The sequence below is a fragment of the Oncorhynchus mykiss genome, chromosome 6 (assembly GCF_057628025.1).
Source record: "Oncorhynchus mykiss isolate SJ-2025 chromosome 6, ASM5762802v1, whole genome shotgun sequence".
Lineage (NCBI taxonomy): Eukaryota > Metazoa > Chordata > Actinopteri > Salmoniformes > Salmonidae > Oncorhynchus > Oncorhynchus mykiss.
The window spans coordinates 39,314,096-39,458,274 of record NC_143027.1 but is presented as its reverse complement, the minus strand read 5'-3'; the positions used below and the strand labels follow the sequence as shown (position 1 = coordinate 39,458,274).

The following is a 144,179-nucleotide window of genomic DNA, read 5'->3' as shown; positions in this document are numbered from 1 at the left end:
CAAATCGGTTAGGACATGTACTTTGTGCATGACACAAGTCATTTTTCCAACAATCGTTTACAGACAGCTTATTTCACTGTATCACAATTCCAGTGGGTCAGAAGTTTACATACACTAAGTTGACTGTGCCTTTAAGCAGCTTTGAAAACTCCAGAAAATTATGTCATGGCTTTAGAAGCTTCTGATAGGCTAATTGACATAATTTGAGTCAATTGGAGGTGTACCTGTGGATGTATTTCAAGGCCTACCTTCAAACTCAGTGCCTCTTTGCTTGACATCATGGGAAAATCAAAAGAAATCAGCCAAGACCTCCACAAGTCATCCTTGGGAGCAATTTCCAAAAGCCTGAAGGTACTACGTTCATCTGTACAAACAATAGTACACAAGTATAAACACCATGGGACCACGCAGCCGTCATACAGCTCAGGAAGGAGATGCGTTCTGTCTCCTAGAGATGAACCAACTTTGGTGCGAAAAGCACAAATTAATCCCAGAACAACAGCAAAGGACCTTGTGGAGATGCTGGAGGAAACAGGTACAAAAGTATCTATATCCACAGTAAAACAAATCCTATATAGATATAACCTGAAATGCCGCTCAGCAAGGAAGAAGCCACTGCTCCAAAATTGACATAAAAAGCCAGACTACGGTTTGCAGCTGCACATGGGGACAAAGATTGTACTTTTTGTCCTCTGGTCTGATGAAACAAAAATAGAACTGTTTGGCCATAATGACCATCGTTATGTTTGGAGGAAAAAATGGGAGGCTTGCAAGCTGAAGAACACCATCCCCACCGTAAAGCACGGGGGTGGCAGCATCATGTCGTGGGGGTGCTTTGCTGCAGGAGGGACTGCTTTGATTCAGGAGGGACGGGTGCACTTCACAAAATAGATGGCTTCATGAGGAATGAAAATGATGTGGATATATTGAAGCAACATCTCAAGACAGTCTGGAAGTTAAAGCTTGGTGGCAAATGGGTCTTCCAAATGGACAATGACACAAAGCATACTTCCAAAGTGTTGGCCAAATAGCTTAAGGACAACAAAGTCAAGGTATTGGAGTGGCCCTGACCTCAATCCTATAGAAAATGTGTGAGCAGAACTGAAAAAGCGTGTGCGAGCAAGGAGGCCTACAAACCTGACTCAGTTACACCAGCTCTGTCAGGAGGAATGGGTCAAAATTCACCCAACTTATTGTGGGAAGCTTGTGTAAGGCTACCCAAAATGTTTGACCCAAGTTAAGCAATTTAAAGGCAATATTACCAAATACTAATTGAGTGTATGTAAACTTCTGACCCACTGGGAATGTGATGAAATAAATAAATGCTGAAAGAAATCATTCTCTCTACTATTAATGTAACATTTCACATTCTTAAAATAAAGTGGTGATCCTAACTGACCTAAGACAGGGAATTTTTACTTGGATGTCAGGAATTGTGAAAAACGGAGTTTAAATGCATTTGGCTAAGGTGTATGTAAAACTTCTGACTTCAACTGTAGATTTGAGGAGGAAAAACAACTTGAAAACGAGGAGTCTGTACAGTGCTGTATTTGAAAAACAAGACAAACATAATTAGCATCTAGAGAACCACGTCTGGGTGTGCTCTGCCTCATATTTTAGACTCTCTCCATCTCTGATTGGGAACCCAGCAGGCTATTGTTTGTAGACAATTGTCTTGTAGAATGGAGAGGAGAAAGTCCGAGTTGATTGTATGTAAAACATTGGTATTGTCCAAAACAGGTCTACAGTGCACTGGAGAACATATCATATAGCTTACACACAAGCAGTTGGAATAATGTAGGAACCAAAAAGTATAATATATTATATTCAAATATATTCAAAGTAGCCACCCTTTGCCTTGATGTTTTTTCCTAGCCACCGTGCCTCTACATCTGCACTGCTTGCTGTTTGAGGTTTTATGCTGGGTTTCTGTATCGGCAGATGTAAAAAGTGCTTTATAAATACATTTGATTGATTGATGAAAGCTTTGCACACTCTTTCACGCACTATGATGAAACTGGCTCTCATGAGGACCGCCACAAGAAAGGAAGACCAGGAGTTGCGTCTGCTGCAGAGGATACGTTCATTAGAGATACCAGCCTCAGGAATTGCAGCCCAAATAAATGCTTCACAGAGTTCAAGTAACAGATACATCTCAACATCAACCGTTCAGAGGAGACTGCGTGAATCAGACCTTCATTGTTGAATTGCTGCAAAGAAACCACTACTAAAGGACACCATGTAACGGCTTTCTTTAGGTGAAGGAGAGGCGGACCAAAATGCAGCGTGGTTTCTATTCATGGTTCTTTAATTTATAAAGACACTATACATGAATAAACTAACAAAACAATAAACGTAACGAGAAAACCTAAACAGCCAATCTGGTGACAACAAACACTGAGACAGGAACAATCACCCACCAACACACAGTGAAACCCAGGCTACCTAAATATGGTTTCCAATCAGAGACAATGACTAACACCTGCCTCTGATTGAGAACCATATCAGGCCAGACATAGAAATAGACAAACAAGACATCCAACATAGAATGCCCACTCAGATCACACCCTGACCAACCAAAACATAGAAACATACAAAGCAAACTATGGTCAGGGTGTGACACACCAATAATAATAAGAGACTTGCTTGGGCCAAGAAACATGAGCAATGGACATTAGACCGGTGGAAATCTGTCCTTTGGTCTGATGAGTCCAAATTTACGATTTTTTTGTTCCAAATGCAGCATCTTTGTGAGACGCAGAGTATGTGAATGGATGATCTCCACATGTGTGGTTCCCACCGTGAAGCATGGAGGAAGTGGTGTTGGTGTGTGGGGTGCTTTGCTGGTGACACTGTTTGTGATTTATTTAGAATTCAAGACACACTTAACCAACATGGCTACCACAGAATTCTGCAGCGACACGCCGTCCCATCTGGTTTGCACTTAATTAGACTATCATTTGTTTTTCAACAGGACAATGACCCAACACACCTGTATAAGGGCTATTTAACCAAGAAGGAAAGTGATGGAGTGATGCATCAGATGACCTCCACAATCACCTGACCTCAACACAATTGAGATGGTTTGGGATGAGTTGGACAGCAGAGTGAAGGAAAAGCAGCCAACAAGTGCTCAGCATATGTGGGAACGCCTTCAAGACTGTTGGAAAAGCATTCCAGGTGAAGCTGGTTGAGAGAATGCTAAGATTGTTCAAAACTGTCATCATGCAAAGTGTGGCTACTTTGAAGATTCTAAAATAGAAAATATATTTGAATTTGTTTCAACACTTTTTGGGTTCCTACATGATTCCCATATGTGTAATTTCAGAATTTTGATGTCTTCACTATCATTCTACAATGTAGAAAATATTAAAAATAAATGAAAACCCTTGAATGAGTAGGTGTGTCCAAACTTTTGACTGGCACTGTATTTTATGCCATTTGTGATAAACCGTGCTGCTGCACTGTGGCTTTTACAGTAAGAGATGATGAAAGGAAAGATTGTCAGAAGGGTTTAAGGCCTGTGGTTTGGAGACAGTAAAATGTCACACATATACAGGGCATAGTTAAATGCCGCAGAGACATGCACTAACCGTCCGACGGGGAGCCCAAAAGCCAAAAAATTCCTTCAGGGAAATGCTCCTTCTCTGTGTTTTATGGGAAATGCCTTAATTCATGGAGACAATCCAAACCATCATTATATTTAAAAGATTATCATAAACATTCTTGGACTGTGGATAGTTCCGGTAAGGCTCCCTACTTATAGACTGGTGTGTAAACGTGGGATCTGACCGCACACATGCTACTGCCTCCTACCTACCTACCTACCTGTATGTCTCCTCTCTGGCAGAGCTGAGTTGGGCTGGGCTGGGCTGAGCTGGGCTGGGCTGGGCTGAGCGTCTAGATGGGAATGCACCTTGGGTGAAAACCTCACCACTCTATATAAACTCTCTTTAAGATATGTGGTCCATGTAACAGGAATATGAGCCCAGATGCCTGAAATTCAGCTCAGACTCACCATGCAAATGCAATTCCTTTCATCTGAATCTGACTGGAAGATGTGTAAATAGTCAGTTGTGAGCTAAAAACAAATACTGTTTCTGATAGCAAATAGTTTAAGTTAGGGTTGCAAAATTTCAGTATCTTTCCCAAAATGCCCTTGTTTTCCGGCAATCCCGCTTGGATAATTTCTGGAATCAGGATGGAATCAGCAGGAAATCTGGGAATCCTCCAACTGGGAAATTCTGGAAAACCTGTGAATTTTGCCAAAAGGTTATCTACAGCTGAACGGATCTGAACAGCACCTACTAATAGTGCCTAGAACAATGTCGTCCACTCAGCTCCTGACCAGTTACTGTGTGTACTCAACACCTTTCATCTGGTGACAGATCAGATGGGGCCCTGGAGCTATTCAGCAGCCCAGTCCAGTCTGGACACAGAGACACAGCCCCCAACACGGATGACCCCCTTTAAACTCCCATGTCACATGTCACCTCTGCACCCCCCCCCCCCCCCCCCCCCCCCCTCCATGCCCACTCTCTGTACTACCCCTGTCACCTCTGGACCTCCTCTCCTCATGACATGACCGACCAGCGCATTCCACACCCGACCCACCATTTATTAAACACGGGATTGGATTATGATTGAGAAATAAACAGCAGCAACACCTGCAGAGCTACAGTATAGAACGCCTCCTTTGTCTGTCTGAAGGGCAGAGTGGAGTGGATAAGGCAAGATGAATGGTGACTGTGTGTATGTGTGTGTGTGTGTGTGTGTGTGTGTGTGTGTGTGTGTGTGTGTGTGTGTGTGTGTGTGTGTCCGCATGCACATGTGTGTTTGTGTGCCCATGTGTGCCTGTGCGTGTGTGTGTATGCATGCATGTGTGTGTGTGTGTGTGTGTGTGTGTGTGTGTGTGTGTGAGAGTAATGAAACTAATTATTTCTATCTGTCAGACAGGACATCCTGCTAAGAGCTTGGGTCTTATGGGGCGGAAGGCGGTGACGGACAGAACACATGCTGTGTTTCCGAGGAATAAATCTTAGCTAAGTAAACACTTTGTGCCTTCATGCATTCACTCAGCAGATGCCATCATCCCGACCTCATTTCAAATCATATGATTGGAAGTTTGGATTTAGATTTAAGATGTGTGGATGTAGCCACGTTTTTTTAGGTGTAGAGGTGTAGCCTCGTAATCACCAGACTGATTACCGCTGCTGAATCCATTTAGCGAAACAGAATATAGGCTTGCAAGACTTCCGGATGGTTGTACGAGGTTAGCAGTAGAGGTAGGACAGACTTTGAGTTGTTCGAAGGTGCCAGGCCTTGACATGTCCCATAATGGGTTAGGACATGGAAACTGCACCACAATACTGTGTGGACCTGTACAGCACATGTAGAGTATACCACTTGTGACTCACAGGCAAATAGATTTGAAACAGCAAAAATGCACTTGTTCGGTGATGCTTTGACTAATCTCAATCAAACAGTAGCCTAAGTTAACATACTAAAAGTAGTCAAATAGCAGTTTGTTGGTCTTAGTTTGCCTGGTGTGGTCTGATTCTCTGGTCTAGAGTGGGAAAGACTCCAATCCTGCTCTCAGACAGATGACTGATTAACCCCAATCACGTTTTTTAACCCTAATCACTATTTTTTTTAACAAGAAGGCAGGTTCACTGTGTGTAGGGTATACCACTGTGAATTCATGTATAACCTCTGTTCAGAACGGACCAGACTCAGTCCCTTGGCCTTTTGGTCACAGAGAGTGAGACCCAGCCAACATCTACACACTGATACACACAATGATACACACACACACACACTCTCATTCAATGGCCAAAAAATGTCTCTGAGCCCCCAGCGAGTGTTAATTTTAAATGAGCATGAGTCATTTTCAGGGGTCTGCTGAAGGTTTTGCGTGTTTGATGTGTGTGTGTGTGTGTGTGTGTGTGTGTGTGTGTGTGTGTGTGCATGCGTGCACGTGAGAACATGTGTCTGTGTGTTACAACAGTGAAGAAAAATAGCTGTGCTGGAGAAGAGTCACTAACGGGGAGCTTGTGCAAACACAGGCCCAGGCACAGTTTCCTCCACAGTCCACACACAGAGGCCATTCTGTCTAACGGCTGTCTCTGTTGAGTGCATTATGACAGTAATCTGCAACATACTACAACCATATCCACTCTATACACTATACACAGATCTGCAAACTACATTGCCACCAAATATTCAGTGACAGTCTAATCTGCATTCTTATTAAGATGTGACTGTCTGGAACATTTGGTGCAAAACCTGAACATCTGCTAAAGGATTTGGTGTACTGTGGTATCTGGTATACTGTGGTATTATGGTAGACTGTGGTATCTGGTATACTGTGGTACTATGGTAGACTGTGGTACTATGGTAGACTGTGGTATCTGGTATACTGTGCTACTATGGTAGACTGTGGTATCTGGTATACTGTGGTACTATGGTAGACTGTGGTACTATGGTAGACTGTGGTATCTGGTATACTGTGCTACTATGGTAGACTGTGGTATCTGGTATACTGTGGTACTATGGTAGACTGTGGTATCTGGTATACTGTGGTACTATGGTGTACTGTGGTACTATGGTCGACTGTGGTATCTGGTATACTGTGGTACTATGGTATACTGTGGTACTATGGTATACTGTGGTACTATGGTATACTGTGGTACTATGGTATACTGTGGTTTCTGGTATACTGTGGTACTATGGTATACTGTGGTACTATGGTCGACTGTGGTATCTGGTAGACTGTGGTACTATGGTCAACTGTGGTACTATGGTATACTGTGGTTTCTGGTATACTGTGGTACTATGGTCGACTGTGGTATCTGGTATACTGTGGTACTATGGTATACTGTGGTATCTGGTATACTGTGGTACTATGGTAGACTGTGGTATCTGGTATACTGTGGTACTATGGTAGACTGTGGTATCTGGTATACTGTGGTACTATGGTATACTGTGGTACTATGGTATACTGTGGTATCTGGTATACTGTGGTACTATGGTATACTGTGGTACTATGGTATACTATGGCATCCGGTATACTGTGGTACTATGGTATACAACGGTACTCTGGTATATTGTGGAATACTGACTCTGGGACTGAACACCTCCCTCTGCAACTGGATCCTGGACTTTCTGACGGGCCGACCCCAGGGGGTGAGAGTAGGCAACATCACCTCCACCACGTTGACATTGGTAGGGCGGTAGTGGAGCATGTAGACCGCTTGAAGTTCCTCGGTGTCCAAATCAGGAGGTTGAAAAAGTTTGGCATGAGCCCTCAAATCCTAAAAAGGTTCGACAGCTGTACCATTGAGAGTATATTGACCGGCTGCATCACTGCTTGGTATGGCAATACCGCCCCCCTCGATCTCATGGCGCTACAGAGGGTTGTGCGGACGGCCCAATACATTACCGGGGCCGAGCTCCCTGCCATCCAGGACCTCTATATCAGGAAGTGTGAAAAGAAGGCCAGGGAAATCGTCAAATAATCAGACTATTTTCTCTCTTGCCACATGGCAAGAGGTACCAGGTGCAAGTCTGTCATCAACAGGCTCTTGAACAGCTTCTATCCCCAAGCAATACGACTGGTAAATAGCTAACAAAATAGCTACACATCCGAGTTGACCTTGTATCTTTATTGACCTCTCTGTGCACACTCACAGGGCCCTACACACACTGTCACTCCAAGACACAAACACTCACTCTGTCATCTGATAACTCACACATAACATGCACATACGTTTCTACGGACTCCACACTCCCGCACACCCATTCACATGCAAGCTTCTGCTACTCTGTTGATCTTAAATCCTGTTGCCTAGTCCCCTTAACCACTATACATGTATACATACCTAACTCTATCACTCTAGTATCCCTGCACATGTAAATATGGTATTGTAACTGACTTTTCAAGTATTCCCTCTATCTAGTATAGTTACTTTATTGTGTATTTCATATTTCTCATTCTTATTTCTTGTGTTTTTTTCTAGTTTTTTTTTCTAGTAATACATTGTTATTGATTATTGCGTTGTTGGGTTATAAATTAGCAAGAAAGGCATTTCACTGTACTTGTGCATGTGACGTTAAAACTGGAAACACATGAGAAGTTGGTATGTGACTTAGACAAAAACTTGATGGTAACTTTGCAATCACTTAACTCTACTTGAGTTGGTCATGGAAGGGCGGCCTGCCATACTGTTTATGAAACATATATTGTCTACAAAACTGCAGGCTTTAGAGACTAAAACGAAGACTGATCAAACGTTGATTGCTGTTACTGGTATGCTACACACACAGGCACGGAAACATGTTTACCGTTCTCTCCCTCTTTCTCCTCTCTCTCTCTCACACACACACACACACACACACACACACACACACACACACACACACACACACACACACACACACACACACACACACTTTTTAGAAGTGTCTCGTGTGTATGTGCGTGCGTGTGATGAAGAAAAGGCTCCATTCTCTCAGGTTGACGGGCCAGTGAAAAGCATTACGTTGCTTGGTGGGAAGCTGATATATTTGCAAAATACACTGTAATCTCTTAACGGCAGGGCAAAACATGCCAGTGTTTGCTTGCTTATTCCACATAAAAGACCAACTCGCTGACCCGCATTCATACTCAAGCAAAGGCAAACATTCCCTTATTGTGCAGGCTCCTCTCTTTCTCCCTCCCACTTCTCCCTCCCCCCCCTCCCTCTCTGGGCCCAGGAAGGGCACACACACACTCACCCCAAAAAAGCCTGGAGGTATTCAGACCACACACAGAGCAGAACTGTCTCTCTCTCTCTCTTTTATTTCTCTTTCTTTTTTCACTTTCTCTCTCTCTCTCTCTCTCTCTCTCTCTCTCTCTCTCTATCTCTCTCTCTTTTCTCTTTCACTCTCTCTCTATATCTCTCTTTCTCTCTCTCCCTACTCTTTTTCTCTCTCTCTATTTCTCTCTTTTTTTCTCTATTTCTCTCTTTTCTCTTTCTCTCTTTTTTCTCTTTCTCTCTCTCTTTTTCCTCTCACTCTATTTCTCGCCCTCTCTCTCAATTTGTTTCTCTCTATATATATATTTCTCTCTCTCTCTCTCCATTTTCTTTCTCTCTTTTTTCTCTCTCCCTCTCCCTCTTTTTTTCCTCTCTCTATTTCTCTCTCTGTTCAGTCTCCCTCTCTCTCCCTCTTTTTTCATCTCGCTCTATTTCTCTATCTTTTTCTTTCTCTTTTTTCCATCTCTCTCTCCCTCTCTATTTCTCTCTTTTTCTCCCCCTATTTCTCTCTCTTTTTATTTCTCTCTTTTTCTCCCCCTATTTCTCTATTTCCCTCTCTCTTTTCTCTCACTCTCAATTTCTATCTTTTTCTCCCCCTATTTCTCTCTCTCTCTATTTCTCTCTCCCTCTATCTCTTTCCCTTTTCTCTCTCGCTCTCTATTTCTCCCTTTTCTCCCTCCCTCTCTCTCTGTTTTTCTCCCTCTCACTATTTCTCTCTCTCTCTCTCTCCCACCCCTCTCTCTCTCAATTTTCTCGCCAAGTCCAGCTCTCAAGTCCTGAACGGAGCCGAGGAGAGGCGAGGCGCTGTTTTGCGCTCTCAATCTCTGCCTAACAGTGTGTCTCCTCTCTCTTTCTCTCTGTTTGTTTGAACATGCCGAAGTGAAATCTTCAGGGCCCGTCACTAACTATAATATTTGTGCCCATGTGACCACCCACCCAGGACCATGTTGTTCTTTTTTTTTAATCCACGCCTCCAATGTTCTCATGCCCTGAGAGAAGCCATAGTACAAGATCGTCCTGCTGCAACGGTCGTATACGTTGTACATTCGACATGCAATGTTTATGCCAAACAACAGCACATAGAGAGAAGAAGATGTTTTTGCATTGGTGGGCCAGGCAGTACATGACTGAGCAAACAGGATGAAAGAGAAGAGTCAGGGAGGAAGGCAATGGCTTGTTAAGGTGATTCCCTCTAGTGGCTATATGGGATAAGTCAAGATAATTGAGAGCACTCTATAAGGATTCCAGTTATCCGAGTACGCTGGGAAAGACAACCAGAGAACTACAGTTCACTGGTTCACTAACTATTCCAATCTGAAGAATTGAAGGTTGATATATTCTACAATGACATTGACAAAGTGGGTTATCACCCTATAGTCAAATTGATGATGTATTTTACCAAAAAATGGTCACAGGTTGTGTATATCATTAGGACACTGTTGGATAACAGCATAAGGACACTGTTGGATAATCCCATGTTGATTGATACATTTTGTCAAATCGTCTGAAAGGAGTGTGATTGAAAGACACTGGTTTGGCTGACATGACAGGAGACAGCTGATGTAATGGATAAGGGGTGTCGTGTTGGGCTGACATGACAGGAGACAGCTGATGTAATGGATAAGGGGTGTCGTGTTGGGCTGACATGACAGGAGACAGCTGATGTAATGGATAAGGGGTGTCGTGTTGGGCTGACATGACAGGAGACAGCTGATGTAATGGATAAGGGGTGTCGTGTTGGGCTGACATGACAGGAGACAGCTGATGTAATGGATAAGGGGTGTCGTGTTGGGCTGACATGACAGGAGACAGCTGATGTAATGGATAAGGGGTGTCGTGTTGGGCTGACATGACAGGAGACAGCTGATGTAATGGATAAGGGGTGTCGTGTTGGGCTGACATGACAGGAGACAGCTGATGTAATGGATAAGGGGTGTCGTGTTGGGCTGACATGACAGGAGACAGCTGATGTAATGGATAAGGGGTGTCATGTTGGGCTGACATGACAGGAGACAGCTGATGTAATGGATAAGGGGTGTCGTGTTGGGCTGACATGACAGGAGACAGCTGATGTAATGGATAAGTGGTGTCGTGTTGGGTTGACATGACAGGAGACAGCTGATGTAATGGATAAGGGGTGTCGTGTTGGGCTGACATGACAGGAGACAGCTGATGTAATGGATAAGTGGTGTCGTGTTGGGCTGACATGACAGGAGACAGCTGATGTAATGGATAAGGGGTGTCGTGTTGGGCTGACATGACAGGAGACAGCTGATGTAATGGATAAGTGGTGTCGTGTTGGGTTGACATGACAGGAGACAGCTGATGTAATGGATAAGTGGTGTCGTGTTGGGTTGACATGACAGGAGACAGCTGATGTAATGGATAAGGGGTGTCGTGTTGGGCTGACATGACAGGAGACAGCTGATGTAATGGATAAGTGGTGTCGTGTTGGGTTGACATGACAGGAGACAGCTGATGTAATGGATAAGGGGTGTCGTGTTGGGCTGACATGACACGAGACAGCTGATGTAATGGATAAGGGGTGTCGTGTTGGGTTGACATGACAGGAGACAGCTGATGTAATGGATAAGGGGTGTCGTGTTGGGCTGACATGACAGGAGACAGCTGATGTAATGGATAAGGGGTGTCGTGTTGGGCTGACATGACAGGAGACAGCTGATGTAATGGATAAGGGGTGTCATGTTGGGTTGATCTACCTGTAAGAAGGTGATTTGCAGTCTATAGACCACATGTAGACAGACAGAGAGAGAGAAAGAGGGGAGCAGAGAGGGAGACAGAAGAAGAGAGGGACAGAGAGAAGGAGAGAACCACATCAGGGGCCATTTCATGTGCACCTGCTCAGATTGGGGAAGTTCCCTGTTATGGCAGCAGAGAGAACGAGAATGAGAGACAGAGAGAGAGAGAGAAAGAAGGAGAGAGAGAGAGAGAAAGAGGGAGGGAGAAAGAGAGAGAGAGAGCGAAAGAGAGGGAGGAACTCTGCTTCTCTTGAAAAGTTTTGCGGGTCATTGGGTGATCTGGGGAGTGTGACTTGAGGACATTGAGTGTGTGTTACTTTGAAGTAGTGAGTTCAGATGTGAAGCCATCCCGTCCACACTACATTTAATGAATAGGTACAGTACCATCTATTTGGAAGTCCCGGCGGCGTAAATCATATTTCAGGAAGTGGGAGATTTTTGTCCTGATTATAACTGTAAGAATACTGCTTGCAAATGGAGGATTAAATGCTGAAAAGAAACAAATATTAGGTTTCACCACCCTAAATATTCATTCCAACAGGTCTATAGACTACTACAAGTCATGCTCCTGGAATAGTTTACATTCAAAGTGTTCAAAGGGTGCTATTATGCTTCTCTGTGTGTAACTAACACTAATAAACATATCTCCCCATCCATAATTCCTCTTTCTTTGGCTAGACACAGGTTTTCGTAAACGGGGCTACAGTATATCTGTCAACACTGGGCCCCAAGACCACAGTCCATCTTTGCACAACGTTTATTTGCTCTGAGCTCGGAGATCCTTGCCCCAGAAAGAGTCCCTGTACCTCTCTATTTCTTCCCTTCTCTCTCTCTCTCTCTCTCTCTCTCTCTCTCTCTCTCTCTCACTCTCTTCTCATCCCTTTCTTGCTTCCTCTGCTCTTCCTTTTCTCATTTTTTCTCCAACACTAAGTCTCAGGCTGAACTAACTAATTACTTCCTGACCCAGTACACAGTCCCTGGGGTAACCTTTTACCACTGGCCGGACACAGTCATAGGATTAGTGGAACACGTTCCCACCCAAAGCAATGTTCGATTGTGGAGTGGCACCCATATTGGGTGCTCCATTTTGAATGCTCCTTGAATGCAATTGGGTCTCCTGCGCTATTCTCTTTTATTTTTATTTTATGGTTATAAACGACCAGATGACCAGAGTCGCTAACATCACATTGCGTTCACAAACAGCATTCAAACACGTTCCCGCATCACCACATTTCACTCATGAGAGCTCTTACCCCCAAACACAGACACTCCTCTGTGAGTCACAGTAAAGGTTTCCAGCTCGGAGTGTTGCAGTGGCGGTGCAGTAGGCTACAGCTATGAAGAAGTAAAGCAACATGTGCTGAATGGTCCATTGCCCGGGCTTGGATTGGACCAGCTAGCCCCTCTGGACCACGTATGGAGAATATGTGTGTGCTTGCATGCATGGACGCATGGCCTAGCCCACAGCATGACTACTCCCTACCAGAGAACCATCTCATAAAACACACACACACACACACTCACATAAGCTTACATGCACACGCACACCACCAATACACCCATATACACCCCCCCCCCCCCCCCTAGACAAACAGGATTTATGCTGTTGATTGAGAAACATAAATGACAAATATTCTTCTCCAAAACGTCCTCTGTAAGAAGTGAATGATCCCAGGCAGTCGGCATGTTGTTTTCCCTTTTCCCCTGATTGTGCAGCAGAGAGGCAGAGGGGAACATAATTGCATGCTTAAACGCCTGAGAAACGGACGTCCAGTTTTGCTGAGCTGGTGCTTTTGGGTGGCCTCATTGTTGGGACGTGCAGTCATGCAGCTCTTTGCTCCCCTATTGCTGCTCATATTGGGCTTTGGGAGGGATTGGGGGGGGGGGGGGGGGACTGCCTAGCAGCCAGATATTTAATTCCAACACCAAGCACTGTGCCTATCCATGCCTGATGGGTTGAGAGGATGGGGGGGGGGGGGGGGGGGGGGGATTGTCCAGGATAGCAATGAGAAGAGAAGAGAGAGGGAGAGAGGGACATTCTTCTGCATTTGTTTACTGCGGTCTTATGCTTTTGTTGTTGGCTATTGAATCAGCTTTCATGAGATCCATGGAGCCTATGATAGAGAGAGACTTGATTAGGGGGGAATACTCACATGCACACACACCCACTTACCAGTGGAGGCTCCTCAGAGGCGAAAAGGGTAGGACCATCTTCCTCAGTGAGTTTCAGAAGAACATATAAAAAGTTATCCTTCTGAGATAAAACTATGCTAAATGTAATCACGTCACCAAACAATTGATTTTAAAACACGCTATTTTGCAGAGAGTGTCTACAGTAGCCGAAACAGCACCTTGCAGGGTAGCACGACGGTGTAGCCAGAGGACGGCTAGCTTCCGTCCTCCTCTTCGTACATTGACTTCAAAAGAAATCTAGGAGGCTCATGGTTCTGACATCTATCCATAGACTTATACAGTAATTATGACAACTTCCGGAGGACATCCTCCAGTCTTTCAGAGCTCTTGCAGCATGAACTGACATGTTGTCCACCCTATCAAAGGATCAGAGAATGAAACTAGTACTGAAAGCATAAGCTACAGCTAGCTAGCACTGCAGTGCATAAAATGTGGTAAGTAGTTGACTCAAAGAGAGAGAAAAACAACAGTTGAACAGTGTTGAACAAATTAATTTCTTCCAAAATGAAGGAGAAGCAAGAGAGAAATAGAGAGAGTGATATTTTTTTTCACTTTCAGTTTCACTTACTTAGCTAGCGAATGCAGCTAGCTAGTTTAGCCTACTGAAAACACCCTGCTCAAACAGGTCATCACTGCCCTTGATTGTAAGCAATGTTGTGCTGCTATATTTATTGACTTGGCCAAAGCTTTGATACGGTAGACCATTCCATTCTTGTGGGCCAGCTAAGGAGTATTGGTGTCTCTGAGGGGTCTTGGCCTGGTATGCTAACTACCTATCTCAAAGAGGGCTGTTTAAAGTCAGAACATCTGCTGTCTCAGCCACTGCCTGTCACCAAGGGAGCACCCCAGGGCTCAATCCTAGGCCCCACGCTCTTCTCAATTTACATCAAGAACATAGCTCAGGCAGTAGGAAGCTCTCTCATCCATTCAGATACAGTATTCTACACAGCTGGCCCCTCCCTGGATTTTGTGCTAAACGCTCTACAACAAAGCTTTCTTAGTGTCCAGCAAGCTTTCTCTGCCCTTAACCTTGTTCTGAACACCTCCAAAACAATGGTCATGTGGTTTGGTAAGAAGAATGCCCCTTTCCCCACAGGTGTGATTACTTCCTCTGATGGTTTAGAGCTTGAGGTAGTCACCTCATACAAGTACTTGGGAGTATGGCTAGATGATACACTGTCCTTCTCTCCGCACATATCAAAGCTGCAGGCAAAGGATAAAAGTAGACTTGGTTTCCTCTATTGTAATCACTCCTCTTTCACCCCAGCTGACAAACTAACCCTGATTCAGAAGACCATCCTACCCATGCTAGATTACGGAGATGTAATTTGTAGATCGACAGGTAAGGGTGCTCTCGAGCGGCTAGATGTTCTTTACCACTCGGCCATCAGATTTGCCACCAATGATCCTTATAGGACACATCACTGCACTCTATACTCCTCTGTAAACTGGTCATCTCTGTATAAACGTCGCAAGACCCACTTGTTGATGCTTATTTATAAAACCCTCTTAGGCCTCACTAACCCCTATCTGATATACCTACTGCAGCCCTCCATATACAACACCCATTCTACCACAGTCAGATTCGGTTAAAGGTCCCCAATGCACGCATATCCCTGTGTCGCTCCTCTTTTCAGTTCACTGCAGCTAGCGACTGGAACAAGCTGCAACAAACACTCAAACTGGACAGTTTTTTCTCCATCTCTTCATTCAAAGACTCAATCATGGACACGCTTACTGACAGTTGTGGCTGCTTCGCGTGATGTATTGTTGTCTCTACCTTCTTGCCCTTTGTGCTGTTGTCTGTGCCCAATAATGTTTGTACCATGTTTTGTGCTGCTACCATGTTGTGTTGCTGCCATGCTGTGTTGTCATGTGTTGCTGCCATGCTATGTTGTTGTCTTAGGTCTCTCTTTATGTAGTGTTGTGGTGTCTCTCTTGTCGTGATGTGTGTTTTGTCCTATATTTTTTACTTTAACTTTCTTTTTTATCCAAGCCCCCGTACCCGCAGGAGGCCTTTTGTCTTCTGGTAGGCCATCACTGTAAATAAGAATTTGTTCTTAACTGACTTGCCTAGTTAAATAAAGGCTACATTTAAAAAACAGAGGGATACTGTGTTAGCTAGCTGGTTATGACTATCCAACATAACACTGGAACTCTTCCAAGTCATGGTAAGCTTTTGGTAATACTCATTTATTGCCACATGGGCCCGCCGGTGTAACTGCTTACTGACTGTACACTAACATTACTGCATGATTGTAGCAGGTTTACTAATGCGTTAGCTATGCTGACTATGATGTTACTTTAGCTAATGTGGTAATAACGATGTAGGCTGTGTGCAGCGGTTTGGCTTGGAAAGGTTTTTTCGCATGGTCACATACAGCTGATGTGTTGTGCATTGTCCACAAGTGAAAGGACAAGGTGAGAGGATGAGAGCGCATTGAAGGAATACAACGTGGCTGCTATGAAAGTGAATTGTGTTTACGTGCAATCAGGGCTGTATTAATTCTGCTGATTCTGTTGAAAAACGTTTCTTAAATGGAAGAAAACGGAACAAAACAGAGATAATCATACTTGTATTTGTCCAATAGAAACTCTTGTTTGCAACTGTTGGACTAATGATTACACTCTATATCAGCAGGCAAGAGTGTGCAAGGCGGTATTGAATCTCACTGTCTGTCCATGTGTTACTGTCTGTCGCCTCAAAATTCCAGATCACTGGCAATCTACCAAGGACAAGTCGTCCCACCAAGAGCTGACCGAAAGATGCTCATAGAAATCTCTAAGAACTCCAGGGTAACATCAAGGGATCTACATGCCTCTCTTGCCTCAATACATTTCGAAGTGCATGAGTCAACTGTCAGAAAGAGAGTGCACAGACTTGACCTACATGGGAGGTCAGGAAGGAAGAAGCTTCTGCTCTAAAAAATGATATATCAAGACACAACTGACGTTTGCCAGACAAAACCTAGGTAAAGACCAAAACTACTGGAACAATGTCCCCTGGACAGATGCGTCAAAGGTGGAGTTGTTTGGCCGTAATGCTAGATGCCATTTTTGGTAAAAACGAAACACTGCTTTGGGCGGCGGGTAGCCTAGTGGTTAGAACGTTGGGCCAGTAACCAAAAGATTTCTAGATCGAATCCCCGAGCTGACAAGGTGAAAATCTGTCATTCTGCCCCTGAACAAGGCAGTTAACCCACTGTTCATAGGCCATCATTGTAAATAAGAATATGTTCTTAACTGACTGGCCTAGTTGAAAAACATTTTAAAATACCAACTGTGAAGCATGGAGGTGGTGGCAATATGGTTTGGGGCTGATTTGTGGCCTCAGGGCCTGGCCAACTTGCCATCATTGAGTCAACCATTCATTCCATATTCCCCCCCAAAAAGACTACTTTCCATAGGGTATACTTACCTTTTCACATGACTGGATACAACAGTCAGAGCTCTAAGACTTTTGGAGAGTGTTTACTAGAAGATGTTCAGAGAGTTCCTTTCAAGTGTGCACTCCTGGTTGGTTGACTGCCGAGGAAAGAGAGAGTAAGGGAGACGGCGAGGGTGAGCGAGTGAGAGAGCGAGGGAGAGAGGGTGAGATAGTGAGAGAGGGGGGGTGAGAGAGAGAGAGGGTGAGAGAGAAGGGTGAGAGAGGGAGAGAGAGAGCGAGTGAGTGAGAGAGAGAGACGCCGAGAGAGAGAGAAAGACTGGATTGGGTTCAAGCATCTTGGAAGAGATTCAAGTATTGTACAACTTAATTTAGAAGCATGGCAGCACCCTTTTTGTCTCCAGCTTCACTGAATGAAAGCTATTTACAGTAGCAATCATTTACACCCAGCATCATTGAATGATACTGAATATAAAGATATTCAAGACAAGATTATAGCTGCCCTCCTGAGTGCCACTAGAGATTCTGGGTTCAAGTCCAGGCTCTGTTGCAGCCGGCCGCAACCGGGAGACCCATGGGTCGGCCCACAATTGGCCCTTCGTTGTCCGGGTTAGGGGAGGGTTTGGCCGGCAGGAATGTCCTTGTCCCATCACGCCTTAGTGACTCCTGTGGCAGGCCGGGCGCAATGCACGCTGACATGGTCGCCAGGTGGCCGGCAGGGATGTCCTTATCCCATCCCCCAAATAGTGACTCCTGTGTCGTGCCGTGCGCAATGCACGCTGACATGGTCGCCAGGTGCACGGTGTTTCCTCCGACACATTGGTGCGGCTGGCTTCCGGGTTGAGTGGGCACTGTGTCAAGAAGCAGTGCGGCTTGGTTGTGTTGTGTTTCGGAGGACGCACGGCTCTGGACCTTCGCCTCTACTGAGTCCGTACAGGAGCTGCAGCGATGAGACAAGACTGTAACTACCAATTGGATACCATGGAATTAGGGAGTTTATCATCAATTACAATATCATAACAGAAAGTTGTCACACAAGTTGTTTCACACAAAGCTACACCAGCTCTTTACTAGATATGCCAACCCAGATCTATGAAATCCTTTTTACACATTATTATGGTTCAGTTGTTAAAAATCTATGGTTGCCTAACTAAATTAGAAGATGAAGTCAGAGAGCGAGAGAGAGAGAGAGAGAGAGAGAAAGAGAGAGAGAGAGAGAAGACTGCTATGGTTCAAGCGTCTTGATTCAAATGCATGTGTGACTTGTTTATATTAGACATGATTGCAAGGTGGAAAGAAGAGCAGCAGGGGGATGGAGGATGGAGAACAGATAGATACACACGCTGTCCATGAGGTTATGTGAATTCAATGTGTGTAAACCAACATTCAACAAGCAGACACATCCTCACACCATGAATTACTTACACATCTAATGAAGGGGGAAATAGTAGAGAGGAGAGGTGGGAAAAAATGAAATATCATCCTCATTTTCCATTTCTGCAATCAATGGTTATGAAGCTGAAAGTGTCATTTTTGGCAGGGCTGTAATTGGTTTTGGCCTGCATTGGGCCCCAGTGGCTCATGGGAGGAAAACATATGGAGCGTTTGCTAAACCCCTGAGAAGAGGAGGACAAATCCCCCATTCAGGTCTTAGATTCTCCAGCGTCTAATTATGACCTATAACAGACGTCCAGACAACGTCCGCTCCCGCCTCCAACATGATGTCGAATCCAGTCCCGTTGCTGATGTTATCACAACCCTTGGACTTCGAAGAATGTTATTTAGGAACCCTTTCATTTTGAATTTTACTTTCATTTAGTTTGTGACACTGACATAAAGTTGCTTGAATGCTTGGGTTGATGTCACAAATGAGGTGCCATCGATTTGCGTTGTAGTCATTGCAACACCAGTGCTGTTGAACATCAGTGACCACAAAGATTTAGGCAGTTGGAAGGAGCTAGACAACTGGAGCATGGTGACTTGTGGGCCTAAGTGTAAACATCTTTCTTCACCTGAAACATGGTCTGGAATTATGTTCGTAAGAGTTTTCCCTCTTCCCACTTAATAAAAACACATAACAGTTCAAAAGTCATCTCCCGGGTTTGAAAATTGCATTTGAAAATCTCCTTAGAAAGATGAGCAGTCAGATATGTCAAGAAAAATAAGTCATGAGAAAGAGACAAAGTTACTTCATAAACACACCAGAGGCCAGAGAGCGGGTGGGTGAGAGAATATACAAGTAATAACAAGAAATGTCTCTCATTGGGGTCTGATCTGATAACCCAGAATGAATTAACTGTTGTCTATCTGTTTCTAGGCAGAGCAGTCCAGTAAATATTGCAGATTTGTGGAACACTGTCGGTTGGATTGCAACTCTAAGGCATAGCAGGACTTTATGTGTTTGTAATGTCTGTTATTGTAAGCCTGTGATGTTACAATTTCCCTCTGGGAATCAATGGCAATTTGTTTAAAATGGATTGCTATTACATTCCACTCAATTTAGTTCAATTCAATGCATTGAAGTCCAGTCTATATCTTGTTATACAGAGCAACACTGTGTAATAGTGTCTAGTATCCTCTATCCACGACTTCACTTTCTCTAAACGAAGCAGCGCAGTGCAGCGTCCCCCGGATGAGGCCAGGCCCGTCCGCCATGGTACACTGCCATACAAAAATGGAACTTTTTGTTCCTGTTTTCTCAACACAGGGAATTTATAGGGCAGCTGCCGCAGATGTTCCCATAAAGAGGAAAGCCCAAACACTGATGTCAAATGGTTTACATACTGCGCTAGATCTCACACACTTGTTCTCTTGCTGAACCTCGCAAGGCCGTTCCATGGCCTCTTTTACAATAATAGATGACGGCTGTCCGGGACACATGGCTGGAATAGATAGATCTGTTGTTTGAGATACTGTAGGTCTTGATGACAGCCTGTTTGACAGATCACTGTGGTGGGGTTATTGAGTGACTGCTGGGAGAGAATATGCTATATTTTTGGATACCAAGGCAATGTTTTCATGTTTGTCCATTTGTAGTACTGATACTTATTTCCTTTTACTGCAAAACTGCAGTAAACAGTCTATCTGTCTCCCTCTCCATTCCTGCTCAACTCTGGCTGTGCTGCCTGGACACTAGAGAGCCAAGGAGTGCACACACACACACACACACACACACACACGCAAGCACGCATCACGCATCACGCACACCCACACACACTCCACCGAAGAGACCCTAAAAACAAACATTACCCAATAGATAGAAAGCCTGCACACTCAACCCAACTACCCAAAACATTCATCTCTTTCTCTTTCTCTTTCTCATTTAATTTCAATTCAACTCAATTCAACTCAATTCAACTCAATTCAATTCAACTCAATTCAACTCAATTCAATTCAACTCAATTCAATTTTCTTTATTGGCATGACGTAGCAATGTCCATATTGCCTTGAATAAGGGTTTCACATTTGGGGAAATGACACTCTCTAATTGTTTTATATTTTTTACATTTTGTCAGGAAATGCAGCTCCGTCTCAGGTTCTGCTGTGGTGCAGTGGCTGCACAGCCTTTCCTCTACAGGGAGCCAGGGTTTCCTGTGTCTACCCTTCTCAATGGCAAGGCTGTGCTCACTGAACCTGTATTTTGTCAAGGTTTATCTAAGGTTTTCATCAGTAGCCATGATCAAATAGTTAGACACAGTGTACTGTCGATTTAGGACCAGATAGCACAAAGAAATGTTGCTTTGTCCTTGTTGTGTTTCCCAATAAGCAATGTAGTTTTGTTTTGACTGTGTTGTAATTTGTTTTATTCTGATTGATTGAATGTTCTGCTCCTGAGGCTTCAGTGTGTTAGTAGAACAGTTTTGTGAACTCAGCCCCAGGACCAGCTGGATGAGGGGACTCTTGTCTTTGCTCAGCTCTTCGCATTGCAGGGCTTGGTAATGACACGAGACAGGGTCACTGTATTTTAGATGTTTACAAAACTTAATTGCTATTTTTTTTGTTTTTACTATTAGTGGATATTGGTCTAATTCTGCCCTGCATGCATTGTTTGTAGTTTTCCTCTGGACATGTAGGAAACTCTTACAGAACTCTGCATGCAGGGTTTCAATTGGGTGTTTGTCCCATTTGATGAAAACTTGTTTTGCAGGTGAACCCCACACCTCGCTACCATAAAGTGCAATTGGTTCAATGACACATTCAATTAGTTTTAGCTAAATTTTAATAGGTATTCAATTTGAATTTGTTTTTTAATGGCATAGAATGCCCTGCGTGCTTTCTCTCCCAGTTCATTCACTGCGTCATTAAGGTGTCCAGTTGAGATTATTTATTAAACCTACTTAATTGTAGTGTGTGCAGTATTCTATATACTGTATGTTGTACCAATTGAAAACTTTGGTCTAAATCCCTGAGATCTGGACCTTCTCTGGAAAATCATTATTTTAGTATTCTGGGGATTTTTGGGGACTGCTCTAGCTGTAGGCTCTGCTGTAGGCCATGTGCGGTGGGTGACAGTAGGAATAGGTCATGTGCTGTGGGTGACAGTAGGAATAGGTCATGTGCTGTGGGTGACAGTAGGAATAGGTCATGTGCTGTGGGTGACAGTAGGAATAGGTCATGTGCTGTGGGTGACAGTAGGAATAGGTCATGTGCTGTGGGTGACAGTAGGAATAGGTCATGTGCTGTGGGTGACAGTAGGAATAGGCCATGTGCTGTGGGTGACAGTAGGAATAGGTCATGTGCTGTGGGTGACAGTAGGAATAGGTCATGTGCTGTGGGTGACAGTAGGAATAGGTCATGTGCTGTGGGTGACAGTAGGAATAGGTCATGTGCTGTGGGTGACAGTAGGAATAGGTCATGTGCTGTGGGTGACAGTAGGAATAGGTCATGTGCTGTGGGTGACAGTAGGAATAGGTCATGTGCTGTGGGTGACAGTAGGAATAGGTCATGTGCTGTGGGTGACAGTAGGAATAGGTCATGTGCTGTGGGTGACAGTAGGAATAGGTCATGTGCTGTGGGTGACAGTAGGAATAGGTCATGTGCTGTGGGTGACAGTAGGAATAGGCCATGTGCTGTGGGTGACAGTAGGAATAGGTCATGTGCGAAAAGTAGGCATTTAACCTCTGAATAGTGGAGACTAACGCCAGGGGCAGAGGATTTTTCTAGAATAGTGGCCAATTCGTTGGTGTAAAAATTGAGCAGTACAGAGCTCAGATTGCAACCCTGGCGAAGGCCCCGCCCCTGGTTAAATAATGATGTTATTTTCTTGCCAATTTTGATGCTGCACGTATTGCCAGTATACATTGATTTAATTATGTCATATGTTTTACCCCCTACACCACGTTCAATAACTTTGTAGAACAGTCCTGTATGCCAAATAGAATGACATGCTTTTTGGAAGTCGAGGGTGTAAATATGATTGGTCGTGTGATGTTTTGGTATAAATCCAATTTGGCTTTTACTCAAGACATTGCGCTTATTAAGGAAGTTTAGAACTCTTACATTTGTATAATTCTACAGAAATCCTTCCCCAGGTTACTGTTCACACAAATGCCTCTGTAATTGTTAGGGTCAAATTTGAAGATTGGGGTTATGAGTCCAGATGTCAGGGAAATAACCTACACTCAGGATCTACACTTTGGCATTTAGGATGCCATCAGGTCTGCATGCTTTTTTAAATTTGAGGGCCTGAGGTTTCTTATAGAGCTCCTGGTCAGTAATTGGGGAGTCCAATGGATTTTGATTATCCTTTATAGCTTTTTCTAACCCATTCAACTTCTCATGAATTTGGCATTGTTCTGCGTTTGTGTCTATTTGAACGGTGTTGTAGAGTGTTTTAAAATGGGTTGTCCATATGTCACCATTTTGTATTGCTAATTCCTCTTGTTTAGATGTTTTTGTTTATTTCAAATTTTGACAGAAGTTGTTTGTGTTTTTGGACTCCTCAATTAGTGTCATCTGCTTGCTGTTGTACTGTGCTTGTATTATTAGGTCTCTGTTCTTTTGGTTGGATAGTGTTCTAAGTTTTTTCCTTATAGTTTTACCAGCTGCATCAAACCAGTTGTCATCTGTGATCTTTTTTGTTTAGTGTTTTAAAATAAATTTCAATTGTGATTCTTTTGCCATTTGCCTGAATATATAGTTGATGTTTTTTACTGATAGATTGATGCCTTCTTTACTGTGAGTGAATGTGGTATCCAGAAAGTTATCTAAGAGTGTTTTGGTTACTGGTCTCTCTCTCTCTCTCTCTCTCTCTCTCTCTCTCTCTCTCTCTCTCTCTCTCTCTCTCTCTCTCTCTCTCTCTCTCTCTCTCTCTCTCTCTCTCTCTCTCTCTCTCTCTCTCTCTCTCTCTCTCTCTCTCTCTCTCTCTCTCTCTCTCTCTCTCTCTCTCTCTCTCTCTCTCTCTCTCTCTCTCTCTCTCTCTCTCTCTCTCTCTCTCTCTCTCTCTCTCTCTCTCTCTCTCTCTCTCTCTCTCTCTCTCTCTCTCTCTCTCTCTCTCTCTCTCTCTCTCTCTCTCTCTCTCTCTCTCTCTCTCTCTCTCTCTCTCTCTCTCTCTCTCTCTCTCTCTCTCTCTCTCTCTCTCTCTCTCTCTCTCTCTCTCTCTCTCTTGATGCAGCTCTTCCTACCCTTGTCTGTATGTCCTGGCGAGGCCATGGCATCCGCCAGTCAGGACCTGAGCCACGTCAAAGGGCTGCAACACAACAACATACTCAATGGGTCTGTGTCTGCATGGGTGTGTGCAGATGTCACCGTTTGATGTATTAGGCAAGATTATACTTAACTTGTACCTTACCTTAAATTTAAAAAGCATGCATCCATGGTGCAGCATGTAGCCTAGAACTCCATACTGTATGTCAAGATCATCACCCCCTTTCAATCAATGGATGGTCTCAATGGACTCAAAGATGGTGGACTGTTTATTCTCCTCCTTTTACTATCGGTAGTTTACCAAAGTTACAGGATTATTAACAGAAACTCTATGGAAACCTATTGTAACTTTGGTAATTCATACTTTAAAAAATAATAATCATATATAATATACATTTTTAGGTTTAAGAGAAAATAGCCTAATTAATGAAAAAGTCAACAAAGAGTGAAAAAGATTAGTGTGTCACCAAATGCACAATATGATGCATTTTGCATCAACGTGATGATGTGAACTGTGATAAACCAAGAGCTGAGACGCTTTGTCTTTACTTTTAACATAAATTAAACTCTTACCAACTTCTACTGCCCTCCAAGAGTTACTGCCCTCCAGAGACGGAGGCGGATAGGCTAAAGTCGCGTTCACGTGCTAGTCAGAACTGGGAAACTCTGAAATGTATGTTGAAAGTATCTCAGCCCTTGGTTCACATTGAAAAGGGTTTTGCAGATAAAGGAAAGAATGAGGCTTTTACTCAGCTAACAACAAAACGTTCCCACATCTTTAGAGAACGTTCCCTTAATAGTCTCATTAGGTCATTAACTAAAGTTTTCATAGGAATGTTCTCATGCAAGGAATTTTTCCAAGAGACCCTTCCCTTACTGTCAAGTAGAACTTACAACGTGGTTACCATCTCAGAACTTTTTAAAATGTTTATTTCACCTTTATTTAACCAGGTAGGCATGTTGAGAACAAGTTCTCATTTACAATTGCGACCTGGCCAAGATAAAGCAAAGCAGTTCGACACATACAACAACACAGAGTTACACATGGAGTAAAACAAACATGCAGTCAATAATACAGTAGAAAAACAAGTCTATATATGATGTGAGCAAATGAGGTGAGATAAGGGAGGTAAAGGCAAAAAAAAGGCCATGGTGGCGAAGTAAATACAATATAGCAAGTAAAACACTGGAATGGTAGATTTGCAGTGGAAGAATGTGCAAAGTAGAAATAAAAATAATGGGGTGCAAAGGAGCAAAATAAATAAATACAGTAGGGGAAGAGGTAGTTGTTTGGGCTAAATTATAGATGGGCTATGTACAGGTGCAGTAATCTGTGAGCTGCTCTGACAGCTGGTGCTTAAAGCTAGTGAGGGAGATAAGCGTTTCCAGTTTCAGAGATTTTTGTAGTACGTTCCAGTCATTGGCAACAGAGAACTGGAAGGAGAGGCGGCCAAAGGAAGAATTGGTTTTGGGGGTGACCAGAGAGATATACCTGCTGGAGCGCGTGCTACAGGTGGGTGATGCTATGGTGACCAGCGAGCTGAGATAAGGGGGGACTTTACCTAGCAGGGTCTTGTAGATGACCTGGAGCCAGTGGGTTTGGCGACGAGTATGAAGCGAGGGCCAGCCAAAGAGAGCGTATAGGTCGCAGTGGTGGGTAGTATATGGGGCTTTGGTGACAAAACGGATAGCACTGTGATAGACTGCATCCAATTTATTGAATAGGGTATTGGAGGCTATTTTGTAAATGACATCGCCGAAGTCGAGGATCGGTAGGATGGTCAGTTTTACTTACGAGGGTGTTTGGCAGCATGAGTGAAGGATGCTTTGTTGCGAAATAGGAAGCCAATTCTAGATTTAACTTTGGATTGGAGATGTTTGATGTGGGTCTGGAAGGAGAGTTTACAGTCTAACCAGACACCTAGGTATTTGTAGTTGTCCACATATTCTAAGTCAAAACCGTCCAGAGTAGTGATGCTGGATGGGCGGGCAGGTGCAGGCAGCGATCAGCTGAAGAGCATGCATTTAGTTTTACTTGTATTTAAGAGCAGTTGGAGGCCACACAAGGAGAGTTGTATGGCATTGAAGCGCATCTGGAGGGTTGTTAACACAGTGTCCAAAGAAGGGCCAGAAGTATACAGAATGGTGTCGTCTGCGTAGAGGTGGATCAGAGACTCACCAGCAGCAAAAGCGACATCATTGATGTATACAGAGAAGAGAGTCGGCCCAAGAATTGAACCCTGTGGCACCCCTATAGAGAGTGCCAGAGGTCCGGACAACAGGCCCTCCAATTTGACACACTGAACTCTATCAGAGAAGTAGTTGGTGAACCAGGCGAGGCAATCATTTGAGAAACCAAGGCTGTCGAGTCTGCCGATGAGGATGCGATGATTGACAGAGTCGAAAGCCTTGGCCAGGTCAATGAATACGGCTGCACAGTATTGTTTCTCATCGATGACGGTTAAGATAACGTTTAGGACTTACAGTAAGATATGAATTTTCTGGACACATTTCAAGGGAATGTTGCAAGGACATTCATGTGTCCAAAGAAAAAGTCATTACACGTCCCTATCAAGGCCCTGATTGGTGAACCACTTCATAGCTCTTTGTCTGTTGGCAAGGTAAAGAACATTCACACACAGTGCTTTTAACATACATGATAGCATTTTTTATTCAAATGGAATTTGAACTCATGGTATTAGTATTATGATCTTCCTGCCTTCCTTCCACCATGTCCATGTCAGGTATTGGTTAATCTGACTCTTCTCATCATTGATTTGATTCACTTATTTCAGCAATTGAAGGGCTTTCTGTATAGTTGGCTAATGTTGGTGGGTCATGTTAACCGTCTTTTTTTTTATGATACTGCTGAATCACTCAGATCAACAAAATTGTTTTGCTTGAGATGTACTTTTAACAGAGCTGTGATTTTCCTCAAAGTGCATTCCCCCTATTGCTTACACCTATCAAGTTATTTCACCTACATACAGTAAGTGCCTAAGGAGGAGAGGTTAGGGTTTCTTCTTAAAATGAGTTTCTCAATGACACGTTTGTTTAAATGGTATATGTGGTGTAGATTTAAAAAAACACGATAGAGATGCTCAGCTATACAGAACTAATAAAAACTGATAATTGATGAGGTAGTGGAAATGTGGTCAAAATTCGTGCTTGAGGGGAAATCCTACCGATTCCCATCTTTCATCAAACTAATTTTAATTAAATCAGATAGGTATGTTGTAACTGTTGCCAAATAATGGCATTAACATATTTTGCTTAGTATTTGAGAGTAGGGTGATTGCCTTAGTGGGTCCCGAACCCAGGTCACCAGCACCAATTAAAAAATGTCCTAACCACTGTCCTGTCCAGAAGAAACCCTACCCCCTCTTCTGTAAGCACTAGTGTAGATCTGAAACAACTTGATAGGTGTAAGGCTGTGAGCAATAGGGTAAAAGCACTTTGAGGTAAATCTCAGCTCTGTTAAAAGTACATCTCAAGAAAAACTTTTATTGATCATAGTGATTCAGGAGTATCGTTAAAACAGGTTAACATGCCCAACCAACTTCAGACAACTATACTGAAAGCTCTTAAATTGATGAAATAACGAGGCCTCATTCAAATCAATGATGAGAATAGTCAGATTAACTGATACATGACAGGGACATGGTGGCATAGCAGGAATATCAGAATGCTGTGAAATGAGGTTGTGAGGTCAAATCCCAGGTGAGGATATGTTGAATTATAATTACTGTGTAAATGAACAGACACAATGTAATCAAATATGTAAGTTGAAAACACTTTAAGTATCCCTAACCTTGCCAACAAACAAAGAGCTTCTTTCTTTGGGACCATCAGGTGATGTCCTGACAACTGATACACAGAAATGTTCTTGAAGTGTGTCTAGAACATTAATATCTTATGTTCAAGTAACGGAAAACTGGACACTCAAACATTAGGGGAACATTAACTTTTTCTCTCCCTTGTTAGATGGGTACACACGCATTACACACACACACATAACACACACCCACACACATACATACACACATTTTTATTTATTTAGTCAAGTCAGTTAAGAACAAATTCTTATTTACAATGACGGCCTACCAGAAGGCAAAAGGCCTCCTTGCGGGAGATGGGATTAAAAATGTAAAATAAAATAAAAATATAGGACAAAACACACATCACGACAAGAGAGATACCATAACACTACATAAAGAGAGCTCTAAGACAACAACATAGCATGGCAACAACACAGGAAAACACAGCATGGTAGCAACACAACATGACAACAACATGGTAGCAACACAACATGGCAGCAGCACAACATGGTAGAAGCACAAAACATGGTACAAACAATTATTGGGCACAGACAACAGCACAAAGGGCAAAAAGGTAGAGACAACAATACATCACAGCCACAACTGTCAGTAAGAGTGTCCGTGATTGAGTCTTTGAATGAAGAGATGTAGATCAACCTCATGATGGGTATAAAACGGTTCAGTTTGAGTGTTTTTTTCAGCTCTTTTCAGTCGCTAGCTGCACCAAACTGAACAGAGGAGGGATGTGTGTGCTTTGGGGACCTTGAACAGAACGTGACTGGCAGAACAGTTGTTGTATGTGGAGGATGAAGGCTGCAGTAGGCATCTCAGATAGAGGGGAGTGAGGCCTAAAAGTGCATTATAAATAAGCATCAACCAGCGGGTCTTGCGATGTGTATACAGAGATGACTCATCATATACGCTGCTGCTACTTTAAATTATATACAGTATCTTGATATCTACCTCAACTACCTCATATCCCTCCACATAAATATGATACTGGTACTCCCTGTATGTTAATTACTGTGTATATTATTCCTCTTGTGTTTTTATTTTCTTATTTTTAACTCTACATCATTGTGAAAGAGGTCGTAAATTTGTGATTTGTCATGTGCCGAATACAACAATTTAAAAAAAATATTTTTTATTAACAACAAATCAATACAGAAAGTACATTTGGGAACACAATAATATATTAATAATATACAAAGGACAATTGGGCTAGGGGGTACAATATCACATTACACAAGGACATACATACACTTATTTATTCTAACAGATTTTGTTAGTAGCGTATTTAATTGTCTTCAAAGACAGTTCAATTTCTTTTTGTAAGGTAAGAAAATGTATTTTTTTTGTTTGTAAATTTACATTTCTGAATATGAAATTTGGCCAAAAGAATAATGAAATTAATTACATAAAACATTTTCTGCTTATTTCTATCATAGGTAAAGAATCCAAGCTGTATATCTCTCCACAATAGTGTAAGATCTTCGTAAATGTGTTCAATTATAAATCTACTGATGTCTTGCCACAGTTTCCTTACATGAATACAATGCCAAAAAAGATGCAACACTGTTTCTGGGTGGTCATTACAAAAGGAGCAATTTGAGTTGATGTTTTCCTTAAACGTCTTCATATAGTGGTTGGCAGGATAATATTTATGAATAATTTTAAAGGAAGCTTCCTTAATTTTGTTAACAAGTAGGTATGTGTGTGGCAACATCCAAACTTTTTTCCAACAGATATTATCAATAAATCCGTTCCAATAAGGCTTGACATAAGGTCATGCAACATCCTGATTTAACAAGGTTTGTATCGCTCGGTTGTTGAATGGACCAAAAGAGAAACAAATCTTTCCTACTGATGAGTCAACAGGGTTAATGGAAGGTTGGCTCTGAGGGTCAGGTCTTGACACGTTCCTGAATAATAAAGCAACAACTGAAGGAATGGCATCTAAAACAATTGCAAAATCTTTAGGTGTTACTGGGACCTTGTAAAGTGATAAGAATTCCTTAGAACTGAGTGAAATACCCTCTGCATTAACCAGTTGGCTCACCAATAGGATATTATTTCGGAACCAATATTTCCAAAACAAAGAAGTATTTTTAAACAATATATCCCAATTTTTCCATATATAATATCTGTGTGGAGATAAATTATGCTTAGAAATTAAGGACAACCTGCCGATGAAAAGCAGAAACTGTCACTGGAACTTTGTCCATTTATATTTGCAAATCAACATGAAGTTAAGGACACCAAAAGTAGAGAAGACATGATGAGGAATAAAATTCCACATAGAAGTGGGTCTTCTTAGGAGTTGTTTTATCCAATTGATCTTAAAAGTGTTGTTTAAGGTAGTAAAGTCCAGAAAATTCAGCCCACCATTCTCATAAGTGTTCATTACAACAGTTTTCCTAATGTAATGGGTACAGTTTCTCCACAGAAAGTTGAAAAGCATCTGGTCTATCTCCTTGCATATTTTACTGTCAAGATATAAAGATAGAGCACCATATGTTAGTCTAGAGATACCTTCAGCCTTGGTTATCAGGACTCTTCCTTTTAAAGACAAGTCCCTCTGTAGCCATTGATTTAGCTTCTTCTGTTGTTTTTTTTAAATAAAAGGGTTACAATTTAGTAAGCCTCTAGACTTCTGATCCGTTGTAATGGTTATGCCTAAATATGTAATATCTTCTTTTACTGGAATACCATAATATGCAGGTGTCACCCAATCTTTGACAGCCATGAGTTCACATTTATTATTGTTAAGATATAGACCAGACACTTTGGAAAAGGTTTGTATCACATTGATCGATATAGGAATGTGGTTACCATCTTTCAGAAAAAGTGTAGTATCATCAGCCAGCTGGCTTATAATAATTTCTTTACCAGCTATGGAAATACCCTGTACAGGACTATTACAGTGCCTTGCGAAAGTATTCGGCCCCCTTGAACTTTGCGACCTTTTGCCACATTTCAGGCTTCAAACATAAAGATATAAAACTGTATTTTTTTTGTGAAGAATCAACAACAAGTGGGACACAATCATGAAGTGGAACGACATTTATTGGATATTTCAAACTTTTTTAACAAATCAAAAACTGAAAAATTGGGCGTGCAAAATTATTCAGCCCCTTTACTTTCAGTGCAGCAAACTCTCTCCAGAAGTTCAGTGAGGATCTCTGAATGATCCAATGTTGACCTAAATGACTAATGATGATAAATACAATCCACCTGTGTGTAATCAAGTCTCCGTATAAATGCACCTGCACTGTGATAGTCTCAGAGGTCCGTTAAAAGCGCAGAGAGCATCATGAAGAACAAGGAACACACCAGGCAGGTCCGAGATACTGTTGTGAAGAAGTTTAAAGCCGGATTTGGATACAAAAAGATTTCCCAAGCTTTAAACATCCCAAGGAGCACTGTGCCAGTGATAATATTGAAATGGAAGGAGTATCAGACCACTGCAAATCTACCAAGAACTGGCCATCCCTCTAAACTTTCAGCTCATACAAGGAGAAGACTGATCAGAGATGCAGCCAAGAGGCCCATGATCACTCTGGATGAACTGCAGAGATCTACAGCTGAGGTGGGAGACTCTGTCCATAGGACAACAATCAGTCGTATATTGCACAAATCTGGCCTTTATGGAAGAGTGGCAAGAAGAAAGCCATTTCTTAAAGATATCCATAAAAAGTGTCGTTTAAAGTTTGCCACAAGCCACCTGGGAGACACACCAAACATGTGGAAGAAGGTGCTCTGGTCAGATGAAACCAAAATTGAACTTTTTGGCAACAATGCAAAACGTTATGTTTGGCGTAAAAGCAACACAGCTGAACACACCATCCCCACTGTCAAACATGGTGGTGGCAGCATCATGGTTTGGGCCTGCTTTTCTTCAGCAGGGACAGGGAAGATGGTTAAAATTGATGGGAAGATGGATGGAGCCAAATACAGGACCATTCTGGAAGAAAACCTGATGGAGTCTGCAAAAGACCTGAGACTGGGACGGAGATTTGTCTTCCAACAAGACAATGATCCAAAACATAAAGCAAAATCTACAATGGAATGGTTCAAAAATAAACATATCCAGGTGTTAGAATGGCCAAGTCAAATTCCAGACCTGAATCCAATCGAGAATCTGTGGAAAGAACTGAAAACTGCTGTTCACAAATGCTCTCCATCCAACCTCACTGAGCTCGAGCTGTTTTGCAAGGAGGAATGGGAAAAGATTTCAGTCTCTCGATGTGCAAAACTGATAGAGACTTACCCCAAGCGACTTACAGCTGTAATTGCAGCAAAAGGTGGCGCTACAAAGTATTAACTTAAGGGGGCTGAATAATTTTGCACGCCCAATTTTTCAGTTTTAGATTTGTTAAAAAAGTTTGAAATATCCAATAAATGTCGTTCCACTTCACGATTGTGTCCCACTTGTTGTTGATTCTTCACAAAAAAATACAGTTTTATATCTTTATGTTTGAAGCCTGAAATGTGGCAAAAGGTCGCAAAGTTCAAGGGGGCCGAATACTTTCGCAAGGCACTGTATTTAAAGAATTAGTAAGAAGTTGGGTGATTAATAAAAACAGGTACGGAGAGATAGGACAACCTTGCCTAATTCCTCTCTTTAGCGCTACATATTCGTCGCCAGACCCACTGGCTCCAGGTCATCTATAAGTCTATGCTAGGTAAAGCTCTGCGTTATCTCAGTTCACTGGTCATGATAACAACACCCACCCGTAGCACACGTTCCAGCAGGTATATCTCACTGATCATCCCCAAAGCCAACACCTAATTTGGCCGCCTTTCCGTACAGTTCTCTGCTGCCAGTGACTGGAACGAATTGCAAAAATCGCTGAAGTTGGAGACTTATTTCCCTCACCAACTTTAAACATCAACTATCTGAGCAGCTAACCGGTCACTGCAGCTGTACATAGTCCATCTGTAAATAGCCCACCCAATCTACCTACCTCATCCCCATACTGTTTTTATTTGATTTACTTTTCTGCTCTTTTGCACACCAGTATCTCTACTTGCACATCATCATCTGCACACTTATCACTCCAGTGCTAAATTGTAATTATTCGCTCCTATGGCCTATTTATTGCCTAGCTCCTCATGCCTTTTGCACACACCGTATATAGACTTTCTTTTTTCTACTGTGTCATTGACTTGTTTGTGTTATTGGCTTGTTTATTGTTTACTCCATGTGTAACTCTGTGTTGTTGTCTGTGTCACACTTCTTTGCTTGATCTTGGCCAGGTCGCAGTTGCAAATGCGAACTTGTTCTCAACTAGCCTACCTGGTTAAATAAAGGTTAAATAAAAAAATACAAAATAACTCAAATCTAGGTGAGGTGCCATATTTCAATTTGACGGAGCTGTTACCATTTGTTTGATTTGATTTGTATAGTCTTAATAGTCTTACAGAAAAAAATCCCCAAAGCCAAGTGAGGTCTGAGTAGTCAAGTATGTCTAATACTAGTTTGATATTGTTAGAAATATGTCTGTTCCTCATGAAGCCAGACTGTGTTTCATCAATGATTGCATCCAGGACTTCTTTAATTATTTTTTCTAGTAGTAAGGCTAATACCTTATAGTCATAATTAAGAAGACAAATTGGACGCCAGTTATCGATGAGCAGCACTTCTTTTTTAGGCTTAGGTATCAGTGTTATTAACCCCTGACTCATTGTAGGAGGGAGAACATTGTTTTTAATACTCTCTAAAAAGACTTCAAATAGGAAGGGAGCTACTTGTTCAGAAAATAATTAGTAAACTTCTGATGTAATTCCATCAACACCTGGTGATTTATTGTTCTTTAGATGTTTGATAGACTCTATAATCTCTTCAACTTTGATGGGTTCATCACACTGTTTAGATTATATATCACTGAAAGAGTGAACATTATTCAGTGAGCCAAAAAACATATCTGTGGATTCCTGACAGTACGTAGAGCTATACAATACAATTTCCTGTAAAAATTGTTACAGTATTTAGCGATTACTTTTTTGGTCATCTGTAATAACACCATCAATGTTTAACTTATGGATAGTGTTATTTGTACAGTGATATTTCACAAGTCTAAAGAAATAGGAGGAATTCTGTTCTCCCTCCTCAATCCATTTTTTCCTAGATCTAATAAAGGCTCCTTCTGCTTTTAATCTATATATATTATCCAGTTTATTTTGTAACTCAATTAGTTCCATCTTCTCCTCCCCCGAGAGGCTGGCTGGGGACCTCTGAGAAAGGGAAGTTATCTTAATGATCACCTTTTCCTCCTCAGCTCTTCTGGTCTTAGCAAGATTACTACCATGTTTTCTAAGGTATTTGGACAGCTCAAATTTAAAGAGCTCCCAGTTCTTGCAATAAGATTTTTCTTCACAAGCCCTTTCCCAAAAGTGTGAAAGCAGATCTTTAACCTCAAACTTAACTATATCATTATTTAATAATGAGCTTTTTAGCTTCCAGTAGGATGCTCTACCGATGTTAGCATCAGGGGTAAATATTTTGATATCAATGTAAAATGGCCCTACGGTCTGTGAGGGGAATAGTATAAATATTTGTAGTAACACACTCACTATCAATACACTTGGATATAAGCAAAAAATCTCCGAATACGACGTTTGATTTGGTTGCGTCAGCGTTCCCTTCCGCTGGGCCTAAATTGTACAACAGGTAGCACTTTCTATTAATATTAACATATTGAAGCAATTATAAATGTTCACTTTTAGATATTTCGGGGAAAATAAAGAACACGTTTAATTATATTTTGGTTTTATTATTAGTTTCGTTTGAATTGACAATTTGTGTTTTGGCAGCCAGGGTGATTGTTGAAAGTGCGACGCCGAATGCTTAAACTAGATAAACAGCAGAACGCTTGCTAGCTAGCGACGCTGACAAGTACGGGCAAGATATGTCTCAAAGATCTAGCTAGCTAGCTATACATATTACTGCCCCGTCAAAATACTAAATAAATTAGTTATCGAGTGTAAATTTAGCTAACTAACTAAACGCTATTTTACTGTCTGAGCAATGTCTTTGCCAGACAGTGAAGAGACTTGTCTTACTAGTTAACGTGAGCTTGTCTGCTTATGCTTTAGCTAGTTACAGCTTGCCACAATGCTTTTGGATGATGGCTTCAACTTCCACAGCTGACATAAAAGGTTTGTTACGCAGACGCTTAATGGGAGATAATTAGCTCGTTGAGCTTTAAAAGTTTGTTTCTCAAAACAGTCACATAGCTAGCTAGTAGCATAAGTTAACTGTTAAGCTCACATTGTCTTGAGTTGGATGTTAACAGAATGTGTAATTTACGGTGGTGATTTTAGCATGGAACGTTAAGTTAAATCTTGGTGAGGCAAATTCCCCTAAATGTTTTTAGATGGATTCCAGCAAAGCCACTACACAGCAGATACATGGTGACAACTTTCAGAAACTTTTAGGTCTACATAAAGCTGTCCCAACAGCAGAGTTTTCTTTTCAGCACCACGGAGTGAATCCCTTAGCGATGCTACATTTCTCTTCATATGACAAGGATTGAAAAGGATTTGCCAGTAGATTGTCAACGTGATTCATGATGACTGCTTGTCTTGCTTGCTAGCTAAGATTTTGAAGGTATGATGTTGACATGTGCAGTCCAATCAAATAGCATGATTTGACATAATTTTATCTGTGGCCAATGATCTTGAGCCTTCTTGGATGGGCACTTCTAATGTAACTCTATGGCAGCACCCAAGGATGTCCAACTCTCCCCGTAGAGTTTGCGGCGACGTAGTGTCCCCATGAGTGACAGAACATTGAGCCATTCATGGTGTAACTAGAGAACATTACCAACCTCTACGCTCTGTATTTTCTGCTGCCTGCCCCACCACCACAGAAAGCGCTGAGCTAGGCTGAAACACCTCTATTTTGGAGCTGCCTTACTCAACTGTATGCGGCTCAATATTATATCTATTTTTTTTTAACATTGTTTGCAAACTGATATGTGACATGTATTAATGCCAGAATCACATGCAAAACAGGCAACACAAAATATATTTTTTTAGCTTAACGGGTGGGGCTCAAAACCTGCCCTGAATGATGGGTCACCACTGGTAATTTAGCCTATTAAAAACAAAAACTGTTTCAAGTGAGCATTCAGCAGGTCTGATGCCGAAAATAAAGTACATTCTTGCCGACTTCACCCATTCTTTTCATTTATAGTAGTTAAATTACATGTAGTTCACTACTCCCCAACACTGCTTGCTGTCTAGGTATTTATATAGCTAACCTGACATAACTAACCAAGCCATGATTTTCCCTCCCTCCCATAAACAGTGTGGCATGAGGGCGACAGATGCCTCGCTCCCAGCCTCAGAGATGGCACCCTACTACGAGAGGGGACAATCCAGAAACTCCCTTCCACTTCTCATGGTGAGGACATGGCATTGGTGAAGTTCACAGAGCAACATGATGAAGATGAAGAAGAGGAGACAGTCTTTCCAGTCTGTAAACTCCAGAGACCAGACGCAAACCAGTCGTCCACCAGTGTAGTGTCTGCCCAGGAGAAGCCTCTATTCCTCTGCAGCCAGACACCCCCCGGGCCATCAGAGCCCTTGGTGTTGTCACAGAGTGGTGTGGCAGTCCCATACACCATCAACAGGTACGTGAGCTGTTAACTAGGAAGCTGGTATTTTGCTGGGCTTCCCAGGTTGTTTTTGCTGTACGAATGGGGCCTTAATCAGATGCCGTCAACAGGTACCTGAGGTACTACCAGAAGGAAGGGATCCAGTTCATCTATGACAACTATGCCCAGTCGAGAGGATGTATCCTGGGAGATGACATGGGTCTGGGCAAGACCATTCAGGTAAAAACTAGACTGTCTCTGCAGAAACCTGATTGTTGACGGTATGTAGCTAGAGTATTAGCACTATTGGAGTTATCATGTGAAGAAAGACCTGCTGTTCATGACTGACGTGTGTGTCTGTCAACAGGTCATTGGTTTCCTGGCTGCTGTGCTGGGTAAAACAGGGACATGGGAAGACATTGAGAACAACAGGCCTCAGTTTCTTCTTACTCAGATCCCCACACAGCGAAGCAAACCCCGAAAGGTAGATATTGAGCTATAGATTTCCCACAAGGGTAGCACTCTTTGTGGCTGAAAACTGACTGATAGTTACAAAAATGTTAAAAACCCACATGTGCATGCCCATGCTCTCTGTTAGGGTCCTGTGTAGGTGTTGTTATATTATCCATGGTTGTGCCCAGGTGTTCTTGATTGTGGCCCCTCTGTCGGTGCTGTACAACTGGAAAGAGGAGCTGGAGACGTGGGGTCACTTCCTGACCGTTGTAGTCCACGGTCTGAGGAAAGAGGAGGAGCTGGCTCGCATCCGGAGGGGACGCTCTGAGATCGCCCTCACCACCTACGAGACCCTACGCCTCTATCTGGAGCAGTTTAACAGGTAACGTTAGCTAAGATAATTAGGTGTGTTGGCGTGTGTAGCCTGAAACCATAGTAGACCCGTTTCCTAATCCTACTGTGAAACTCCACCTATAAGCCTGCCACGCATTTTGACTGTGTGGCCGGTCTTCAATTCCAGCATTGACTGGTCTGCTGTGATAGTGGACGAGGCCCACAAGATCAAGAACCCCAACTCCCAGATCACTGGGGCAATGAAGGATCTGAGGTGTCCGGTCAGAGTTGGCCTCACTGGCACAATCCTGCAGAACAACCTGGACGAGCTCTGGTGTGTCATGGACTGGTGGGTCTACACTGGCAATATAACTACTACTGTTTCTATCACTGCTGCTACAGTACGACTGATTACCCTTTATTAGACATGTATTAGTGCAATGGTGTAGAGTCACGAGGTTACCCCAAAAAACCTCCCAATACCCAGTGCCACCATTTCCTTCTAAACCACTCTTTCTCTTGGGATTGACCTTCTTCCTTTGTGTACTTCAGGGCCATCCCTCGTTGCCTTGGCAGCCTGGGTAACTTCAAGAATATGTTTTCGGACCCCATCGAACTGGGGCAGAAGCACAGCGTAACTAAGCGGGCCCTAGCGACGGGCAGGAGGGCGGTCCGGGCCCTGGCTGCGAAGCTCTCCCATTGGTTTCTCCGGAGGACCAAGGCTCTTATTAGAGAGCAGCTGCCCAAAAAAGACGACAGGGTGAGTGGAGACTTCCACACAGGGTTCATGTTCATGAATTAGGGTTGTGCAATTCTGGTAACTTTTCCAGAAATCCTAGTTGGGAGTATTCCTGCTTATTCTCTCCTGATTTCAGGAATTTTCCAACAAGGATTCATGGAAAAGCTGGGAATTTTGGGAAAGTTACCGGAATTTTACAACCCTAATTGAATGAATTCTCTGGCCTTTAATGTGAATATCCCTGGTCTAGCAGGTGGTTTCAAACATCTCACTAAGTGAATGGCTCCTCCATCTATGGCCAGGTGGTGTACTGTTCGCTGACGTCGTTCCAGCAGACTGTGTACCAGGCGGTACTGGACACGGAGGACGTCACCCTGCTCTTGCGCTCCTCAGAGAAGTGTGACTGTCACAGTGGACACTCCCGCAGGAAGTGCTGCTACAAGGTCAGCTTATGACAGGAACAGTTGTGTTATAACCTCTATTTGACCCGCTATGAAGAAATCTGTTATTAACCGTTTTGCACTCTTTAGTTCAGTGAAGGTTTGAATCATTGTTTGGTCTTTATAGGTCACCTAGACTAAGCAATGGTCACAATGTTGTCAGTAATGTTGACTTTATTGTGATAGGCCTTCCCTGGGAGGTGATGTAAATGTTTGTTTTCTTGTAAACTACAGGTGAATGCTCGGGGTGTGCGTGTGACAGACCTGTACTTCAGTTACTTGGCCATTCTCAGGAAGGTGGCCAACCACGTGGCTTTGCTGCAATCCAAGTGGAACACCAGCAAAAAGCAGGTACGCTCTCACAAGTGAAGTCCTGGTTATTATTTTACTGAACGTGACAAGTTCTGTTTGGTTTAACATCTGGACATACTGTGCTCTCTCAGGAGCAGTATGTGAATGAGATCTGTGAGAAGGTGTTCCAGAAGTTTCCTGACTTCACAGAGAAATGCAAGCAGGCAGCATTTGAGGCCATGTCAGACCCCATGTACAGCGGAAAGATGAAGGTAGGTTGGTCACGAGGACAAAAGTCATGTCACGTGAATGGCAAAGGTAGTTAGGTAGGCTCATATGTTTACATATAGTATCAGGTTTTTAAGAGAAGTATGTCTCATCTGGATCCTTGGTTGATATCCCTCCTCCTCTACACCCTGTCATAGGTTCTCCAGAGGTTGTTGAAACATTACACGCAGAGAAAAGACAAAGTGCTATTATTCTCCCTCTCCACTAAGGTAAAACGTTTTAATTGTGTTTGGTAGCCACAGGGATTCTGTCATTTGTGTCGAACTGTTTGTATGTGTGTGTCTCTCTGTGTTTGTGTGTATGTACTGTAGATGTCATGTGTGAGAGTCGGGGGATCTGTAAGTGTGTTGTGTAGGAGAATGGCTGTGGTAGATAATGGTGAGATCATGTACTTTGTCTTTAGATGGTGTCAGAGCTCTAGTTCAGACACAACCAAAGCATTGATTGCTGTCTTCCTTACTTTGTCCATAGACTGCTTACACGATGAGGAAACTATCCCTTTAAGCGTACAGTGCAATCAAAGTATTCAGACCCAATGACTTTTTCCACATTTTATTACGTTTTAGCCTTATTCTAAAATTAAGTAGTTTTTTCCTTCATAAATATACACGCATTAACCAATAACGACAAAGCAAAAACAGGTTTAGATATTTTTTTGCAAATGTATTAAAAATAAGAAACTGATATATATTTTCAATGATGTAGAAAATAGTAAAAATAAATGAACTTTTGAATTGCCTTTTACTTTGTTGAAGCACCTTTGGCAGCGATTATAGCCTCGATTCTTCTTGGGTATGGCGCTATAAGCTTAGCACACCTGTATTTGGGGAGTTTCTCCCATTTCGTCTCTGCAGATCCTCTCAAGCTCTGTCAGGTTGGATGGGAAGCGTCGCTGCATAGCTATTTTCAGGTCTGTCCCGAGATGTTTGATCGGGTTCAAGTCCTGGCTCTGTCTGGACCACTCAAGGACATTCAGAAACGTGTCCCAAAGCCGCTCCCGCGTTGTTTTGGCTGTGCTTAGGGTTTTTGTCCTGTTGGAAGGTGAACCTTCGCCCCAGTCTGAGGTCATGAGCGCTCTGGAGCAGGTTTTCATCAAGGATCTCTGTACTTCGATTCGTTCATCTTTGCCTTGATCCTTTCTAGTCTCCCAGTCCCTGCCACTGGAAAACATTTCCACAGCATGATACCACACCACTATGCTTCTCTGTAGGGATGGTGCCAGGTTTCATCCAGATGTGATGCTTGGTATTCAGGCCAAAAAGCTTAATCTTGGTTTCATCAGACCAGAGAATCTTGTTTCTTATGGTCGGAGAGTCCTTTAGGTGCCTTTTGGCAAACTCCAATCAGGCTGTCATGAGCCACTCTACCATAAAGTCCTGATTGGTGGAGTGCTGCAGAGATTGTTTTCGTTCTGGAAGGTTCTCCCATCTCCACAGAAGAACTCTGGAGCACTATCAGTGACCATCGGGTTCTTGGTCACCTCCTCCCCCCGATTGCTCAGTTTGGCTGTTCGGCCAGCTTTAGGAAGAGTCTTGGTGGTTCTAAACTTATTAAATTTAACAATGATGGAGGCCACTGTGTTCTTGGGGGCCTTCAATGCAGCAGAAATGTTTTGGTACCCTTCCCCAGATCTGACAATTCTTTCGACCTCATGGCTTGGTTTTTGCTCTGACATGCACTGTCAATTGTGGTACCTTTATATAGACAGGTGTTTGTGCCTTTCCAAATCATGTCCAATCAATGAATTTACCACAGGTGGACTATAATCAAGTTGTAGAAACATCTCAAGGATGATCAATGGAAAAAGGATGCACCTGAGCTCAATTTCGAGTGTCATAGCAAAGGGTCTGAATACTTATGTAAATATGGTATTTCTGTTTTTTATTTTGAATACATAATACATTTTGCAAACATTTCTAAAAGCCGTTTTCGGTTTGTCATTATGGGATATTGTGTGTAGATTGATGAGGAACATGTTTATTTAATCTATCCTAGAATAAGGCTGTAATGTAACAAACTTTGGAAAAGGGAAGGGGTCTGAATACTTTCCCAATGCCCTTTATACTTGTGGTCATTTATGAACATCTTGGCCATGTTCTATTATAATCTCCACCCGGCATAGCCTGGTTCCTCTCTAGGTTTCTTCCTAGGTTTTGGCCTTTCTAGGGAGTTTTTCCTAGTCACCGTGCTTCTACACCTGCATTGCTTGCTGTTTGGGGTTTTAGGCTGGGTTTCTGTACAGCACTTTGAGATATCAGCTGATGTACGAAGGGCTATAAATAAATACATTTGATTTGGTAACACGCCACCAAAAGGAAGTGTTCTCAATATACTGTGTTAACCCTTCAGTTGCTGGACGTGCTGGAGAGCTACTGCATGGCAGATGGGCTGGAGTATAGCAGATTGGATGGCAACACCAAGCCCAGAGAGAGGCTGAAGATCGTCAAAGAGTTCAACAGCTGCCCTGACATTAACCTCTGCCTTGTCTCCACCATGTCAGTGCCACTCCCACCACCCCTCATAGCTCTGCTTTAACAGAGCACAGCAATATGATTGTGTTGGATGTGTCCCCCCCAAATGGCACCCTATTCCCTACATAGTGCACGGCCCTGCTCAAAAGTAGTGCACTATATAGGGAATAGCGTGCCAGTTGAGACACAACAATGTTTGAAATGAATGGACCACTGACTGTAGGTTCGCTTGTCTGTTTTTTCCCCCCCAGGGCAGGGGGTCTGGGCCTGAACTTTGTGGGGGCCAACATTGTGGTCCTGTTTGATCCCACCTGGAACCCTGCCAATGACCTGCAGGCAATTGACAGGTATGCTGCAATATCCATACATGCCATGTACTTACATAGAAGTACATAGTCATAGAACCTTACAGGGTTCTTTCCAATTTGTTGTATCAAATCAAACTTTGTCACATGCGCCGAATACAAATGTAGACCTTACCATGAAATGCTTACTTACAAGCGCTTAATCAACATCGCAGTTCAAGAAGAGTTAAGAAAATATTTACCAAATAAACTAAAGTAAAAAAGTGTAATTAACAATAACGAGGCTATATACAAGGGGTACAGGTTAGTTGCGGTAATTTGTACATGTAGGTAGGGGTGAAGGGATAAAACATCAAGTAGCAGCAGTGTACAAAATAAATGGAGGGGGTCCTAGACTTGGCCATCCGGTACAGCTTGCGGTGTTGTAGCAGAGAAAAGAGTCTATTACTTGGGTGACTAGAGTCTCTGACAATTTTATGGGCTTTCCTCTGACACCGCCTATTACTGGATGGCAGGAAGCTTGGACCCAGTGATGTACTGGGCCGTACGCACTACCCTCTGGTGCGCCTTACGGTCAGATGCCGAGCAGTTACCATACCTGGTGATGATGCAACCAGATGCTCTCGATGGTACAGCTGTAGAACGTTTTGAGGATCTGGGGACCCATGCCAAATCTTTTCAGTCTCATATTCTATGTCTGTATACACAATGCCACTGTTAACAACAGTGATCTCTGTGCTGGTATGGGGGTGTGGGACCCATAGGTCACCCTTTATGGCTTATTGACCTGAATGGGGACCCCTCTTCTATTCCTTTTTATTTCCATGATGTGACCTCTCCTCAGGGCGTATCGTATAGGCCAGTGCAGGGACGTGACAGTATGTTACCTCTCCTCAGGGCGTATCGTATAGGCCAGTGTAAGGACTTGACAGTGTGTGACCTCTCCTCAGGGCGTATCGTATAGGCCAGTGCAGGGACGTGAAAGTGTTCAGACTCATCTCTCTGGGAACAGTGGAGGAGGTCATCTACCTGCGCCAGGTCTACAAACAGGTACAGTCATCCTAAGACTTTCATCACAGTATGCTGTCTGCACATATAATTATTGTGTTTTGAGGATTTCTAAATTGCTTTCATGGAGGATTGGCTTGAATTGTGAGGATAACCACACAATGTATTTTCATCATGAGCAAAAACTATTCATTTTCTACCCAAAGTTGCAAAGAAAATGTTGCGATCCATTTATTAAACACGAGACCAGAAAAATGGATAAACGGGTGTGGCGGTAGCAGGAATAGCGATATCTTGTGGGCAAAGCTGGTACTTTCACACTAATTTATGGGGGAAAATGCAAGCTACTTCAATGGCTAATTTCTCTGAACAAGGGGAAAACACATCACCAAATTCACTGAGAATATATTACATAGTATGAATAAACAATACTCCAATACGCAACTTCATACTACTTGTCAAACTGATATTATATACTGGATGTTGGTGTGAGCTTTGGGAGTTCTGTAGGTGACTTTTGACCATTTTATTTGGATTCCTCCCGTAGTCGGTTTTAAGAGGTTTGGTCCAAATCGGATGTTGGATACTATATTTATTGAATATTAGATTAATCCTATACATTGAAATGGCCAGTTAGGGTGCAATCAATTAGCTTAGTTTCTCAGATCAAATTATATTTCAACAAAAATACTGTTGCAGGAATGCTTATCCGATATGTTCTTAACTACAGAAACCAATTCAAAACAATGGCTTGCTGAAATGGAACGACCCATTTGATATTGGTATTTAGATGGGGAAACCAACCATCTAATGTTCTCCCTCCATCCCTGTCTGTGACTCTGCAGCAGTTGCAGTCTTCTGTGATGGGTAAGGAGAGTGCCCGGCGGTACTTTGATGCAGTGCAGGGGTCCGACGACCAGAAGGGGGAGCTGTTTGGGATACAGAACCTCTTCAGGCTGCAGACCCAGGGGACCTGCCTCACCAGGAGAATACTGGAGGTCAGAAGTCAAACAGCCTGTGTGGACAACCCTGGTACTGTGTGTTACATGTTTGTGTGTATTTCTATTTCTGTTTATGTACATGTATGCTCAAGTGTGTGTGTGCGTGTGTTCCTCTCAGCGGGAGGGACGAGTGGAGGTAGGAGTAATGACGTCCAGCACCCACACAGGGGAAGAGGAGGAGAGGAAGAGCGAGAGCGTGAGTAACTGCCTTTCTCAGGGACCCGTGACGGGCGCGTCTTTCCCATCTCTCACTCCCTCTCCTTTCCCAGGCGGCCCTCTCATCCCTCCATTCCCTCTCATCCCTTCATTCCCACGTGAAAGAGACAATTCCTCACACGTGCGTCTTCCTGTCTCTCCTTCACCGGCCCCTTCTTACTCTTCTCTCTCTCCCCCTTTTCCCCCATTCCCCCCCCCATCTCGCTTTCGCATTCTCTCTGTGATAGTGTCCCAACAGATGGACATAATTATCCCTCTGTAATGCCAGGACCAGACCACACTGAAGGCTGTCTGTTCTGTTGTGTGGTATTTATTTACCCAATAGTTTGGCTTCTATCTACTGTGACAGTTCCCAGCTAAGACCCAACACAACTGTCCCTTTTTAGTAGGCTGGGTATGTACCGGGGGATGTTCAGACTTTAATAGCCATAGACAATACACCAGGGTGTATTCACACACACACACACACACACACACACACACACACACACACACACAACGGAGGAGTCATCTGGTTGGCAAAAACCATAAGATTAGTATCGCTGTAGGTGGTCCCACTCATAAAGGCCCTCGCATAACTCCCATGCACGCTATAAAAGCTACAATGTATCCTATTGTTTCATATTCATGACATGTCACATTTATGTATGGCTGATTTATTGTTACAAGCATCTTTGCATTACCTAGCACTGCTAAATTCTTTATGAATGACCAATCCTGTTCTGTAGCCTGGTGATGCCATCAGCCCCAGGTCACAACCAAATACAACATACAGAAGACTCCATAGCTTTGTCGATCTCATTAGTGCTGCTTTCCTACCAGACCTAACGCAGTGGTAAATCTTAGCACTGACGGTAGAGCTATACGTCTTTTTGTTTGTCCTACATTTTTTTGCTATTTTCACAGCGGGAATTGTGAGCGTAATAGCTGGCTCACTGGCCAGTCGCCGTGTTTCATGGCTCAATATATCACGATCTTTGCGCGGTCATCAACTCCAATTCGTGCTGGGGCCACGGAACATTCTCGTTCTAGTCAATTGTGGATTAATACTACAGTTTATGAAAGAGCATAGACTACAGTAGCCTAACGAGTCATAACAACGAAAAAAACAGCCATGTTTTCTCTATGTTTGGAGTGTTGACAGTCAACATTGTTGTGATTGGCTAATACGAGTATAGGCCTACATGTCTTTAAGCATCGCACTTCTCAAAAAATACTAGGCTCCTGTAAATTGTATTGAATGCATGAGGCACGTTCTCAATAAACAAGATCTAACCTATGCCTACCGTTGATATGGCGTTATAGAACTGAAGAATTTGAATATGTTATGAGGAAGCACGTCTTTGGTGACCGGACAAGAGGCGCTCTTTGGAAACGGAGATGAATACAAGCCGAAATGGGGCTAAAAGCCTCACTAGTAGACCATTTTTAAGTACCTTTTTATGAATAAGCTAATGCGTGGCCAGGATAAGAAAGACACCAGACGCATTGCTGTCGAACCAGCTTTCGTTATAGTAGGGTAATGGTAGCCTGCTGAGTTAAAAAAAATGTTTTTAAAAATTCAACGGAAAACAAGCCATTGTTACAGGAAATGAACTTGTTTCTAAATACGAGGGTCACCGGCAACATCTCATCTCCCGTTCCACGATGGGCATATGAACATGTAGCCTACGTGAAGGGGGTTTTACGCACATAACAAATGATAACAGGAGCTAGCTAAAATAATGTACAACACATAGATAAAAAATGGGCTGTCCACTCACCGTTTTGCTGCTCCTAAACTTGATCTTTAAATAAAGGTTTGGTGATGAAGATTTATTTTGGAGCGGTCTCCCGAGCCAAACCCTTTATCAATGGTCTTGACTACTTAGCGAATGCTTTGGTCAGGACAACAACAAAAAAGCAGCCTTCATTGAGATGAGGCGAGGCTATGCTTGATTTTATTTTATCAAATTCAACAAAAAAACATGACTTTTTTTATATTTCTAAATACGAAGTGTATGGACAAAAAATTGCCTCTCTCTTGTTCCATGTGCATATGGGAACTGTGCATCACTGCTGGGTAGGTTGCTCTTCCGCTGTTCAAATCCATGCCTTAACCAACCGCGTTACCTCTAAGACCAGCCTTCAGTTGGTTTAAATATCCCCACCAGCGCTGCCTGAAATTGGCACGTTGGCCAATGTTTTTAATGACAAACCTCCGATATTGCCATCCCTCCCACCTTAGCAAAAGCGAGCTCATAATAAGACCTGTAAATTACCAATCTTGGGCCAAGGGTTTAAAAATAGTTTAAATATATATTTTTTTAAATATGAAGACTCTGACCTTGTGTTGCAGGAGGCTGGGGAGGTTTCCGCAAGGGACCGCTGTGAACTGGGCAATGGAGGGGCGATTGGCAGTGTAGGGCCCTCGAGGATCCCCAGGGCAACAACCAGGGGGGTGCTGGACTTCAGCAGTGGCAGTGAGGAGGAGGGGGAACAGGGGGGCAGGAGTAAGGTGGAGAAGGCGAACACTACCCTTCCTGGCCGACTCAGTCTCCTTCAGCATGGCTTCTCCAGGTTGCTCCAGAGGTCAGGGGTCAGGGCTGGATCAGGGTCAGAATCAGGGGAGCATAGCCAGAGTGAGGGGGGAAGGAGTGATTCTGAGGAGGACAGTGATGAAGACACTTCTGCCATGGCACCAAAGGGCCTCAGCACCGCAGGGAGTGGAGGCCCCCAGACCCCTACATTGGCCCCCAAGGGTGGGAACCACTTGGATGCAGCTCCTCTGAAGAACGACTGGGACGTCTCCAGTGGCTCTGAGAGAGAGGAAGAAAGGAATGGAGGGAGATGGGATGGACAGAGGGGGCGAGACCATGATCCTGTTACACTGTCAGGAGAGAGTGATGACATGGGGAGAAAAATACCAAATCTGAAACAAGGAATAAGGAGGAAGAGGAGGGTGGAGGAGGACAGTGATGATGATTCACCCCCCTCCAGTGGAAGCAAACGATCTAACACTAAAACTCCAGTTTCCAGAATGCACCAGGTGGTGTTTGACTCTGAGTCTGAGGACATAGACATTGAGGAGCTAATCAGACCTTGTGCACAAACTCATGTGCTTAAGAGACCCCCAGCACACCTGAGAAGGAGGGAGATGGGGAGAGATGGTGGTAGTAAGAGCGAGACCAGCAACAGACCAGTAGACCAGAGAAGAAGAACCAGACAAGCAGAGGACATTGAGACTTTTACCTCCTCAGACGAAAACCACACTCCAGTCGAAAGAGTCCGATCTGTTACAGCCCCACAGAACCACAATCATGGCCCAGGCCCACAGACAGACCAACACGGAGCGAGGGCGTTTACAGGTCTGAAAAACCCAAAAGTGAACCAGACTGTCCCTTCTGCCAAAGGACCGCCCTGTGGAACGATTGACAATGTGTTAGGTAAGGTCAAAATGGGATAAAAAAAAAACTAAAAAACTACTGTCGTATCATGTGTGTCAGCAAACATCAGGGGCTTGTATTCACAAAGCATCTCAGAGGAGAGCAGGACTGCTACTCTGAGATGCTTCTGGAATACAGGCCCAATTCTATACCAAGAGTTAGAGTAGAATTTGCCTGTAAGTACAGACTTATATCTCCTATTTGTGTGTGTGTTGTAGGTGGTGTACGGGAGGTGGTTTACACCCACTCTAACCAACATGTGGTGGGCGGGAGCAAGGCCGAGGAGCGAATCAGCAGAGCCGCTCTCAGAGACGTGTTTGAGCGCAGGAGGTTCTCCCAGCTTCCAGCCAATGAACTCCGGGACACACAGAAGGTACACACTCACTACCTGGTGAAGCCCAAACCACCCAACGAGTCGATAGTCTAGTGTCCTATTCCAAATCAACTCCCTAACCCCTTTTCCTTGTCCCTTCCTAGTCAGTGTGATTAGAAGAAATTGATCAAATCTGTGCGTGTGTGTATTTTACAGACCCAGCCTGAACACACTCCACCATTCCATACTTCCCATAATGATGTTGGTTGGGTGGGAGCAGTGCACAGACCCAGTGTGGACCACCCAGTCACACACACCATCAGGAGCGTCCACCACCCCACCCAACACACCACCGTCATTATCGGAGAGACCCCCGGAACCATCCGAAGGTGAGTTATTCCTGGTAGGGCAGGGCAGAGAGCCAAATCTAACCACCGTTATGGTGTGCAGCGCCCTTAACTGGTAGAAAGGGGTTCTCCTTCGTGTGTGTGTGTGTGTGTGTGTGAGACCACCTCTGAGCTAACCCTCTCAACCATTTCCCAGAACCTTGCCAAAGATTAGCCAGTTGTGTTCAGGCTCTACAGTACTGCCTTTCCCCTCCAATACCACAGTTATCCTGAGACTCCCAGAATATGGTTAGTTCCTGTTTTAATAGCTGTGACAGAATATGGTTAGTTCCTGTTTTAATGGCTGTGACAGAATATGGTTAGTTCCTGTTTTAATTGCTGTGACAGAATATGGTTAGTTCCTGTTTTAATGGCTGTGACAGAATATGGTTTGTCCATGTTGTTTTTGGGGACAGTTGCGCCTGTCTTAGAAAAAGGACCCTATATCATTCCATGACGATCAGAAATGTATCCTAAATATACACAACATAACCAAAAATATGTGGACCTGCTCGTTGAACATCTCATTCCAAAATCATGGGCATTAATATGGAGTTGGTCCCCCTTTGCTGCTATAACAGCCTCCACTCTTCTGGGAAGGCTTTCCACTAGATTTTGGAACATTGCTGCAGGGACTTGCTTCCATTCAGCCACAAGAGCATTAGTGAGGTCGGGAACTGATGTTGGGCCTCGCTGTTTGCGCTCCAATTCATCCCAAATGTGTTCGATGGGGTTGAGGTCAGGGCTCTGTGCAGGCCAATTAAGTTCTTCCACACTGACCTCGACAAACCATTTCTGTATGGATCTCGCTTTGTGCACTGGGGCATTCTCATGCTGAAACAGGAAAGGGCCTTCCACAAAGTTGGAAGCACAGAATATAATGTCATTGTATGCTGTAGCGTTAAGATTTCCCTTCACTGGAACTAAGGAGCCTAGCCTGAACCATGAAAAACAGCCCCAGACCATTAATCCTCCTCCGCCAAACTTTACAGATGACAGTATGCATTACAGCAGATAGCTTTCTCCTGGCATCCGCCAAACCCAGATTAGTCCGTCGGACTGCCAGATGGTGAAGCATGATGCATCACTCCAGAGAACGTGTTTCCACTGCTCCAGAGTCCAATGGCGGCGAGCTTTACACCACTCCAGCCGACACATGGCATTGCGCCTGGTGATCTTAGGCTTGTGTGTGGCTGCTCAGCCATGGAAACCCATTACATGAAGCTCCCGATGAACAGTTTTCTATGAGCTTGTGTGGCCTACCACTTCGCGGCTGAGCCGTTGTTGTTCCTAGACGTTTCCACTTCACAATAGCAGCTCTAGCAGAGCAGAAATTTGATGAACTGACTTGTTGGAAAGGTGGCATCCTATGACAGTGCTACGTTGAACGTCACTGAGCTCATCAGTAAGGCCATTCTACTGCCAATGTTTGTCTATGGAGATTGCATGGCTGTGTGCTCGATTTTACACACCTGTCAGCAACGGGTGTGGCTGAAATAGCGAAATCCATTCATTTGAAAGAGTGTCCACATACCTTTGTATATATATCCACGAAGCATCAAGCTCACTTACTTTCAAGCCAACATTTTCCTATTTTCTAATATGTTATCACGCAACTTTTCTACGCTCTCTGAGCCGAATCCTGTGTGTGTGTTCCCCATGTAGGCAGCAGCTGGAGGAGATGGCGTGTGTACTTGGACCTGTTTCATTGAGACAGTTTGCTGAGGAGGTTCTGAGGAGTACCTCTGCCCAGAGACTGGCTCAGCTACGACAGTACTACACTGACCAGGGCCCTGAGGTGGCTTCCACCATCAGGGAGAACTTCGCTGAACCACACACAGCAAAGCCCAAAGTTGACAGGACAACCCCTTCCTCCTCCTCTACAACCAAACACAGAGTTGCTCTAGAACCCCAAGCAGAACCTAGAACTCGACATAGGTCCGTTCCAGAACCCCAGAGGGATGTTCCCTCTTCTGAGGAGCAGAGGGTCCGGAACGCCAGAGGAGGGAAGAAGAAGAGTGGTAATAGTGGAATGTCCAGAGCTGCTCAGTGCTCCAGCTCAGACCTGGACAATAGTAGGAGTAGTCCTCTGGGACCAGGGGCCTCTAGAGCTCAACCCGTTTCCTCCTCCTCCTCTTCTTCAGCTCTCAGCCATCCCCAGGCTAAGCCCACAGCCAGCCCTCCGAGAGGGAGGAGCAGCCTGCTGTCCTCCCCCAGGAAGAGTGAGGTTGTGGGGAGGCAGCGGTACAGAGCTCAGCCTTCCTCTCCCCCCAGCCAGCAGGTCCTCCTCACAGAGCTGCTAGGAGACACCTCCATCCTGGACGACCTGCTGCGACCCAGAAGCAAGGCCTCCTCAGAGCCTCAGATGGGCTTCCCAAAAACCCCTACTTCACAGGCTGTCTTTACACCCACTTCTCACTCTGCCACACCTGCCTCCTGTCACCCTACAACGCCTCCCAAACCGCCCAGCACACCCCACCCTCGGCCCCTGACAAAATCCGTCCCAGGCCCTTCTTCTAGTACTACTCGTCCCTCTCGATCCATCACCACACCCCTCACACACCCCATTACACCACTTTTCTCTCCAGCCCCTGAGAGGTCAAAGAACAGCCACAGAGACTTCTGGGACATTTTGGAGGAGGGTAACGAGGAGAGGATCAACAAACTGACGGACCTGTCGGAGGTAGAGAGGGTGTGTGAGAGTGCTAGCGTCAGGGCCAGAGGAGGAACAGGGGGAGGAGAGGAGAAAGGGAACACGTCACTTTGGAAGAGGAACGACAAGTTCCTGTGGAAGAAGTGATTCTGGGGGAGACATGACGACATGTATTTTGCGTTCGACTTTTATTATTCTTATGCTTTTTTTTAAACTAAAAATGTAATCGTTTTGGTTACTGTAACCTATCCTGAAATTATAGATCGATAAATACGTGTGTGTGTGTGTGTGTGTGTGTGTGTGTGTGTGTCAACCGTGTAGACAAACCATGTGTGTGCGTGCTCATGTATGAAAATGTACATTGTAATTCAGAACATTAATGCCATGTGCCATTGACTTGGGCCAGACATGGTCTGACTGTGTCAGTGGTGGTAACCCATGTTTCCTGCTCAACTAATTAGTGACCACCAGCCTGAGAATCTCATGTCTGACCACCTACATGGCAGGACCCTTGGTGGTCCTAATACAAATCTCCCTAACCCCCCCCCCCCCCCCCCCCTCACTCACACTTTGTCTCTTTGTCTGTGTTTCTGTCTTCCGCAAGGCTTTGACTAGTTTTCTTATATACTCTTTCTCAATAGACGGTGTGTATGGGAAGTGGGCCAGGGGCTGTCTGGGGGCAGGGCCTGTGGTGGGTGCATGTCGGGGCGCTCCTTCCCGCATCAGTAGTCTGCAAAATGACAGGCTGTGGTTGGGCTCAGCTCTGCTTCTAATGGCCTCAGAGTGGAGGCCGCTGCTGCACCATTAGAGCAAAAAAATAAATCTGTGGGTCGTGGCCCACCATCTGTGGGTCCTGGCCCACCATTTTGGGGACCACTGCTGTATACCATCTCTGATAGTTACTGTATAGAGGTGTGTGTGTGTGAGAGAGAGAGAGAAAGCCACGCAGCTGTTTGACCTCTCAGCTGAGGTAAGCAGAGCCCCTAAGGGTGCAGCTCTGTTAATGTGTTTTGTTTAGCTGAAATGAGAAAGTGCTGATAGCTATCAATAAACAACAAGACTAATACGTGCCTCAACAGAACACTCAGCTCCGCTGCCAAAGCCGTGTGTGTAGTAGCCCTTCTGGGTGGTAGAAGGTGCACACAGACAGGCCACACATCTGCCACGCCTGTTCAAATCCGAGACTGAGGAGAATAAAAAAGCCCTTTCTATATCTCTTTCCTCCTCAAACTCACGCCACGAACAGATTCCCATCTACCTCCCCCTCCGCTCTTTGCTCAGTCTGGTTCAAGTGCAATGACAGTCAGGCTTAAAAGGTTTTAGAAATGCACTAAATGATTGTAAAGAATTGGACACCTCTACAGTACATCATGCCCCAATGATTCCCAATGTTGTCCTGTCTAAAAGCTATCTAAAAGGATTCCAGCTCTTCAGTGACGTGAGAAACGCAAACCGAGTGCTGTTCTGTCAATAAATATAAACAGGTGGAACATGTTTAGCAAGAGGCACTGAGGACTAAAAGACACAAGTACAAGAGTCAAAGAGTTTGTGTTCACTGGATTATGGGTCCACTTGTGTCTACCATCTTTTCACTCTGTTTTGCTGTATTTTGTTCCCTATTTTGGGCATCACTTTTGACCAAAAAATGGACTGCTGGCTTTTTCTAACTTCCCTATTAGGTTCTTTTCTCTGTGTGTCAGGACGGTGAGAGGACTTTCTCGATTCCCTGTCACAATTACCTAAGTGTCTGTCCATCCATCTGGCTGGCTGGGTTTACTTGCAGACGTCAGGGAGAGACAGAGTGTGGTGTGATTGGTGGAAGAAAGGCCAATGGAGGCCTTTCCTCTCAGGTTTCTACAGAGATGGAAACACTTGAGTAAATGGGGGATGCAAAGTATATTGAAAGCAGGTGCTTCCACACAGGTTTAGTTCCTGAGTTAATTAAGCAATTAATATCCCATCATGCTTAGGGTCATGTATAGATACAGTGCCTTGCGAAAGTATTCGGCCCCCTTGAACTTTGCGACCGTTTGCCACATTTCAGGCTTCAAACTTAAAGATATAAAACTGTATTTTTTTGTGAAGAATCAACAACAAGTGGGACACAATCATGAAGTGGAACGACATTTATTGGATATTTCAAACTTTTTTAACAAATCAAAAACTGACAAATTGGGCGTGCAAAATTATTCAGCCCCTTTACTTTCAGTGCAGCAAACTCTCTCCAGAAGTTCAGTGAGGATCTCTGAATGATCCAATGTTGACCTAAAATGACTAATGATGATAAATACAATCCACCTGTGTGTAATCAAGTCTCCGTATAAATGCACCTGCACTGTGATAGTCTCAGAGGTCCGTTAAAAGCGCAGAGAGCATCATGAAGAACAAGGAACACACCAGGCAGGTCCGAGATACTGTTGTGAAGAAGTTTAAAGCCGGATTTGGATACAAAAAGATTTCCCAAGCTTTAAACATCCCAAGGAGCACTGTGCAAGCGATAATATTGAAATGGAAGGAGTATCAGACCACTGCAAACCTACCAAGACCTGGCCGTCCCTCTAAACTTTCAGCTCATACAAGGAGAAGACTGATCAGAGATGCAGCCAAGAGGCCCATGATCACTCTGGATGAACTGCAGAGATCTACAGCTGAGGTGGGAGACTCTGTCCATAGGACAACAATCAGTCGTATATTGCACAAATCTGGCCTTTATGGAAGAGTGGCAAGAAGAAAGCCATTTCTTAAAGATATCCATAAAAAGTGTCGTTTAAAGTTTGCCACAAGCCACCTGGGAGACACACCAAACATGTGGAAGAAGGTGCTCTGGTCCGATGAAACCAAAATTGAACTTTTTGGCAACAATGCAAAATGTTATGTTTGGCGTAAAAGCAACACAGCTGAACACACCATCCCCACTGTCAAACATGGTGGTGGCAGCATCATGGTTTGGGCCTGCTTTTCTTCAGCAGGGACAGGGAAGATGGTTAAAATTGATGGGAAGATGGATGGAGCCAAATACAGGACCATTCTGGAAGAAAACCTGATGGAGTCTGCAAAAGACCTGAGACTGGGACGGAGATTTGTCTTCCAACAAGACAATGATCCAAAACATAAAGCAAAATCTACAATGGAATGGTTCAAAAATAAACATATCCAGGTGTTAGAATGGCCAAGTCAAAGTCCAGACCTGAATCCAATCGAGAATCTGTGGAAAGAACTGAAAACTGCTGTTCACAAATGCTCTCCATCCAACCTCACTGAGCTCGAGCTGTTTTGCAAGGAGGAATGGGAAAAATTGTCAGTCTCTCGATGTGCAAAACTGATAGAGACATACCCCAAGCGACTTACAGCTGTAATCGCAGCAAAAGGTGGCGCTACAAAGTATTAACTTAAGGGGGCTGAATAATTTTGCACGGCCAATTTTTCAGTTCTTGATTTGTTAAAAAAGTTTGAAATATCCAATAAATGTCGTTCCACTTCATGATTGTGTCCCACTTGTTGTTGATTCTTCACAAAAAAATACAGTTTTATATCTTTGTTTGAAGCCTGAAATGTGGCAAAAGGTCGCAAAGTTCAAGGGGGCCGAATACTTTCGCAAGGCACTGTATGCCCAGTTGCCCATTATTTTGGCTAACATGGCTAGAAGAAGAGATCTGTGACTTTGAACATGGGGTCTCAAAGGAGAATAGGGGGTTTAACGGGTGTGTGTGTCAGTCACCAGATCTCAACCCAAATTCTGGAGGGGTGCCGGAGACAGCGTTTTCCAACACCATCAACAAAACACCAAATGATGGAATTTCTTGTGAAAGAATGGTGTCGCATTCTCCAATAGAGTTCCAGACGCTTGTAGAATCTATGCCAAGGTGCATTGAAGCAGTTCTGGCACCTCGTGGTGGCCCAACGCCCTATTAAGACACTAGGTTGGTGTTTGTTTTATTTTGGCAGTTACCTGTCCGTCTGCAGTATTGGAGCTCGCAGCTCTTCATGAGGAACTAAGAATTTGAGAAAAGACGACGATGGTAATCTTGGCAGAATGTGGTATTTCTGTCCCTCTGTAGCATTGCTTTCATTGAATGGATTTTGCATGTGGATGTATAAGTCATTTAAATAATGCATCAGCTGCCATTAGCCCCCCCCCCCCCCCCCCCCCAAAAAAAACAATATATATTCCTAAAACCATCTATTCATTGTCTGTCCATCCAACCATTACTCCCTTCTCATTATTGTCGTGTTCATTCGACGATTTCAGTTATTTTCCCTTATCCCCTCACACACTTACATTTCCCTCCTTATGCCTCCCTTTCTCAGTCCTCTATATCTTTTTGCTTGCCGTAGTGTTTACCATCTTATCCTTTCCCTTTTTGGTTGAAAATGTTACTTAAAATCATGTGTGTCTGTGTGTGTAAGTGGCTATTCTATATTATAGTGTTACTGTGTATGTACTACGTTTAGTACTACAAAACTCAGGGGAAAAAAGAAATGTCCCTTTTTCAGGACCCTGTCTTCCGAAGATAATTCATAAAAATCCAAAAAACTTCACAGATCTTCATTGTAAATTGTTTAAACATGCTTGTTCAATGAACCATAAACAATTAATGAACATGCATCTGTGGAACGATCATTAAGACACTAACAGCTTATAGACGGAAGGAAATTAAGGTCACAGTTATGAAAACTTAAGCCACTAAAGAGGCCTTTCTACTGACTCTGAAAAACACCTAAAGAAAGATGACCAGGGTCCCTGCTCATCTGTGTGAATGTGTCTTAGGCATGCTGCAAGGAGGCATGAGGACTGCAGATGTGGCCAGGGCAATAAATTGCAATGTCCGTACTGTGAGATTCCTAAGACAGCGCTACAGGGAGACAGGACGGACAGCTGATCGTCCTCGCAGTGGCAGACCACGTAAAAACACCTGCACAGGATCGGTACATCCGAACATCACACCTGCGGGACAGGTACAGGATGGCAACAACAACTGCCGAGTTACACCAGGAACACCCAATCCAACCATCAGTGCTCAGACTGTCCGCAATAGGCTGAGAGAGGCTGGACTGAGGGCTTGTAGGCCTGTTGTAAGGCAGGTCCTCACCAGACATCACCGGCAACAACGTCGCCTATGGGCACAAACCCACCGTCACTGGACCAGACAGGACTGGCAAAAGGTGCTCTTCACTGACGAGTCGCTGTTTTGTCTCACCCGGGGTGTTGGTCGGATTCGTGTTTATCGTTGAAGGAATGAGTGTTACACCGAGGCCTGTACTCTGGAGCGGGATCGATTTGGAGGTAGTGGGTCCGTCATGGTCTGGGGCGGTGTGTCACAGCATCATCGGACTGAGCTTATTGTCATTGCCTGCAATCTCAACGCTGTGCGTTACAGGGAAGACATCCTCCTCCCTCATGTGGTACCCTTCCTGCAGGTTCATCCTGACATGACCCTCCAGCATGACAATGCCACCAGCTATACTGCTCGTTCTGTGTGTGATTTCCTGCAAGACAGGAATGTCAGTGTTCTGCCATGGCCAGCGAGGAGCACGGATCTGCAGTACTTAATGCAGCTGGTGTCCACACCAGATACTGACTGTTACTTTTGATTTTGACCCCCCCTTTTGTTAAGGGACACATTATTCCATAGTCACATGCCTGTGGAACTTGTTCAGTTTGTCTGTTGTTAAATCTTATGTTCATACAAATATTTACACATGTTAAGTTTGCTGAAAATAAATGCAGTTGACAGTGAGAGGACGTTTCATTTTTTGCTGAGTTTATGTTCAGTACACAGGTATTCATCGGCATACAGTAAATAAGAGGCCATGTAGTGAGTGTATATACGTCTCATTAAGGCCTATGGGGCAATTTAAAAAAATGTTTCCTTCATTTAACTAGGCAAGTCAGTTAAGAGCATATTCTTATTTAAAATGATGGCCTAGAAACAGTGGGTTAACTGTTAAGGGGCAGAACAACAGATTTTTACCTTGTCAGCTTGGGGATTCGATCTAGCAACCTTTCAGCTACTTGCCCAACGCTCCAACCACTAGGCTACCTGCTGCCCCAAGATAGGTGACTCAGCAAGCAAACAACTCCATCACGTTGGGGGAATATCCCACAGTTGTTACGGTAACGCTCCGAGGAGGTCTCTGAATGAAAAATGAAAAAAACAAACATTCCCCTCATTTCATTAGGAAATTACACACAATTGGTCAACCATTCCTGTCTTGGTTTCCTAGGAGACCTGTTAGCTGTAACTGAGTCTAATTTACTAGCTCCTGGGCCCTTCCTCTCCTTATTGTTCTACATCATAAAAGAGGTAGACTGGATACACACACACAGGAATAATCCTCCTGTTTAGTCTCTGGTTCCTAAAAAAGAGTAAGTCCCCTGCCCGAATATTAAGGATCCACTGGTGAGACAACTAAAATGAACTCCGATCTCCTTAACCTCATTCTCCACACCTAGATGGAATGACTGAAATAGTAAATGTGTGGTTCTATGATAGATTTGTAAAATAAGGTCAGAGTCATCATGTTTCTCTGGACAAGAGATGCATCTACACACTGAACCCCCTCATGTCAAACTGTAAAAGGTGAGACCGATAGCGAGGGAGGTCTCCTTTCAAACAGAACAAATGCAATGGAAAATTGTGCGTTTCCGTAGAGTAAATATTTGGAGTAGGGAGATCTAATCGTAGAGAAGAAAGGCATTTCTGGGCCGTGTCTAGCACTGCCAAAGGGGCCTGCTTCATCTGATCCATTGTTTAGTGAACAGGGGCCTCGGTAAGCAAGCGGCTCGCTGGCCCCTCTCCTCTCCCCCCAGCTGTAGCCTCTCCTGTGTTTATTTTTGCAGGGCTACAAAAGCAAAGCCCTGCCATATGTGAGTGGAGTAAAGTGCGCTCTGTTCTCTCTTGTGTGCGCACTCACATTCTCTCCCTTTTTGTCTTTCCATCTCTCTTCCTGTAATTTGGGGTCCTCTCTCTCTCTCTGCCTCTGTCTTTCCCTCTCCCCGCCCGCTTGCTGACAGTTCACCTTCTCCTTGACAGCATCCTGTTTAGGAGGAGATGAAGGGTAGGAATTATACTCTGAGTTTCAAAGATCTGCGTCGAGGAGAGAAGTGATATTACTTCGGGGAGAAATAATTAGGCCTTGAAACGCGGTGAAAATCGTTGATGTTCACAAGAACTAAAGTTGAGGGACAAGGTGGTAATTATGTCACAGAAATACATGTCAGAGAATGTATATATTAGAATGTTTATTCTGGTGTGTCAAACGGACAAGCTCGACACATTCCTCTGATTGAGAAACCAGCCATATGAAAGCTACAGTAAAAAAATATATATATTTGTCATGGGCCTGCCTGTGTGTTGAGGTGAGTGGTGCGGCCTGGTTCCAAACCATGCGTGTTGGGTGGGCCATGGTGGCTGTCGGGCTTGTTTTGGATGCTCCTCTGACCCTTTCCTCTGTTTACTGAAACAACAAGCACTCAGTATTCAGAGTGGAGGGCCGTCACGAAGGACACATCTTCAAAGACTGCTAGGCTTTTAGTTCTGTCCTCTTGCCCACCCACACAGGACCACTATATTACATTTTTGTTCCTCCACTCCTTGTGTAAATCACTGAATGGACAATGTTAGGTGAGAGCTAGTTTCCATGGGGCTTTCTCCAAGCCACCCAGATCAATGATGTGCGAGGACTGTAGGGAAGGAAGGAGGGAGAGAGAGATTGATATAATTTGCTGTCGACTTTTACAGGACGATTAAAGGCCCAGTGCATTAGTTTGGTGGAAAAATATATTTTAAATATTATTTTAAACGTTCAAATATATACTGTATATATTGTTTTGATCTATTGGGGGGAGGGGGCTGCAGCACCCTCAGCACCCCTACTTCCCCTTGGCTATGTCTATCTCTCTGTCTGTCTCTCATTCTCTCTCATGTCACTCACCTGTTTTTGAGCTTCCTATCAAACATTCTGTTTTAGAAGCTGAACTCTTCCAATGTGACAAGGGTTCAATTGACTCATCACCATATCATTTGATCCATGAAAGGGCTTTGAAATAGAACATTGAAAGGGGTTATTTAACATGTTCAAGGTCCCCCCACATAATTACCTAGTAAATCAGGTGTGGAAAGTCCCATCTGTGAAGACAAATGTTTTTTATTTCAGCTGAAAGTGATATTCATCGTTCAAACTGTCGGTTGGAAGCAGAACGCACAACAGCCTGAGTAACTACTAGCCTATATCAAAGAGATTTATCAGTGGAAAGTCCCTGAGATTTTTTAATTTGCTATAGCCAAGGAGTCATGCTGAGACCACGATCTATTTTGCTGGGAAGCCCTGCATGAAAACATCAATAAACAACAATTACTCTATATATACACTACCGTTCAAAAGTTGAGTCACTTAGAAATGTCCTTGTTTTTTAACGAAAAGCACATTTTTTTTGTCCATTAAAATAACATCAAATTGATCAGAAATACAGTGTAGACATTGTTAATGTTGTAAATGATTATTGTAGCAGGAAACGGCATATTTTTTAAATGAAATATCTACAAAGGCGTACAGAGGCCCATTATCAGCAACCATCAGTCCTGTGTTCCAATGGCACATTGTGTTAGCTAATCTAAGTTTATAATTTTAAAAGGTTAATTGATCATTAGAAAACCCTTTTGCAATTATGTTAGCATAGCTGAAAACTGTTGTGCTGATTAAAGAAGCAATAAAACGGGCCTTCTTTAGACTAGTTGAGCATCTGGAGCATCAGCATTTGTGGGTTTGATTACAGGCTCAAAATGTCCAGAAACAAAGCACTTTCTTCTGAAACTCGTCAGTCTATTCTTGTTCTGAGAAATTAAGGCTATTCCATGTGAGAAATTGCCAAGAAACTGAAGATCTCGTACAACGCTGTGTACTACTCCCGTCACAGAACAGTGCAAACTGGCTCTAACCAGAATAGAAAGAGGAGTGGGAGGCCCCGGTACACAACTGAGCAAGCAGACAAGTACATTAGAGTGTCCAGTGTGATAAACAGACGCCACGCAAGTCCTCAACTGGCAGCTTCATTAAATAGAACCAGCAAAACACCTGTCACAACGTCAACAGTGAAGAGGCGACTCCGGGATGCTGGCCTTCTATGCTTTCATCACATTCCCAGTGGGACAGAAGTATACATACACTCAATTTGTATTTGGTAGCATTACCTTTACATTGTTTAACTTGGGTCAAACATTTCGGGTAGCCTTCCACAAGCTTCCCACAATACGTTGGGTGAATTTTGGCCCATTCCTCCTGACAGAGCTGGTGTAACGGAGTCAGGTTTGGAAGCCTCCTTGCACGCACATGTTTTTTCAGTTCTACCCACATTAGGATTCTACCCATTCTGTAGGATTGAGGTCAGGGCTTTGTGATGGCCACTCCAATACCTGACTTCCTGACTGATGGCTTGAGATGTTGCTTCAATATAACCACACAATTTCCCACCTCATGATGCCATGTATTTTGTGAAGTGCACCAGAGGACATTTCTCCAAAAAGTACGACCTTTGCCCCATGTGCAGTTGCAAACTGTAGTCTGTTTTTTTTATGGCGGTTTTGGAGCAGTGGCTTCTTCCTTGCTGAGCGGCCTTTCAGGTTATGTCGATATAGGACCCGTTTTACTGTGGATATAGATACTTTTGTACCTGTTTCTTCCAGCATCTTCACAAGGTTGTTCTGGGATTGATTTGTACTTTTCGCACCAAAGTACGTTCATCACAGAACGTGTCTCCTTTCTGAGCGATATGACGGCTACGTGGTCCCATGGTGTTTATACTTGCATACTACTGTTTGTACAGATGAACGTGGTACCTTCAGGCATTTGGAAATTGCTCCCAGGATGAAACAGACTTGTGGAGGTCTACAATTTATTTTCTGTGGTCTTGGCTGATTTCTTTTGATTTTCCCATGATGTCAAGCAAAGAGGCATTGAGTTTGAAGGTAGGCCTTGAAATACATCCACAGGTACACCTCCAATTGACTCAAATGATGTCAATTAGCATATCAGAAGCTTTCAAAGCCATGACATAATTTTCTGGAATTTTCCAAGCTGTTTAAAGGCACAGTCAACTTAGTGTATGTGTTTACATGACCCACTGAAAATTTGATACAGTGAATAATAAGTGAAATAATCTGTCTGTAAACACTTGTTGGATAAATTACTTGTTTCATGCACAAAGTAGATGTCCTATCCGACTTGCCAAATCTATAGTTTGTTAACAAGGAATTTGTGGAGTAGTTGGAAAACAAGTTTTAATGACTCCAACCGAAGTGTATGTAAACTTCCGACTTCAACTGTATGTAGATATTCCATAAAACAAATCCTCCAGCTACAATAGTCTTTTACAACATTAACATTGTCTACACTGTATTTCTGATCAATTTGATGTTATTTTAATGGACAAAAAATTAGCTTTTCTTTCAAAAACAAGGACATTTCTAAGTGACTTCAAACTTTTGAACGATAGTGTATCTATACTGAAAAAATATATAAACGCAACATGTAAAGTGTTGGTCCCATGTTTCATGAGCTGAAATAGAAGATCCCAGAAATGTTCCACATCCACAAAAAGCTTATTTCTCAAAAGAAATTGTGCACAAATTTGTTTACATCCCTGTTAGTGAGCATTTCTCCTTTGCTAAGATAATGCATCCACCTGACAGGTGTGGCATATCAAGAAGCTGATTAAACAGCATGATAATTACACAGGTGCACCTTGTGCTTGGGGACAATAATAATGTACATTTCTCTACCATAAGTAGCCTCCAATGTCATTTTAGAGAATTTGGCAGTACATCCTCACAAACCGCATGCCACATGTAACCACGCCAGCCCAGAACAGCCACATCCGGCTAATTCACCTGCGGGATCGTCTGAGGAGGACGGGGGTGCTGAGGAGCATTTCTGTCTGTAATAAAGATATTTTCTGGGGGAAAACATATTCTGATTGGGTGGACCGGGCTCCCAAGTGATGGCTGTGCCCCTGCCCCGTCATGTGAAATCCATAGATTAGGGCCTAATGAATTTATTTCAACTGACTGATTTCCTTCTATGAACTGTACCCTGTAAACTTTTTGACATTGTTGCATGTTGAATTATTTTTTTTGTTCAGTATATACACTACCAGTCAAAAGGTTTAGAACACATTACTCATTCAACGGTTTTTCTTTATTTGTACTATTTTCTACACTGTAGAATAATAGTGAAGACATCACAACTATGAAATAACACATGGAATCATGTGTTAAACAAATCAAACTATATTTTATATTTGAGATTCTTAAAATAGCCAAACTTTGCCTTGATGACAACTTTGCACACTCTTGGCATTCTCTTAACCAGCTTCACCTGGAATGGTGGGCTTTTGCATAGATGGTGCTCCATCTATGGCGGGACAGAGGGCAGGCCTCTGGAGTTATGAATGTGTCTCCCTCTGCCAGATGGATGAATTGTACGATACACCGAGAGCAACTGGTGGCAAAAGAGCTGAGCACAGAACATGAAAATATACTGCAGCAGGTAACTTCGATTGTAAACTACATCCACTGCACGCACGCCTGTTAGCAAAACTATGTGGAGATATGGGATCAGAGCATGACAATGTTCTATTTCATACCAAGGCTTGTTGGTTATCGAGGGGCAGTGTTGTAAAAAATTGCAGGGGAAATACAAAAGCACTCTACAGATGAGTAGAATGCTTTCCCTCAGCTGTGCATGTTTCTAATAGCAAACAGCATCAGTCGGTAAGTTTCCCACATGAGTGATGGCTGCTCACCTCCAATGCTTGGAAGAGCACTTTGGGGCCTACTTCCCAATCTGTTTGAATGTGGTCCTGGCTCAGTTGACATGCCGGTAAGTGAAATTGAATAGCTGATCGAGCTGTCATCTGACCGAATGCATTCACAGGTCACTACGGATTCATTTTGTCTCCTGACTCAATGGGAATAACCTACACTGCCTGAGCATTAATGCCACGTTCAAAACAACTGTGGACTCGGAAATCTCCGGCGTTCGACTTCAGTGCGTTCAAGACAACTGGCAACTCAGAAAAAAATGAGGTTGGTAATCCAACTCGGGAACTCTGGGCCTCTTTCTAGAGCTCAGAATTTCCGACATGAAGATCACTGACCTTTCCGACATGAAGATCACCTGATTTGACCTCACCTTTTTCAGAGTTTCCAGTTGTTTTGAAAGCACGATTAAAGCTGGATTCAGCGCTTTTACCTGCAATAAAACCAAATATCAATCCAGTTTGGATGTTACAGCAGAGATGAGGTGTGCACTGTTGACAACGCCCCTGAGTAACGTGGTGAGATAAGATACATTATGTCAGACTAATTTGCAATTGATTGTCATAGCCCCACATTCAAAGTATGTGATGGTAAGTTGAGAAGAAAATCAGTAATACTGTTTTTCAATTGACTGCCATAGCCCCAAATGTTTCACATGGTTGGGGTCGTGAGAATTTTCTGATTTCAAAATGGGGTTGTGGGCCAAAAAAGTTTGGGAACACCTTCCGCAGAGGCACCAACTCCCCCAAGTTTAAGGAGTTTTGGAGATTATTTCACATGAGAGGTGACAAAAAACTAAAAGTAGTTTAACCTAACTTGGTGGAGATTGAAGGGATCTCCAGGGTTAGCCATCCCTTAGTCCAGGTCTGGAAATGTATTCGTCTGAAGGTTAACAATGAGGTAAGTTATGGTGGAAGTTTATACACGAGGGCTTTATAAACAAAAAGAGTGCAATGCGTCGATATACGAGACTTCAAAGAGGGCCAGCCTACTTTCTGATACAAAATGCAATGATGTCTACTGAACCTTTCGCTCGTAATAAAGCGCAATGCGCTATGATAAACTGCGCACAATGGCTTCAAACAGTGACAGCTGCATTCATATAGACGATATCGCCATAGTAAATAACCGGAATGAATGTTGACTGAATTACTTGTTTTCTGCTATTTAACTAAAGACATAACCTGTTCCTATAGAAGAAGGCTATTTTAATTCTTAATTTCTTAACTTACTCATCAACATGCTTTTTGAAAGCTAGCTTTTGTCAATCCAGAGGACCAGATATTTATAAGCAGGGACATGGCCAATGAGGGCATCATCCAAAGCACATACTGTATATGCATAAATTATCACATTTTGAGGAGTGATTTGGAAAATAACATATACTTGGTTTTACCTGCATTAAGTACCAATTTCAGTTCAACAAAGGCTTTCTGCAGAGCAATAAAGGCAGATTGAATCTCTGACAGAGCCTGGACACCTGTGGGGGCAATAGCATACACCACATTGTCATCTGCATACAGGTGAAAGTAATATTTTACAGATAAACCAATATTGTTCATGTAAATAGTGAAAAGAACCGGACCAAGTATCAATCCCTGTGGGACACCTTTTGTTATGTCCAGAAAACCCAATTTAACACCAGTAAACACACACTGTGTGTTGTCCTTTAAATACTTTTCGAACAGACTACATGCAGCCGACCACTGATAATCTCCCTCGATCTGGGGCTCCACGAAAGATCTCACCCCGTGGGGTCAAAATGATCACAAGAACGGTGAGCAAAAATCCCAGAACCACACGGGGGGACCTAGTGGATGACCTGCAGAGAGGTGAGACCAAAGTAACAAAGCCTACCATCAGTAACACACTACGCCGCCAGGGACTCAAATTCTGCAGTGCCAGACGTGTCCCCCTGCTTAAGCCAGTACATGTCCAGGCCCGTCTGAAGTTTGCTAGAGATCATTTGGATGATCCAGAAGAAGATTGTGAGAATGTCATATGGTCAGATGAAACCAAAATATAACTTTTTGGTAAAAACTCAACTCGTCGTGTTTGGAGGACAAAGAATGCAAAGTGTTGCATCCAAAGAACACCATACCTACTGTGAAGCATGGAGGTGGAAACATCATGCTTTGGGGCAGTTTTTCTGCAAAGGGACCAGGACGACTGATCCGTGTAAAGCAAAGAATGAATGGGGCCATGTATCGTGAGATTTTGAGTGAAAACCTCCTTCCATCAGCAAGGGCATTGAAGATGAAACGTGGCTGGGTCTTTCAGCATGACAATGATCCCAAACACACCGCCCGGGCAACGAAGGAGTGGCTTCGTAAAAAGCATTTCAAGGTCCTGGAGTGGCCTAGCCAGTCTCCAGATCTCAACCCCATAGAAAATATTTGGAGGGAGTTGAAAGTCTGTGTTGCCCAGCAACAGCCCCAAAACATCACTGCTCTAGAGGAGATCTGCATGGAGGAATGGGCCAAAATACCAGCAACAGTGTGTGAAAACCTTGTGAAGACTTACAGAAAACATTTGACCTCTGTCATTGCCAACAAAGGGTATATAACAAAGTATTGAGATAAACTTTTGTTATTGACCAAATACTTATTTTCCACCATAATTTGCTAATAAATTCATAAAAAATCATACAATGTGATTTTCTGGATTTTTTTTTACATCATTGCCCAAGGCGTTTAGCACATCACAAGCTGAAGGTTGTTGAAATGAAAATAAAGATTCACTATAAGTTGATGGAACTTCCATCGAGACAACTAGAGGCTGGGAGAGGGGCAGGCAGTCGACTGGCTGACCAGGATCAATTAAACCACAATTTATTAAAAAGCCCACAGAGATAAATTGCTGATTAAAAGCATCCCTTACAGGTATCTATTTTTTCCTCAGTACATCAGAATGAATCAGCGTAATTGTGCCATTGGAACTGCAACGAAAGGTGTATATTTAGTGCCCTCTCCTGGCTATTTTGGCCATAGCAGTCTGTCATGAAACTCATAGAAGAAACAGAACCCCAAATGCTGGGTCGTATTCACTTGGAATGAAACAGAAGCCAATGGGGAGGGACTACCTGAACTTTTCCAGTAAGAAATACTTGTTTTTCTTTTCCATTGTGAAAGGTTTTGCTACAGTGTGCACTGATGAATAGGACCCTGTGTCATTATGAATGATAGGAAGTCAGTTACAAATCTGTGCTTCATCAGTAGATTCTATTCAGTCATTGCATTGTAACCATGGTTCTGGGATAACTCAAAATTCTTATTAATGCTCAAGACAATTAAATCCACAAAATCCATAGATTACTTATCAACAGGTTGGGGTAAGATTGAACCTTGGTGTGAACATAAAGCTACCCAGCTAACAATTTCTAGGGTGAGAAAACGTTTTTGTAATGTTAACCGTAATGTTCCCCCAATGTTTGAGTGTCCAGTTTTCCGTTAGTTACGGGAACATTCTATCCTTGTTAGCAAAAGTATTTTGAGAAACTTTTATCATGTGTTTCTGTTAAAGTCGGGTATGTTAATGACAAGCATAACTTATCTAGAACATGGTTACAATGTTCTCAGAATATACAACCTTAATGTTTTACAAGAACATTTCTGTGTCCAGTTTGAGGGTTATGAGAATATTATATCAACATCCCACCAAGCATACACAGAACATGGTTGCCATCTTCTCCGAATGTAAGATATTAATGTTATAGACAAGTTTCATGGGAACGTTGCAGGAACATTTCTGTCAATCAGTTGTCAGGACGTCACCTGAAGCCGCAAAGAAACGCTCAAATGTTTTTAAATAGAAATTACACATCACACCGTGTTGCTGTTGCCAAGCCAATCAAAGCCCTGATTGGTGAACCACTGATCCATTCAAAGCTCTTTGTCTGTTGGCAAGGTTAGAGATACTCACACTAGATGTCTTCACAGGTCCAACTTTCCCACCTCGACCCGATGTGCATAATTATTTTTTTAAATATTGAGACCCGTTCGGAACAGGCCCGAGGACAACTAGTCCCGTACCATATAGACCTGGTCGGATCCAGACCCGATCCAATCCGAGTGAGGGAAGCAGCAGAAAATACATTTTTTAAGCTACTTTATTAAGCGGAGATGATAAAGTGCAGGAGGAGGTTGAGAGAGGTACCGCTCTAGCAGGCGGTGAAAGGGTCGTACTGTGAGCGAGTGACACCGGGAGCAGGGAAGAGGGAGGGGGGAGCAGGGAAGAGGGACGGGGGAAGAGGCAGTGGGGAGCAGGGAATAGGGAGGGGGGAGCAGGGAAGAGGCAGTGGGGAGCAGGGAAGAGGCAGTGGGGAGCAGGGAAGAGGGAGGGGGAGCAGGGAAAAGGGAGGGGGGAGCAGGAAAGAGGGAGGAGGGAGCAGGGAAGAGGGAGGGGGGAGCAGAGAAGAGGCAGTGGGGAACAGGGAAGAGGGAGGAGGGAGCAGGGAAGAGGGAGAGATAGCCACCAACCAAGCCAACTCCTGCTATAGTAGATTAAGAGCTGCCATAACTAGGTTATTTATCATCAAATATGATGACGTCGTACCTGTCTTGACTGCATCAAACCGGGAGAAGCTAGTTAAGCTAACGTTAGCTAGCTAGGCTAATTGAGGCTGCAGTGCATGCGCTTTCGCTTCCTACAGTTACAATAACAACAACTCCATTCAGAATATTAAGTAGCAGCCTACCTATTGACGTTTGGTCGTTGTAGCCTATCCTCCTCCTTTAACATTTAATTCCGTCATTTTAATTCCATCTTCCATTGATTAGATATCTCTTAACTTTTGCCACACGTGGAGACTCTATGACTGTAGCCTATTGCCGCTTTGATGACTTATGATAGGCCAACAACAACAACAAGCTACACACGCCACGCTCCACTGTCATGAAAAGCAAGAGCAGCAGCTTAAATTATACAATGTATCTCTCTCTCTCTATACTGCAGCAGTCGCGTTGGGATCCGTACGGGCACTTCCAGACAAGTCAGTTACAATCGCACATACCCAAGAGATAATCATATCAGAACCGGCCCAGACCATGGGCCACAGGTGGATCCGTGAAGACCTATAGAGTAGGGTGACTCCCCTAGCAGGTCTACCAAGTCTAGGCCACCAGCACCAAGGGCAAATACCTTAACCACTGCCCCAATAAGGAATATCTCTAGGGCATTTTCTTATTGAGCTAGTATAGTTAGGCCCTGTCCAGAATAAACCCTAATCCCTTCTCCTTTGGCACTTGTGTAGATTTAAAATAAACTTGATAGGTGTAAGCAATAAGGTGAATGCACTTTAAAGTAAATCTCAGCTCTGTTAAAATTACACTCAAGAAAATATTTTATTGATCATAATGATTCAGGAGTATCATTGAAACAGGTTAATATGCCCACCAATGTTAGACTACTATACGGAAAGCCCTTAAATTGCTGAAATATGCAAATAAAATCAATGATGAGAGAATAGTCAGATTAAATACCTGATACAGGACATTGACATGATGGCATAGCAGGGAGATCAGAGTGCTGTAGAACCAGGAGATGTGAATTCTAATAAAATAAAATAAAATTAGATTTGTCACTTGCTCCAAATACAACAGGTGTAGACCTTCCTGTGAAATGCTTACTTACAAGCCTTTAACCAACAATGCAGTTCAAGAAATAGAGATAAGAAAATATTCACTAAATAAACTAAAGTAAGAATAGTCAAATAAAAAGTAACACAATAAAATTAACGAGGCTATATACAGGGGGTACCGGTACCGAGTCAATGTGCGGGGGTACAGGTTAGTCAAGTAATTTTGTACATGTAGGTAGGGGTAAAGTGACTATGCATAGATAATAAACAGCGAGTAGCAGAAGTGTAAAAACAATGGGGGGGGGGGGGTCCAATGGGGTCAAATAGTCTGGGGGTTATTTGATTCATTGTTCAGCAGACGTATGGCTTGGGGGTAGAAGCTGTTAAGGAGCCTTTTGATCCTAGACTTGGCGCTCCGGTACCGCTTGCCGAGTGAGAACATGTTGAATAATAATTTATTTTTTATAAATGAACCTGCTCAATGTAATCATGTGTGTCAAATATGTAAGTTGAAAACACTGTATGTGAGTGTCCCTTGCCAACAGACAAACTGGCTTGGCAAGAGTAATGTGATGTCTAATTCATGTTTTTGGGGACACAAATGTTCTCGCAACGTCCCATGAAACGTGTCTAGAACATTAATATCTTATGTTCTGAGAACATGGCAACAATGTGCTGTGTATGTTTGGTGGGACGTTAATGGAATATTGTCCTAACCCACAGAAAACTGGACACATGAATATTCTTGCAACATCTCATAAAACTTGTCTATATGTGAAATTATGAGAAGTTCTAGAACATGAATATGTTAAATTATGAGACATTCTATTTTAAATTAAGGGAATGTTTTCTTGGAAATATTCCAAGCACATTCCTATAAATACATTCCTGTAAATACAATGTATTACCATTTTACGGCTAGGGCTAAGTCTTTTATCATACTTTCTATCCTACTCCTCTTTGGGACCTGTAAGGTGCAGGAGCCAGGTTCTGGGAAGCTCTGGCTCAATTTAACTACTGCTAATAAAAACAAATAACAGACTCCTAACTTCCTTTTTTTGCTTGTGATGACCATAAACTGCCACTAGATGGTGACATAGACTGAAAATATATTACATGTTGGCTTGCTACATTCTTTGTTACATTCTCTGGATAAATGTCAGCCAACCTAATATGCTCCCTTGACACTGGTTTATCAATGAGATGCTCAAGACATGCTGGACAATGTTGGGGTCCATGAGTGTATGTGTGTGTACGTGTGTCCTTGTCTGCCTTCTTTTGCCTGTGTGTGTGTTATTCTGTCTGCCAGTCTGTCTCCCCTATATCTTGCTGTGTGTTAATAATGAGAGTGACAGACTGTTTTTTTTCTTACCCTCCTTTCTTCTTCCCTCGCTAAATCTCTCTGTCTGTCTTGGAGGGACTCCAACGGTAATATGCAGGACAAAGAAAGACTTTGGTAGAGGTAAATCTGGCCCCACTTTTTAACATCTATCTGTCTCTCCCTCTCCATTCCTTATTTCCACCCCTATCTACTGTATAATTGACCCTCTCCAAATCTATTCCCCCTTTTCTCCCTTATCGTAGGAAGATAATTCATCATGACAGTCCATCACTCCAGTCACCCATTGGTTAGCCAGTCAACCTGCTCTGACAAGCTGGCACAACATCAGCTATGGTAAGTGGGATGAAATGTTATCAGAGCTTCTTATAATTTATTATATGTTGCCCTGTTTATCTACATACGCATACGCGTGCGCACACACACACAGCACTGTCTCCCAATTGGAAAATGATCCCCTACAAATAAGTATTTGAAATACTATATTCAAATACCTGGTTGAATGCCGCGTTCACATGCTAGTCGGAAATAGGAAACTCTGAAATGTTTGACTTGCTAACTGGTTGAACATGGCACGTGTATAACTACAGCCAGTTAGCAAGTTGAACATTTCTGAGTTTCTTAGTTCTGACTAGAGTGAGTGAGTGTATGTTAGTGTTTTCAAATACATGCCAATACTTTCCAAGTTTATTTCAGAATACAGTAGAGACAGAATCTAAAAGCCCATGGATGTTTGGCAGGTATTGAATGTCGTATTGCCATTTTGCTGAAATATTCTCAAAATAGTATACATTTCCTGCACTGTAAAACCGGATAAGTTCTGGCTACTTAAATATTTTTAGGAAACTGATTACCTCAAAACAATTTAGTTAAGAAACTTAAATAGCTGAAGTGTGGAGTACAACATCATTTGAGTAATACAAATGTAAAAAATTTGAGTAAGGTATACTTACATTTTTCATGTAAGTCAACTTACAATAGTTATTTTGATTTCTCTATACATAAAAACACTAAATAAATGTAGTCAATATGAGGAAGTGAGCACTACATCATCTTTTAAAGTCAGTCACTTTTATTTTCTCCCCAATTGGTAGTTAGTCTTGTCCCAACGCTGCAACTCTTGTACGAACTCGCTAGAGACAAAGGTCGAGAGCCATGTGTCCCCCGAAACACGAACCTGCCAAGCCGCACTGCTTCTTGACACACTGCTCACTTAACCCAGCCGCACCAATGTGTCAGAGAAAACACAGTACAACCGGCGACAGCATGCATCCGCCCGGCCAGCCACAGGTAGTCGCTAGAGCACAATGGGACAAGGACAACCCCAGCCGGCCAAACTCTCCCCTAACCCGGACGATGCTGGGCCAATTGTGTGCCACCTCATGAGTCTCCTGGTCGTGGCCAGCTGCATCACAGCCTGGGATCAAACCTCATTCTGTAGTGACGCCTGTAGCACAGCAATGCAGTGCCTTAGACCACTGCACCGCTCGGGAGGCCTAAAGTCAAAGTCAATTAATAAGTATAAGTTGCAATACTTGAAATGTTTGAGTTTAGCAAAGCCCGCCTTACTTAGAAACTATAATCACGTCCGGATGAAATGCATGCCCAAAGTAAACTGCCTGTTACTCAGGCCCAGAAGCTAGGATATGCATATAATTGGTAGTTTGGATAGACACTCTAAAGTTTCTAAAACTGTTAAAATAATGTCTGCGAGTATAACAGAACTTATTTGTCAGGCGAAACCCAGAAGACAAACCATCCAGGATTTTTTTGTTGTTGAGGTCACTGTGTTTTCAATTGGTTTTCTATGGGAAACTATATTTATGAGGCATCTGGTTGCAGTTCCTATGGCTTCCACTACATGTCAACAGTCTTTAGAAATTGGTTGATGTTTTTATTTTGAGAAATGAAGAAGTAGGGTGGTTCAGTGTGAGTGTCAAGCCAAGTGGACTATTGTTTGTTGAGCGGGACCTGGAGCTCGCTCCATGTTGATTTTATCCGCTATTGAACACAGTATATTCCGTCTTAAATTTGATCGATTATTTATGTTTTAGGATACCTAAGGTTGGATTAGGAAAGTTGTTTGAAATGTTTGGACCAAGTTTACAGGTAACTTATTAGATAATTTTTAGTCATGTTGGGCGAGTTGGAACCGGTGTATTTCTGAATCAAACATTTTGGGGATATAAAGAAGGAATTTATCAAACAAAGGGACCTTTTGTGATGTTTCTGGGACATTTTGGAGTGCCAACAGAAGAAGATCTTCAAAGGTAAGGCATGAATTATATCGTTATTTCTGACTTTCGTGTCGCACCTCCCTGGATTAAATATGTTTGTCATGCATTTGTATGATGGGGCACTGTCCTCAGATAATCGCATGGTTTGCTTTCGCCATAAAGCCTTTTTGAAATCTGACACGGCGGCTGGATTAACAAGAAGTTAAGCTTTATTATGGCGTATTGCACTTGTGATTTTATGACAGTTAAATATATCTAATAATTTAATTAGAATTTCGCGCTCTACAATTTCACCGGATGTTATCGAGATGTTCCGCTAGCGGTAACAGGTCAAATATAAAACAGTTAGTTAACTACACTCAAAAAGCAAAAGTTCAGAAGCGTTCTGTCTTCCTGTGTTGGCTTAGAGCTCCGAGAGCAGTTGAAACATGAGACACACGTTTAAGTAGTTGATTGGCCCAGTAAGACAACAGTGCCACCCGCCCCCTCTTCTCTCACTGTAAAACTTTTGAGGAAACCTGTTGCACTAAATATATCTGAGTACAGTTACATAAAGTGAATTTGTAGTAATTGTTCAAACCGATAGTCACTGTGACCCTGTAGGGGGTCCAGATTTGAGTTATATCAGCTTGAAAATGTTAAATATAATTTCCTAGTGTGCCTTGCCTTTTCAAATGAATTGTAGAGTTACCACCCATGACTGTATTTGTTAGTGACAGAGATATGGTTGTTGAATTCATTCACTTTCAGTCTTGTGGTCTTCAACAACTGAGTTCCTAGGCAAATGTTATGATGATAATTAAAAACTTATGACAATACATTACATATCTTATAAGACCTTATTTTATATACCCTTATACAGTGGCCTGAAGCTCATGGTTTACAGGCCACATCAGTCCTTCAAGTAGGGTTGCAGAGTGCAACCTGATAATGACTGCCAGGGTTAGGAACAATGGGAGGAGACCGCCTAAGCCATTTAAACCAGAACAACCATTTCAAAAATTCAAACTAAATTATTGGATTAGTTTATAAAAATGTATGTTATTTATCTTTGTGTAGTATAAGATCAATCAATCAATCACTCAATGTACATTAAAAAACACAGATTCCAAAATATCGACCAACAGCAGAGCATGCTGGGAAAGGTTGGTGTGACTTCTCATTTTCAGTCAGTATCACATAAACATTGATTTTGAGTTCAACTTACTAGAAGTATGAGTTAAAAATGCCTGAAAAAGTCATCATATCTTATTTACAGACATGCATACAGTACATGATGATACCATAATGCATGTGTTGATCTCCTATGACCTATGTCCCCACTCTTTTCTTCACATACTCCAGTAGACTGTCCTGCATGGTCTCACTGTGGAGGATCTGCTGAGGAACAGCCTGTACCATCCAACCCTGTAGAGACAACACACAGCACACACCTGTTTCAATGACTGAAAACAAGGTAAATACTCCACCTTTCCATATGTGTAAATGTTCTGATGTGTTTTACCAGTACTGTGTGACAGATGCTGCCGTAGGTCTTGTCCCCGGCTTGGAGGTACTCCAGGGATGTCCTGACAAAGTCTTCCGCTGTCAGGGTCACCATGTTGGACTTCTGGTAGCCCGTCATTGGGGTGGACACCCCAAATGGAGCCACTGCCTGGACACAGAGACACAGGAGAGAAACAGAGTAAAGTAGACATATAGAGCAGACAGTGTTGAGGCCAGTTCCATTTCAATTCAGTCAAGTGGGGAAGTGAATTTACCTTCAAATTCAAGAATAGTAAAATTCCATTTATTTCCCTTACGATTTTTCAATTCTTGATTTAGCTCACCTCCTGAATTCACATTCACATTGCTGTACAAACCCATGAATACAATTTGTATTTATTTATTCTACCCTTATTTTACCAGGTAAGTTGACTGAGAGAACATTCTAATTTACAGCAATGACCTGGGGAATAGTTACAGGTGAGACAGGGGGATGAATAAGCCAACATACACAATCAATACATGTACAAACGATTTGAGGGCCCTCCCCCTTTTATATGAATGTAAAATAGATCCATGCACCCTGATGCGTCACTGCACCTGTATCATGACTCTTTTTGCTTTATATTCAGCCTGCAGACCTTGAGAGAACCTCTCCACAAACACCTGTACAAAGACAGCAAGGCAAAAACATTGAGATCACTTTTATTATTTGTTATAGAAACGACTAATTCCAGAAGCATCGCGTACAACCGACTGATCATCCTGTGCTTAGAAAGAGATAGCAGGTCTGTACTAGCCTTTGATGCACAGTACATGGTGTACATGGGGGAGGGAACACTGGCCACACCAGAGGAGATGTTCACGATCACTCCCTTCCCTCTGCAGAGGAATTAGACAGTCAGGATTACTCAGGTTCTCCTCTCCTGACATTCATCAACATATGTTCATCCAGTAATTAACAGGATTTTAGATTAGACTAATTATAGTTTCAGTATAAATAAACTGGATTTTTGATTTAATTGACAATGTGAAGTCTCAAATATTGGCTTGAGGAAAACCTCTCCAAAAACACCTCTTCTCCATCCCTGGCAGGACTATTTGGCACATCTGTGGAACAAAGACAAGTCGGTTAAAAACAAAGACACTTAATTAAAGGGATACTTCGGGATTTTGGCAATGAGTCAGAAGCAGGGCCAGCGCCCTGGACAGGCATGTGATTTCCACAGAGGGGAACGCTTTCTTTCTCACGGGACCTCCTATTTGGATCTAGACTGTCCTTTTTGATTTGTTTCTTATAATATCAAGTGTTCAATAAATTGTATTCGTGGAGTGCCTTTGTTACAACTATTAACTGTAAGCGTTGGTGTTGGAACCCGGTATCAGCTTCTTTTTACAACGACAAAGTGCAAATAAATACCCCAACCACCAAGTGCAAGGTCAGCAAGATGCGTGGTCAAACGACGAAAACATCAGTAGCCTAAACATCATTACAAGTGCCAAGTGTGCTTGATAATAGTGAAATTCATCACATAAGCAATAATGACAATATGAATATGGGTTGATATGCAAGCAGTCAAAAAGGCAGTTGGGCAGTTGGCCGTTGGCAGTTCAGTTGATGATTTTATTATTTTGCTTGAGATGTCGGGCCTGCTCCCTCAGTGATTTTGTGCTGATAAAAGCCCGTAAAATTGTCACCTGCTTGTTCTATTGGGAGAAACTCCACAAATACAGGTGTGCCAAGCTTGTAACGTCATACCCAAGGCTGTAATCGCTGACAAAGGTGCTTCAACAAAGTACTGAGTGAAGGGTCTGAAAACTTATGTAAATATATTTCAGGTTTTGTTTTTAATACATTTGCAAAGATTTATGGTCCAGTTTTTGCATTGTCATTATGGGGTATTATGTGTAGATTGATAAAGGGGAAAAAGCTATTTAAATCCATGTTAGAATACAGCTGTAACAAAATGTGAAAAAAGTCAAGGGGTCTGAATACTTTCCGAATGTACTGTATCTGATGCGGACTGGCAAAAAAGAGAATGTCATGCCATACTCTTTTAGTTCTGACAGCATCACATTTCCTGGGCTACACATACTGAGACGCGCTGTTTCGCTTGCTTGGATGGGTCTTTCTGTTGGCGGGTGTCTCGGTCAAATAAGTTAGCAATATTTAAATATTTTATTTGGACGAAGCATGAGGTATGTTAGGGCGGGCCAGGCCCCCTAAGGTCCGCCCATAACGCCGGTCTTATGAACTTGTGGATACCATTTTTATGTCTCTGTGTTTAGTATGAAGGAAGTAGTTTAGCCGAGATATTGCTAACTAGCGTTAGCACAATGACTGGAAGTCTATGGTATCTACTAGCATGCTAGCAGTTACCATAGACTTCCAGTCATTGGACTAGCGTGGGATGCAGGCTTGCTTCTGAAGCTAAGCAGGGTTGGTCCTGGTCAGTCCATGGATGGGAGACCAGGTGGTGTTGGAGGGCCAGTAGGAGGCAACCTTTCCTCTGGTTTAAAAAAAAATCCCTGTGTAGTGTGCTATCTTTCGGATGGGATGTTAAAAAGGGTGTCCTGACTCTCTGTGGTCACAAAAAGATCCCATGGCACTTATTGTAAGAGTAGTGGTGTTAATCCTAGTGTCCTGGCTAAATTTCCAATCTGGCTCTCATACCATCATGGTCACATAATCCTCCCCAGTTTACAAATGGCTCATTCATCCTCTCCCCTGTAATTATTCCCCAGGTTGTTGCTGTAAATGAGAATGTGTTAGTTAGTAATTGTGCTAGCACTAGTCAGCAACTTCCTTCAAAAGACATATCCATGAGTTCATCTGGGGAAGTAGATAACGGGCCTCATTGCCAAAATCCCAAAGTATCCCTTTAAGCATACACACTCCACTGATGGGCTTCAATATCTACCCACCTTGACCAAGGCTTTGACATTGCAGTTGATCACTTTTGTAATTCTCTGGAAGAACAAAAACAACAAAAACAAATGTGAAGTGTGTTCCTTCCTTCCTTCCTTGTCATCCTTGTCAATTAAATTAAAATATAGGGCAAAACACACATCACAACGAGAGATAACACAGAACTACATAAAGAGACAACTAAGACAACAGCAGAGCAAGGCAGCAACACATGGCAACATAGCATGGTAGCAACACAACATGGTAGCAGCACAAAACACGGTACAAACATTATTGGGCACAGACAACAGCACAAAGGGCAAGAAGGTAGAGACAACAATAGATTACGCAAAGCAGCCACAACTGTCAGTACGAGTGTCCATGATTGAGTCTATGAAGAGATTGAGATAAAACTGTCCAGCTTGAGTGTTTGTTGCAGCTCATTCCAGTCGCTAGCTGCAGCAAACAGAAAAGACGAGCGACCCAGGGGTGTGTGTGCTTTGGGGACCTTTAACAGAATGTGACTGGCAGAACGGGTGTTGTATGTGGAGGATGAGGGCTGCAGTAGATATCTCAGATAGAGGGGAGTGAGGCCTAAGAGGGTTTTATAAATAAGCATCAACCAGTGGGTCGTGCGAAGGGTATACGGAGATGACCAGTTTACAGAGGAGTATAGAGTGCAGTGATGTGTCCTATAAGGAGCATTGGTGGCAAATCTCATGGCCGAATGATAAAGAACATCTAGCTGCTCAAGTGCACCCTTACCTGCCGATTTATAAATTACGTCTCCGTAATCTAGCATGGTCATCTGAATCAGGGTTAGTTTGGCAGCTGGTGTGAAAGAGGAGCAATTACAATAGAGGAAACCAAGTCTAGATTTAACTTCAGTCTGCAGCTTTGATATGTGCTGACAATGTACCGTCTAGCCATACTCCCAATAACTTGTATGAGTTAACTACCTCAAGCTCTAAGCCCTGAGAGGTAGTAATCACACCTGTAATCATGACCTTTGCTTTGGAGTTGTTCAGAACAAGGTTAAGGGTAGAGAAAGCTTGTTGGACACTAAGAAAGCTTTGTTGTAGAGCATGTAACACAACATCCGGGGAGGGGCCAGCTGAGTATAAGACTGTAGCTAAATGGATGAGAGAGCTTCCTACTGCCTGAGCTATGTTGTTGATGTAAATTGAGAAGAGCGTGGGGCCTAGGATCGAGCCTTGAGGTACTCCCTTGGTGACAGGCAGTGACTGAGACAGAAGATTTTCTGACTTTATACACTGCACTCTTTGAGAAAGGTAGTTAGCAAACCAGGTCAAGCCCAGAAGAATGGAATGATCTACCATATCAAAAGCTTTGGCCGCACAACATTGCTTAGAATCAAGGGCAATGGTGACATCATTGAGGACCTTGAAGGTTGCAGTGACACATCCATAACCTGGGCGGAAACCAGATTTCATACCAGAGAGAATAAGAAAGCCAGTCAGTTGATTATTGACAAGTTTTTTCAACACTTTTGATAAACAGGGCAAAATAGAAATAGGCCTATAACAGTTAGGATCAGCTTGATCACCCCCGTAAATAACGCACAAACCGTGGCTGCCTTCCAAGCAATGGGAACCTCCCCAGAGAGGAGAGACAGGCTTGGCGGTGATAGAAAGCGTTTTAACCATCTGACCCAGATGTTTTTTGGGGGTCAAGTTTAGGAGCTCCTTTAGCACCTCGGACTTACTGACCACCTACAGGGAGCAACTTTGTAGCGGGGCAGGGGAAAAAGAGGGAGGAGCGTCGGAGCTAGTCGCATTAGAAGGGGTGGGAGATGAGGAAATGTTGGACGGGCAAGGAGGCATGGCTGAGTCAATTAGGAATCCTAACTTAATGAAGTGGTGATTAATGAGCTCAGCCATGTGCTTCTTGTCAGTAACAACCACATCATCAACATTATGGGACATGGGCAGCAGTAAGGAGGAGGGTTTATTCTCCAGGTCTTTAACCATTTCCAGAACTTCTTGGGGTTAGACCCACAGAGAGAGCACTGGTCCTTAAAGTAACTAACTTTGGCCTTCCTGACAGCCTGAGTTCACTTATTTCTCATTTGCCTGAACGAGACCCAGTCAGCCTGAATATGTGTGTCCTGAGCCTTTCGCCAAATGCAAGTGCAATTCTTGAGGTGGATCAACATCAACGTAATAACTGGCATATTATGACATCACACCAGTGGAGCCTGGTGGGAGGAGCTATAGGAGGACGGGCTCATTGTAGAGCCTGGACTGAAATCAATGGAATGGAGTCAAACGTGGTTTCAATGTTTGATCTGTTGAATACAGTTCCATTTATTCCATTCCAGCAGTGGAAGCTGCTGAAAGGAGGACAGCTCATAATAATGTCTGGAATGGTATCAAACACGTGATCTCCATGTCATTGATACCATTCCATTGACTCCATTCCAGACATTATTATGAGCCATCCTCTCCTCAGCAGCCTCCACTCTGTCACGCAGCGCGTTGGATAAAGGTGAGGTGGGGCGAGAGGAAAGGGGAGTGTGAGGAACAGGTAAGAGGACAGGTGAGGTACGAGGACGAGATCTTAATTTGATCACTCTTTTGTTGAAAAGAACATTTGTGCATAGCAGGAATTGCAAACTTGTAGTGTTTTCAAGGTTTAAAAGGCTTCTAAAGTTTGTAATTTCCAATTGAACATTTCAGACTTGATTTGCCCTAACGTGAAATGCATCAGCCCCTACAAAAATGTATATTAATTATAATACACAAAATAATTCACATTTCCTGTTGCTAAAGGATTCTTTTCCTGCTGTATCAAACTGGCTCAAATTAAGATCCTACATCTGTAGGTGAACCAATATTGTATGTCTCCTCTCACCTGTTCCAGGTCCTTAGTCTGCAGGAACTTGCAGGGAATATGGCTAGGCAGAATCCCCACGTTGTTCACTGCATGAATTGGATAAGACCAGGTTAATGCCACTCGGCAGCTGTCATTGGGATAGGTTATTGGGATAGGATAGGTTACTATTTTTAGAGATCAGTAAATATAACGAGGAGTAATAATGAAGGACAGCGCGCACCTAATACACTGATATTTAAGCCTTTCAGGTTCTCCTCAATGTGTTCATACATGTCATCCTCAGTGAAATCAGCTACGATCACTTTCACTTTCTGACCCGTGGTTTCTCCTGTGAAAGAGAAAGGTCACAAAATGAAGTTCCAGAGATACATTGACCTAACATCTAAACCAAGGGTGTCGAACTCATTATGCACCGGGGGGCGCATATGGTCTTCATCGAGGTCCGGAGGGCTGCACCGAATATGTGTTATATTTCCTCGCTGTCAAAGTGTGTAAAAATAGTCCTATATCCATCGTTTTTGGAAATTCGACCCTGACGGTGTAGCTTCAATTTCCGTGATTATTAGAGAGCTGGAAACAGTCAAGAAACTCTATAAATGCAGGTCCATTATAATTTAAAAAACAATATATATATGTTTTTACACAAACCATCCTCGGGATGGATTGAACCACTGCGAGCAGTATGTCTGACACTCCTGATCTTAACCCTCAAAGACAATGTTGCTCATCCCAGAAGAAGAAGGATGTTAATTCCTCCCACCTATCTCCAGTGCCACCCGGTCCAGTTTGTCCTTGGTTCTGCTCAGGATCACCACGTTCAGCCCACGTCCTGCCAGCTGCACAGGTAGGACAGAACTACATGGAGTTAGTGATGGACAGGTGGGACAGAACCACATGGAGTTAGTGAAAGACAGGTGGGACTGAACCACTGGAGTTAGTGATGGACAGGTGGGACAGAACCACTGGAGTTAGTGATGGACAGGTGGGACTGAACCACTGGAGTTAGTGAAAGACAGGTGGGACAGAACCACATGGAGTTAGTGAAAGACAGGTGGGACAGAACCACTGGAGTTAGTGATGGACAGGTGGGACAGAACCACTGGAGTTAGTGATGGACAGGTGGGACAGAACCACATGGAGTTAGTGAAAGACAGGAGGGACAGAACCACTGGAGTTAGTGATGGACAGGTGGGACAGAACCACTGGAGTTAGTGAAAGACAGGTGGGACTGAACCACTGGAGTTAGTGATGGACAGGTGGGACTGAACCACTGGAGTTAGTGATGGACAGGTGGGACAGAACCACATGGAGTTAGTGAAAGACAGGTGGGACAGAACCACTGGAGTTAGTGATGGACAGGTGGGACAGAACCACTGGAGGTAGTGATGGACAGGTGGGACAGAACCACTGAAGTTAGTGATGGACAGGTGGGACAGAACCACTGGAGTTAGTGATGGACAGGTGGGACAGAACCACTGGAGTTAGTGATGGACAGGTGGGACAGAACCACTGGAGTTAGTGATGGACAGGTGGGACAGAACCACTGGAGTTAGTGATGGACAGGTGGGACAGAACCACTGGAGTTAGTGATGGACAGGTGGGACAGAACCACTGGAGTTGGTGTTGCACAGGGGGATAAAACCACATGGAGTTGGTGTTGCACAGGGGGATAAAACCACATGGAGTTGGTGTTGCACAGGGGGATAAAACCACATGGAGTTGGTGTTGCACAAAGGGATAAAACCACATGGAGTTGGTGTTGCACGGGGGGATTGAACCAAATGGAGTTAGTGTTGCACGGGGGGATAGAACACAATGGAGTTAAGTGTTGCACAGGTGGATAGAACCACATGGAATTGGTGTTGCACAGGGGGATAGAACCACATGGAGTTAGTGTTGCACAGGGGGATAGAACCCCATGGAGTTAGTGTTGCACAGGGGGATAGAACCACATGGAGTTAGTGTTGCATGGGGGGGGGGGATAGAACCACATGGAGTTACTGTTGCACAGGTGGATAGAACCACATGGAAATGGTGTTGCACAGGTGGATAGAACCACATGGAATTGGTGTTACACAGGGGGATAGAACCACATGGAGTTAGTGTTGCACAGGGGGATAGAACCCCATGGAGTTAGTGTTGCACAGGGGGATAGAACCACATGGAGTTAGTGTTGCATGGGGGGATAGAACCACATGGAATTGGTGTTGCACAGGGGGATAGAACCACATGGAGTTAGTGTTGCATGGGGGGATAGAACCACATGGTTAGTGTTGCATGGGGGGGATAGAACCACATGGTTAGTGTTGCATGGGGGGGATAGAACCACATGGAGTTGGTGTTGCACGGGGGGATAGAACCACATGGAGTTGGTGTTGCACGGGGGGATAGAACCACATGGAGTTAGTGTTGCATGGGGGGGATAGAACCACATGGTTAGTGTTGCATGGGGGGGATAGAACCACATGGTTAGTGTTGCATGGGGGGGATAGAACCACATGGAGTTGGTGTTGCACGGGGGGATAGAACCACATGGAGTTAGTGTTGCATGGGGGGGATAGAACCACATGGAGTTGGTGTTGCACGGGGGGATAGAACCACATGGAGTTAGTGTTGCATGGGGGGGATAGAACCACATGGAGTTAGTGTTGCACAGGGGGATAGAACCACATGGAGTTAGTGTTGCATGGGGGGATAGAACCACATGGAATTGGTGTTGCACAGGGGGATAGAACCACATAGAGTTAGTGTTGCATGGGGGGGATAGAACCACATGGAGTTAGTGTTGCATGGGGGGGATAGAACCACATGGTTAGTGTTGCATGGGGGGGATAGAACCACATGGAGTTGGTGTTGCACGGGGGGATAGAACCACATGGAGTTAGTGTTGCATGGGGGGGATAGAACCACATGGAGTTAGTGTTGCACAGGGGCATAGAACCACATGGAGTTAGTGTTGCATGGGGGGGATAGAACCACATGGAGTTAGTGTTGCATGGGGGGGATAGAACCACATGGAGTTAGTGTTGCATGGGGGGGATAGAACCACATGGAGTTAGTGTTGCATGGGGGGGATAGAACCACATGGAGTTAGTGTTGCATGGGGGGGATAGAACCACATGGAGTTGGTGTTGCACGGGGAGATAGAACCACATGGAGTTAGTGTTGCATGGGGGGATAGAACCACATGGAGTTAGTGTTGCACAGGGGGATAGAACCACATGGAGTTAGTGTTGCACAGGGGGATAGAACCACATGGAATTGGTGTTGCACAGGGGGATAGAACCACATGGAGTTAGTGTTGCATGGGGGGGGATAGAACCACATGGAGTTGGTGTTGCACATGGGGATAGAACCACATGGAATTGGTGTTGCATAGGGGGATAGAACCACATGGAGTTAGTGTTGCACGGGGGGATAGAACCACATGGAGTTGGTGTTGCATGGGGGGGATAGAACCACATGGAGTTACTGTTGCATGGGGGGGATAGAACCACATGGAGTTAGAGTTGCATGGGGGGATAGAACCACATGGAGTTAGTGTTGCATGGGGGGGATAGAACCACATGGAGTTAGTGTTGCATGGGGGGGATAGAACCACATGGAGTTGGTGTTGCACGGGGGGATAGAACCACATGGAGTTAGTGTTGCATGGGGGGGATAGAACCAAATGGAGTTAGTGTTGCACAGGGGGATAGAACCACATGGAATTGGTGTTGCACAGGGGGATAGAACCACATGGAATTGGTGTTGCATAGGGGGATAGAACCACATGGAGTTGGTGTTGCACGGGGGGATAGAACCACATGGAATTGGTGTTGCACAGGGGGATAGAACCACATAGAGTTAGTGTTGCATGGGGGGGATAGAACCACATGGAGTTAGTGTTGCATGGGGGGGATAGAACCACATGGTTAGTGTTGCATGGGGGGGATAGAACCACATGGAGTTGGTGTTGCACGGGGGGATAGAACCACATGGAGTTAGTGTTGCATGGGGGGGATAGAACCACATGGAGTTAGTGTTGCACAGGGGCATAGAACCACATGGAGTTAGTGTTGCATGGGGGGGATAGAACCACATGGAGTTAGTGTTGCATGGGGGGGATAAAACCACATGGAGTTAGTGTTGCATGGGGGGATAGAACCACATGGAGTTAGTGTTGCATGGGGGGGATAGAACCACATGGAGTTGGTGTTGCACGGGGAGATAGAACCACATGGAGTTAGTGTTGCATGGGGGGATAGAACCACATGGAGTTAGTGTTGCACAGGGGGATAGAACCACATGGAGTTAGTGTTGCACAGGGGGATAGAACCACATGGAATTGGTGTTGCACAGGGGGATAGAACCACATGGAGTTAGTGTTGCATGGGGGGGATAGAACCACATGGAGTTGGTGTTGCACATGGGGATAGAACCACATGGAATTGGTGTTGCATAGGGGGATAGAACCACATGGAGTTAGTGTTGCACGGGGGGATAGAACCACATGGAGTTGGTGTTGCATGGGGGGGATAGAACCACATGGAGTTACTGTTGCATGGGGGGGATAGAACCACATGGAGTTAGTGTTGCATGGGGGGATAGAACCACATGGAGTTAGTGTTGCATGGGGGGGATAGAACCACATGGAGTTAGTGTTGCATGGGGGGGATAGAACCACATGGAGTTGGTGTTGCACGGGGGGATAGAACCACATGGAGTTAGTGTTGCATGGGGGGGATAGAACCAAATGGAGTTAGTGTTGCACAGGGGGATAGAACCACATGGAATTGGTGTTGCACAGGGGGATAGAACCACATGGAATTGGTGTTGCATAGGGGGATAGAACCACATAGAGTTAGTGTTGCATGGGGGGGTAGAACCACATGGAGTTGGTGTTGCACAGGGGGATAGAACCACATGGAGTTGGTGTTGCACGGGGGGATAGAACCACATGGAATTGGTGTTGCACAGGGGGATAGAACCACATGGAATTGGTGTTGCATAGGGGGATAGAACCACATGGAGTTAGTGTTGCATGGGGGGGGTAGAACCACATGGAGTTGGTGTTGCACAGGGGGATAGAACCACATGGAGTTGGTGTTGCACGGGGGGATAGAACCACATGGAGTTGGTGTTGCATGGGGGGGATAGAACCACATGGAGTTACTGTTGCATGGGGGGGATAGAACCACATGGAGTTAGTGTTGCATGGGGGGATAGAACCACATGGAGTTAGCGTTGCATGGGGGGGATAGAACCACATGGAGTTAGTGTTGCATGGGGGGGATAGAACCACGGGGGGATAGAACCACATGGAGTTGGTGTTGCACGGGGGGGATAGAACCACATGGAGTTGGTGTTGCACGGGGGGATAGAACCACATGGAGTTGGTGTTGCATGGGGGGGATAGAACCACATGGATTTAGTGTTGCAGGGGGGGATAGAACCACATGGAATTGGTGTTGCACAGGGGGATAGAACCACATGGAGTTGGTGTTGCATGGGGGGATAGAACCACATGGAGTTGGTGTTGCATGGGGGGGATAGAACCACATGGAGTTGGTGTTGCATGGGGGGGATAGAACCACATGGAGTTGGTGTTGCATGGGGGGGATAGAACCACATGGAGTTGGTGTTGCACGGGGGGATAGAACCACATGGAGTTGGTGTTGCACGGGGGGATAGAACCACATGGAGTTGGTGTTGCATGGGGGGATAGAACCACATGGAGTTAGTGTTGCATGGGGGGATAGAACCACATGGAGTTAGTGTTGCATGGGGGGGATAGAACCACGGGGGGATAGAACCACATGGAGTTGGTGTTGCACGGGGGGATAGAACCACATGGAGTTAGTGTTGCATAGGGGGGATAGAACCACATGGAGTTGGTGTTGCAAGGGGGGATAGAACCACATGGAGTTAGTGTTGCATGGGGGGGATAGAACCACATGGAGTTGGTGTTGCACGGGGGGATAGAACCACATGGAGTTGGTGTTGCACGGGGGGATAGAACCACATGGAGTTAGTGTTGCACGGGGGGACAGAACCACATGGAGTTGGTGTTGCATGGGGGGATAGAACTATATGCAGTTAGGGATGGACAGGTGGTATGTCATGAACAGCCACAGTCACATTCAGAGACAGCAATGGTAACTTACCTCAAAGGCGTAAGCCTTCCCTATCCCGTCTGACCCACCAGTGACCACTGCAACAGAGCAAGATGGGATAGGATGTCACTGCAAAATATCTTTACACATTGCTACTGATAGAAGTATCCAGGCAGTACTATTTCCCACCACTAGAGGCTTCATGCACCACAGCATGGGTGGACTGCTCCACTTGGAAGTTTTGTTCCCATCGGGCCTGAAAGTTAGAGCCAAGTCTGATCCAAGCCCGGTAAACTGAAACCCGAGCCCAGGCCCGGTCCAATATCAGAGAAATTAAATGAGCTTTAACCCGAAAAGGAGCCATATTTCTAGAAAACAGTATATTGATTGATATTGATGGTGCTGAGAACAATGCAGAAGAGGTGGGTGACAGAGACTGGAAAACTCACCTAAATTGTGATCAACTGAATGATGAAACTATTGGAATAAAGTAGGCTAATGCAATTGAAGGCATGTATCAAATTGCTGTTTTATACTGAAACTCCCAAAGTCATATCCAAATGTTAACTATAATTTAAAGCAATAGTCATGTCACCTAGATGATCATTTCTTTCTGCTTTGAGACGAGCGTGGAGGAGTCGTCTTGATAAATCAATTAATAGGCAGGTTTCCATTGACCCAGTTGTATTCGACAAAAGCAATGTCGCAAAAAAAATAATTGCATGTGTAATGGAAACGACAGATATAGAAATAGAAGTCTTCTATATATGAGGTCAACACACCACATCATCACTGACTCCAAGTGTACTTCAATATGTTTTTGTTTTTTTTCATTGAACCTTTATTTAACTAGGCAAGTCAGTTAAGAACAAATTCTTATTTACAATGATGGCCTAGGAACAGTGGGTTAACTACCTTGTTCGGGGGGGCAGAATGACAGATTTAACCTTGGCAGTTCGGGGATTCGATCTAGCAACCTTTCGGTTACTGGCCCAATGCCCTAACCACCAGGCTACCTGCTGCCCAATTACTAGGGGGTAACTAGTCCCCTGAGGTTAACTAGCCCCCCCCCCCCCCAACACGAGATGTCACCAAACACTTTCCCTGGCTGCCACTGCTCTGTAAGTGAAAAAGTTGTAGATATATTCCAATGAAGTTAGATGTACAAGTAGGAAAGCCTTAAGATAAATAATCCACTTGTTTAGAGAGAAACATTGAGATAATTTTTCAGTAAAGTTAGTAATATGTTGGATGAGTGTGTTGGTGGCAACTCGCCTCCACCTTGTCGGGGGTAACTGGCCTCTAGGGACTAGTTACCCCTATATGGTTATTATGTGTTTCTACCTGTCATTTAGACAATGACTATCCCAGTTAGTGGTAGTTTATGCTAATTTTCTAGTTAGTAACCTTACTGGCAATAAATGCTAGCCAGCTAGCTAGTTAGCATAAGCTGCTAGCAGAGCTAGCTAGCAACCTTACTACCCGATCGTCTGAGGTAAAATACATTCAAAAAAGATAATAATTAATTGCAGTTGTAAATGTTTCCACCAGTGACTGATAGCTTTACAGTTAATGTTACTTTATAGTCTTTTAGTTGCTTTACACAGCATTTTATGTCATATAACGTTCGTTAGATAGCTAGCTACGTATAACCTTACTACCAGATCATCTGAGGTAAAATACATTCAATAAGATATCGTAATTGTAAATGTTTCCACTAGTGACAGAAAGCTTTACAGTTAATGTTACTCTAAAGCCGTTTAGTTATTTTACACAGCATTTTATGTCATATAGCTAGATAGCTAGCTACGTTTTTAAGAGACAGCTTCAAAATCTCTCCCTCTGTAGGTCAATAATAATACTTTAAGTCATGTGGTTTGAAAGAAACTGGTTAGTCTTAAGGTACACAGTCCTGTGTGGGGTAGTTAGGGTTAAGGGCCATCTGTTAGATTAGGGGTTAGGTGTAAGGATTAGGGGCCATTTGTTAGATTAAGGGTCAGTTCCTTACAGTTACTAATATAATTCAATGTTTTTATTTTCAGAAGAAAACAGACTGAAGCAATGAGTCAACACAGCATGCACTGAAGGCAATGGAAAATGGGCATATCTTAAAGGGAGCTGCCAGGGTGCCCAACATTCCATCAAGAACACTACGGCAACGAGGAAAAGGAGGTGAAAAATCCAGGCTTCAGCCAAATGGGTGGGTGCCAGTCTTCTCTTCCACATATGAAAGTGACCTCAACCACATTCAACAATTGGAAAGAACCCTATTTGGCTTAACATCATGGGACGTGAGAAGACTCGCCTTCGTTCTGGCAGAGGGGATGGGAATCAAGCAAAGGTTCAAGAAAGGACAGGGGCACGGAGGGGTGGATTGGTTCAGTGGCTTAAGTGCAACCCTCAACTTTCAGTTAGAGTACCGGAAGCAACCAGTCTTACAAGGGCTGTGGGCTTTAATAAGCCTAAGGTTGACCAGTTTTTACGGCCAACAAAGATGTTTCAAACAGCTTCAGGCAATGTTCCCTCCAATTCTGTGTAACTTCCAGCAGGTGTTTACTGTGAACACCGAGGCTGTACCTGTTTTAAGTTACAGTTTCAGACAGTGTAGGATACTGTGGCTATTTGATCATAATATAGACGTTCCAGAGTGGCCTACCACCAAAAACAATGGAGAAAATGTATCCCATAACATTTTAACATGGAAATAGCTGTTCTATCATTCAGTCTACAGTAGCAGCCAATGTGTGGCGTTCAATGTAGGCCTACATAATAATACATTATTATTCCCATACCATTATTAGAGAATCAGACAAATTATGCTACTCTCTGCCTATTGGCTACTTACCTTATTCAAGCCTGTCTCAAAATACAACCAATACCTCTAGTACTACCGCCACCACCACTAGCACTACTGCCACCACCTCTACCGCCACCACTACTAGCACTACCGCCATCATCTCTACTGTTGTGCTGATTAAAGAAGAAATAAAACTGGCCTTCTTTAGACTAGTTGCATCAGCATTTGGGGGTTCAATTACAGGCTCGAAATGGCCAGAAACAAAGAACTTTCTTCTGAAACTCGTCAGTCTATTCTTGTTCTGAGAAATGAAGGCTATGACATGTTAGAAATTGCCAAGAAACTGAAGATCTCGTACAACGTTGTGTAATACTCCCTTCACAGAACAGCGCAAACTGGCTTTAACCAGAGTCGAAAGAGGAGGGGTTGGCCCTAGTGCACAACTGAGAAAGAGGACAAGTACATTAGTGTCTAGTTTAAGAAACAGGCGCCTCACAAGTCCTCAACTGGCAGCTTCATTAATTAGTACCCGCAAAACACCAGTCTCAACTTTTTCCACATTTTGTTAAGTTACAGCCTTATTCTGAAATGTATTAAAAAACTTATTTAAAAAAAAAAATCAGTCTACACACAATACCCGATTATAATTAGCCCTTGATCAAGGCAGTTAACCCACTGTTCCTATGCCGTCATTGAAAATAAGAATTTGTTCTTAATTGACTTGCCTAGTTAAATAAAGGTAAAATAAATTTTAAAATGACAAAGCGGAAACAGGTTTTTAGAAATGTTTGCAAATGTATTACAAATAAAAACAGAAATAACTTATTTACATAAGTATTCAGACCCTTTGCTAGGAGACTTGAAATTGAGTTCAGGTGCGTCCTGTTTCCAATGATCATCCTTGAGATGTTTCTACAACTTGATTGGAGTCCACCTGTGGTAAACTCAATTGATTGGATATGATTTGGAAAGGCACACACCTGTCTATATAAGGTCCCACATTTGAAAGTGCATGTCAGAGCAATGAGGATGAGGATTGTGTCGAGGCACAGATCTGGGGAAGGGTACCAAAACATTTCTGCAGCATTGAATATCATGAACACAGTGGCCTCCATCATTCTTAAATGGAAGAAGTTTAGAAGCAACAAAACTCTTCCTAGAGCTGGCTGCCTGGCCCAACTGAGCAATTGGGGGAGAAAGGCCTTGGTCAGGGAGGTGACCAAGAACCTGATAGTCACTCTGACAGAGCTCTAGAGTTCTTCTGTGGAGATGGGAGAACCTTCCAGAAGGACAACCGTCTCTGCACACTCCACCAATCAGGTGTTTATGGTAGAGACGGAAGCCACTCCTTAGTAAAAGGCACATGACATCCACTTGGAGTCAGACTGGGGCAAAAGTTCACCTTCCAAAAGGAGAGCGACCCTATGCACACAACCAAGACATAGCAGGAGTGGCTTCAGGACAAGACTCTGTGTCACGCACTGATCTGTTTTCACTTGTCCTTGTGATTGGCTCCACCCCATCCAGGTGTTGCTGATTTTCCCCAGTGTATTTATCCCTGTGTTTCCTGTCTCTCTGTGCCAGTTAGTCTTGTATGTTCCAAGTCAACCAGTGTTTTTCCCGTTCTCCAGCTTTTTGCATTTCTCCTTTTTCTAGTCCTCACGGTTTTGACCCTTTCCTGTTCTGGACTCTGTACCTGCCTGCCTTACCATTCTGCCTGCCCTGACCTCAAGCCTGTCTGCCACTCTGTACCTCCTGGACTCTGATCTGGTTTTGCCTGTCTATGACCATTCTCTTGCCTACTACTTTTGGATTAATAAACATTGTAAGACTCCAACCATCTGCCTCCTGTGTCAGCATCTGGGTCTCGCCTTGTGTCATGATACTCTGAATGTCCTTGAGTGACCCAGCCAGATCCCGGACTTGAACCCGATCAAATATCTCTGGAGACCTTACATTAGCTGTGCAGCGACACTCCCCATCCAACCTGACAAGAGCTTTAGAGGATCTGCAGAGAAGAAACGGGGGAAACTCCCCAAATACAGGCGTGCCAAGCTTGTAGCGTCATAACCAAGAAGACCCGAGGTTGTAATCGCTTCCAAAGGTGCTTCAACTAAGTACTGAGCAAAGGGTCTGAATACTTATGTAAATGTCATTTTCAGTTTAAATGTTTTAATAACATTTCTAAAAACCTGTTTTTGCTTTGTCATTATGTGGTAGTGTGCAGATTGATTATTTTTGTAATTCTGTATCCATTTTAGAATAAAGGCTGTAATGTAACAAAATGTGGAAACAGTCAAGGGGTCTGAATACTTTCCGAATGCACTGTAACCATACAAAACGTAACATATCATACTAATTTGAGCGTACCGGATTTACATTTACTATATATAATTTACTTTAAATTGATTCTGCCGCGAGAAAACAGAATCAATATAACATATGTTCTGGTACTGTCAATCGGTGGCTCGCTTTTGGAGTCAGGTCCAGGCATGGTTGTTATGTCATAATATCAGGGTTCAGATCAACCTGCAGCCTGTATCGTTACGGGATCTGAAAAACCACGATCCGTCAATGGGAAATATTATTATACTCTTGGGTAAAGTATTTCTTTTTAGAGCAATATTAGTAGAAATGCTACAAATAGGGAGGTTCAGGACCCTCATAAGACATTATAGTGAAATGGAGGGCTGTAATTGCAAATGGAAATAGCAAAATGACATTATAATGGGAAAGATGGGTGAATCTGTGAACATTAGAGGGTTGGAGTTAAGATCATAATGGTGGATTGGCCACTGTGGGTGAAAATCCAGCACTTGAAGAAAGAAGAAATTAGGAACATATGTATAATTATTTAACTACAGGTACCGTAGATGTGAGAGAAAATAGCTGTAAGTAGCAGTAGAAGTATTGTTGTCCACTAGTTTATCCAATCAGGGTAGGTATGGTAGGGGGGAAAAAAACGATTAAATTGATAGAATCCCCCCCCCCCCCCCCCTCCTCTCTAAAGTTGTCAGTGATGAAATTCAAACACTCAACATTTTCGTTGTAGACATTCAAGTTATACGCCTGACCCTTCTTTAGTTTTTTCCTTAAATAACCTTCTGTTTTAAGTAACCATACCAAGCTTAACATATCATACTAATTTGAGTGCACTGAATTTATTTTTACTGTTACGTCTAGTAAATGAGACCAGGCCGGTGCCTGGTAAATGCATGGCCTGGTGCCATTCCATTGGTCACTCCACCCACTCGGGGCACTGGGCCATGCCAAATGAACTGTCCCAGTTCATCATGATGTCAATTGGCTTGTTCTCACTGGCTGATGAATGATGGGTCCTATTTAAACCCTGTCATTTCCTTGTTTGAGAGACAGGACCGGGAACGGGTTGGTATGCTGACAGGTTTTTCAGGCATGATTGAGCCTGGGTTTTCTTTTGAACCCATTTTTTTAATTCAGTTTATGTTCCTTGTTGCTCAGTCCAGTTTCTTTTCTTTTGTAAGTAATTGTACAATTCGCCGGCTGTTTTAGCCTCACCCTGGTAAGAACAAACAATTCTGCATCGTTGCCTCCTCACTGTTAAAATCCAACTACCACAGGAGGTTGGTTGCACCTAAATTGGGTAGAATGGGCTTGTGGTAATGACTGAATGGTATGAAATGGTTTCAAGGTGTTTGATGCCATTCCATTTGCTCAGTTCCAGCCATTATTATGAGCCGTTCTCCCCTCAGCAGCACCCACTGCCAACCGCATGGTAAACTTCACACACACAGACACACACTGTAGCTGTAGCTGTGGATAGTGAACAAAGAAGTTCAGAATAACAACCTTCGAGATGGAACCGAATGGAACACGAAAGCCCTGGAATGTTCTTCTCTGAGGGGAAGGGAGGGGTGTTGAAGGGAGCATTGGTTAGTGACCCTATTATAACAAAGGCAGCAGCATCTGAAAGCTGTGGTGTTTGGCTGGAGCTGAGTGGTCTCAGGGCTATCCAAGCTAGCCGGTGTCTCTTTCTCTCTCAATAGCAAGATGTGGTTATCTAGCCTCTGACTGTACAGTGTTAGGAATGTCTATTCTTCTCTTAACACTAGTCTTCTCCTGCATCGCTTCAGGGCAGAGAGCTGAAGTAAGAACAGATGCAAAGCACACCAGAAACCTCCCACAGTCAAATTAGAAATCACACGGTATGGGACACTACACAACGAAATACACACACACACAGCCACACATTGAAGGCTACACACACTCCAACCTAACACTGAAAAAGGCTTGATTGTGAAAGGAAAGAGAAACACACTCATGTCCCTTTGATTTCCAATGAGCTGGAAAGACTCCTCCAAGTTAAGGGGAAAGAAAGGAATAATTCACCCGGAACATACTGTTCTAAAGGCTTTTTTTCCCATGTACTTGATTGGAATGGAATGAAAGTGGAGCTTGGGAAAAAGGAGGCCGTCAGGCTGGGTATTGTTGGTCCTTCACGGTGAAAGAGAACACCACAGCATTAGCTAGCACTGTGGGAGGCGGAACAGCTCAGCTCAGAGGAGAAGACGGCCCAGTAACACCAGGAGACTGCTGCCTCAGGAACACAGGAAGTTGATGTGTGTTTGTTTAACCTTCAGTCTGTGTTTGTGTGTATGTTTGTGTAGCCTTCAGTGTGTGTTTGTGTCCGTGTCTGTGTTTTGTTTGCGTTGCCCAGAAGATGATCTGATAGGAAAGTGACTCCGAGATTTTCAGCAAAGACTTGTATAACTAAACCAAGATAGACCACAGCCTGTTGTATCCAATGGGAACAAATGAGTCATAGTGGGCAGAACAAGGAAGAAGGTGGGCAGATCCAAGCACGAGCTAGCGAGATCCTATTGGCACATTCTAGCATATGTCTGCAAATTTCCGTTTGGGAACGCCTACTCTGAAGTGCGCCATGTGCAATAACTCAATTCGCCTGTGCATTTCGCCTGTGCATTTCGCCTGTGCATTTCGCCTGTGCAACACTGTTTTTAAAAACTTTCACAAAGGGCAAAGTCTACAAAACTTAGTCCACTCTGTTCATAACATTTTAGTTATGGGAACAGAAAACTTTATTGAGATTAAATGTTTAATTGATGAGAATATGTGCAAAATGTCTGCCAAAATCCATCTCGTTCCATCTTCTCCCAATGCCGGCCAGTGGGCTTCCTATCAATACCATATTTGTTAGTGAGTGGAAACGCTAAGCGGATGCTTCACATTTATCTGTGCTTTCAGCCTCCCATAGAGGGCTGGCCATCATTGATGACCTCGGTTTAAATGTCATGCTGGTGTGTCAACATGCCTGGTATGGCAACTGTTCTCTCTGCTACAGTACGACAAGTGGTACCGGAGCGCCAAGTCTAGGTCCAAGAGGCTTCTAAACAGCTTCTACCCCCAAGCCATAAGACTCCTGAACATCTAGTCAAATGGCTACCCAGACTATTTGCATTGCCCCCCCCCCCCTTTTAATAACTCTACCTACATGTACATACCACCTCAACTCACCGGTGCCCCTGCACATTGACTCTGTATCGGTGCCCCCCCTGTATATAGTCTCGCTATTGTTATTTTACTGCTGCTCTTTAATTACTCTCTTATCCGTTTTTTTTTTAAAACTGCATTGTTGGTTAGGAGCTCATAAGTAAGCATTTCACTGTAAGGTCTACCTACACTTGTTGTATTCGGCACGTGACTTATAAAATGTGATTTTATTTGATACAGCAGACTTCACACGTAGGCTACACGGGCAGGGGTATTAAAACCTTATGAGGTCCAGAGTACTGCTGGTTTTCTGTTCTACCTATAATTAATTGCACACACCTGGTGTTCCAGGTCTAAATTAGGGAGTGAACGTTATTTATATTAAGGGTTACATTGAAAAAAATCAGACCTCTCTGAAATTATAATGGGTGGCCCTCCCTTCAGCAAAATATATTTGATATAAACGCTCCCTGAATGCTTGGAGAGAAAAAATAATTGACCCTCCCCTATACCCAAAATAATAATTAAAACATAATGGATAGCAGAGAACATGCCTACCATTTACCCTCACTTCTTGGACAGACCAGAGCCTTAGATATGCAGTTTTAGAAACTGTTCTTCGTCCTGTAAGCCTTACATGGCAACGCAGGAATTTTTAGAGCACAGGGCTACGAGTCATTAGGTTGCTGGGTTCACAGACCACCATGGACAAGAGTAGGGGTGAAAATATCTCCTTTATAGTTAAAGCATTGCATGAATCTATCATCGTGTTTGCAGGTCCGAGATAAAATAGCTTTTTATAAACATTTCATGCAATTCTCCATAATTTCACATATTAGCAGAATTGTTTTTAATACCACACAAATTACAGAAATAACAGGCTAAGAATGGACAGAGAGATTGGCCTGTGTGTTCATCTTATCATATTTCTCTAATGCCAAATCAGTGTGTCTTGTTTGCAATGAAACTGTCCCTGTTGGCAAATACTTCAATCTGAGACATATTTAGGAATCGGAGCATGGTACTTTAAAAATGTAGGGCCACCTTTCCACCCCAGACAGAGTAGACCTACTTACTCAGGGAAATGTAAGCTTTAACTGCTGGCTACTCTTCTCTGTTGCTTAACCTAACGAGAAAATGTTTCCCCAAAAACTGTCTGGGTTTAAACATCTTCCATTGTACAGAAAATGAATAGCTTAAATCGATTGATAGCTTGGAAGTAAAATAATTCTGTCACCTGAGTATGCTTTTAGTCTCCCGGCTATAGAAGGTTGTAGCTCAGCCTCTGAATGTCAAAGAACAAAACAATGATATCCCCATATGCATCGGTCACGTCTTTCCCAGGTATTTTACAGCTTGGTTCTAGCATAAAGCATTGCGGACCAGAGCAATGTCATAGATCACTTTATATAATCAGATCTGTTTTATTTTCTTCAAAATCTTAAGCTAACAAGGGGTAGGCCTGTGCTTTGTGTCCTTTTCTTTAATAAAATGGTAGGCCTATGGCATACCCTCTCATGCCCCCTCAAGATTTGTCATGGGTCCCCAAAAACTCAAAAAGTCTAGGACCAAAGGGCTCCCAAGCCATAAGACTGCTGAACAAGGAATCAAATTGCCACCTGGACTATTTACATTGACCCCCACCCCCTTGTTTAAACACCGCTGCTACTCACTGTTTATTATGTGTACATAGTCACTTTACAAATGACCTCGACTAACATATACCCCTGCACATTGACTCTGTACCGGTACCCCCTATATTTAGCCTAGTTATCGTTGTGTCATTTTGTTGTTACTTTTTTTTTTTTTTTTCACTTTAGTTTATTTAGTAAACATTTTCTTAAATCTATTTCTTGAACTGCATTGTTGGTTAAGGTCTTGTAAGTAAGCATTTCAAGGCATTTCACCTGTTGTATTCGGCGCATGTGACAAATAACATTTGATTTGAATTTGAGTCTTGGTTTTAACTTAACAGCCCTAATTTCCTCTGTCAAACACATAGGCCTACCTCCTGTTTTTTTAAATAGGAAGAAATAGGCTCCAACATAAAGGCCTGTTGTTGTTAGTAAAGTCTAATTAAAATGAAGATGGTTTAAATTAATTATGCATACTTGAATTTGCCTACTTTCAGCACCATGAGCTGTCCATTTCCGATTGATTGTGCCGCGGCTGCTGATTCAAGTTTCAGCAACACAATGTAAGTTACTTGAATCTGGTTTATTATGAGGTCAATAACTCTGATAAATACATCATGGGCAAGAAACATTGTTTTTAATAAAAATAAATTATAGTAGTAGCAAGCTATCACAGTTGACCTCCGGTCCTCCTCCTCATCTTCGCGGACTAGCCTATATAGGCTATAGGCTAGTCCGCACGCAAGACAATTTGGACTACAGTAGGCCTAATCCCAAATTATTTCCAGAAGAAACCGTTGCCTTTCCTCCAGAACGGCCAACGTAGGCCTACACAGCACAGACATTAGTTAGCCAGCACACAAAAAAGTTTGGGTTCAGCAAGAGCAGAGCAGGCCGGGGCTCAGGGTTGGAATATCCAGCCTAGTTTTATTTACACTATCCCAGCAGCTATATTAGAAATATAACTGCTCTGTGCTTCTCCATGCATGCCCTACATAGCCTATAGGGTATGGGTCATTTGATTGAGACCACCCTAAATAGCCTATAGGCACAATTGATATTGCCCACCCAGTGGAGAATCAGAGATGAGGGGCGGCATCGGGCACACTTGATACAGTGCCTTGCGAAAGTATTCAGCCCCCTTGAACTTTGCGACCTTTTGCCACATTTCAGGCTTCAAACATAAAGATATAAAACTGTATTTTTTTGTGAAGAATCAACAACAAGTGGGACACAATCGGGAAGTGGAACGACATTTATTGGATATTTCAAACTTTTTTAACAAATCAAAAACTGAAAAATTGGGCGTGCAAAATTATTCAGCCCCTTTACTTTCAGTGCAGCAAACTCTCTCCAGAAGTTCAGTGAGGATCTCTGAATGATCCAATGTTGACCTAAATGACTAATGATGAGAAATACAGTCCACCTGTGTGTAATCAAGTCTCCGTATAAATGCACCTGCACTGTGATAGTCTCAGAGGTCCGTTAAAAGCGCAGAGAGCATCATGAAGAACAAGGAACACACCAGGCAGGTCCGAGATACTGTTGTGAATAAGTTTAAAGCCGGATTTGGATACAAAAAGATTTCCCAAGCTTTAAACATCCCAAGGAGCACTGTGCAAGCGATAATATTGAAATGGAAGGAGTATCAGACCACTGCAAATCTACCAAGACCTGGCCGTCCCTCTAAACTTTCAGCTCATACAAGGAGAAGACTGATCAGAGATGCAGCCAAGAGGCCCATGATCACTCTGGATGAACTGCAGAGATCTACAGCTGAGGTGGGAGACTCTGTCCATAGGACAACAATCAGTCGTATATTGCACAAATCTGGCCTTTATGGAAGAGTGGCAAGAAGAAAGCCATTTCTTAAAGATATCCATAAAAAGTGTAATTTAAAGTTTGCCACTAGCCACCTGGGAGACACACCAAACATGTGGAAGAAGGTGCTCTGGTCAGATGAAACCAAAATTGAACTTTTTGGCAACAATGCAAAACGTTATGTTTGGCGTAAAAGCAACACAGCATCCCCACTGTCAAACATGGTGGTGGCAGCATCATGGTTTGGGCCTGCTTTTCTTCAGCAGGGACAGGGAAGATGGTTCAAATTGATGGGAAGATGGATGGAGCCAAATACAGGACCATTCTGGAAGAAAACCTGATGGAGTCTGCAAAAGACCTGAGACTGGGTCAGAGATTTGACTTCCAACAAGACAATGATCCAAAACATAAAGCAAAATCTACAATGGAATGGTTCAAAAATAAACATATCCAGGTGTTAGAATGGCCAAGTCAAAGTCCAGACCTGAATCCAATCGAGAATCTGTGGAAAGAACTGAAAACTGCTGTTCACAAATGCTCTCCATCCAACCTCACTGAGCTCGAGCTGTTTTGCAAGGAGGAATGGGAAAAAATGTCAGTCTCTCGATGTGCAAAACTGATAGAGACATACCCCAAGCGACTTACAGCTGGAATCGCAGCAAAAGGTGGCGCTACAAAGTATTAACTTAAGGGGGCTGAATAATTTTGCACGCCCAATTTTTCAGTTTTTGATTTGTTAAGAAAGTTTGAAATATCCAATAAATGTCGTTCCACTTCATGATTGTGTCCCACTTGTTGATTCTTCACAAAAAAATACAGTTTTATATCTTTATGTTTGAAGCCTGAAATGTGGCAAAAGGTCGCAAAGTTCAAGGGGGCCGAATACTTTCGCAAGGCACTGTATGTAGCCTACTAACCCGCCCCCAATTTCCTCTAGGTAAACATTCTGTAAATTTCGATCCATCCCTTGTAGGGGAAGAATGACAAAAAGCAGTCGAACTGGTTTCGAGGTCCAGATTTGAATTGGAGGGATATAGGGTATACAGTATATAATTACATGTGATAGGAAAGGACAATACTAATACACCATGGTTATTCAACCGGGGGTCCTGCAGGGGGTCTGCGAAAATATACACTGAGTGTACAAAACATTAGGAACATGCTCTTTCCAAGACATAGACTGACCAGGTGAATCCAAGTGAAAGCTATGATCCCTTATTGATATCACCTGTTAAATCCACTTCAGTCAGTGTAGATGAAGGAGAGAAGACAGGTTAAAACTTCTTTGGGATAGGGGGCAGCATTTTCACTTTTGGATGAATAGTGTGCCCAGAGTTAACTGCCTCCTACTCAGTCCCAGATGCTAATATATGCATAGTATTATTAGTATTGGATAGAAAACACTCTGAAGCTTCAAGAAATGTTTGAATGATGCCTGTGAGTATAACAGAACTCATACGGCAGGCAAAAACCTGAGAAAAAATCCTAACAGGAAGTGGGAAATCTGAGGTTTGTAGTTTTTGAACTCAGCCCCTATCGAATTCACAGTGGGATATGGGTTATTTTGCACTTCCTAAGGCTTCCACTAGATGTCAACCGTCTTTAGAACGTTGTTTTAGGCTTCTACTGTGAAGTGGGAGCGAATGAGAGCTGTTTGACTAAGGGATCTGGCAGCAGCCTCATTCTCAGTCACGCGCGTTCACATGAGAGGTATCTCTCGTTCCATTGCTTTTCTACAGACAATGGAATTCTCCGGTTGGAACATTATTGAACATTTATAATAAAAACATCCTAAAGATTGATTCTATACTTAGTTTGACAGTTTCTTCGAACTGTAATATAACTTTTTGAACTTTTCGTCCGACTGGACCTGAACGCGTGTTTGGATTTGTTTACCTAACGCCCTAACAAAAGAAGCTATTTGGACATAAATTATGGACATTATCAAACAAATCAAACTTTTATTGTGGAACTGTGATTCCTGGGAGTGCATTCTGATGAAGATCATCAAAGGTAAGTGAATATTTATAATGCTATTTATGACTAATGTTGACTGCGCAACATGGCGGATATTTCTTTTGGCTGTTTTGGGCTCTGAGCGCCGTACTCAGATTATGCTTTTTCCGTAAAGTTGTTTTGAAATCTGACACAGCAGTTGCATTAAGGAGAAGTTTATCTATATTTCCATGTATAACAAATGTATTTTCATCAACATTTATAATGAGTATTTCTGTAAATTCATGTGGCCCTCTGCAAAAATAATGCATGTTTTGGAACTACTGAACATAACACGCAAATGTAAAATAAGATTTTTGGATATAAATATAAACTTTACCGAACAAAACATACATGTATTGTGTAACATGAAGTCCTATGAGTGTCATCTGATGAAGATCAAAGGTTAGTGAATCATTTTCTCTCTATTTGTGCTTTTTGTGACTCCTCTCTTTGGCTGGAAAAATGGCTGGGTTTTTCTGTGAGTTGGTGGTGACCTAACATAATCGTTTGTGGAGCTTTCGCTGTAAAGCATTTTTGAAATCAGACACTGTGGCTGGATTAACGAGATTTTTATCGTTAAAATTGTGCCTAATACTTGTATGTTTGAGAAATTTGATTCATGAGATTTCTGTTGATTTGTATTTCCGCTAGCGGAATCCCAGTCCTAGACAGGTTAAATAAGGATTTTTAAGCCGAGAGACAATTAAGACATTGATTGTGTATGTACCATTCAGAGGGTGAATGGGCAAGACAAAAGATGTCACTGCCTTTGACTGGGATATGGCAGTAGGTGCCAGGCGCACTGGTTTGAGTGTGTCAAGAACGGCAACGCTGCTGGGTTTTCCACGTTCAACAGTTTCTTGTGCCAACTTGACTCAACTATGGGAAGCATTGGAGTCAACATGGGCCAGCATCCCTGTGGAATGCTTTCAACACTTTGTAGTCCTTGCCCCAAATTAATTGAGGCTGTTTTGAGGGCAAAAGGAGGTGCAACTCAATAGTAGGAAGGTGATCCTAATGTTTTAGGACAATATCAACTGTTCAGAGACTGGGTGAATCAGGCCTTCATGGTCGAATTGCTGCAAAGAAACCACTACTAAAAATAAGACTTGCTTGGTCCAAGAGACACGAGCTATGGACATTAGACTGGTGGAAATCTGTCATTTGTAAAAATATATTTGGATTTGTCTTACACTTTTTTTGGCTACTACATGATTCCATGTGTTATTTCATAGTTTGTCTTCACTATTATTCTACAATGTATAAAAGCCCTTGAATGAGTAGGTGCCCAGACTTTTGACTGGTACTGTATACATTTAAAAAAAGTATAATATAATGGCGAGATGCTTATTTGTCTCCGCCCTAACAATGAGAGTCGTTGTCCCAAAGGCGAAAAGGCAGACTACAAGATTAGGTCCAAAATAAACCCATAAAAACACATTGGGTTTATTTTGGACAGATTTTGGCGAGAGTGAAACCTCTCCCTTTGCCTCTTCCTCTCTGCCAACAGTAGAAAAGAGGGGAATATCTTATTTCTAATGATAACTTTGTTTCACCTCCTAATATTGAGCAAATTACACTCACTGGAGTATCTGACATAGGCTTTGAAAAAGTACCCGTGAGTACCAGTCATGGCAAATTACGCTGTCTGCTGGCACTCTTTCTTGACTTGGAATTACATTTTTGCCAACATATTGCTAACCTTTGTTAAACCAGCTAAACAGCTGCAATTAGCGAACATGTTTGGAGTAGGCCTGGCACAATTATTGTATAATAATCATCTTAATACATTAATTTTAGGAGAAGGGGGAGTCAACATTAAATTCAAGTAGATAAAGTTTAACCAATAGCAGTTTTTAATTTGTATATAACATTGGTAAAGTTGAAGGGGAAGCATCATTTCCAAAAGCTCTATAAACAGTCAAACCCGTTATTTTTTTTGAGACACTGGTGTCACCAAAGCTGTGTTGTATTCATTAGGTATCGCTTTCAAAGATGGACATTTTTTAAAATGTTTTAAATGGCGCTTGTAATGCATTTTCATGACAATTAAGAATGACCTAAAATTCCATAATCGTCACAGCCCTAGTTTAGAGTTAGCCTATTAGCTAGAAAGGTATGTAAGAGTTTACACTTCTTTCAATGTTAATGTGGGCAGGTCAAAATAATGAAAAACTATTGACAAATTTCATTTCAAAATATTGATTACTTATCATCATTCACCGGATAATATGATGGAAGTCCCTGGGTCGCCGGTTTGCCTGGGTAGGAAATGGTTGAAGACCCCTGCCATACACCGTTTACACTTAGTTTAAAGTATCTTAACAGTGTGTAGACATCATGCTTGCTTTTCCTGGGCTCTATGTCAGTCAGTTCGATAATCTCCCCAGGTGACCCTGTCAGATGACACACTTTATCCCCGCCAGATAATATGTGTCAACATAACATCAACGTGATAATAAAATGGCATTGATAGCTGTGGTGTAAAAAAACAACCTTCATTTACCCACCTATATTCTATAAAGTCTCCTTACTGATCCACCTAGCTGTGAGTGACCTTAGAGTGTTTCCCAGACATTTAAAGATCTGGAAAATGTTTTAATAATGGGCTTTTATCCCGTTCCAGATATAACTCTTTGTTCTTCAGTATAATTTGCACAGTGGGGTCACGAGTTGCCACATTTCATTACATCCAGTACAATACCTTAGAAGCAAGTTGAGACCACAAGGTGGAACAGGGACTGAAGTAGGACTTTGTCATGTAGTGCTCATACAAAGACTGAATTTACATCGTTCGTTTTTAAAACCTCATGAAACGTGTTTACAGATTCTTCTTCCTAATAAGTTACTTATAATCAGTAATGTAACTTCAGCGCATGTCAGTTATTTATTCTGGGTAAACACACACACACACACACACACACACACACACAGACAGAGAGAGAGCTCACCTGCCCACTCTCCCATTGATGTAAAGAAGGAATCTGGCTGCGGGAAGCAAACTCTGGGATAAAGCATCTTAGCGAAGTGGACCATTTTCACTCCATAAAAGACTACGACTGCAGCACCAAGGCAGACAAAGAACAGCTCCATTAAATCCATGGCAGACCCACTGGCTCTTTAAGATTGTCTGGCTGCAACAACAAACTCGGCCTGTGTGTGAGAATGTGTACGTCTGCTCTGACCACAACACAATTCCTCAGCCCAGACATACACACTGGGGAGTGTCAGGGGGAACAGACAATCCATAGCCACTCCCCCCACACACACCTCTCCTGTAGGCTACACAAAGCAAACACACACACATATCAAATCAAGCTACACCTCCCCTTTCAGTTTAGTACCAAGCATGCAATTTGTCAGATGTTGTCTCTGCCTCTCTGTATCAAATTCCGATGACTGAGTTAGAGTAGAAAGGCTCTTGTGCATTTCCTACCAGCTGCCTTCTTGCTGAATCAAAACAACTTTCTGGAAAAAGCCCTAGTGCTACCCATATGGTATGGACTGTATGTAAGCTATTTTGACATGAGTTACATAGAAAAAAAACAGCCAAGATTGCCAGGAATCACAACTGGGAATAGGACGAGTCTACATTTTAATTTTGTATTTTTTATTTTTTTAAATCGGCACCCAAAAATACCAAATTCCGATTGTTATGAAAACTTGAAATTGGCCCCAATTAATTGGCCATTCCGATTAATCGGTCGACCTCTATCTTGGATACTCAGTTTCACCAGCACATTGAAGAAGACACAGCTGTGCACAGGCACGGACTTTAACTGCTTTATTTGTACTGTTTGAAAATGCATGTTGGCCTTCTTAAGAATGCATCAAGGAGACTATAGTAAATGGAAAAAAACAGAGACAAACCCACGCATTTTCCCAATGCAAGTGCTTGTATGCAGCAGGCACAAACAAGAAAATAAGTGTAATTTACAGGTGACCTAACATCTGGGAATAATCTATTCGGACTCTCACACACTCTCCCCAACATTCCCACATAGATCACATCATATGACAGTTGATTCACTGATCTTTTGACATCTTTCCTTGTGGACCCATTTTATCCATGGATAACAGGGAATATTGTGCCATTTTGTCACCCTGAACCACAGTTCATCAAAAGGCAGAGTGTGGTAGGTCAATGGCAGAACTTGAGTTGGGAAGTGCTTGATCAAGATGGCTGAGGTTTGTGTGCTTGAGTCTTATCAATTTAAGGGACCATTTTGACAATAGCCCATCTGTAATGTATTTTTGTAGGCAAAAAAAACAAAACAATTACACTACTCTATACTGAAGATGGTAAGTACATGCAGTACTAATTACTGTAATTAAAATGGGAAATAGTTAATTATCTCAATCTTGTGGTTAAATACTATTGTCTTCAATCATAAGGTAGCTGCTGGTGGCAACAAAATATGCTATTTCATCAAAACGCAACTTCCCTTACGAAAAAGCACTATAGGATTCCTATAGGAAACTATACACTGAGTGTACAAAACATTAAGAACACCTGCACTTTCCATGACATAGAATGACCGGAAGAATCCAGGTGAAAGCTACAGTATGATTCCTTACTGATGTCACTTGTTAAATCCACTTCAATCAGTGTAGATGAAGGGGAGGAAACAGGTTAAAGAAGGATTTCTAAGCCTTGAGACATGGATTGGATATAAGTGCCGGTTTGTGCAACACTGCTGGGTATTTCCACACTCAACAGTTTCCCGTGTGTATAAAAATAAATGGTCCACCACCCAAAGGACATCCAGTCATCTTGACACAACTGTGGGAAGCAATACAGTCAACATGGGCTAACTTCCATGTGGAACTCTTGACACCTTGTAGACTCCATGGCACAACGAAATCAGGCTGTTCTGGTGGCGGGGGGGGGGGGGGTTATGTTTTGAACACTCAGTGTAAGTCTTCTATAGCAAGCTTATAGTATTCTATGATCTTGTATCTGTATCTATGACAAGCAGGTGTTGCTGTGGGACGAGAAGGGCACGTGCCAGCCTCTCAGTGAGAATGCCCTGGGTGGAGGAGTGTGGTGACTGAAGTGGCATCCTACCCATGAGCACTTGCGACTGCCACATCCTTCACTACCAGGCAAGCAAGCCCTGGGGAGTCTGAACGGGGCTAGCCTGCACAGGCTTTCACCAAACATTCGAGCGAAGCGTGAGAGCTGAGGCTAGACAGTGTCATGATGCTCACATGAACACTTAACCCTTTACAACTACCATGTCTGATTGTTTTTAAAGGGGCAATCCAACAGAAAAGGTTTATAGAACTAATTGTAGTTTAAGAGCTGGTAACGTTTTGTCATTGTGTCAAACATGGATTTTTTACTTGTTCCTCTAGAGGGCAGCAGAAGAGCATGTTCCGTCCTAGCCTACTACACAACTACCTGGCCTACGGGGGCAGACTGGTCTCACTTGTCCCTGGAACAGCCTCCTTCCCTGCTCCCATCTGTAGACCACAGAGCAAAGACAGAGAGCCATGAGGATTAGGTCTGAATCTCCAGCTACCAGCTTCAACACCTCCTTGGAGGATGACGCAGGACATTACATACCTGGGCCCATATCCCCGCCACCTGCTAGCTCTGTGGGAGGCCCACCTCCTTATTCCAACCCTTCAGAAGACAGCACTGCAGTGTCCTGCCTAATAGCAAGCTGCTCATTGTATGACCACATGCTTCATGTATGGCGCTGGTACTGGAGGTAGCCTGCACCAAAGGAGGTAGCCTGCACCGTGAAGGCCCAGGGGATGAGAGAGGGAGAGGAGCTACGGACGAGGGCAACAATTGCCAGGCAGGAGCACGACCACCAGGTTTATTTTGAGACTTGTTTTGTGTCATTGGTCAAGCCCACAATATCAAAGGGGTATAATAACGCAGGATCAATGAGTTAGCCAGCTAACTTTAACAAACAACCAGAAAAAACTATCGATTTTCTGGTTCATTAAGTTAAACTTAGTGCCTTCAGAAAGTATTCACACTCCTTGACTTTTTCAACATTTTGTTGTGTTACAGCCTGAATTTAAAATGGATTAAATGTAGATGTTTTTGTCACTGGCCTACACAAAAACACGATATGGAATTATGTTTTTACAAAGTAAACAGTATTCAACCCCTTTGTTATGGCAAGCCCAAATAATGCTTGTAATTGTTAATGATAACAAAAGAAACGGAATGAAGTTTAAGCACAGGCAAAATCCTAGACGAATACACTGGGAGATTAATTCACCTTTCAGCAGGACAATAACATAAAAACAAGGCCAAATCTACACTGGAGCAGTTTACCAAGAAATTAAAATGGTTGTCTAGCAATGATCAACAACCAATTTGAAAGCACTTGAAGAAATTTGAAAGGGAAAAAAAATGGGCAAATGTTGCACTATCCAGGTGTGGAAAGCTCTTAGAGACTTACCCAGAAAGTAGTGGCTCAAGTGTGAATATTTATGTAAATTAGAGTTCTGTATTTATTTTTCTAGAAATTTGCTAACATTTCTAAAAACATATTTTCACTTTCTCATTATGGGTTATTGTGTGTAGATGGGTGATACAAAAATGCATTTAATGAATCTATAATTCATGCTGTAAGGCAACAAAATGTGGACTAAGTCAAGGGGTCTGAATACTTTGACGGCACTGTATGTGCTTTTGGATGGGTCACTTAGACCATGGCCATATCAAGTTAGTTTTCAAAAAATAAAAAGTGATTTCCGAATATTTATTCAAGTTAGCTGGCTAACTCATTGATCCCACTTTGTAGTACACCCCTCTGGATGCAGAGGCAGAAGAATGCATATTATATTTCACACGAACCTACCTGCCTCACTTATTTCAATGTTCAAAACAAAAAACACAAAACAACCAGCACCAATTCTTTTTTTTGTTGCTTTTTTGAAAATGTCAACTCTTCAAGATGGAACACTTTTGGTAAAAAGCAAAAAGAGTGATGAAAATACATATTCACATGTAGATGTTTACTGAAAGTGCTATATCTTGGAGACATTACTTCCGACATGGCCCCATTGTTGGCAACCATATCAACAGTGGACAAATGAACAAAATACTAAAATATGTTTGAGTGAACTATCCCTTTAACTTAGGCTTCCCTGATGAGTGCATCATGGATTTGTTACAACTGTTGTGCTGAGAAATGATGTTCCAGGAAAAGCATTGGTATTCATAAAGTATTCCGACCCCCTTACCTTTTTCCACATTTTGTTACATTACAGTCTTATTCTAAAATGTATTAAATACATTTTTCTCCTCATCAATCTACATACAATACCCCATAACGACAATGTTTGCAAATGTATTACAAATAAAAAAAACAGAAATACCTTATTTACATAAGTATTCAGACCCTTTGCTAGGAGACTCAAAATTGAGTTCAGGTGAATCCTGTTCCCATTGATCCTCATTGAGATGTTTCTACAACTTGGGAGTCCACCTGTGGTGAATTCAATTGATTGGACATGATTTGGAAAGGCACAAACACCTGTCTATATAAAAGGTCCCACAGTTGCCAATGCATGTCAGAGCAAAAATCAAGCCAAGAGGTTGAAGGAATTGTCGGTAGAGCTTCGAGACAGGATTGTGTCTAGGCACAGATCTAGGGAAGGGTACCAAAACATTTTTTGCAGCATTGAAGGTCCCCAAGAACACAGTGGCCTCCATCATTCTTAAAATTGAAGAAGTTTGGAACCGGCCGCCCGGCCAAACTGAGCAATCGGGGGAGAAGGGCCTTGGTCAGGGAGGTGACGAGGAGCCCGATGGTCACTCTGACAGAGCTCCAGAGTTCCTCTGTGGAGTGGTAGAGTGGCCAGACGGAAGCCACTCTTCAGTAAAAGGCACATGACAGCCCGCTTGGAGTTTGCCAAAAGGCACCTAAAGGACTCTCAGACCATGAGAAACAAGATTCTCTGGTCTGATGAAAATAAGATTGAATTCTTTGGGCTGAATGCCAAGCATCACGCCTGGAGGAAACCTGGCACCACCCCTACTGTGAAGCATGGTGGTGGCAGCATCATGCTGTGGGGATGTTTTTCAGCGGCAGGGACTGGGAGACTAGTCAGGATCGAGGCAAAGATGAATGGAGCTAAGTACAGAGAGATCCTTGACAAGTCTCTGAATGTCCCTGAGCCTGGACTTGAACCTGATCGAACATCTCTGGAGAGACCTGAAAATAGCTGAACAGCGACGCGCCCTATACAACCTGACAGCACTTGAGAGGATCTGCATAGAAGAATGGGAGAAACCCCCCAAATACAGGCATGCCAAGCTTGTAGCGTCATACCCAAGAAGACCCAAAGCTGTAATCACTGCCAAAGGTGCTTCAACAAAGTACTAAGTAAAGCAGGCCTGAGCTAATAATATCTTGCAGTTGAGGGAAATTCACATATTTTCCTTTCAATTGCAAAAACTCAGCAATCTCTGACTTCAGGTCCCCCACTCTTTTAAGCACCTTCCCCAAACTCAGCCACCTCACGTTTGTGTGGTAGGGGAGATCTGCATGAACCGACTCAGTCTCTTCCAACAGTGAGACAAACTGCCTGTGATTTAAAGCTTTTGCTAATGAAGTTTACAACTTTAGTGACTGTATCCACAACATGGCTCATTTTCAGAACACATTAACGGATCACCTCCTGATGAATAATGCAACGCAGGAAAAAAATATTCTGATCTGGGTTCAGCTCAGCTACTTGATCTTGTATCTTTTTCAAAAGGCCAATGGTTTTTTCCTGTCAAGTTTGGGCAGTCACACTGCATAACTTTTTCAGTGGTCACACTGCATAACTTTTCAAAACTCAGTCCCCGCTTTGCCACTTATTAACCTCCAATAAATATTTCCCCGTGGTTGTGCTCTTCATTGACTGCACTGAATCAAGCTCCTCTGTAACTTCAAAGTCTGGCCTCGTAAGAATATCGACTACGCCGTGTCATGTGCATCACTGCTCTCATCCAGTGCCAAAGAGAAATAGGTTAAATCCTTTACCATGTCTTTCAACGGTTGTTCCATATTCTCTGCGATGTCCTCAACACGCCGTGTCACCTCAACATGCTCTTTCATGTCGGGGCAAAGTATTGCTACAGTCAATTAAACATTGTTTAATGAATTCGCCCTCAGCGAATGGCTTGCTATGTTTAGCAATTTTGTGGGACAGTACATAGCTAGCTCTCGCGATTCCGTTGTTTGCTGAATGCAGTTTTGTGAAAAGTCCTTGCTGCTTTTGTAACCGAGAGAGCAACTCTTTCGATGCACTTGCGCTCTGCTCAGAAGACATACTCCTATATTTCTCTGCATGCTTCGTCTGGAAGTGTCGGGACAAGTTGTAGTCTTTCAAGACAGCGATGCTCTCTTTGCTTAGTAAGCACACAGCTTTCCCTGATTCCTCAATAAAGACATATTTCAATGTCCACTCTTGCTGGAACACCCTACGGTCATTGTCTACTTTCCTTTTCTTTGCAAACATTTTTTTGCGCAATTTGTAGCTAACTATTTCTAACTAACGTGTCAGACCGTCAAGTCACCGTCCGTCCTTGTGCAGTTATTTTTTTTACATGCCTTCAAAATAAATGTCCCACAAGCGGAGGGAGTTACATCATTACACAAAGGAAAGTATTCATTGGCCTTTTAATTTGAATAACAAATACGTTTTTCAAAACATTATCATTACCACAAAATTATTTTGTGATCTGAGCATGATTCCGGGGGCCGGCCTTTGTCCAAGCCTGAAGTAAAGGGTCTGAATACTTATGTAAACGTTTTTTTTTCTGTTTTAAATGTTTTTACGAATTTGTAAAATTATCAAAACTGTTTTTGCTTTGCCATGATGGGGTATTGTGTGTAGATTGATGAGGAAAAAAACTATTTCATCCATTTTCCAATCAGGCTGTAACTTGTAACTTTCCGAATGCACTGTATATCATTTTTGAACAATACATTTACTGTATTTGGATCACCAGGCTTCTCTTGTTCTGTTAACATTGTGAAAGCCTATTTGGTAAACATCTAAGCTTAGTTGGATATCATCGTATATATCTGTACTATGATCAATTGACCATAATGATTTTGCTTAGTGCAAAACCCATCCTAATAACATGTATCCAACATGTGTATTGATTGTTTAAAAAATAAATAAAGTAGTAAAACTCCATATAATACATTTGTTTTTAATTAGAATACCACATACTAGTACTTTCAGCAAGCACATTCACAATACACCACGGTCCAGTAACATATGATCAGCTCAGCGGTCTCAAATGGTTAGCAACAACTTGACCTCCCAACACAAACAAAATTTGTTAACGATCCTTGATACTAAGTCAGAGTTCCAGATAGATCAGATTGGGTGGCCTTTTTATTGTATAAAGTTCTTTGGGTATAGTTTGAATAACTTTCCCTCCTGCGTGGGCTCAAATCCGTATTTCTCCAGCTGTTCCTTATCAAATGAGCCTTCCTCAAAGTCTTTCTGGATCTGCTGGGCCACAGCCTCGGAGAACAGACCCTCAGGGGTGACAGCGGGCTCCGTTCCAACCGGGGTGCGGTACGACACGTAGGGTTTGAGTCTGAATCCCTCCAAGTCAGGCACCACAAACTGGGGGATCATTGCCTGTATTGGAACAAATTTTCTGCTGGAGGTTAGTACTCCTGTTGGCTGTGCCCCTCTGCCTTTGTAGTGAGTCCTTGAGCCACGTTTGCTGGTGAATTCAGCCATACGATCAGCTCCTCTCACAATGCCCCGTCGAAGAGCATTCAATACACCCATCGCATCGAAGAGTTTTGGACTCAAACTGTTGGGCAAATCTGTATGGAGTCAATGAAATGGGTGAGATTACAATGGGTACTTTGGTAGCTAACAACAGTAAACATAGCTAACTCACTATTTCCTCACTGCTAGGAACCTACCTCTATCAGTTCTTTCACATTCGTTTCAATCAAGTAAAATGAGACTGGGATGAAGAAACAGATTAAAATAAGCATTTGAACTATTGACCGTTTGAAACCCCTGTGTGAAAATGTGAGTCAAACTGTTGGAAGATAGATAACATATATTTTTATTTACAATGATGGCTACCAAAAGGCAAAAACGACTCCTGCGGGGACGGGATGAAAATATTTTTAAATAAAAATATTGGACAACACACACATCACGATGAGACACACACCACAACACTACATAAACTAGTATAGTGTAGATAATCATTGTACCAGTTAAACCGCTGTGAAATATAGTTTCCATAACCAAAAACATTGTTGTTTTAGCTGTTTGAAGCTGGTGTACAAAGGTAAAAGAGCAAACACAAAACTTAACGGTAGCATAGAAATACTGAACATAGAACAGCTTTACCGCTTCTTAGACTTGCTTTCAAGTAGAATGATTTATCTAAAACTAAAATGTCTATGCAGATTTGACCAGGTCGACCGAAAAGTTACATTTTGCCACTAATTGAAATAGTGTAGAATTACATTAATTCCTATGGAGTCAACATGGGCTTCTTCTGGAGAGTGCCAATACGGTAGTTTCAAAGCCTATCACTGGCCAATATATAGCATTAACAAGCCAGGGTTTATACACAATATTATTGTAAACATGACACTTATTAAACACGTTCCATATTGTAATTGTTGCTACCTGAAGACATATTCATTGCGAAAAACGTATTGAGCATTGTTGTCTACGCATAGCTTTGTTGGTAGCTGTTGTTAGCTAGCTAAGGTTATTTAGCTTGGTTTTGGACCAATGTGTTTTGCTAGCACTACAGTAGTTCGCTAGCTAGCAAAACACATGGGTCAACGACACTTTGACTCTCCGTTTCTAAATAGCTGTACGGTCATTGTGGAAGTAGAAAGCAAGATAAGCACTACATGGCGATTAATATAACTTTAGCGATAATATGTGTCAAATCTATAGCTACACTCACCTTGAACAGCGCCAACAGCAAGATAGACACATTCGAAGAGCCCGACGTCAGAATAAAACGTTTTGCGATTGGTTTGATTCAGTCAGTGGTAGCCAATTGTAATTCCAGATACTGGCAGCGAGTCATCGGGGAGAGAAAGACATGCATGTGTACATAAAACTTTGACAGTGGAGATAGTGGAACGTTAGGTAATACGAGCCAGTAAGTATATTATTGTAGCTAATATTTTCATTTAACCTTGTAGTGCAGTGTAATAATTTGTGTTTATTTGACTGCATGGCTGCAGACGGGGGTGTCAATGGGCATTGGGCAAGTCAGAATAACGGGACTTTGTCTGTTTGCCTGTCAGCCCATTTAGATCTATGTGACAGTGATACAAATCTGGCCATATAACCGTCGACTGCCTGAACCTATGAGCACCAATTTAATAACTGTGATTAAACGTAACTAATTGGAAATGTGTTCGTATTCTTCCATATTTAGGTCGTAGATACATTATAGCTATTTAAGGCAAGGGCGACGTTAGTAGAATGTCATACCTGTGCGAATTGACTGTGTGTCTGTCCGTGATGGGTTTGTTTATCAATATAAGGGCACAGTTAGAGGAAAATACCATACATCCAGATCTTGAAATCAAGCCGTCCATGCACCTGCTCAGTATTTAATGATCTAGGCTAGATCAGGCAAATTTGATATACTCAGGAAACTAGGCCCTATTTGATTCCTGTCATGAACAATCTGTTTACTGGGGTGTGTATGAACTTATATCTGTGCGAGATGTCTCTAACGCACACATACAGGTTCAGGGTGTGTAGTGTAGTAGCCTAGACTTTCTACTTGCTTGTGGGTGAGTCTATTCAAGTATGCGTGTGCAGTGGCCAGTGGGTGTCTCTGGTTACAGAGTGCAGACCAGGTGCAGACAGACACACTGGCAGTACACTCTGTGACTACAGTCTGTGAGTGATCCAGTGTTCTCATTTGTAATATTTATTTCTTCTCATTTGTGTCTGTTTTGTTAGGGGATGTTTTGGCATATTGGTTTTAGGGTTTCAAAAATTCACATAGTGCTCCTTTTGATTAGGCCTATCAGTGTGTGGAATGATTAGGACATTGCCCTCTGGTTCCATTTCTCAAACCGTGTGAAGAATACTTTATTTTATTTTTTACAGTCTCTTCCACTCTGACTTGGAAAATGCATGTACACTGTTTGCCTTTTTTTGACTAGGAATGGATGACAAGGTGGATGACAAAGATGAGGACAGCTGCAGTATATACCCGGTAATAAAACCAGTTCTAAGTCTCCCACCAATTCAATAGGTCTACTACCACAGTGTCCGATTCCATTTCTCCATCTAGGCTTAACCTTCTTGATGCCCGGTCATAAATAGACATCTGTTGAATGTTGGTTTCCTGCTTGTTTTGTAGAGCCTGGTGCCACTTGGCAGTGAAATTAAGGCCAGGATGCAACATTGGATGGAGGACAGAACAGAGACTGCTATGCCATTGCCATTGGTAGGTAGCTACCCAGCACTCTCCTCTCCAGCACTGACTCTGTGAACAGTGCTGTTGTGACTGTTCTTAGATCACCATGCCAGCAGCCCACTGAGGCTGCATCCAAAATGGCACTCTATTCCCTATAAAGTATAGGTCTACTAAGGCTCTGGTCCAAAGCAGTGCATTATATAGGGAATAGGGTGCCATTTGGGATGAACTCCTAGCCAATATATTAGATGTCATTGTGGCTGTGGTTTGGTCCACGTCTAATAATCATCTTCTTTTGCCCTCCCAGTGGACTGGTGTGCTGGTCGTAGCTGTACTGACTGTGTTGGCAGTGTCTCTCATCGGCATGGTTGTGTTTTTATTCTACAGAAGATACAAACAGTACAGTCAGTACTTCCTGCCTCCATTCTCTCATAAATGAAGAACTATTTGATTTATTTGTTTGTATTTATTTAGAATCAGTTGGTGTACCGACCTACCTTTATCTATAAAATACTAATAATAATAATATATACAGGCAAATATTTCAAACCAGTAAAATAGTGAACATTGTTCAAGTTCGTCAAGTTGTAATAAAACAAAGAAAGTAATTTAGCTTTAATAGCCATATAGGCCTATGTGTCATGACAGTATGTGCTGTATGTTTTTTTTTTCAGAGGAGCAGCAGCCTCACTATCGCTTCAGGAAAAGAGACAAAGTTATGTTTTATGGCAGAAAGATCATGAGAAAGGTCAGTCCCACACCATCAGGCAATCCCTCGCACATTTTGTCTAGCGTGTCTCCCATAATTGTTTTGTGTAATTTTCAATATAAATTGCACATAGAGACAGTAAATTACCTGTATGTTAGGCTCTACTGTAGCCTCGTCAAGCAGACCGACCACTGGTTAAGCAGACCGACCACTGGTCAAGCAGACTGACCAGGTTTCACTGACCACTGGTTAAGCAGACTGACCAGGTTTCATTTCACTTCACTCGTTAGAATGTGAGCTATCACGAGATCAGGCTGGTTGCACTAGGCTAGCTATACTGAATTGATTTCAATTAAAACATCTCTCCCTGTTTTTTACCGTACCAGGTGCAGACCTTGTCCTCTACCTCAACCCCTACCTCTACCTCCGAGTCACAGAAGCAGCGAATCAGGAAGAGAACTAAAGTCCTGTCTATAGCGCGAAAGTGAGTCATGACTACACTGTATTCTGATGATACCTGTAGTGATAACCTCTCTTTTTCTGATGGTGAACAGTTTGTACGAGTTTTGTATGTTTTAAGGATACATTTAAACACCACCCTAACAATTTGTGTCCCAGAATACTGCGCATTAGGAGGGAGCCCCCCACCCTGGTGGCTAAGGAGCCCCCTCCCTCTTTGCTGGAGGCTGACCTCACAGAGTTTGACGTGCAGAACTCTCACCTGCCCTCTGAGGTGCTCTACATGCTTAAGAACGTCAGGTAAGGGAACCGTAAACACCCAGAATAGGGACACTCAAATATGGACCTCCAGTCTAGTTCCACTGATGATTTTTCATTCTTACCCTTTAGTAAGGGACTGATTTAGACCCAGGATACCTGGTGAGTGCAATTAACTACCAGGTAAAAACTAAAACCAGAAGTGTAACTGGACCCGAGGTTCAGATTTGAGTGTCCCTCACCTAGACTGAGTAAATGATAGGTTGTCATGTTGTAAGGCGCTGCATTACCAACAGTTGTTTTAGCAAGCCCTATAAATGATAACCCCTGTGTAATCCATCCCACTATTGTCTGTGTGCTGTGTCCAGGGTCCTGGGCCACTTTGAGAAGCCTCTGTTCCTGGAGCTGTGCCGTCACATGGTGTTTGTGCAGCTCCACGAGATGGAGACACTCTTTCGTCCAGGGGACATCGACGACAGCATCTACGTGGTGCAAGACGGCCGTCTGGAGCTCTGCATACGTGAGAGTGTAAGATCCCTACATGCTATATCTATCTGTTGCTGAAGCAACCTCATCATGAATAGGAAAATGAAGAAGGCCCGCACTCAGATAGAAAGGAAATTGTTTTCCATCTTTGACAAAAGTTTTGCCCAAAAGATCATCAGGGGACGTGGTCTCACCCGTTACGCTGCATTTACAACTACTTGTATTATGTACTTAAAGTTTGATAGTCAAATGCAAGTAAGATGTATTTTGTTGTTACAGGATGGGACAGATGTGGTGGTAAAGGAGGTGTTTCCAGGAGACAGTGTCCACAGTCTGCTCAGTATCCTGGATGTCATCACTGTACGTTACGCTTTCCACTCTCATTTACCCTCTGATTCAGCTAGCGCGTGTTTATGTATCCACTGCACTCTGATAAGTACCTAAGACACAGGAGGCTGGTGAGGGGCGGACGATTCGTAGTAATGGCTGGAATGGAAAACCATGTGTTTGAGACCATTCCATTCCAGCCATTACAATGAGCCTGTCCTCCGATTTAAAGTGAGACCAGCCACCACTTCTCGTCCTCTACCCCCCTATGCATTCTAGGGTCACTCAGCCCCCTACAAGACTGTATCTGCCAGAGCTGCAACCCCTTCTACCATACTGCGTCTTCCAGCTGCTGCCTTCCACTCTGTGTTTGAGAAATACCCAGAGACCCTGGTCCGTGTTATCCAGGTACTGTTACTATCAGTGACAGACTGACCTAGGATACATCCCAAATGGTGCACTATTCCCTGTACAGTGCCTATAGAAAGTCTAGACCCCCTTGATCTTCTTCTCTTCACATTTTGCTGCCTTAAAATGTTATCTAAAAATGTATTAAATTAGATTTTTTCCCTACAGATCTACACAACTTACTCCACATGTTCAAAGTGAAAGTAATACAATTTTAAAAAACGGAAATAGCATAATTGATAAACCGCCCCCCTGAGTTAATACTTGGTGGAAAAACCTTAAGCAGCCATTACAGCTGTGAATCATTTGGAATAAGATTTTACCAACTTTGCACAACTCTTAGGGCAACATATATCCATTGTTTTTGTCGAAATTGCTGAAGCTCATAATATTTGGTTGGGAATCACTGATGGACCTTGTCGCTGATTTTTTATTTAAGCAGATTTAATTCAGGACTGAGACTAAATCACTCAACACCTCTTGGAAAGCCATTCCGGCGTGTATTTTTTGCATTCACATTTGTGTTATTGTCTCACTGGAAAAAAAAACTCTATCCCAAAGTTAGGTTTTCAGAAGACTGGGGCAGGTTTTCTCCTTTCATATTTATTTTGATCCTGACAACTCCCCAGTCCCTGCCCATGACAAGCATACCCATAACATGTTGCTGCCACCACCACAATATTGGATTTGACCCAACCTTGTAGTTTTAAATTTAAGCCAAAAAGTTAATTTATTTGCCATGTTGTCTTGCAGTAGGTTGTGTAGATCTGTAGGAAAGAAATCTGTTTTAATCATTTTTTAGATTGAATTTTAAGGCAGCAAAATGTGCAAAAAGTTCAAGGGGGTGTAGACTTTCTATAAGCACTGTAAAGTGCACAACTTTTGACCAGGGCCCATATAGTTCTGGTCAAGAGTAATGTACTAAAAAGGGAATAGAGTGCCATTTGGGATGTGGTCTGTACCCAGGGAAATCAGCCATTATATAATATCACTCAAATACTGGAGATCACACCTCCTGCCTGGTTTGTAGGCAACTATGACATTATTCTGTAGTTACACAGCTAAACCCAAAAAACGAAATCACTGAGGATTTTGTATTTTCAGACATTTTCAGGGTTCTGCTCTCTTTACTAAAACAGTGGAGTCATTTGTTGCTTTTTTGTTATTGTCCTTTCTAGATCATCATGGTACGCCTGCAGAGAGTCACCTTCCTGGCCCTTCACAACTACCTAGGCCTTACCACAGAGCTCTTCAATGCAGTATGACACACATACACACACACACACACGACTGGGTATTTAATCTTTGAAGGGGATGTATACTCCTGATAGTTCTGTGTGTGTGTTCCATGTGTGTTGTTCAGGAGAGACAGGCGGTCCCCCTTGTGGCTGTACACAGTGTGATAGGTGAAGCCAACCCGAACAGGGGTCGAGACAGACATCAATCTCGATCTGATGAGTCTGGCCATGAGAAGGGGCCCAGCGACACAGGTCAGTTATTATGGGATGGTCATCTCACTGGTAAATGCCAGCATAGAAACCAATGTTAATTCTAGCTTTGGTTTTGCGTACGGCTCCAAACATTCCGGTAACTTTCCCCCAAAAAAACAAATCCCATTTGGAAGATTCCTGGAATCAGGAGGGAATTAACAGGATGTCTGGGAATCCTCCAAGTGGGGTTTCTGGAAAACCTGGCAATTTGGGGAAAGTTACTGGAAATGTGCAACCCTAGTCTGCATTATGTCTGGATTACATTTGGATTACCATATCATGAAAATATGAATCCAGATGGATAAGTGTGGAGGTTGTTATGTTATGTCACTATGAAGAATGGTGGCTTGCTGGAAAGCAGGACATACTCATGGCATAGCTGTATGGTGTTGTTTCAGAAATTGGAGAGAGGAAGTCCTGTCTTTCAAATAGCAGCCCAACCACTAAAGGAAAAAGGTCTCGCTCCCAGTCCACTCCTCTGGCAGTGTCAAGTAAGCATACATTACCACACACACACACACACACACACACACACACACACACACACACACACACACACACACTGGTCAGACCACATAGTAGTGACCTGTACTGTAAATCTTAAGATATTGTTGAGGAATTGCACTTACAAACAATCTGTACTGTACAAACCCTGGTCCGTGTGTCTGAATGCTTTTTGTCTCTCTCCTCACACTCTTTGAGGTGCCACATCGGCTGACCTCAACATGGCATATCAGCGAGCCAGAATAACAGAAGAAGCAGCTAAAGCAGACACACCACCACCAAGTCCCCAGGTCCCACACAAGGTCTGTGATGCACTGCAGATTTACCAGACACATGTCAGTGTAACAACGTCCATAAGATACATAGTCAGAGACATTCCTAGTTATGTCTCTGACTCTCTCTCTGACTCTTCGTCTCTCAATTCAGTTCAATTCAAAGGGATTTATTGGTATGGTAAAATATGTTTACATTGCCGAAGCAAGTGAAATTGACAATTAAACAAAAGGGAAATGAACAAGGGAAATTAATTAATCAGAAATGAACAGTAAACATTAAACTCACAAAAGTTTAAAAAATAATATAGACATTTCAAACATTATATTATTGGCTATGTAACACTGTTGTAACAATAAATAAGGAGATACGTACAGTTGATTTATTTATAGGTCACAAATCTTGCTGCTATGGTGGCACACTGTGGAATTTCACATAATAGATATGGGGGTTTATCAATATTGGATTTGTTTTCAAATTCTTTGTGGGTCTGTGTAATCTGAGGGAAATATGTGTGCCTAATCTGGTCATACATTTGACAGAAGGTTAGGAAGTGCAGCTCAGTTTCCACGTCATTTTGTGGGCAGTGGGCACATAGGCAGACTTGGCTCTCAAGAGAAGATGCATGGCAGCCTCTCTCAATAGCAAGGCCATACTCACCCCGCTCCCCTTTCTCCCTTTCATTCATCAGTCCATTCTGAAGAAGAGTGTGACCATGGTGCACACTCCCTCTGCTGTGTTTCACTACTCTGAGGCTGGAGGAGGTCAGTCAGGTCACATCCACCACAGCAAGGTCAACGCCATCTTCCAGGCTGCCAAGAAGGACCTGCAGCGCCTCATACAACTACAGGTACTGGATGGCTCTCTCTGGGTCTCCGTATAAACTAGAACACATCCAGCGGGCTGGCCCCGGAGAGCCAATGTATGTGCAGGCTTTTGTTCCAGTCCAGAACTAACACCTGATTCAACTAATCACAGTCCAAATGGAAGACTATTTATTCTTCATCAAAGAGCTGGGCTGGAACAGAAGCTGCACACACTGCAGGAGTCTGGACATTCCTGACATATTTTCTGACCCTCTTCTTACCTCCCTATCTCTCTCCCACTTTCTGTCAGGACCCCAGTCTGCTGGAGGGCAGGGTGACTCTGCGTCAGGTCAAAGCTGGCTGTGTGTTGAACAGCCAGGGGGACCAGGTCAGTCAGTCTGTCTGCATGCTGCCTGGTAGTGGTAGACATAGCCTTTAGCCCTGGGGCTAAAGCTCACCTCAGTAAAACATCTGCTTCTTCTCTGTCAGCAGCACGGACAGAAACGGTCAACGTCATTTGTCATTTTGCGTCATTTTATAAGTAGTTCATTTATGTGTGTCAAAAGGCACTATTCCCTATAGGGTGGACTACTTCTGACCAGGGCTCTAGTCAAAAGTAGTGCACTATATGGAGAATAGGGTGTCATTTGGGACTCGCTCATTGACATTATGTATAGCTCCCTGTGTCGTCTGTTCCCTCTGGTAGGATGCAAGTGTGCAGTTTGTGATCTCGGGGGCGCTCCATGTGTACCAGCGGACGATCGACCGCGAGGAGGACACCCTGCTGTTTCTGACTCACCCAGGGGAGATGGTGGGTCATCTGGCCGTGCTGACTGGTGAACCCCTCATCTTCAGCGTCCGAGCACACAGGGACTGCACCTTCCTGTCTATCTCTAAAGCTGCCTTCTATGAGTATGCCATTTTCCTTGTGTATAGACACAGACACACAGATGCAGGCACAGAGACACACACACGCACACACACTCGATGTCTGATGACAGTATTGTTACTGTAATTCTCATATTTGTCCCAGACCCTGTTGTCCCACACCCTGTTGGTGTGCATGTTTTTGTGCACAGTAGTTGCTGTCTGAATATGTGAATGTGGGTCTATGTAGGATCATGCGCGAAGAGCCAAGGGTGGTGCTGAATGTGGCTCACACCGTGGTGAAGAGGGTGTCAGGCTTCGTCAGGCAGATAGACTTTGCTCTGGACTGGATGGCTGTGGAGGCTGGCCGCACTGTCTACAGGTACCTGCTGAATAGCATAGAAGTACATATAGAACACTAGAATGGACATAGGCATCCTAGCAACATGACAACAAAAACATCCATCTTGGTCAGGGAATTATAGGATCTCAATGCTGAATGGTCTCATTTCCTCTATCTCCCTCAAATTTGAATCTGGACCTCGAAACCAGTTCCAATGCTTTTTTTATTTGTATTCTTCCCCGCTGATGAGGGACTGATTTAGACCTGAGACTTCAGGTGGATGCAATGAATTATCAGGTAGAACAGAAAACCAGCAGGCTCTGGACCTCATAGGGTCAGAGTTGAATAGTCTGGTCTATCTGTTTCTCTGTCTAACTGCTGCATCCAACCGTTCCTAGGCAGGGAGACAAGTCGGACAGCACCTTCATCGTCCTCAGTGGCCGCCTGCGCTCTGTCATCGCAAAGGATGATGGGAAGAAGGAGTTGGCCGGAGAGTATGGTCGCGGTGACCTCATAGGGGTGGTGAGTGCTCTGTAATCCCATATTCTTTATGGTTGATGTATTTAACGCTAGCCTGGTCCCAGACCTGTTTGTGCTATCATTTCAATTAACTGTTATTCATAGAACTTGTGTGGTGTCCTCAGGTGGAGGCCCTGACCCACATGAACCGAGCCACTACAGTGCACGCCATCAGGGACTCTGAGCTAGCCAAGCTGCCTGAGGGGGCCCTCAGCTCCATCAAAAGGAGGTATCCGCAGGTAGTGACCAGACTCATCCATCTGCTGGGACAGAAGATCCTTGGAAATATGCAGCAGGTTCACGGACCCTTGGCAGGTTAGTGTACACTCCCGTTCAAAAGATTGGGGTCACTTGGAAATGTCCTTGTTTTGGAAAGAAAATATTTTTTTTTGTCCAGTTTGCACTGTTCTTTGAAGGGAGTAGTACACAGCGTTTTACAAGATCTTCAGTTTCTTGGCAATTTCTCGCATGGAATAGCCTTCATTTCTCAGAACAAGAATAGACTGATGAGTTTCAGAAGAAAGGTCTTTCTTTCTGGCCATTTTGAGCCTCTAATCGAACCCACAAACGCTGATGCTCCAGATACTTAACTATTCTACAGAAGGACAATTTTATCGCTTCTTTAATCAGAACAACAGTTTTCAGCTGTGCTAACACAATTGAAAAAGGGTTTTCTAATAATCAATTAGCCTTTAAAAATGATAAACTTGGATTAGCTAACACAACGTGCCATTGGAACACAGGAGTGATGGTTGCTGATAATGGGCCTCCATAAAAATCTGCCATTTCCAGCTACAATAGTCATTTACAACATCAACAATGTCTACACTGTATTTCGGATCAATTTTAATGGACTTTAATGGACTTTTCTTGTTTCAAAAACAAGGACATTTCGAAGTGACCCAAATCTTTTGAACGGAGGTGTAGATTTAAAATGTATGTGTCAGGGGGATAGTGTGTGTGTTCTTGTATTCTGTCTGTGTCAACCACCCATGGTGTATCAGCGATGCCTCTGTCTTCCTGCCTCTGTTGTAGCCCGTGGCCTGACGCTACAACCCCCCAGCAGTAAGTGGGATTCAGGGAGCCCGGCCTCTAACCTGTCCACTGTGACCATCCTGCCTGTGTCAGAGGAGGTGCCTCTTACAGCCTTCACACTGGAGCTGCAGCATGCACTCAGTGCCATTGGTACATATCATTACTACTAGTCCTGCTTCACCACTCCCGGTGACACAAACAGATGTCGTTGGACTAAAAAGTGAACTACGACTAATACTTTTTTTTCACTATAGCTTGCTGGTCTACATTCAGTATGTACTATTTTATTTCTGTTGGACTTTTAGGTCCCACCTTACTCTTGACCAGTGACATCATCAAACAGCGACTGGGTGCTGCCGCACTGGACAGGTAGGAATGACGTAATCATTTCAGGCATGCACGCTGTTGTCTGCGTTAGCATATTTGTGTCAAGATCAGCTGGTTGTCAGAGTTGAAGGAAACATTTGAAAGGATACACACATCTCAACCCTCTCCTCTGTAGTGTGCATGAGTACCGTCTGTCCAGCTGGCTGGGGCAGCAGGAGGACATCCACCGCATCGTTCTCTACCAATCAGACGATACCTTGACCCCCTGGACACAGCGCTGCATCCGCCAGGCCGACTGCATCATCATAGTGGGACTGGGAGAGGCCGAGCCGACCGTGGGCGAGGTATAAAATAAAAAAAATGCACACCAACACCTCTGCCTTTTTTCTTGAACCTTTATTTAATCCGGGAAGTCCCATTGAGGTCAGAATACCTCTTTTACAAGGGAGACCTGGCCAACAGGGGCAGCTCAATAAAAAACAACATATAGCTGTAGAACACTATCTGCCTAATGGGTTTTAGGAAAGTTGAGGGCTTACTTCGTTTAATGCAGTGTCTATGAAGTGGGATAACTGGCCTACTGAGTGTATGTGGGGATTAAGCTTCTTAATTAGCTTCGCTAGGATGAACCCCTATTAGTAAGACAGTTTATTAGGGGTTAAATGATTGAAGCTTAATGAGGAAGAAGAGAAACAAGGCTTGTCTCTTTCAGACTCTGCTGTCTGATTGACATGAAGGACAAATCTCAAATGACACCCAATCCCTCTTCTACAGTGCATTACTTATAGTGTGCCATTTGGGACTCACCCTTAATTTAGGCCTCCTCCACTGTGGGTGTGACACTGTTGTCCCTTTGCTGTGGCCTCTGTCCCCTAGTTGGAGCGGATGCTGGAGGGCAGTGCCGTGCGGGCCCAGAAGCAGCTGATCCTGCTGCACAGGGAGGACGGTCCCCCGCCTCAGGGCACTGTGGAGTGGCTCAACATGAGGAGCTGGATCTCCAGACACCTGCACCTCTCCTGTCCACACAGGGTCTTCTCCAAGAGGAGCCTGCCTAAACTGGTACCCTATATACACACACATACGCAGGCACGCACACACGCGCAGGCAGGAACAGAGACAGGCACGCACACACACGCAGGCAGGAAGGCACACATACATACACATACCCCCTGTCCTGCCCAAATGTGGTATTTTCCAGTAGTAGCCTGTCCATGCTAGTACACACACACACCTCAGCCAGAATAGTCATAGCTCCTCTCACTGACTAGACAGTATTCAACCTACCTTTTCAATCTTGGCTTTTGACCTGCAGCTTGGTTCACTCTGCCTCAAAGCTCGTATGATGCACGTCTCAGAAGGAAGCTTTTAGATAACATTACTGAGCTTTCCGAAAACAATCTTGACCTAGGCTGCTTCCCAAATGGCACCCTATTTATTATATAATGTATAGCTCTCTGGTCAAAAGTAGTGCACTAGGGAATAGGGTGCCAATTGAGACGAATCACACATTTGCTGACTCTTCCCCTCTACCTCTGTTCCTGTGGTGCTGTGCTCCTGTGGTCCTGCTGTGGTTGTCCTCAGAGAGAGATGTACCAGCGTGTGTTCCAGAAGCCTCCAGACCGCCACTCTGACTTCAGCCGTCTGGCCAGAGTCCTGACAGGCAACACCATCGCCCTGGTGCTGGGGGGAGGGGGTGCAAGGTGCTGCTAATCTCTTTCCAGACCCCACACTCCAATGTAACATGCTGCACTATCAGTAGGACCTTTTTAGCGGATTAGATCTGGCATCTGCAGTCGTCACATTACGATTTTTACGCCGCAGATTTTTACAACTGCAATTATTCAAACATTCTTTTAGGATTATAGTCCCTGGTTATGGTTTTCCTGTTTTTTGCCCAACTTTAAATAATTTTCATATTTCTAGTATAGAGAGTGTGTGGCTGTTTTGTGTCCTTGTTCTCTCTGGATGCCTCTCCTCTGTCTACCTTGCTATGAGGCCTCTGTCTACCTTGCTATGAGGCCTCTGTCTACCTTGCTATGAGGCCTCTTGTCTTTCGATAATGGCTTTTCTGTCTTTCTTTTCTGCTTTCTGTTCTTGTTCCCTTTTGCTATGGCATGTCCAGGAGCTGGGTCACGGTGGGTATATTCTCTAGTCCCGTCAACACTGCTCCCTCTGACTGTCCACTAAAACGCTTCCTTAGGCTAAATGTCCCCTCTCTTATACTCACACACCGACTGTGCTTTATTGTCCAGTGTCATGTTTTGGACTCTGTGTAACCTACCTGTGGTCCGTGTCCCTCCAGGGGTTGCTGTCAGGTTGGCATCCTGCGGGCGCTGAATGAGGCGGGCATCCCTGTGGACATGGTGGGCGGCACCTCCATCGGCTCCCTGATGGGGGCGCTGTACGCTGAGGAGAAGAGCAACAGCCGTATGAGGGTCCGCGCTCGCGAGTGGGCCATGGTGAGAAGATACAGGACGGCCGAAGCTGGGCTGCATAAGAGGATGTTGTCCTTATCCCAAATGGTACCCTATTCCATATGTAGTGCACTACTTTTGACCAGGGCACTAGTCAGAAGTAACGCACTAAATAGGGAATAGGGTTTAAAGACGTAGACGTTGTCTTTGGCTCCAGAGAAGTTGATTGTAAGGTATCTCTCCACCTCTCTCCAACACCAGGACATGAGGTCCATCTTCAAGAAGGTGTTCGACCTGACGTACCCGGTGACCTCCATGTTCTCTGGGGCCTCCTTTAACAACAGCGTCAGCGCTGTATTTAAGGGCAAACAGATTGAGGTGAGAGGATCCCATTACGAATAGTGATGGTTTTAATTAGGCCTGAGTGATCAGTTTAAAAATCCGGATTATTTATTCATCCCTAGATTTGACCAATACTTATGACTGCTGACTTATGACATCCATTCAACATGATCTCGACAATACCGGGTCAGCTCATAGTTTATTTTCATCAGCTAAACATTTCTTCTCCTCTCTCTCTTTCCCCCGCGTGCTACTCTCCTAGGACCTGTGGATCCCCTACTTCAACATCACCACAGATATCACTGCTTCATCCATGAGGGTTCACACTGACGGTCTGTCTGGCTTTATTCTCAATGTCGAAAATGGCACCCTATTCCATATATATATATATAGTGTACTACTTTTGACCAGGGTTCCGTAGGGCTCAGGTTTAAAACTAGTGTACTGTATAGGGAAAAGGAGGCCATTTGATACAGGTCAAAAGTAGTCCACTATGTAGGGAATACGTTGCCATTTGGGACCTTTGACTCTGTTGAGGTATTGAACCTCGGCATGCCCTCCTCTTGTAGGTTCCCTATGGAGGTATGTGCGTGCCAGCATGTCACTGTCTGGGTACCTGCCACCCCTCTGTGATCCCAAAGACGGACACTTACTCATGGACGGTGGCTACATCAATAACCTACCTGGTCAGTATGTATATGCCATGTCTCAAACAACTATAAAACATGACGTTAAAAGTCAGCATACATGTCTAGTTATACTGTACAAGTTAGAGACATTACCTTGCATGTGATGTACACAGTAGATGCCATGGCAATTGGTCAGTGTTTGTCACTCTCTCTATCTCTCTCTCTCACCTTCACTTTATATATATAATATATATATATATATATATATATATATATATATATATATATATATATATATATATATATATATATATATATATATATATTTATATTATATAGCTGATGTAGCTCGCTCCATGGGAGCCAAAGTAGTAATAGCCATCGATGTGGGCAGCCAGGACGAGACTAACCTCACCAACTACGGTGACTCACTGTCTGGCTGGTGGCTGCTATGGAAACGCTTCAACCCCCTGGCAAAGAAAGTCCAGGTGAGTCAGGAGGATGTAAAAAAAAACATGCTCACAACCTAGAATACATCATTTAGTTCACTAGGATTAATATCTGCTGATCACAACGGATCTATCTAGCCTGTTTTAGAGTGCTCCAACTCCTGTTGACAATATTAGTCCTTTTTGGATGCTTTTCCTGGGTAAGCCCTATTGTTGTTGAGGACAACCTGCTACTCTCCTTTGTTTGCTGAGGCACGGAGGCCTACCTGAACTCAGGTCTATTTCTGTATTCTTCTAATCCTCTATAAGGTCCTGAACATGGCTGAGATCCAGACCAGGCTTGCGTATGTGTGCTGCGTTCGTCAGCTGGAGTTAGTTAAAGACAGCGAGTACTGCGAGTACATCCGGCCGCCCATTGATCACTACGGCACCTTAGAGTTTGGCAAGTTCGATGAGATCGCCGTGAGTAGCCCTCTTTTTCTCACTGAGTGCGTCCCAAATGATACCCTATATGGTGCACTGCTTTTGACCACAGCCCGTAAAGTAGTGCACTATATAGAGAAAAGGGTGCCATTGGGGACTCAGACACTGTCTCCATGGCTCTCCATCTGTCTTGTCTCATCATAATCTCACCTAATCCTCCCCCCCCCCCCCCCCCCCCCCCCTTCTCCCTCTGTCTCTCGCTCTCTCTGTCTCAGGAAGTGGGCTACCAGCACTGTAAGACAGTGTTTGACATGTGGAGTCGTAGTGGGGTTGTGGACAAGATGATGAAAGACAGACATCAAGAGGAATTTCATAACACGAAGAGCGGCAATGTGAGATAGCTAGTTACACAGACCGGTTCTCAACTGCACCACACCTTGTTTCTATTTCAGATGTTGCAGCAGCTATTCCAATCCCACTTCAGACTTGGTTGCACATCTCATTGGTTCAGGATTTTTTTTAACATGTTTTTTTGTGTGTCGTTTTTGACTGATTGCTTCCAATACTAGCAGTTATGTTTATAGTTGCCAATAAATGTTCCTTTAGACTGTTCACTGGCGTTTGTGTGTGTGTGTGTGTGTGTGTGTGTGTGTGTGTGTGTGTGTGTGTGTGTTTTCAGGTGGTCACGTGTCCCAATGCCTCCTTCACTGACCTGGCAGAGATTGTCTCTCGAATTGAGCCTGTCAAACCAGTCCTGGTGGAAGGTGAGGGACACACACACACACACACACACTTCCTGTACCTATTTGGTTCCTGTGTTATTCTCTACACCTTCTCTGTCTTCCTTTCTCCCTCAGAGTTATCAGATGAATACCAAACAGACTATGATGAGGAGGCTATAGAGAGTGCTCTCTCTGACTTTGACATGTCTAATCCCAACAGTGGAGCGGAACACACAGAGGGGGAGGAGACTGCAGACACAGTATGTACAAGGTTGAAGTCCAAATGGCCCCCTATTCCCATTTGGGACGCACACATATACCCACTGAAGCAGGATCCAGGATTACCTTTAGGGAAATTATGCTAACTAGTAAATAAACAATATACCAAGGAATCTTCCAGAGATGAAAAAAAACAAAAGTCAAGAGATCAGTTTTACACAATCGATGTTGTGTTGTTTGATCTTCTACAGTAGACAGAGACCAGGCTGATTTAACTCTCTCCCTCTCTCTACCTCTCTCTCCCTCTCTCTACCTCTCTCTCTCTTTCTCTCTCTCTACCTCTCTCTCTCTCTCTTTCTACCTCTCTCTCTCTCTTTCTACCTCTCTCTACCTCTCTCTCTCTCTTTCTACCTCTCTCTCTCTCTTTCTACCTCTCTCTCTCTCTTTCTACCTCTCTCTCTCTCTTTCTACCTCTCTTTCTCTCTTTCTACCTCTCTCTCTCTCTTTCTACCTCTCTCTCTCTCTTTCTACCTCTCTCTCTCTCTTTCTACCTCTCTCTCTCTCTTTTTACCTCTCTCTCTCTCTTTTTACCTCTCTCTCTCTCTTTCTACCTCTCTCTCTTTCTACCTCTCTTTCTCTTTCTACCTCTCTTTCTCTTTCTACCTCTCTTTCTCTTTCTACCTCTCTTTCTCTTTCTACCTCTCTTTCTCTTTCTACCTCTCTTTCTCTTTCTACCTTTCTCTCTCTTTCTACGTCTCTCTTTCTACCTCTCTCTTTCTACCACTCTCTCTCTCTCTCTCTCTCTCTACCTCTCTCTACCTCTCTCTCTTTCTACCTCTCTCTCTCTTTCTACCTTTCTACCTTTCTACCTCACTCGCTCTCTCTCTCTTTCTACCTCCTCTCTCTCTCTCTCTCTCTCTCTCTCTCTCTCTCTCTCTCTCTCTCTCTCTCTCTCTCTCTCTCTCTCTCTCTCTCAGGATGAAGAGATTCAGATCAAGATCCGATGTCACCAAACCGCATGACCACCAAACCGTCAGACTGTGTTGATGATGCATCCGTCCAGTTAGCAGTGGTCCTCAATGCCAGTCTAGACTTTTCAAAATGCACTATTTTTAAACATTATTTTAGCAGATGCTCTACAGTATGTCCAAACATGAATGAAGGACAAATGTACACTTTGTCCTCTTTGACATCAAAAAGGATTTTCCCAATCAGGGAGCAGAGATTTATATTATATCAAATAATATCGTATCATATACACACCTAGAGGGGAGGTGTGGAATGTACAATGTGAATTGTGAGTTCATGTAGGGGAGCCAAAATAAGCACAAGTCATACAGTTCAAGTCGGAAGTTTACATACACTTAGGTTGGAGTCATTTAAAACTTGTTTTTCAACCACTCCACAAATTTATTGTAAACAAACTATAGTTTTTAGCCGGTTAGGGCATCTACTTTGTGCTAGAAACAATACACTTTTCCAACAATCGTGTACAGACAGATTATTTCACTTATAATTCAAGTATCACAATTCCAGTGGGTCAGAAACTGGTGTAACTGAGTCAGAAATGTAGGCCTCCTTGCTCGCACACGCTTTTTCAGTTCTGCCCACAAATGTTCTATGGGATTGAGGCCAGGGCTTTGTGATGGCCACTCCAATACCTTGACTCTGTTGTCCTTAAGCCATTTTGCCACAACTTTGGAAGTATACTTGGGGTCATTGTCCATTTGGAAAACCCATTTGCGACCAAGCTTTAACTTCCTGACTGATGTCTTGAGATGTTGCTTCAATATATCCACATAATTTTCCATTCTCATGATGCCATCTATATTGTGAAGTGCACCAGTCCCTCCTGCAGCAAAGCACCCCCACAACATGATGCTGCCACCCACGTGCTGCTTTACGGTTGGGATGGTGTTCTTTGGCTTGCAAGCCTCCCCCTTTTTCCTCCAAACATAACGATGGTCATTATGGCCAAACAGTTATATTTTTGTTACATCAGACCAGTGATCTTTGTCCCCATGTGCAGTTGCAAACTGTAGTCTGGCTTTTTTATTTTTGATGGTGGTTTTGGAGCAGTGGCTTCTTCCTTGCTGAGCGGCCTTTCAGTTTATGTCGATATAGGACCCGTTTCACTGTGGATATAGATACTTTTGTATGTTCATCTCTAGGAGATAGAATGCGTCTCCTTCCTGAGCGGTATGATGGCTACGTGGTCCAATAGTACTTGTGTACTATTGTTTGTACAGATGAACGTGGTACCTTCAGGCGTTTGGAAATTGCTCCAAAGGATGAACCAGACTTGTAGAGGTCTACAATATTTTTTCTGAGGTCTTGGCTGATTTCTTTTTATGTTCTAACCACCTTGCCAAAACTATAGTTTGTTAACAAGAAATGTGTGTTGTGGTTGAAAAACAAGTTTTAATGACTCCAACCTAAGTGTATGCAAACTTCCGACTTCAACTGTATTATACTATAATAAACTGGGTCCCATCCTTACAAACTCACCTGCATATACACAGTCAGAGCACTTCTCTAATGTGCTGCTGTTTGCACAGATCCAACATGCTGTTGATCAAAACCCTATTGTAGCGAATTCGGGGGTGGCCTCTTGGTGTCGGGTTAAGGTCGTTACACTATTTATCATTTCTCAGCCGTTACGTTTAGGTTAGGTTGTATTATGATCAAGGTCATTGCATTTACATTTCATTCAGTATACTGTGGTTACATCGTGAAACGATATGAACTAAATCCAGATGATCATGGTCACGTAAGCATATCCGTGCATCTTTATACTCCCTTTTTTCAGTTGCCATATGTGCCTTTCACATTTCTGTTTGTAATTTCAATGTTCGTAATTTCAATGAACTTGTATTGAAACGACTTGGAATAGTTGTTGAATTGACGTCTGTGACCAGTGGGTTTAGTCTTTTATGATTTGAAAACCGATTTAAAATAATAATGACTTGATTATGAATTCATTACATTATGAATTAATTACTGGTTGACTAAATGGGCGACCTAATATTCTTCTTCAAATAACTGTTAACTCCTTTTTTGTCTACTGCAATTCAGCTTTTAGCTGCGATTGTGTACAAGGCAGACTAACTAATAATAAAACCTTGATATATTAGTGACAAAAACGAGTTAACAATCAATGTCGACCGATAGGCTGTTACTCTGTTTAAAGCCTTTCACTATGTTAAACTACCGGTAACCTCGTCCTCATGCTATTGTGCATTTGGGAAAAGTTGTCTGGGAACGAGATTATGCTGTCAGTAGCCTATTTAGTATTCATGTGTGAGATATGTAATGACTAATAAATTGCACTGACTTCTACTTATCCGTATTCCTATTAGTGCTCAAGTTTTAGTCACATGCTGATAAATAATACAATTGAAAGATAGGCTACTGTTTCCTTTACATTACTACCTCACGTGCCGGAAGTAATAAAACGTATCTGTGTTTTATTATGACGTCGAAATAGAACTATATCAATCCATGACACGGTTCTTCTATGCGTGACAAAAATCTATTGAAAAGCGCCGATAAAACAAAAATGCATATTACAGCGAAAGGCAGGACAGTATGCAGTCGGAGGATACAAAGGCAAAGATACTGACTCTGCAAGAGCAGCGGCTCTGCGTACAACAATTAGGTAAAGTCATAGCTAGTTATGTCCACCGTTATTTCGAATAGTTCTATAAAGGACACGTTTAGTGTACATATAATATAATTAAGAATTAGTGATGTAATATTCCACATTGAAAATATAAAAGGCCTACTCTACTATTCGTGAAGTCCTATCACAAACCACTGTAGTCTATCTCCTGTGTATATATACAGTACCCGTCAATAGAATGGACACACCTACTTATTCAATGGTTTTTCTTTATTTTACTATTTTCTACATTGTAGAATAGTAATGAAGACATAAAAACTATGAAATAACACATATGGAATCATGTAGTAACCTAAAAAAGTGTTAAACAAATCGAAATATATTTTATATTTAAGATTCTTCAAAGTAGCACCCTTTGCCTTGATGACAGCTTTGCACACTCTTGGTATTCTCTCAACCAGCTTTATGAGGTAGTAACCAGGAATGCATTTCTTGAAAGTTAATTTGTGGAATTTCTTTCCTTCTTAATGCATTTGATCCGATCAGTTGAACCAATACTTTAACTTTAATTTTGCCAAGTCGGTTAGGACATCTACTTTGTGCTTGACACAAGTAATTTTGTGGAGTGGTTGAAAAAACGATTTTAAATGTCTCCAACCTAAGTGTATGTAAAGTTCTGACTTCAACTGTATATATATGTATATATGTGTATATATATATATATATATATGTATGTATATGTATATATATGTATATATGTGTGTATATATATATATATATACATATATACGTATATATATACATACATATATATATATATATATATATATATATATATATAAATATATATATATATATATATACATATATATTACAGTTGAATATATATATATATACACATATATATTATATATATATATATATATATATATATATATATATATATATATATATATATATATATATATATATATATATATATATATATATATATATAATTAATGTGATTTTCATTAAAAATCCTACAATGTGATTTTCCAGATTTTTTTTTCTCATTTTGTCTGTCATAGTTTAAGTGTACCTATGATGAAAATTACAGGCCTCTCTCATCTTTTTAAGTGGGAGAACTTGCACAATTGGTGGCTGACTAAATACTTTTTTTGCCCCACTGTGTATATATGAGAGAGAATGGAGAGAATGGCTATCAGTCACACCTTGACATAATTGTATTGCAGAATATATAATACATAAAATGTACTCTGTTGCCCATGAAATGCTCTATAGTTTGCAGTGATTATATTTATCACCCCTCTTGTGTATGTTGTTTGATATCCACCTGGGTTCAGAGCTGCAGACCCAGGCAGAGTACCATGCTGCAAAGGAGATCTTAGAGAATGATCAGAAAGCTCCACAAGGTAGATGCACCCTGGGCAGGTCACTGCCCAAGCCTGGACCATCAATGGAGGTAGGCCTACATAACTTGAGCTCAGGCAGAGAGAGAGGTGGCAAGCTTGTAGTAACCCGTACATAGACAATATTAGCTTTGTGAAGGCATCTCATTTTTTTAATAGCCCAGTTGTACATATCAACTTGTATATAATATGCCAGCGTGTGTGTGTGTGTGTGTGTGTGTGTGTGTGTGTGTGTGTGTGTGTGTGTGCGTGTAGAGTGTTGTGGAGCGGGAGAAGTGTCGACAGTGTAGTCTGATAGAGCAGCACAACAGGCTGAGATTTGCTGTCAGGGCCAAGGAGTCACAGCAGCTGGAGATGGAGCCGGACATGAAGGTCCTGGAGCTGGACTCCATATTGGATGATGACGAGCAGCACTACGACCAGGTGACACTATATAGGGGACAGGGTGCCATTTGCGACATCCCCTTTAAAGAGCTAGCATCTCACAGACTCAATTGTTCCCAAAAACCTACTTTGGAAGAAAGCAGTGTGATCTTTCAGAACCATGGACAGCACCACACACAGTTTTGACTGCTTAGGGGAGTTAGTGTGAGAATGGCCTTGTCCATGGTGCTTAAAGTTGACATTGAGTGACCTTGACTTATTACAAGACTCAAGTGAATGATGTCTTGGATCCTAGATTCTAGACATCATGTTTAAGATTTTTCTTGTGTGTTGACGTTTCTGTTCTATTGTCCCCTGGTAGCGTGTGAGACAGCTGGAGAACAGCCTAGAAAAGATGACCATCAAAATCACAGAGGCTGAGAGGATCCAAAAAACCTACCTGCGAGTCTGCGACCACCTACATCGGGTGTGCAACACTTACACATTCACAGATATCAGCCCTTCTTTGTGGACATTAAATCTAATTAAATTGTCAACATTGAATTCAAGTCTCCCTTGGGAGATATGCTGCAGTTAGTGTGACTATGTAGGACTGGCAGAGTTGTGTCTCAAATGGGACCCCACTACTTTTGACAAGAGCCCTATGAGCCCTGGTCAAAAGTAGTGCACTATATAGGGAATATAATCCATTTGGGAAGCAGACAAATGTAGTTCCACTATGACCCGTGTTTGGGTCATTTGTTCCTGGTTCAGGAGGTGTGTGAGATGCCCATGGCTCTGGATCAGCTGCAGAACTCAGTGGTCGGCGGGCAGTCAGAGCTAGGAAAGGTGGTGCACATGTCTTACACCGCAGTGGCTGCAGTGGACTGCACTAAGGTAAGGCAAATCTGGGGGACCGTTAACTTTTAGCTCCCACTTGCCTATTGTGTGCTGTTTACTTGTCTTTGTATGATTGGGAAGAAAATAAGAGAAAGAAGGTCAGGCTCATCTGAATACCAGCCATGACTCATCATGAATTCCAGTATGTATTTTCCCACTACAATTGTATGACGTGTCTGTCTGTCTTTCGCCACCAGAGTCAGCTGGTTCACGTGGAGAGGCAGCTAATGGTGGAATGCAGAATGATGGAGAAAGAGTTGACTGAAAGGAGGGGAGCGAAAGAGAAGGAGGTGGAGGGTCGGCTGGAGAGAGAGAGGGAGGGAGAGCGACGGAGCAGCAGAGTAGCTCAGAAGTTGAAAGAGCAGGTGAGAGAGGAAGAGACGGAGAGAGAGACGGAGGGGGAGCTGGAGGGAGAGACAGAGGGCGAGATGGAGGAAGAGAGTAATAGGGAGGGAAAGGGAAGGAGAGGGATGGGCCTGTGTGGAACAGAGAAACAAAGAGAGAGAGAGACAAATAAAGAGTGAGAGGGATGGACCTGTGGGAAACAGCGAGAGAACAGGAGAATGTAAGAAAAGATTGAAAGTGAACATGTTAGTCAAGAGGGACACTTAAATGCCTATTGCAGTCAGTGAGTGTTGTTGTTTTATAGGGTTGGAGAGGGTCGTCTACCAGAGAAGGACTGGCTGAAGATACATCCCCTATCAGAGGTATTACATCAGATGATCTTACACCACAGACACTTATGTATTAAATACAGTAAATATCAGTTCGCCGATGTCCAAATAGTACTCTATCTTGAAGACAGTAGTATTCTGAATCATACATGAGCAAAGGCAATATGTAATGATATCCATATTCATCGTGTTGCCGGTTTTCAGGTGCTCACATTGTAGTTCCCCATGTTCTGCATTGGGATTGATGCTGAAATGATGTGTGCCTGTGTTGTGTTCTCCCCCTGCAGCCCAGCAGACCATCGCGGCCCCCATTACGACACAGTCCGTCTTCAAACTGGTGGAGGATATTGATGCTCTGAGAGAAGCCCTCAGCTGCACTGATCTGCAGGTATGGTTGCCCACGTGGATCATTTAGCCCTACTATATACACAACTTCTAATAAGCAGCATGTGTTGCCTATCATTAATCTAACGTTTTAATATAAGCCACTGTTGCAAACAGCCCTTTGTTATTTCCCATGACGCATTGATGTAGTTGTTTCATTTTGTTGAGTTACGTTGCAGTAATGTCTAACCACACTGGGGTGTTGTAGTTTTTATTAAATGTAATATATTGGAGCACTTACGGTAGGTTTGACATGACAGAAAATACAAAGGTATTCAAACACACCCTAGGCTTGGTACCTGACCTGACAGTCTCGCTGAACAAAAAGGTCATCCACACGTTGCCAGTGGTGGAAGAAGTTCCCAGTTGTCCTACTTGAGTAAAAGTAAAGATACCTTAATAGAAAAGGACTCAAGTAAAAGTGAGTCACCGAGCAAAACACTACTTGAGTGAAAGTCTAAAAGTATTTGGTTTGAAATGTACTGAAGTATCAAAAGTAAATGTAATTGCTCAAATATACTGAAGTATCAAAGTAAAAGTAGAAACAATTTCACATTCCTTGTATTAAGAATTTTAAGAACCAGATTTTTCTCGTGTTTATTTATTTACCGGCAGCCAACACTCAGACATAATTTACAAACCAAGCATTTGTGTTTAGTGAGTCCTCCAGATCAGAGGCAATAGGGATGACCAGGGATATTCTCTTGCTAGGTGTGTGAATTGGACCATTTTCCTGTCTTGCTAAGCATTCAAAATGTAGTACTTTTGGGTGTCAGGGAAAATGTTTGGAGTAAAAAGTCATTTTCTTTAACTGCATATATACACTGTGTACATAACATTAGGAGCACGTGCTCTATCCACGGCATAGACTGACTCAAATCAGATTTATATACAAAGCCCTTTTCACATCAGCAGATGTCACAAAGTGCTTATACAGAAACCCAGCCTAAAACCCCAAACAGGAAGCAATGCAGATGTAGAAGCACACTGGCTAGGAAAAACTCCCTAGGAAGGCAGGAACCTAGGAAGAAAGCTAGAGAGGCACCAGGCTCTAAAAGGTGGCCAGTCCTCTTCTGGCTGTGCCGGGTGGAGATTATAAGAGTACATGGCCAAGATGTTCAAGCGTTCATAGATAATCAAGGTGGTTATAGAGGGTGGAACAGGTCAGTACCTCAGGAGTAAATGTCAGTTGGGTTTTCATAGCTGACCAGGGGAATCCAGGTGAAAGCTATGATCCCTTATTGATGTCACATGTTAAATTCACTTCAATCAGTGTAGATGAAAGGGAGGAGACAGGTTAAATAAGGATTTTTAAGCCTTGAGACAATTGAGACATGGATTGTGTATTTGTGCCATTCAGTGGGGGAAAGTGCAAGACAAAAGATTTAAGTGCCTTTGAACTGGGAACGGTAGTAGATGCCCGGCACACCGGTTTGTGTGCGTCAAAAACTGCAACGCTGTTGGGTTTTACACGCTCAACAGTTTCCCGAGTGTATCAAGAATGATCCACCACCGACAGCACATCCAGCCAACTTGACACAACCGTGGGAAGCATTGGAGTCAACATGGGCCAGCATTCCGGTGGAAGGCTTTCGACACCTTGTAGAGTCCATGCCTCGATGAATTGAGTCTGTTCTGAGTGCAAAAGCTGCAACTCAATATTAGAAATACTGGTGCCGGTAGTCTCTCAAGGCTGAGTATGTGTCGTCTACCTTTCCACCTGTCTGTCTAGGAGCTGGAGACACAGCTGGCCTCTCAGAAGGCCACCAGGGAGCAGCTGCACACCCAGATAACCCAGTGTGAGGAGCTGGTCAGAAAGAGCATGGAGACTCTGGCTACCCTTGAGCTCCAGTACGCCCAACTCAAGTTCAGCGCCGGACCCGGTTCCGACAGGTACAGTCGAGCCACAGAAGAAGAAAAAATACTTCTGTATCATCCATAGAAATAGAGGAGAAGATCTGAAGGTCCTTCAGATCTCAGATCTCAGACCTTCTTCTCCAATGGGTTTTACAAAAGGAGGCGAGGAGAGGGCATGTCAGGAATCGAGGAAACACATTTGAGATTCACCCTCTGTGTTTTTCTCAAGGTTTGAGCAGCTGAAGGAGGAAATGCAGAAATCCAATGGGAAGCCAAGCTGGGCAAGGCCCAATCTGTGCTGCATGGGGTGGAGCAGGGTGTCAACAACCTGTTCTTCAGCATTAGCTGTGTGCATGTCATGGTAGTCATTTTAGATGGACAGCTCAGTCTCATCTGGCCCTTTCGTGGTCACCAAGGAAAACAATCCCCTGGTCACCTATCAGCCAGAAAATGTGTTTGGGCATTCCTCAAGGCTCTGTTCTTGGACCACTACTGTTCTCATTATAGAAACTAGCCCTTGGTGATGTTATTCAGGAATAGAGAGGATTCTAAAGCAAATGTTTTTATCTTGCTTTAGGACTCTCCCAGGGAGTTGGGGGATCTGGATGCCACCGAGAAGCTGAGGGAAATCGGTGTCCGTCTGCTCACACTGCAGGCCACAGCTTCAGAGAAGACTGAGGAAAACACTGCCGACCATGAGAAGGTGACACTGGTTTAATTTCCTTCCTTAGCCCTGATTGTCCTCCCCTAGCTCTCATCTCTGTCTACCTCTTCTCTGAGCCCGAGTCTCTCAACTCTCCCCTCAAAGCTCGAGTTCTCACTTTTTCTTTCTGGTCTCACCTCAGATACTGTTCAATCTCATCCCTTATCCGTCTCCCTCTGGTCTCACCCCTCTCCCCAGTGGTCTCACCCTTCTCCCCTCTGGTCTCACCTCTTTGGTCTCACCCCTCTCCCCTGTAGTCTCACCCCTCTGGTCTCACCCCTCTCCCCTGTGGTCTCACCCCTCTCACCTGTAGTCTCACCCCCCTGGTCTCACCCCTCTCCCCTGTAGTCTCACCCCTCTCCCCTGTGGTCTCACCCCTCTGGTCTCACCCCTCTCCCCTGTAGTCTCACCCCTCTCCCCTCTGGTCTCACCCCTCTCCCCTGTGGTCTCACCCCTCTCCCCTGTGGTCTCACCCCTCTCCCCTGTGGTCTCACCCCTTTTCCTTCTGTTCTTACCCCTGTGGTCTCACCCGTCTCCCCTGTGGTCTCACCCCTTTCCCCTCTGTTCTTACCCCTCTCACCTGTGGTCTCACCCCTCTCCCCTGTGGTCTCACCCCTTTCCCCTCTGTTCTTACCCCTGTGGTCTCACCCCTCTCCCCTCTGGTCTCACCCCTCTCCCCTGTGGTCTCACCCCTCTCCCCTGTGTTCTCACCCCTCTCCCCTGTGGTCTCACGCCTCTCCCATGTGGTCTCACCCCTCTCCCCTGTGGTCTCACCCCTTTTCCCTCTGTTCTTACCCCTGTGGTCTCACCCCTCTCCCCTGTGGTCTCACCCCTTTCCCCTCTGTTCTTACCCCTGTGGTCTCACCCCTCTCCCCTCTGGTCTCACCCCTCTCCCCTGTGGTCTCACCCCTCTCCCATGTGTTCTCACCCCTCTCCCCTGTGGTCTCACCCCTCTCCCCTGTGGTCTCACCCCTCTCCCCTGTGGTCTCACCCCTTTTCCCTCTGTTCTTACCCCTGTGGTCTCACCCCTCTCCCCTGTGGTCTCACCCCTTTCCCCTCTGTTCTTACCCCTCTCCCCTGTGGTCTCACCCCTCTCCCCTGTGGTCTCACCCCTTTCCCCTCTGTTCTTACCCCTGTGGTCTCACCCCTATCCCCTCTGGTCTCACCCCTCTCCCCTGTGGTCTCACCCCTCTGGTCTCTCCCCTCTGGTCTCTCCCCTCTGGTCTCACCCCTCTGGTCTCACCCCTCTGGTCTCTTCCCTCTGGTCTCACCCCTCTGGTCTCACCCCTCTGGTCTCTCCCCTCTGGTCTCACCCCTCTGGTCTCACCCCTCTGGTCTCTCCCCTCTGGTCTCACCCCCCTGGTCTCTTACCTCTCACCTCAGGTGTGGAGCTTCCTGGAGCAGAGCATCATGATGGAGCCCAGAAACCTCAAAAGGGCCAGCAGCCCAGTGTACAACAGCGTCTCAGAAGGTATGTTTTTTTCTTGGATGTATTGTTCTGCATGGCTTTAAGTCTATTGTAAATAACAGCTTATTAACAGCTGGTATCCATTCCTGCATGTTTGCATAATGGCTGTTTAGTGCTTTGCTAATAGTGTTTTCTGGTTTGTTGTGTCTAATAGCTCCTCTATCACCTGCTCCCTTCTTCCGTCTCAGACACGTTCCAGTTCCGCAGTCTGGAGGAAGACTGCACCCTGTCCCGCGAGGAGATCAAGCGTCGCAGTATCCATCTGATCGAGGCCCACCAACCCAAGAAGAAAGCCCCGAGGGGCACCAAGAAGAGCTAGAGGCATGTTTCAGAGAGAAGGACCAGACAGCCTGACAGCTGTGGCCCTCTACATCCTACAGGGAGTAAGGCTGAGGAATAATAAACATTCATAGTATGGTTTTATGACTTTCTTTGTTGTCTACTTCATACCTGAGTTTCTTACAGCTATGTTAAGGATCAGGGAGATTAGAGTACGGTCTAGTTAACACAAAGTTATGTTTTTACAATCTCTCCGCCCTCTCTGCAATTAGGTAACACTTGCAAACTTTGACACGGCAATTCATAAAATACATCATCTGGGATATATTCAAACCGTGGAAAAACAGTGCGCTGGAGTGCGATTGCACCTCTCATAAACCATTGGGTGGTGGCACTAAGCAGAACATTCTGAAGTGTTGAGTGTGTAAGACGGAGAGGGGGATATGGAACCGTGGTTGAATATGAAAGGCAGAAGAATATGAAAGTGATGGAAGAATCTGGTGATGAGATGAACTAGTAGGGGAGTTGAAAGAAGAGGTCATCTTGCGTAATGGCTCGGTTTGATATTTCCTTTGTTTATAAGGCTATAAACATACAGAAGTAATGATTCCCCCTCAGGAATAAAACACACAATACAAACAGAACTTTGATTAGATAGACAGTTATTTAGGTGAAATTGGATCAGAGAGATGGAGACATGGATTGGCATGTGACTGAGAACAAGGGGTCAATATAATACTGTAATTGGGTCATGCATGGAGTAGATCAATGTGAAACATAGAGTCCGAAACTGGTTGAGGCAGGTGATACAGCGACTAGGGAGCTTCTGTATCTGGAACTAACCAAACTAAGGCTGCATCCCAAATGGCGCACCCTATTGTCTTTATAGTGCACTACAGTTGAAGTCAGAAGTTTACATACACCTTAGCCAAATACATTTACGCTCAGTTTTTCACAATTCTTGATTCAATCCTAGTAAAAAATGCCCTGTCTTAGGTCAGTTAGGATCACCACTTTATTTTAAGAATGTGAAATGTCAGAATAGAATGTGTGTGTGTGTGTGTGTGTGTGTGTGTGTGTGTGTGTGTGTGTGTGTGTGTGTGTGTGTGTGTGTGTATATATATACATAAACTCAGCAAACTCATCTCACTGTCAACTGCATTTATTTTCAGCAAACTTAACATGTGTAAGATATTTGTATGAACATAACAAGATTCAACAACTGAGACATAAACTGAACAAGTTCCACAGACATGTGACGAACAGAAATTGAATAATTTGTCCCTGAACAAAGGGGGGGTCAAAATCAAAAGTAACAGTCAGAATCTGGTGTGGCCACCAGCTGCATTAAGTACTGCAGTGCTCCTCCTCCTCATGGACTGCACCAGATTTGCCCGTTCTTGCTGTGAGATGTTACCCCACTCTTCCACCAAGGCACCTGCAAGTTTCTGGACATTTCTTGGGGGAATGGCCCTAGCCCTCACCCTCACCCACTGATCCAACAGGTCCCAGACGTGCTCAATGGGATTGAGATCCGGGCTCTTCGCTGGCCATGGCAGAACACTGACATTCCTGTCTTGCAGGAAATCACACACAGAACGAGCAGTGTGTGCCCCCCCCCCTCTCCCCGCCCCCTCTTTTTACGCTGCTGCTACTCTCTGTTTATCATATATGAATAGTCACTTTAACTATACATTCATGTACATACCACCTCAATTGGGACGACCAACCAGTGCTCCCGCACATTGGCTAACCGGGGCTATCTGCATTGTGTCCCACCCACCACCCGCCAATCCCTCTTTTACGCTACGGCTACTCTCTGTTCATCATGTATGCACAGTCACTTTAACCATATCTACATGTACATACTACCTCAATCAGCCTGACTAACCGGTGTTTGTATGTAGCCTCGCTACTGTATATAGCCTCACTACTGTATATAGCCTGTATTTTTACTGTTGTTTTATTTCTTTGCCTACCCATTGTTCACCTAATACCTTTTCTGCACTATTGGTTAGAGCCTGTAAGTAAGCATTTCACTGTAAGTTCTACACCTGTTGTATTCGGCGCAAGTGACAAATAAACTTTGATTTGATTTGTATGGCTGGTGGCATTGTCATGCTGGAGGGTCATGTCAGGATGAGCCTACAGGAAGGGTACCAGCAGGATGTCTTCCCTGTAACACACAGCATTGAGATTGCCTGTAACGACAATAAGCTCAGTCCGATGATGCTGTGACAATGCCGCCTACAAGCCCTCAGACCAGCCTCTCACATTCGGTTGTGGTACAGCCCGGGACCGAACCAGGGTCTGTAGTGACGCCTATAGCACTGAGATGCAGCTGCATCGGGATCAGATCTCTGTAGATCTGTGACACAAAATGTGAAAAAAAGTAAAAGGGGTGTGAATACTGTATGTCAGCCTTCAGAAGAAAGAGAAACACACTTGATCATAAAGCGTATAAAGTCCATACAGAACCCCTGGTAGAGAAAGTCAAAAAATAATGATTGAGAGAGCAGTAGCGATAGCTAGCAATATTACATTTTTTTTGTGGCCCGCCTTCCTCCCGTTTTCAAATAATTATTTATCTGATGTGCCCCCCCATCCTCACAGCACTCTCCTCATCCCCCGTCCCTCCTCCATCTTCTCCTCCAAATCACAGCCTCCCATATCATCAATTTTTAAGGGGAAAACAAAGCAGTTCCCTCAGGCAGCCAGGCAGGTATGTGGGTCAGAGCGCAGCAGCAAGCAGCTCCAGTCAGAGAGCCCCTCTGGCTCACATGCGATATGTGCAGCATAAATGGCCAATTGGCCCCCCGAGTAATTAAGATGTGGTGATGACGGTGGCACGCTGCTCAAATCAAATCACATTTCATTGGTCACATACACATGGTTAGCAGATGTTAATGCGAGTGTGGCGAAAATGCTTGTGCTTCTAGTTCCGACCATGCAGTAATATCTAACAAGTAATCTAACAATTTCACAACAACTACCTTATACCTTATACACACAAGTGTAAAGGAATGAATAAGAATATGTACATAAAAATATATGAATGAGTGATGGTCGAACGGCATAGGCAAGGCAAGATGCAGTAGATGGTATAGAATACAGTATATACATATGAGATGAGTAATGTTGGGTATGTAAACATTATAAAAAGTGGCATTGTTTAAAGTGGCTAGTGATACATTTATTACATCAATTTGTGGCTATAGTTGAGTCAGTGTGTTGGCAGCAGCCACTCAATGTTAGTGATGGCTGTTTAACAGTCTGATGGCCTTGAGATAGAAGCTGTTTTTCAGTCTCTCAGTCCCCGCTTTGATGCACCTGTACTGACCTCGCCTTCTGGATGATAGCGGGATGAACAGGCAGTGGCTCGGGTGGTTGTTGTCGTTGATAATCTTTTTGCCCTTCCTGTGCCATCAAGTGGTGTAGGTGTCCTGGAGGGCAGGTAGTTTGCCCCCGGTGATGTGTTGTGCAGACCTCACTACCCTTTGGAGAGCCTTACGGTTATGTGCTGAGCAGTTGCCGTACCAGGCGGTGATACAGCCCGACAGGATGCTCTCAATTATGCATCTGTAAAAGTTTGTGAGTGTTTTTGGTGACAAGCCGAATTTCTTCAGCCTCCTGAGGTTGAAGAGGCACTGCTGCGCCTTCTTCACCACACTGTGGGTGGACCATTTCAGTTTGTCTGTGATGTGTATGCAGAGGAACTTAAAACTTTCCACCCTCTCCACTACTGTCCCGTCGATGTGGATAGGGGGCTGCTCCCTGCTGTTTCCGATCATCTCCTTTGTTTTGTTGACATTGAGTGTGAGGTTATTTTCCTGGCACCACACTCCGAGGGCCCTCACATCCTCCCTGTAGGCCGTCTCCTCGTTGTTGGTAATCAAGCCTACCACTGTAGTGTCGTCTGCAAACTTGATGATTGAGTTGGAGGCATGCATGGCCACACAGTCGTGGGTGAACAGGGAGTACAGGAGAGGGGTGAGAACGCAACCTTGTGGGGCCCCAGTGTTGAGGATCAGCGGGGTGGAGATGTTGTTACCTACCCTCACCACCCGGGGGCGGCCTGTCAGGAAGTCCAGGACCCAGGTGCACAGGGCAGGGTCGAGACCCAGGTTCTCAAGCTTAATTACGAGTTTGGAGGGTACTATGGTGTTAAATGCTGAGCTGTAGTTGATGAACAGCATTCTTACATAGGTATTCCTCTTGTCCAGATGGGTTAGGGCAGTGTGCGGTGTGATTGCGATTGCGTCGTCTGTGGACCTATTGGGGCGGTAAGCAAATTGGAGTGGGTCTAGGGTGTCAGGTAGGGTGGAGGTGATATGGTCCTTGACTAGTCTCTCAAAGCACATAATTCTTCAGTCAGTCAAATCAATGAGCCAAGGTTACGGTATGCAGTGTCTCTAATGGCATCCTATTCCCTAATAGTGCATTACTTTTGACCTTTTGACTTTGGTCAAAAGTACAGTAGTGCACTATATAGGGAATTGGATGCCATTTGAGAGACTGACCTAATCAAGTGTATGCAGAAAACACAATGTATTGATTACTCTCCATCCAATAAGCATGGCTTTAATTTAATAGACATTTTCTATACCGTATTGACACAAATTGAAGTACTGTTGGTTAAGAGGAACTTCTAACTTCTTCCAATGTCTCTCATGGTCAGTTGTCCAGCTGTAAAGATCTTTCCACCAGTGCTGCTGGCTCAGCTGTATTGTATTGGAGAACTACATCACTGGTTTTATGGTCTGGTGTCTGTGTAGTGGGAGAACTACTTCACTGTTTTTATTGTTTGTGTAGTGGGAGAACTACTTCACTGTTTATTTTGTGTAGTGGGAGAACTACTTCACTGGTTTTATTGTCTGGTGTCTGTGTAGTGCGGGAACTACTTCACTGGTTTTATTGTCTGTGTAGTGGGATAACTACTGGTTTTATTGTCTGGTGTCTGTGTAGTGGGAGAACGTGTAGTATCTAGCACAGGAGGCCGCTGAGGGGAGGAAGGCTCTTAAAACTTCTTATGGATACTTGGGATGGTAGCGTCCCACCTGGCCAACATCCGGTGAAATGGCAGAGCGCCAAATTCAAATTAAATTACTATAAATATTAAGCTGTCATGAAATCACAAGTGCAATACATAAAAATACATCTTAACTTGTTGTTAATCAGATTTCAAAAGGGCTTTACGGCGAAAGCAAACCATGCGATTATCTGAGGACAGCGTCCAGCACACAAATGCATAACAAATCATTTTCAACCAGGGAGTTGCGACACGAAAGTCAGAAATAGCGATACAATATATGCCTTACCTTTGAAGATCTTCTTCTGTTGGCACTCCAAAATGTCCCAGTTACATTACAAATGGTCCTTTTGTTTCGATAAATTCCTTCTTTATGCTGAAAAACTCAGTTTAGCTGGCGCGCTTCTGTCAATAATCCCCTCGGTTTCCCTCCTTCAAAATGCATTCAAAATGAATCCCAAACGTTACCAATAAACTTATCCAAACAAGTCTATCAACATTTATAATCAAATCATAGGTACCCTAATATGCAAATAAACAATCAAATTTAAGACGGAGAATCGTTATTGTCTTTACCGGAGATAAACAAAAAGAATGCTCTCTCTCGGCCATGCACTTGGAAACACTACAGCCAAAATGGGAGCCACTTAGAAAAACTACAACTTCTCCCTCATTTTTCCAAAAACCAGCCTGAAACTCTTTCTAAAGACTGTTGACATCTAGTGGAAGCCCTAGGAACTGCAATCGGGGACCATTTCGCCCTATTATAAAAGTGGTAGTCATTGAAATCAGTGGTATGCTGAATTTTATTTTTTTTGTCCTCTGGGTTTCGCCTGCCATTTCAGTTCTGTTATACTCACATACATTATTTTAGCAGTTTTAGAAACTTTAGAGTGTTTTCTATCCCCATCTGCCAATTATATGCATACCCTAGCTTCCGGGCCTGAGCAGCAGGCAGTTTACTTTGGGCACGCTTTTCATCCGGACGTCAAAATACCGCCCCCTATCCCAAATAAGTTAATAATGGCCGGAACGGCACGAATGGAATGGCATTAAACATGGAAACCATGTATTTGATATACAGTATTTGATACCATTTCACTGATTCTGTTCCAGCCATTACAACGAGACCTTCCTCCCCAATTTAGGTGCAGCCAACTACTGTGGAGTCTAGGGAAGAGAATAGCCTGCAGTGTGTGTGCATGCCTGTTGAAATCCCATTGTCACGGCTGTCGAAAGAACTGGACCAAGGTGCAGCATGGTGAGCGTACACATTCGCTCTTTATTTAGGATGACGCCAACAATAAACAATACAAAAACAACCGTGACGCTTAAGGCTATAGTGCCAACAAACAAAGCCAACTTCCCACACAGAAAGGAGGAAAAAGGACTACCTAAGTATGGTTCCCAATCAGAGACAACGATAGACAGCTGTCCCTGATTGAGAACCATACCCGGTCAAAACATAGAAACACAAAATCATAGAAAACA

The 144,179-nt window shown here is 43.4% G+C and overlaps 4 protein-coding genes and 1 non-coding gene across 18 annotated transcripts; 3 read left to right on the top strand and 2 right to left on the bottom strand.

The window, feature by feature from the left end:
* Nucleotides 1-34,436: 34,436 nt before the first annotated feature.
* On the top strand, nucleotides 34,437-51,584 carry ercc6l2 (ERCC excision repair 6 like 2). 4 transcript variants are annotated; one of them, XR_016496944.1, is made up of 20 exons: nucleotides 34,437-34,756; nucleotides 35,910-36,234; nucleotides 36,330-36,438; nucleotides 36,566-36,682; nucleotides 36,840-37,033; nucleotides 37,172-37,333; nucleotides 37,537-37,744; nucleotides 38,026-38,166; nucleotides 38,398-38,514; nucleotides 38,607-38,726; nucleotides 38,880-38,951; nucleotides 41,092-41,237; nucleotides 41,465-41,560; nucleotides 42,469-42,568; nucleotides 43,372-43,558; nucleotides 43,646-43,723; nucleotides 46,082-47,168; nucleotides 47,387-47,541; nucleotides 47,698-47,870; nucleotides 49,533-51,584. XR_016496944.1 is itself a non-coding variant. In XM_021606433.3 (20 exons), exons 1-20 carry the CDS (start codon nucleotides 34,723-34,725, stop codon nucleotides 50,665-50,667), a joined length of 4,722 nt encoding a protein of 1,573 aa, XP_021462108.3. In that variant the 5' UTR covers nucleotides 34,437-34,722; the 3' UTR covers nucleotides 50,668-51,584. The 4 variants fall into 4 exon arrangements, 3 of the variants coding, with proteins under 3 accessions (XP_021462108.3, XP_090095461.1, XP_090095462.1); XM_021606433.3 differs by having other exon boundaries at nucleotides 43,372-43,524; XM_090239335.1 differs by having other exon boundaries at nucleotides 34,448-35,207; nucleotides 43,372-43,524.
* Nucleotides 51,585-70,307: 18,723 nt separating this feature from the next.
* hsd17b3 (hydroxysteroid 17-beta dehydrogenase 3) lies at nucleotides 70,308-108,144 on the bottom strand. 10 transcript variants are annotated; one of them, XR_016496654.1, is made up of 11 exons: nucleotides 101,526-101,809; nucleotides 84,886-84,932; nucleotides 79,500-79,575; nucleotides 78,960-79,067; nucleotides 78,758-78,825; nucleotides 75,901-75,945; nucleotides 74,037-74,085; nucleotides 73,776-73,857; nucleotides 73,576-73,641; nucleotides 72,995-73,144; nucleotides 70,308-72,897 (listed from the first exon to the last, which is right to left on the bottom strand). XR_016496654.1 is itself a non-coding variant. In XM_090237900.1 (11 exons), exons 4-11 carry the CDS (start codon nucleotides 79,009-79,011, stop codon nucleotides 72,802-72,804), a joined length of 594 nt encoding a protein of 197 aa, XP_090094026.1. In that variant the 5' UTR covers nucleotides 79,012-79,067; nucleotides 79,500-79,575; nucleotides 84,886-84,932; nucleotides 107,577-108,144; the 3' UTR covers nucleotides 70,308-72,801. The 10 variants fall into 10 exon arrangements, 9 of the variants coding, with proteins under 9 accessions (XP_090094026.1, XP_090094028.1, XP_036835971.1 ...); XM_090237900.1 differs by lacking the exon at nucleotides 101,526-101,809 and adding an exon at nucleotides 107,577-108,144 and having other exon boundaries at nucleotides 74,051-74,085; XM_090237902.1 differs by lacking the exon at nucleotides 101,526-101,809 and adding an exon at nucleotides 107,577-108,125 and having other exon boundaries at nucleotides 74,051-74,085; nucleotides 79,500-79,594.
* A 590-nt stretch (nucleotides 108,145-108,734) lies between these two features.
* Nucleotides 108,735-110,571, bottom strand: LOC110525918 (large ribosomal subunit protein mL41). The gene is made up of 2 exons (XM_090237904.1): nucleotides 110,507-110,571; nucleotides 108,735-109,388 (listed from the first exon to the last, which is right to left on the bottom strand). Exon 2 carries the CDS (start codon nucleotides 109,348-109,350, stop codon nucleotides 108,943-108,945), a length of 408 nt encoding a protein of 135 aa, XP_090094030.1. The 5' UTR covers nucleotides 109,351-109,388; nucleotides 110,507-110,571; the 3' UTR covers nucleotides 108,735-108,942.
* Nucleotides 110,572-110,586: 15 nt separating this feature from the next.
* On the top strand, nucleotides 110,587-129,336 carry pnpla7b (patatin-like phospholipase domain containing 7b). 2 transcript variants are annotated; one of them, XM_090237897.1, is made up of 35 exons: nucleotides 110,587-110,707; nucleotides 111,732-111,784; nucleotides 111,932-112,018; nucleotides 112,296-112,392; nucleotides 112,663-112,736; nucleotides 113,084-113,181; nucleotides 113,316-113,456; nucleotides 113,783-113,942; nucleotides 114,180-114,260; nucleotides 114,507-114,635; nucleotides 115,814-115,894; nucleotides 115,999-116,125; nucleotides 116,524-116,616; nucleotides 116,828-116,931; nucleotides 117,594-117,752; nucleotides 118,019-118,096; nucleotides 118,415-118,620; nucleotides 118,826-118,957; nucleotides 119,317-119,440; nucleotides 119,563-119,752; nucleotides 120,473-120,622; nucleotides 120,778-120,841; nucleotides 120,975-121,143; nucleotides 121,676-121,858; nucleotides 122,381-122,499; nucleotides 123,102-123,258; nucleotides 123,475-123,591; nucleotides 123,818-123,887; nucleotides 124,125-124,241; nucleotides 124,524-124,672; nucleotides 124,943-125,095; nucleotides 125,332-125,448; nucleotides 125,736-125,820; nucleotides 125,999-126,038; nucleotides 126,975-129,336. In XM_090237897.1, exons 2-35 carry the CDS (start codon nucleotides 111,734-111,736, stop codon nucleotides 127,042-127,044), a joined length of 3,972 nt encoding a protein of 1,323 aa, XP_090094023.1. In that variant the 5' UTR covers nucleotides 110,587-110,707; nucleotides 111,732-111,733; the 3' UTR covers nucleotides 127,045-129,336. The 2 variants fall into 2 exon arrangements, with proteins under 2 accessions (XP_090094023.1, XP_036835969.2); XM_036980074.2 differs by having other exon boundaries at nucleotides 125,914-126,038.
* Nucleotides 129,337-130,694: 1,358 nt separating this feature from the next.
* On the top strand, nucleotides 130,695-137,803 carry LOC110525916 (coiled-coil domain-containing protein 183). The gene is made up of 12 exons (XR_016496655.1): nucleotides 130,695-131,084; nucleotides 131,287-131,454; nucleotides 131,777-131,881; nucleotides 132,169-132,291; nucleotides 132,492-132,659; nucleotides 132,944-133,001; nucleotides 133,256-133,356; nucleotides 135,085-135,245; nucleotides 135,439-135,570; nucleotides 135,787-135,912; nucleotides 137,296-137,383; nucleotides 137,569-137,803. It is a non-coding gene; the product is annotated as a coiled-coil domain-containing protein 183 (transcript).
* Nucleotides 137,804-144,179: the final 6,376 nt, after the last annotated feature.

Coding starts and splice junctions, on each gene's coding strand:
- LOC110525918 (XM_090237904.1), bottom strand. CDS start 109,350: ATGGGTGTATTGAATGCTCTTCGACGGGGCATTGTGAGAGGAGCTGAT.
- ercc6l2 (XM_021606433.3), top strand. CDS start 34,723: ATGATGGCTTCAACTTCCACAGCTGACATAAAAG. Junction 34,757..35,909: donor TTCCACAGCTGACATAAAAG/GTTTGTTACGCA, acceptor TCCCATAAACAG/TGTGGCATGAGGGCGACAGA. Junction 37,034..37,171: donor TATCTGGAGCAGTTTAACAG/GTAACGTTAGCT, acceptor CTTCAATTCCAG/CATTGACTGGTCTGCTGTGA.
- pnpla7b (XM_036980074.2), top strand. CDS start 111,734: ATGGATGACAAGGTGGATGACAAAGATGAGGACAGCTGCAGTATATAC. Junction 112,019..112,295: donor CTGCTATGCCATTGCCATTG/GTAGGTAGCTAC, acceptor TTGCCCTCCCAG/TGGACTGGTGTGCTGGTCGT. Junction 125,096..125,331: donor GCAAGTTCGATGAGATCGCC/GTGAGTAGCCCT, acceptor TCTCTGTCTCAG/GAAGTGGGCTACCAGCACTG.
- hsd17b3 (XM_036980076.2), bottom strand. CDS start 101,676: ATGGATTTAATGGAGCTGTTCTTTGTCTGCCTTGGTGCTGCAGTCGTA. Junction 79,068..79,499: donor CCGGGTGGCACTGGAGATAG/GTGGGAGGAATT, acceptor TCTCTTTCACAG/GAGAAACCACGGGTCAGAAA. Junction 74,086..75,900: donor ATGTCAAAGCCTTGGTCAAG/GTGGGTAGATAT, acceptor TTTGTTCCACAG/ATGTGCCAAATAGTCCTGCC.